At 43.3% G+C, this 144179-nt stretch overlaps 2 long non-coding RNA genes and 1 pseudogene across 10 annotated transcripts; all 3 read right to left on the reverse strand.

Moving 5' to 3' along the window:
- Window positions 1–6076: 6076 nt before the first annotated feature.
- Window positions 6077–56759, reverse strand: LOC116272586. Of its 2 annotated transcripts, none has more exons than XR_004181238.1 (2): window positions 54602–56759; window positions 6077–6237 (listed from the first exon to the last, which is right to left on the reverse strand). It is a non-coding gene; the product is annotated as an uncharacterized LOC116272586 (long non-coding RNA). The 2 variants fall into 2 exon arrangements; XR_004181239.1 differs by lacking the exon at window positions 54602–56759 and adding an exon at window positions 37634–39096.
- Window positions 56760–56764: 5 nt separating this feature from the next.
- Window positions 56765–101689, reverse strand: LOC116272584. 8 transcript variants are annotated; one of them, XR_004181230.1, is made up of 10 exons: window positions 100645–101689; window positions 94979–95124; window positions 94046–94193; window positions 93219–93431; window positions 89587–89705; window positions 88421–89348; window positions 61576–61818; window positions 59693–60300; window positions 57109–57459; window positions 56765–56776 (listed from the first exon to the last, which is right to left on the reverse strand). It is a non-coding gene; the product is annotated as an uncharacterized LOC116272584 (long non-coding RNA). The 8 variants fall into 8 exon arrangements; XR_004181233.1 differs by having other exon boundaries at window positions 94046–94880; XR_004181232.1 differs by having other exon boundaries at window positions 94979–97764.
- A 7001-nt stretch (window positions 101690–108690) lies between these two features.
- LOC116272587 lies at window positions 108691–113215 on the reverse strand (annotated as a pseudogene).
- Between the last annotated feature and the right edge of the window lie 30964 nt (window positions 113216–144179).

A 144179-nucleotide genomic window follows, 5' to 3' on the forward strand; every position in this document is an offset into this window, starting at 1 on the left:
CCCCATTTGTGTCAACTGTTCTTTTGATTTGTTGGCACTGTCTAAATAAGCATTTCAGAGCATCTTCCTTCCCCTGTTTTTGTTTCACAGACCTGGTGGTTGGGTTTCCAGCTAAAGGGAGAAGAAAAGAAAGAAGAGGTTTGCAGAAAGGTCAGACAGGCAGAGAGCAAGCCCTTGTCCAGTCCGCAGGTTACTCAGGCCTTTGTTTTGTTTTTGGTTTTGTTTGAGGGGAGGGAAGAATTGGAAAACAATTCACCGTTTTTGTGTACACGCACTTGCACACCCACACGCATTTCAGACTGAGAATATCCGTGTTGGGTAGGCACAAAGTCATATAGACCAGACCATTCATTTCAGTGATGCAGAAACTAAGACCCGGAGAAGCAAAGTAGCTTGTTAAGATCATAAAACCAACCAATGGGTAAACTGGAACTAGAATCCGAGCATCCTGACCCCCTACATTTCGGAATTTTTTCTACTGACCTGTCTAAAGATGGAGCTCTGAATCTTTCTGACTTCCCTTTTAGTGATCATTTTTGGCTCTATTATCCATGAACTTATCTGAAGTCTTCTTGAAGCTATTTCTGTTTTCAGTGTCATGCTCCCAAGCAAGACTCTGAAACCACTGAGATGGAGGAAGATAAGAATGTGAAGGGGTTTATTTTTGTGCATTCTCAGATCCCTGACCTCTTTCCTCCTGAGGGAGTCAGGGGCCTTACAACTTAGGAGAGAGATCTAAAGGCGAAGGACTTTGTTTTGGGAGGGGCTTCAGGGCAGGCCCTTTGTTAGCATTTCCCAGGAAATGAACTATCTTCCTCCCACAGGTAGCATTTGGCAGCAGACACGCATCTAAAAGGGACTCTAATCTGACTCTGATCTTGGACGCCTGTCCAGTTCTCACATGGTAACCCTCAGTGAGCTTCGTGTAGAAGAGGCAAGTCAACGGACATTTCAGCCAGAGCCTGGCTTGCTTCCCAATTCTCATTTGCTCATTACTTCCTGGCAGACTTGGGGCCAAACTACCCAACTAGCCCCTAAATATTGTGAGAACAGACAGTAGAAACCAGTCAGTTCCTTCTCCAGGACAAGATCATGAAAGAGTCAGGAACAGAGCCCCAAGGGCCCGGATTCTCAGGCCACCAGAGCAAGCTCTGGCTTTGTTCTGGGAGAGGTTGTCTTTGCCTTAGTCAGCTGCTCAGAACGGAGAGATTTTCAAATGTCTCTTGAAAATCAAAAGTTGGGAAAGGTCTTCTTTTTAATGATCTAGGCCCCCTCCTGTTAATTTCCCAGCAATGTGGCCTTTCATCTTTCCTTGGGTTCAATATAAAAGGGCCCGGATCTGGTGGAGAAATAATAGGAGGAAGGAGATAACCGCAGGACTCGGGGCTGGATTTTGTCCATTTAAACTAGGAAGATACTAACGGCTTGGAAGATTTGCATAATTAAAGGAGCCTATTGATGCAAAAACTGGGGTGATTAGGGATGAGAAAGGCCACCTAAGGGGTGTTGGGGGGGGACAGAAAGAGAAGAGTGCTACAGTAAAAAGAAATGACAGTGGGTGCCATGGGGAAATGAATCAAACTGTTCTCTTTCTTCTTAAGGAAAATTATCATTTCAACTTTGCTCAGTCTTCTCTGTGACCACTTAGAGGAAGGAAGGCTCCCAATCTGCATTTAAATGGAATGATTTCAGGGAGCACCGAACAGAGAGTAGGCTTTTCACCCCTCCCACTTCAGGAGAAGGCCATGAATGCATTAAAATTGACAGCTGTTCTTTGCAAATGCAAAATGCTACACTCACCCATTTCCAGTGGCCCTGACAGGCCACAGGCTTCTGTGATTTGGTTTTAGGGATGGAGAAGGTCCTTTGCTCAAAGGAAAGGATCAAATGCTGTCTGGAACTCTACCATTGAATGTAATTGAACTTTTTCCAGGTCGCTTTGATCTGTTTTTAAAATACTGATGTCCCAGGAGAAGAGGCAAAGCTCTCAGCTGTTATCAGTCCTCTACATCGAGGTGTGATTGGGAGCTTTGAGAAGAGGTTTTCATTCCTTTAACAAATACTGTAAAAGCAGCAGCTGCCAGGCAGGCATCGTGCTTGGTTCTGGGGAGGCCAGAACAAGGAGAAGTCCTGGCCTAAAGAGGTTCACAGTCAGTGGGTTTTGCTGCTCAGGGAAAGGGAAGGGGCGCCAAGTGGAGAAACAGAAAATTTGAGCTCTACGGAAGGATGGAAGGAGCAAAAACGGGAAGCAGAAGAGCACCAAAGATACGCTCTTTTTTTTTCTTTTTTTTTTTTTTTTGAGACAAGGTCTTGCTATGTTGCCCAGGCCGGTCTCAAAGTTCTGGGTTCAAGCAATCCTCCCACCTTGGCCTCCCCAAAGTGCTGAGATTAAAGGCATAAGCCACCACACCTAACTGGAAGTTACACTTCTATGACATTTCTGTGCTTTTCCATTTGTGTCGCAAACTGGTCCCATTTCTGACAAATGGCTCCCTGTTTGTTTGACTTCCGAGGATATAAAGCACCTCTGTCCTTATCCCTGCTGTCACTTGAGATAGAGAAAGGCAGAAGGGGAAAGAAACTGTTAACATACACCAGGATTTTTTTCTCCTAAATTTCTTACACTCCCACCCCTCAGGGCTGCTTTGCTGCTGAAAGCAGAGTCCTGTCCTCTTACGAAAATCTCCCCTCCGTTTTGCTTGGTCAGCATTAGAAGGACTGAGGACTGTGCCTTTTCATTAAAATTATTTCTATTTCTGACAGGCCCCTAGGTGGGTCACAGGACAGGCGCCTCTGTCCAGAGTTGACTGATGGTCCTCCCGCTGCCCATTCTGCCTTCGTAATTACTTCTGGAGCTGCCACACGACAGCCTGCACAGCCTGGGAGCCAGGGCACCCCGTGAACCCTCGAAATGTCTCCTGGAAATGCATAGAAAGGCCTTGAAGGTGAGGATGAGTGCGGGCTTATGGGGAAAGGCACACGCCTCTCTTTCACAGAGAGGGTCCGTGTGAAAGAACCCTGGGGAGCCTCCCGTTCTGGGTTTCCAGAAGAGATGAATCACGGCCCACAGTGTGTGTGGGAGGAGGGGGTGCCTCAGGTCCTCAACAGTCTGCAAAACTCACCACCACAGCAGCACATCTTAGCTTCTCATGTCACTGCATTGGCCCCATAGGAAAGCTCCTTATTCCATTTCTTCTGAGAGATGTATTCTGAGTTCTGGCTTTGCTGTACAGGACTTAGAAACTTCCAGAGGTGTTAGAGACTCTTCCATAGGAAAAAGCTCCTTGTCAGGGGATGGCAGAGCATTGGCATCAAGAGTCCACTTGGAATGTCCCAGGAAGGTTGTTATCCTTTCCCCTGACTGTCTAGTGGGGCATTGCAAGAACTGAGGCGTTGCAAGAACTGAGGAGTTGCCAGGTAGATCAGTAGAATTTTGGAAGGGTCAGCCTTATTTTAGAGCAGCCAACATTTTTGGCAACAGGGACCGGTTTTGTGGAAGACAATTTTTCTATGGACTGGTGTGGTGGTGATGGTTGTCACCATCACGAGGAGTCAATGGTTTCAGGATGATTCAACTGCATTACATTTATTGTGCACTTTATTTCTATCATTGTTACATTGTAACATACAATGAAATAATTATACAACTTATCAAAACGTAGAATCAGTGTGAGCCCTGAGCTTGTTTTCATGCAACTAGATGGTCCCATCTGGGGTGATGGACACAGTGACAGATCATTGGATTCTTATAATGAGCAGATTCTTATAATGAGCAGGCAACCTAGATCCCTGGTTCGCATGATTCACAACTGGGCTTGAGCTCCTATGAGAATCTAATGTCTCTGTTGATCTGATAGGAGGCAGAGCTCAGGCAGTAATGCAAGTGATAGGGTCCTGCTGTAAATTCAGATGAAGCTTCACTGCTTGCCCGCCTACCCCTCACCTCCTGCTGTGCAGCCTGGTTCCTAACAGGCCATGGACCAGTACCAGTCCATGGCCCCAAGGGATTGGAGATCCCTGTTTTAGAAGCATAATGGAGTTTCCGAAACAGCTTTTCTTGGAGAAAGGCATTTTGCAGAGGTAATTCCTCTACAAGTCATCTCTATCTTGATACAGGTGCCAGAAACCCATGGCCATGAACCGACTGTGTTTACTCACTTATTCATCCATCGGTTTGTGTTGAGCAAGTCTGGGCCAACCATGTGGGTCCAGCAGGGGATGCAGAGATAAACAGGATGAAGACCCTGCCCCCTAGAAGTTTACTACCTAACAGAAGCCATGACATCACCGTCTCCCTCCTGGAGCTGATCTTCATAGAGCAAGCTCTGGGCACGGTAGTTCCTGCTTCACAGATATTATGTCCTGACTCCAAGCAGATCCATGAGGCAAGGACTGAGTGGTCCAGGGTTGCACGGTTTGCCAACACTAAGGTTGGAAGTTGGTTCTCTGCCCAAAGAGCTCGTGCTCTTAGCCATCACTGAACACAGACAGTGAGGTAGGAGTGAGATCAAATGTCCACAGAGGGCTGTGCCCATTCAGAGAAAAGACCTGTCACTCGTCACTTCTGCTGCCACAGTCTCTGTCAGAGGGCTTTGGAGAGCTGTTTCTGGCTGCTCCACCAAAAGCACCTGGCAGCTTTCCTGGGCCAGCTTACAAACAGGGACAAAAAGACACGCCATTTGGATTGGCCCCTGTGTACAAGAACAGGACATATTTTTCACTCCCTGGCTTTCCAGATACCCCAAGCTCTCTGCCTCCTAAAGGTGAGATAAACATTTCAACTGGGGGAGGCCTTAGAGAGAACCTAGTCAAGTAATTCACTCCCATCCCCTAGTTCCCAGGAAAGGAGATTGAGACTCAAGTGAGCTCACCATGGGCCATAGTCAGAGGCAAGGCAGGACCTCTAGCCCCGGGTCCTGGGCCCCAACCCTCTGATAAACCCCCACCTGGAGCTCACCAGAGAAGTCTTAATACAAAGTCGGACATCTCAAGAGATGGGAGTGACTGGCTTTTATGTGTGCTATCTACTAAGTCAAACCGGGCAACAAGCAGTGATTCAGGGGTCTGAGCTCTTGTCAATCTTGCCTCTTCCCAAGCCTGACACTTGCTAAAACCAGATTCTGAAAACTCTCACTTAAAGGAAATCTCCCTCGGCTGATTAGCTCTCTGCTTTATCCTAACCAACAGTCTTTATTGAACACACTCTGCTAAGCTGAACGTCTCTGGAGAATCGATTGTACAATCCTTGCTCTCCTATTCACGGCCTAGGTCTCTGGGAACACCTGGACTGGAATTCCCCTAGATGGTCTGGTTTCCACTTTCCCTCTTCTCAACCCCATCAATGAACATGCAGCAATAAGCACCTGGGCATATTTTGAAACTAGCCGGATCTGGCAATCTAGAGAGCGTGTCTGTAACATGAGCTCCCCCCTGCCACCAGCTTCCTGAATGAGGACTCAGGGCCATGCATAGCTTCGATTTGAAGAGAATGCCTTACCTAGGGTCACCTTCTTAGCAGGAGAGGTTGTGGAAACAGCAGGCGCCATGACATGACGGGGATGGCTGGGGTGGAGATAACATCCCCGCCTTGAAGAGTAAGCGGGAGATTTACAGGCTTATGAGTCTGGCGCCTGATTCAGCAGAAGCCCTTTGTTTTATTGCACCCTGCGAAATTCAATCATTCCCAGGGAAGGCCTTGCCTTGGAAGGGGGAGATTCAGGCTCTGGTTAAGTTAGGATTAAGTTGCTGATTTCAGCAAATGAAAACCAATGACCGCTGCTTGTCTCCCACTTGCGGGGAGCACCTACCGAGGTAACTCAGCCTCCCCAGTGTCAGGATGAGGGCTTGGATAAGTTCTTGGGGCAGGAGATGCCATTTGGATGCTTTAGGGCACCTCGCCCTTACTTCGTGGACTCTGACATTTCAAAGGGTGAGTTTCCTGCTGGGGCTTATTTTCTTCCTGAGTCGGCACAGAAAGGAGATGAGGGTTGCAGACTCGAGCTCGGGTGTCTCAGGAACTCTCCCCCAGGGCTATCGTGCAGACTTTTGCACAGGTGGCAAATCACTTACATGTACATAGGCATCACCGTTTTCTTTGAGTAAAGCTTGGAAACATCTCCCGCCACCCGCCCCGCTGCAAGGGTTTGTTCAGTCTTTGTTTATTCCTGCTCAGGACAGGGAGGAAGATGGCTGCTCTCCTTAGGGGTGGTATAAATTTTGGTCTTCAGGTTTCTCCATCTGAAATGCAAATACAACTTAGGCCAATGCCTCATCAAGCAACACATTAGCCTGGCTTAATAACAATCAACTGAGACAAAAAAATGAAGCTTAGCATCCACAATAATGATATTATCTATGATCTGTTGAATAATTACTATGTACCAGGCGCTATGCTAAGCTCTCTACAAACAATATCTCTCTTTCCTTTTTTTCTTTCCTTTTAATCCTCACACAGCTCTGAGGCAGGTATTCCATTTTACATTCAGAAAGGTTTAGCAATGCATCCAGAGTTACACACCAAATAAATGCAGAGTCAGGAGTCCAACCCAGGCAGTCGGCCCCCCTCACCTTTTCCTACAGGTGCTTAGGGTTGCAGCAAAAATTAGGAGAAAGAAACAGAAGAGGAAGGAAGATTTTGCTTCAAGGGGAGACGGGAAGGAACAAAAGATAGCTTGATGTGGTTGAACAATTAATGTCCTTAGAGTCACACAGACCCTCGTTCATACCTCAAATGGAAAAAGTCCTCCCTGCTCTGTGGGAGCTTAGGCTGTAATTCGCTTGTCTCTGATTGTCACTTACCTTATCATGGTCCCCTTTTCCCTTAGCACTACAGAGGCTGGCTCAAAAACACTCCCGCTACTGGTCCCACATCAGTGCTGGGAAGCAAATATTATATTATCCCAGTTTTTTAAACAAGGATCCTGAGATTAAGCTGGGATAATGAACAGGCTGATAGTTACCCAGAAAGTGAGGAATAGATTTATCATAATGATAAAATGAATTCAAGACCAGTGTCAAGCAATGGCAGATCTCAATCCACTCTTCCTGACCTCTCCCTTAGCTTTCTTTCTTTCTTTCTTTCTTTCTTTTTGGTCCAGCTTTATTGAGGTATAATTGACACGTAAACCTCTGCGTAAGTTTTGCTTTCTCTCAGAAGCCTCCCTGACCTTTCACCTCTTTTTACTGTCTTCTAAAAAGCTCATGGTGTATATCACACTGTATTTTAGTACGTACTCAGTTGTACCTTTAGAGGCGGGAATGAGTCTTCTCTACTGTTATGCATTCTGGACCTCATGAACATTGAATGAATGAATGAAAGAATGAATGAATGAGCTTACAATGAGAACTAAAATAATATGGGACACAGAAGACAGCCAAGAGATTAGCGCCATTCACTCCCTTGGCAAGAGGTCAGCCTCAACGGAATCACTGCTGAGTGCCTCCCGAAGGTGAAATAACAGCCATCTAGGACAAAGAGACTTTTAAAAGATATTTCCCAGTGTTGGTGACTCTGATTTTCGGTCTAGGGCAGAATTGTGCAGTGACAATGGGGTGCTCAAAATGTTGAGCTTCTCAAAGGCAGCCAGCGTCTTCTTCAGCCTTGCACTTCCCAGTCGTGGGTGAATGGTAAGTTGACCTGAAGAGGTGGCATTCCTCCTTAGTCATTGTACGTGCCCACCAGGATGCTAACCTCATTCTGAACCAGTGCTGAGGCCATGGCAGCAGAGGTGAGTGACCACAGCTCAGCTGTGACTAGAATAACTACAGCCCAGCCCGATGGCAAAGAGCAGGTGAGTTTGTGGGAAGGATCTGATTCATGGAGCCGTGAGCCCTAGGCCCTGACACTTTCTGAAAAGGAAGAGCCTACAAATAGCATCCCAGGAAGGTATGGGGGAGGTGAGTGGGGACGGAAGGACAGGACAGAGACATGCTCTGTTACCACTGCCCTTATGCAAGAGTCCCTGTTATCTTCACACCAACAGAGTGCAATGGTTAATGTTCTGTTTCAGCTTTTTAATTTTAGTGCCAATTATACCAGTTATTATTTATTCAGTCTAACCTTTGCACCTCGCACTACAGCGGGTGACTCAAAAACTTCCAGTGGTAGGCCCTACAGCAATGCCATGAAGCAAATATTTATATTATTCTTTTTTACAAATGAAAATCCTGGGATTAAGCTGGGATAATTAACGGGCTGATGGTTACCCAGAAAGTCAGGAATGGATGCGTCAGAATGATAAAATGAATTCAGGACCAGTGTCAAGCAATGGCGGACCTCTTTTCACTCCTGGTCTCTCCCTTAGCTTTTTTTTAAATGTCCAGCTTTATTGAGGTATATTTGACACATAAAATTTGTATATATTCAAAGTGTACAGCATGATGAGTTGATATACGTATTCATTGTGTAATTGTTACCACAATCAAATTAATCAATACTTTCATCACAACACATAGTCACCGTGTGTGTGTATGTGTGTGTGTGTGCGTGTGCACACATAAAACACACTTAGGAGCTACTCTCTTACCAAGTTTCAAATAAACAGTATTGTATTATTAACTAGAGTCAACGTGCTATACATTAGATCCTCAGAACTTATTCATCTTATAGCTGAAGGTACTTGCCCTTTAACCTACTTCTCCCCATTTCCCCCAAACCCCAAGCCCTAGTGATCACCATTTACTCTCCTTTTGAGGTTCTGACTTTTTTGTTTTTTAGGTTCCTATGTGTTAACTTGACTAGGCTAAGGAATGCCAAGATAGGTGAAAAAACATTATCTCTGGGTATACCTGTGACAGTGTTTCTGGAAGAGATTAGCATTTAAATAAACAAACTGAGCAAAGAAGATCTGCCCCCACCAATGTGGGCGAGCATTATCTATTCCTTAAAGGGCCTGAATAGGACAGAAAAGCAAAAGAAGGGTGAGTTTGCTCTCTCCTCCTTCGGCTGGGATGCCCATATTATGCTGCCCCCCGACAGTGGCACTCCTGGCCTTTGGGCTTCGACTGAACTACACCACCGGCTTTCATGGGCCTCCAGTTTGCAGATAACAGGTCATGGGACTTTTCCACCTCCATAATCATGTGAGCCAATCCCTCATAATAAACCTCCTATGGGTGCCATTTCTCTGGAGAACCCTAACTAATCAACAGAACAACCACTTAAGGACCAATTTCTCCTCCTCAACTTCATTTCCCTCCCAAATCACTCCTCCCATCCTCCCAGCTAGTTTATCTCCACATCATATGACCCCCTCAACTACTACACAAGAAATATGTGGCGGAAATACCAAGAAAATGAATAAAGCAGAGACTGTGATGTGTCACCCACTGATCTGAGCTCTCACCAGAACCATGAGAGGTAGGTACTGTCATTCTCCCCATTTTACAGGTGAGGAAATCGAGACTCACAGAGGTTAAGTAATTTGCCCAAGGCCTTTCAGGTGAGGAAGCTTGGAATCAAACCTAGGCGGTCTGGCTTGAGAGTCTGTGTGCATGAGGGAGAGGAGGAGAGGGCAGGGAAGGGGAAAGGGGATGTTGTGTAAACAGGAAAATGAGAATGCTGGTGAGCAGGCAGAGTGGATCCCAGGAAAGGCACTCCTTACCCTCAGCCTGTCATTTGCATACATCTGTTTCTCGCACTAGCTAGTGTGTTGCCTCTTAGGGAGCATGATGTCAGATGTGTTCTCTCCACCTGCAAGGCAGCAAATGACGTACTCTGTTCTCCAGGTAAACATCAAACCTATTCCCCACCTGCCAAGACCAGTGGGTAGAGATGCCTGGCTGCCAGTCTACATATGCGTTCCACAGAGCATGCTGGAAGTGAGCTCAGGCATTGAGCCTCCCAGTCCCCACCTTTCTCCTCCCTACACACACACACCCCCCCCCACACACACACCCCTCACCTCACGACTCTGCCACAAACATCAGCTGCTTCCGCTCAGCAGGGAATGGCAAGGGTCACCCTGTGTCACGAGGACAACCTTCCTTCCTGTGTCTCTTCCTTACCTGCATTGGCTTTTGACAACCAGGCAGATATATTTCAAACCACTTTTGTTTTTTACTGAACAAAGAAAAAAAAAGTCCCTGTCATTGTTCACTGTGCTGTTGCTTCCTCCTATTAGCTCTGCTAAGATGCACCCAAAGAAAAGAAAATACAAGTGCATACAATTAGCAATGGAAATTATTAATAGGAGCAAGAGATTCAATCCATTCTACAAGTAATTCTGTAGTGATTTTAGTAATTGATAGTAATTAAACACTAATTAATTCATTTCCTAACTAATGTATTTACTTTATTTATGGGTATTCACTTTAATTACACTTGTTTGCATTCCTTGGGTTAAGTAATACAAATTTACTCTCTTTTCTGAAAATATTTATTTGGGCGTCTTTAAGTCATTCTTTGAGAATGTTGGAGAACAAAGACTAATTGCTTCAAATTGCAGCTAAGCACATTGATTTCTCACTTTGGAATGTGGAGCTAATGAAAAGTGAAGCTTTTCTGACTTCTCGGTTGGGCCTTATCTTCTTTCCCCTCATTCTGGTCCAGCTATCTGGCAAACAGTCTCTCTGTTTTGTTCAGAAAAGATCTGAGAATAAGTTGCATGTGGACCTGAAACATGAGGGAATAACAGCCCCAGCTTTGGGCCTCACTTGCAATAAGCAGGATGAGCCCAGAGAGACACGACAGACATGTGTCTGTTCTTTGGGTTGAGCGGTCACTAGATATCTCAGTAAGACTCCCAGGACTGGAAGCAAAGCGCTGAAGGCCACCCAGCTTTCTTCTCTCTCCCTATTGGCCATGTGGTCTGTCTTCAGACACTGCTCCTGAAGGGCACTCTCTTGATATTTCACCTCTGAGCAGCTCCAACTCTTAGAAATCCTTCCTCACACTGAGCCTAAGTCTATCACTTTAAGATGATCTTCCTCCCTGCCCAGCCCCACCCCGACCTGCTCTACTCATAGGACTACAGAGACTAAGTCCAATCTCTAATCTAAAGACCAGCCTGTATGACACCTCACAATTTACATGGTGGCACCAGGCACTCCAATTTGTTTAAGTATTCTCATGTAGAACGTTTTATTCCACAGCATCCTGTTTGCTGAAGGAACTCCAGCCTATTTTCATTCTCCCTAAAACATGTGACGGGTTATGATCTGAGTATCACAACGAAAAATAGAAATGACCTCTTTCAGTCAAGACTCTGTATTTCCTTTAATGACTGCATTAACTTGGGTTGTTCATATAACAATAACTTATTTGAGTTTTTAGCAATAGGCAGTGTGATGAGCATTCCTGAGATCTGTTATGAATGATGGGTAAGTCAAAAGTATAAAAGAGACTCTAGGTTACAGAAAAAGTTTGGAAATTCTAGCTTGGACATCAGCTCCACACAAAGAAGTTTCCCCATTTGGCCCATTTGGCCTTCCATTTTTAAAAAATTTTGAAATATTTAATTGATAAATAAAGGTAGATTTTATCCAAGGTGTACAATGTGATGATTTGATATACATATACATTGTGTAATGAATGCCACCATCAAATTAATTACACATCTGTCATCACCCATACTGTACAGTAGAGTGCCAGAACTTGTTCATCTTATAACTTAAAGTTTGTACCCTTTAACCAACATCTCCTCAATTATCCCAAGCCCCTGACAATCACTATTCTACTCTCTGCTTCTATGAGTTTGACTTTTTAAAATTCCACATGTAAGTGAGATTGTGTGGTTTTTGTCTTCCTGTTTCTAGCTTATTTCACTTAGTATGATGTCCTCTGGGTTCATTAATGTCTTCAGAAATGACAGGATTTCCTTCCTTTTTATGTCTGAATAATATTCCACTGTATATATGTACCATGATTCCTTATCCATTCATTTGTTGATGGACACTTCGATTGCTCACATATCTTGGCTATTACAAAAAATGATGCAACGAATATGGGGTGCAAACATCTATTTGAGATACTGACTTCATTTCCTTTGATTATGTGTCCAGAAGACCGATTGATGGAACATTTGGCAGTTTTATTTTTAATTTTTTGAAATTCCTTCACAGTGCCTTTTATAATGGCTTTACCAACCTACATTCCCACCAACAGTTTGCCACGATTGTATTTTCTCCTTACCCTCACCAACACTTCTTTCTTGTCTACTTGATAACAGCCATCCTAAATAGCATGAGGTGATATTTCATTGTGGTTTTGACTCACATTTCCCTGATTATAAGTGAGGTTGAGCATAATTTGTTTTCTACGAATTATGTTCCACCTCAGACTGCCCAGGAGCAAAATTGGTCAGGGGCCAACAGCAGGCAGAAAACCTGCAGGATGAGGGTGGAAAATATGCCTACAGTCACGATGGTTCTTTTGGCAGCAATGTTGTCCTTTCATTGTGCAAGACTCCAATTCTCCCCTTCATCCTGGGAAGAGAAGGAAGACAAGGTAAGAGAGCAGTGACTGAAACAAGAAGGGACAGGAAAATTGGGGTGGGTCTGTCTTCTGGGAAGTCCTGAGATGAATGTCTGTGAAAAATACATGACAATGATAAAAGAGGAAATCTCATATGTACTTAATGTCTACACCTCAGGGGCCTCCCCATAATGCCAAGTTCACATGCATCATTTCTTTTTTTCACTATGGGGTAGTGGAAGGGCTAATTGGTCTGGATGAAGAGACAATGAGAAATGAAGGCTCTGCAGCAGGCTCACTGTTCATTCACCAGCCTCTGTAGCCACTGGGGTCCTTCCATCTGATGCCAGAGCCTTACCAGAGGAAGGGAGTGGAAGGCCAGGGAAGGCGAAGTCGGAGGCTTGGGCCAGGAACTGTCCAGCCAGGAAAGTGCTGACTCAGCCCTCACCTCTGAGCACGGAGGGTCCATGGAAGTTGCTGCGAGGACCTAACCTCTGGAAATACACCTTTCCAAGGTGGGCAGGAGGTGGTGGAAATAGCCACACAACCAAATTATTAGAGAATCATTATTGAAGTTTAAGCTGCTAAGAGTTCTGTTGGAGAATGGAGTGGGCCACAGTGATGTAAGAAAGGCCCATTCTAGGCCTAGGGAAACACGTGCTCTTGATAGAGGACACCTGGATACACAAAGGAGCAGGAAGACAGGAGTGATCATAATTTCCTTCCATGGTTGATGGAGCTTCTTCTCCAGATCCATTCGGATGATAGCCCTTGACTTCCAATTTCCTTATTATTGTTTGGCCCCATAGAAATTACTTCCATTCTATAAAATAATTCCTGCCCAACTATCTTTTGAAGCTGCAAGAGGAAGGAGATTCTACTATGTAGAAGTGAATGTAGCAGTAATATAGATGTGTCTGCATTTTAATAAAAATGGTGTGTGTGTGTGCACAGATACCCAAATATGTGTGGTTTGGTCTTATCAGCATTCAGTGTAGAATTTGCATCTGCTAATCAGTTAAGGATCCAGAAAAGAAGCTTTTGATAGAAGAATTCCATTACTAGCCAGCCGTCTGTGAAATACTGTACCTGTTCCATAAAGACAGGCCTGTTTTCATCCCTTACACACACACACACACTCTCTCTCTCTCTCTCTCATGTGACCTGGGTATGCCACAAGGGAAATCAGCTAAGAATTCATGACAAAGTCCCTGAAGAGGGAAAAAAATCAAGATTCTTTGAATTTAGTTTTTTTATGAACTCGAATGAGATTTCAGGACCAGAATCTTTAACATGTTGTTTTATAATTAAAGAAGGAAGGCAGGAAGGCAGGCAAGGTGAGGAGAGGGAGGGAAGGGAAAGGGAGGGAGGAAAATTGGGAGGAAGGGAGGACTCTTGCAGTCACAGAGGAGTGTGCCTCATTCAATAACTGTTAAATGAAAAATGATAATTACGGGAATAAAGTGCACATGACCAACACATAAGCCAAATCATCTCATCCTCTTTGCCTCTCTCATCGTCTTTGGAGGAGTGGCATTTAAATATTGACTGGAGTTACATCCCCTGAGCCATTCCTCACTGGGATTGGGTTCTGAGAGTGTAATGTTAACTAAACTTTAAGGAAGTGAGAGCCTGAAATAGAAGTGAAATCAAATGCAATATAATGGAGAAAAATGATGAGACACTATTAAGAATTAAGTCCATTATCCTATTTGTTGCTAATGAAGATTCTTTGCCTTGGTTTCTTGTCCCAAATTAGTTCCTCTCCACATTCAGTGTGAGTTGTGTATTTGACTAAATTTAGGTAAGGGGATTCCAAACCCAGAAAAGTAAGCAGTACACAGCCCATCCTATTTAAAAAGAATAATTCAGATGGGTAATAAAGTGTCATCTCCACCATTCGGTATAGTATATGCTGGAACAAACTAAATAATCTGACCAGGCTTCTGCTCAAAATGCATTTCATAATCAAGAGGCTAATTACTTAAAGGTCCTCATTGACATGAGGAAGAACTGGAGCAAAGCAAGTCACCTAGTAATTCCACACCTATTGAAAGACTCGAGGCCTAAAATGAAGCAAGATTAGCTGAACACACCACACAGAATCAATGATCAAGGTTCAGAATCCAAGTTCAGGGTTTAAGGAATCAAAATAACAATCAAGAAAACGTTTTGTTGGATATCCATTTGTTCTGATATATGATGATTCTTTTTATTGCTGTCTCCTGATTGACAACTTCATCTCATTTCTTTTCTAGTCTCTACTTATATAATACCTTCCCCCTCAAAACACTCAGATATACACCCACAGGCATGCATGTTTTTGCGCCCATGTAAACATACCATCTTCATGCACAAAACCAGCTGTTTCTCTTCGTGTATTGCTCTTCTATCCATGTTTGACACTATCAATCATCCTCACCTCTTTGGTTACTGAGACACTATCGCTCTTCTGTTTTCTTCCAACTATGTGGAATTGAATATACAGTAATCTTACTATGTGTGAATTTTAGTCTAAATTTTGTGTGTGTGTGTGTGTGTGTGTGTTCGTGCTCAGGCTAGCGAGAGACAATATACAGATGTGTTTCTACCTCTTTGTTCTCCTTCCTCTTTTCCCTCATCCTGAACATAGATATTTAACTCTGCCAGTCCTTTAATCCTTCCTCTGTAACTTTTCTCATAACAAGGCATTCACTTTTAAGGCTTCCATTAGCCCCTCTATAAATACGATCATCAAATTTAACTTCAGTTCTGAAATCAGTCCCGAGTGCCACTTCCAAACGTTCAATTCTTTGCTGAAGTTTTCCATCTAAATGTTCCCACCAGCACGGCAAACTCAACGCATGCCAAACTAAAGTCACCTTTCATCCTTTACCCCAACCAAAAAAGAAATAAGCTTTCCAGGCTGTGTTCCTTCTGTGTGTCATGACATCTCCATCATCTCAAGCTCCAAATGCTTGTCATCATCTTTCCCTTTTTTGAGCTTTGTCAATGTTGGGTCTTTCATATTTCCTTTACCTACCTCTGCCACTACCCTAATTCACACAATCCTTAGTCATCATCTGGATTACTGTAATAGCTTCTAAACTGCTTTTGATGCCTCTAGTCTTCTACATCTCTAATTTGTTTTACAGATCCCTACAGAGTGATCTTCCTAAAGCACTGCTCTGATTATCTTATTCATCTGTCTCAAAAACGTCCCATCTCCTGTTACTCTAGGTCCAAAATTTAAGCTTCCTGAATTTGAACCCAGAGTTCCCCACAATCTAACATAGACAGACTACATCTCTCCCCATCCCTTCACCCAGCCCAGGTGTTTTGGCCAGACTGAACTGCTTGCCATTCACTGTATATCAGCATTTCCAGTTAGGTGCCGTTGTCCTTCAGGTTCACTCAACCTGGAAAGCAGTGTCCATTTCCACAGGTTCAAATCCTTTGCTCAAATTCCATCTACTCCTAGGAGTTATCCCTGATATCCAGCTGAAAGCAAGGTTATATCCCTCTGCTCTCATTGTATTTATTCCTTTCCTGACCCTAATCATTTTCTTGTTTTTTTCAACTTTTGTTTTAGATTAAGTGGGTACATGCACAGGTTTTTTACCTGGACATGTTGAGTGATGCTGAGGTTTGGGGTACAAATGATCCCATTACACAGGTACTGTGCATAGTACCCACTAGTTAGTTTTTCAACCTTTTGTCCATCTTGCCCTCCCCCTTCTCATAGTCCCTAATTTCTGTTGTTGCCATATTTGTGTCCATGGGTACCCAATGTTTAGCTCCTTCTTGTAAGGGAGAATATGTGTATTTGGTTTCCTGTTTCTCCATTAATTCACTTAGGATAATAACCTCCAGCTGCATCCATGTTGCTGCAAAGGATGTGGTTTCATTTTTTATGGCTGCATAGTATTCCATGGTGTATATGCACCATATTTTCCTTATCCAGTACATCATCGATTGGCACCTAGGTTGATTTCATGACTTTGCTATTGTGAGCAGTGTGGTGATGAATATATAAGTGCATGTGTCTTTTTGTTATAAATAATTGTATTCTTTTGGATACATACTCAGTAATGGGATTGCTGGGTCAAATGTTTGTTCTGTTTTAAGTTCTTTGAGAAATCTCCAAACTGCTTTTCACCGTGGTTGAACTAATTTACATTCCCACTAACAATGTATAAGCATTCCCTTTTCTCTACTGACTCATTTTTTTTTTTTTTTTTTTTTGAGATAGATCTTGCTCTGTCACCCAGGCTGAGTGCAGCAGCATGAACATGGCTTACTGTAGCCTTGACCCCCCTGGCCTCAAGCAACATTCCTGTCTCAGTCTCTTGTGTAGCTTGGACTATAGGCATGTGCCACCACACCTGGCTATTTTTTTTTTTTGGCCAATTTTCATATATTTTTTCTTTTATTGGAAAGATTAAGTCTCATCATGTTGCCCAGGGTGGTTTTGAACTTCTGGAATCAGGTGACCCTCCTGCCTCTGCCTCCCAAAGTGCTAGGTTTACAGGCATGAGCCACTGCACCTGGCCTTGACTTTTCAATAATAGCCATTCTGACTGGTATGAAATAACATCTCATTGTGATTTTGATTTGTGCTCCTCTGATGATTAGTGCTGTACAGCACTTTTTTCATATGTTTCTCAACCACTTGCATGTTTTCTTTTGAGAAGTGTCTGTTTATGTCATTTGCCCATTTTTCCATGATGTTATTTGTTTTGTTTTGTTTTGTTTTGTTTTTTTGCTTGTCAAATTAAGTTCCTTATAGATTCAGGATGTTAGACCTTTGTCAGATGCATAGTCTGCAAGTATTTTCTCTCATTCTTTAGGTTGTCTGTTTATTCTGTTAATAGTTTATCTTGGTGTGCAGAAGTTCTTTTGTTTAATTGGGTACCACTTGTCAATTTTTGTTTTCATTGGAATTACTTTTGAGGACTTAAACTCTTTCCCAAGGCCAATGTCTAGAACGGTGTTTCCTAGGTTTTCATTCAGGATTCTCATAGTTTGAGGTCTTACGTTTAAATCTTTACTCCATCATGTGTTGATTTTGGTAGATGGTGAAAAATAAGGGTCCAGTTTCATTCTTTTGTATATGCCTAGCCAGCTATCCCAGCACCATTTATTGAGTGTCTCCTAAAAAAGGAGAGTCCTTTTCTTACTGTTTATTTTTGTCAATAACAGATTGATGTAGGTGTGTGGCTTTATTTCCAGGTTCTCTCTTCTGTTTCTATGTGTCTCTTTTTGTACCAGTATTATGCTGTTTTAATTACTGTAGCTTTATAGTATAGTTTGAAGTAGACTAATATGATGCCTCTGGCTTTGTTCTTTTTACTTAGGGTTGCTTTGGCTATTCAGGCTCTTTTTTTGGTTCCATATCAATTTTAGGATAGTTTTTTTCTAGTGCTGTAAAAAACAATGTTAGTAGTTTGATAGGAATAGCATTGCATCTGTATTTCACTTTGGGCAGGATATCCATTTTAATGAAAACTGATTCTTCCAATTCATGAACATGGAATGTAATGTTTTTCCATTTGTTTGTGTCATCTATGATTTATTTCAGCAGTGTTATGGATATTTTATCTCCTTGATTAGTTACATTTCTAGGTATTTTATTTTTTGTGTGGCTATTGTAAATTACATTGCATTCTTGATTTGGTTTTCATCTTGAATGTTATTGATGTATAGAAATGCTACTGATTTTTGTACATGGATTTTGTATCCTGAAACTTTATTGATGGCATTTATTAGTTCCTGGAGATCTTTGACAAAGTCTTCCAGGAGTTTTCATTATAGGATTATATCATCCATGAGGAGAATAAGCTTGACTTCTTTTCTTATTTGGATGCCTTTTCTTTCTCCTTTCTCTTGCTTACAGTTGCACTGGCTAGCACTTTAGTGCTATATGTTGAATAAATTGGTAGTAGGCATTCTTGTCTTGTTCCAGTTCTCAAGGGGAATGCTTCCAGGTTTTGCCCATTCAGTACGATGTTGGCTGTGGGTTTTTCATTGACGGCTCTTATGATGGTGAAATTAAGTTTCTTAGCGCCTCATTTCTTGAGGGTTTTTATCATGATGGGATGCTGGATTTTATTGAGAGTTTTTTCCACATCTATTGAGATGATCGTATGGTTTTTGTTTTTAATTCTTTTTATTTAGTGAATCACACTTATTGATTTATGTATATTGAACTGACCTTGCATAGCAGGAATAAAGCCTACTTGATCATGGTAAATTAACTTCTTGGTATGCTGTTGAATTTAGTAAGTTTGCTAGTATTTTGTTGATCATATCTACATCCATGTTCATCAGGGATATTGTAGTTTGTTGTTGTTGTTGTTGTTGTTTCTTTTCCAGGTTTTGGTATCAGGGTGATGTCAGCTTTATAGAATTAGGGTGGAGCACCTCCTCATTGATTTCTTGAAATAGTTGCAGTAGAATTGGTACCAGATTTTCTTTCTATGTCTGATAGAATTAGGCTATAAATCCATCTGGTCCAAGACTTTTCACTGGTAGATTTTTAAATACTGATTCCATTTTGGAGCTCCATGTTAATCTGTTCAATGTTTTAATTTATTCCTGATTCCATCTTGGGAGAGTACGTGTTTCCAGGAATTTATTGATTTCCTCTAGATTTTTTAATCTCTCTGCTTAGAGATGTTCATAGGACTCTCTGAGAATCTTTAGTATGTCCGTGGGATCAGTTGTATTATCACCTTTGTGTTTCCATTTGTGCTTATTTGGATCTTCTCTCCTTTTTTCTTTGTTAATCTAGCTATTGGTCTAGTGGTTTGGCTTATCTTTACAAAAAAAAAAATAATAACTTTTGGTTTCACTAATTTTCCTTGCTAGCTTTGGGGTTAGTTTGTTCTTGTTTTTCCAGTGTCTCTAGGTGTGATGTTAGATTGTTAATTTGAGATTTTTCTAGCTTTTTGAAGTAGGCACTTATTCTTCTTTCCAAACTGCATTTGCTGCATCCCAGAGATTTTGGTTTGTTGTATCTCTGTTTTTATTTATTTCAAAGTTTTTTAAAAATTTCTATCTTAATTACATTGTTTACCCAAAAGTCATTCAGGAGTCAGTTGTTTAATTTCCAGATACTTGTATAGTTTTGAGAGATATTCTTGGTATTGGTTTCTATTTTTATTCCGCTGTGGTCCACGAGTAGAGTTGGTGTGATTTTTTAAATTTTTTGTGACTGCTTTATGGCCAAGCCTGTGGTCAACCTTGCAGTATGTTCTGTGTGCAGATGAGAGAAATATATATTCTGTAGTTGATGGGTGGAGTATTCTGTAGGTGTCTATTATGTACAACTGGTCAAGTGTCAAGTTTAGAATTTGTTTGTTAGTTTCTTGTCTCAGTAATATGTCTAATGCTGTCAGCAGGGTGTTGAAGTCTCCCACTATTATTGTGTGGCTATCTAAGTCTTTTCGTAAGTCTATAAGTTTTTTATTTTCTATTTTTTATTTCAGTAGTTTTGGGGGAACAGGTGGTGTTTGGTTGCATGAATAAGTTCTTTAGTGGTGATTTCTGAGATTTTGATGCACCCGTCACCCACATAGTGTATACTGTACCCAGTGTGTAGTCTTTTATCTCTTACCCTCTCCCCTCCTTTCCCCGAAGTCCCCAAAGTCCACTGTGTCATTCCTATGCCTTCACGTCCTCAGAGCTTAGCTCCCAATTATGAGTGAGAACATATAATGTTTGGTTTTCCATTCCTGAGTTACATCACTTAAAATAACAGTCTCTAATTCCATCCATCTTGCCGTGAATGCCATTATTTTGTTTCTTTTTTATGGCTGAGTAGTATTTCATGGTGTGTGTGTGTGTTTGTGTGTGTGTGTGTGTGTGTGTGTGTCACATTTTCTTTATCCATGCTTTGATTGATGGGCCTTAGGGCTGGTTCCATATTTTTGCAATTGCAAATTGTGCTACTATAAACATGCATGTGCAAGTATCTTTTTCATATAATGACTTCTTTTCCTCTGGGTAAATAGATACCCAGTAGTGGGATTGCTGGATCAAATGGTAGAATTACTTTTGGTTCTTTAAGGAATCTCCACACCTTTTGCTATAGTGGTTATACTAGTTTACTTTGCCACAAACAGTGTAAAAGTGTTCCTTTTCACCACACCCACACCAATATCTACTATTTTTTTATTTTTTGATTATGGCCATTCTTGCAGGAGTGAGGTGGTATCGCATTATAGTTTTGATTTGCATTTCCCTTATAATTAGTGATGTTGGACATTTTTCCACATGCTTCTTGGCCATTTATATATCTTCTTTTGAGAAGTATTTATTCATGCCCTTAGCCCACTATTTGGTAGGACCCTTCGGTTTTGTTTCTTGCTAATTTATTTGAGTTCTTTGTAGATTCTGGAAATTAGTCCTTCGTTGGATGTATAGATTGTGAATATTTTTCTCCCATTCTTTGGGTTGTCTGTTAACTCTGCTGACACTTTTGCTGTGCAGGAGCTTTTTAGTTTAATTAAGTTCCACCTATTTATCTTTGTTTTTGTTGCATTTGCTTTTGTGTTCTTGGTCATGAAGTCTTTACCTAAGCCAATGTCTAGAAGGGTTTTTTTGATGTTATCTTCTAGAATTTTTATGGTTTCAGGTCTTAGATTTAAGTCTTTGATACAGCTTGAGTTGATTATTGTATAAGGTGAGAGATGAGGATCCAGTTTTATTCTTCTATATGTGGCTTGCCAACTATCCGCGCATCATTTATTGAATAGGGTGTCCTTTCCCCACTTTATGTTTTTGTTTGCTTTGTCAAAGATTAGTTGGCTGTGTTTGGCTTTATTTCTGGGTTCTCTATTCTGTTCCATTGGTCTATGTGCCTGTTTTTATCCCAGTACCACGCTGTTTTGGTGACTATGGCCTTATAGTAGAGTCTGAAGTCTGGTAATGTGATGCCTCTAGGTTTTTTTCTTTTGGTTTAGTCTTGTTTTGGCTATGCAGGATCTTTTTTGGTTCCATATAAATTTTAGGATTTTTTTTCTAGTTCTGTGAAGAATGATGGTGGTATTTTGATGGGAATTGCATTTAATTTGTAGATTTATTTTCACAGTACTGTATGGTCCTTTTCACAATATTAATTCTATTCATCCATGAGCATAGGATGTGTTTCCATTTGTTTTTATTGTCTATGATTTCTTTCAGCAGTGTTTTGTAGTATTCTTTCTAGAGGTCTTTCACCTCCTTGGTTAGGTATATTCCTAAGCTATTTTGTTTTTGTTTTTTGGTGGGTTTTTATTTGCAGCTATTATAAAAGGGGTCAAGTTCTTGATTTGATTCTCAGCTTGGTTGTTAATGGGATATAGCAGAGTTACTGTTCCTTGTACATTAATTTTGTATCCTAAAACTTTGCTGAATTCATTTACCAGTTCTAGAAGCTTTATGGATGAGTCATTAATGTTTTCTGGGTATACAAACATATCATCAGCAAACAGCGACAGTTTGACTTCCTCTTTACTAATTTAGATACTCTTTATTTCATTCTCTTGTCTGATTGCTCTGGCTAAGTCTTCCAGTAATATGTTGAATAGAAGTGGTGAAAGTGAGCATCCTTGTCTTGTTCCAGTTCTCAGGGGGAATGTTTTCAACATTTCCCTGTTCAGTATAGTGTTGGTTGTGGGTTTGCCACAGATGTCTTTTATTACCTTAAGGTATGTCCCTTCTATGCTGATTTTGCTGAGGGTTTTAATCATAAAAGGAGGCTAGATTTTGTCAGATTCTTTTTCTGCATCTATTGGGATGATCATGTGATTTTTGTTTTTAATTCTGCTTATGTGGCATATTATATTTATTGACTTGCAGATGTTAAACCATTACTGCATCACTGTTATGAAACCCAATTGATCGTGGTGGATTTTCTTTTTGATATGCTGTTGGATTCAGTTAACTAGTATTTTGTTGAGGTTTTTTGCATCTATGTTCTTCAGAGATATGGGTCTGTAGTTTTCTTTTTTTGTTATGTCCTTCCCTGGTTTTCTCTACCCTGTGGAATAGTGTCAATAGGATTGGTACTAATTCTTCTTTGAATGTCTGATAGAATTTAACTGTGAATCTGTCTGGTCCTAGACTTCTTTTGTTGGCAATTTTTCAATTACAATTTCAATTTTGCTGCTTATTGTTGGTCTCTTCCAACTTTCTACATATTCCTGGTTTAATCTAGGATGGTTGTATACTTCCAGGAGTTTATCCATCTCCTCTAGGTTTTGTAGTTTATGTACATAAAGGTGTTCATGGTAGCCTTGAATAATCTTTTGTATTTTGGTGGTATCAGCAGTAATATCTCTTCTTTCATTTTTAATTGAGTTTATTTGAGTCTTCTCTCTTCTTTTCTTGGTTAATCTCACTAATAGTCTACCAATTTTATTTATCTTTTCAAAGAACCACCTCTTTGTATTAAAAAAAAAATGTGAATGCTCCAATGTTGGGTACATATATATTTGGAATAGTTATGTGTTCTTGTTAAATGTAACTATTTATCATTATGGGCCCCTGATCTCACTGTCCTTTTTTAATGTGGTCGCTTTAAAGGCTGTTTTATCTGATATAAGAATAGACCCCTTGCAATTTTTTTTTCTTTTTGCATGATAGAGCTTTCTTCAACCCTTACTTTGAGCCTGTGGGTGTCAGTACTTGTGAGATGGCTGTCCTGAAGACAGCAGATGAACAGGTCATGTTTTTTTAGCCAACTTGCCACTCTGTGCCTTTTGAATTAGGTGTTTAGACCGTTTACTTTCAAGATTAATGTTGATATGTGAGGTTTTGGTCTTATAAAGTTATTAACTGATTGCTTTGTAGTTTCTGTTGTGTGGTTTCTTTATAGGGTCTGCAAGCTATGCACTAAGTGTGTTTTTGTGGTAGCAGATTTCTTTTCTTTTTATATTTAGAACTCCCTTAGGGATCTCTTGTTAGACTAGTCTAGCGGTAACAAATTCCCTTAGTGCTTGCTTGTCTGGATACACTTTTATTTCTCCAAGAATCAAAAATTCTTGATTGGAATTTCTTTTCTTTAGAAAGCTAAAAATAGGCCTCCCATCTCTCCTGACTTGCAAGGTTTCTGTTGAGAAGTCAACTGTTATCCTGCTGGGGTTCTTTTTCCATGTGATCTGACCTCTATCTGTAGTTGCCTTTCAGATTTTTTCCTTTAGCATTAACCTGGTGACTATATGCCTTAGCGATGTTCATTTTGTGTTGCATCTCATAAGTCTTCTCTGGATTTCTTGTATCTAGATGTCTACCTCACTAGCAAGATTAGGAAAATTTTCTTCAATTATTTTCTCAAATATGTTTTCAAGGTTATTTGCTTTTTCTCCTTCTCTCTCAAAGATTTTGTTTTAAAAAAATTCTCTGTATTTTTGTCTGGCTGAGTTAGTTCAAAAGACTGGTCTTCAAGGTCTGAAATTCTTTCTTCTGCTTAGTCCTTTCTATTGATAAAGCTTTACATTGTATTTCAAAATTCCTTGAGTTTTTCTATTCCAGAAGCTCTGATTGATTTTTCATGTGTTTATCTCTTCTTTCCTTTGCTGGATTGCTTTGAAAGTTTCTTTGTGTTGATTTTCAACCTTGTCTTGTATCTCATTAATCTTTCTTGCAATCCATGCTTTGAATCGTTTATCTGTCATTTCTGAGTTTCCATTTGGTTTGGGACCATTGCTGGAGAGATAGATAGTGTGATTCTTTGGTGGTGTTACTACATTCAGAGTTTTCCTGATGCCCGAATTCTTGCACTGGCTTCTTCTCATCTGCAGATACTGGTACTTCTAATTTTTGCAATTATTTTTGTGCAGATAGGATTTTTTTCTTTTTCTTTCTTTCCCTAGAGTATTATTTTTTTCCTTCCTTTTCCTTTCCCCCCGCCAAGGGGTGTGACTGTAGAGGGTGCTGGGTAGGATCTTTTGGCTTTGCTTCTATAGCCTTATGTACTTCTTTTGACAGGTTTTGTATTGGGCTATGCCATTTAACCTCTAAGCCAATATACGGCACTTATAGATATGAGCCTGTTATGGCCAATATGGCTGGGGGTATACTTTATTCTTGTTTTCTGACAGAAGATCTCTGTTGCCTCTGGGCTAACTCATGGAATGCACAGTGGTCTGAGCCCCCTACTCAACCCCAGGGAGGGCAGGGGCCACAAAAGACAGGGCCAGACTGGGCAGGTCCACCTACATCAGGTCTCCTGATGGCAGGCACAAGCACCAGCACTGAGGGAGAATCCAGTGGGTGGCCACTAAATGCCTAGAGGTGTACCTATGCTTGGAGCTGAGAAATCTCCTCAGCACCAAGGTCTCTGCATGGAGATGGGGGCAGCCTAAACCCCATGAGAGTAGGTGATCCAGATGCCTGGAGATCTGCCTGGACATCTGCCTGGACATGGAGCACAGAGGGCCCCTGCAGCAAGATCTCTGCACTGAAGGGTTGGAGCGACTCAGGCTGCTGATGCAGTCAAGCAGATGTTTCAAATGCCTGGAGATCTGCCTGGATGTGGAGCAGAGAGGGACACCCCACCCTATACCAAGATCACCACACAGGAAGGGAAGGATGGGTCAGGCTGCTGATCTAGGTGAGGGGGTGCTTCAAATGCCTGGAGATCTGCCTGGGCATGGGGCAGAGAAAGCCCTGCTGCACCGTGATCCATGCCCAGGAATGGTAGAGTGGTTCAGGCTGCTGGTCCAAGCAAGTGGGTGTTCCAAATGCCTGGAGATCTGCCTGAGGGTGAGGTGGAGAGGGCCCCATGCACCACGATCTTAGGGGAGTAGGCTGGGGCACCTAGCAATGTCACATGCAGACTGGTTCCAGGTTGCCAAACTGGCCCTGGCTGCAAGTCGCACCACCCAGGAGAAACTGCAGCTCTAGTAGCTCTCCTCCCACCCCTAGTTGCTATGGGAGAAGAGGACAACTCTAGCACTTACTGCTGAAGCACCTTCCACAGTTCTGGCTGTGGAGCCTCCTATCCTGCTAAAGAGCAGGTGATCCAGTCTCTGGCCCGAGACTAAAATGCCTGCATGGCCTTGCTGCTAGGCCACCAAAGAATGACTGACTTGTTATGCTCCTGGATTAAAAATGGCATCCTGCTCTCAGTCCCGCTCTGGAAAAATGCCTGCAGCTTTTCCCAGTGTGTTTCCCTCACAGCCTCTCCAAGCCTCTCCCCAAGTTAGTTCCAGGGCTTGGAAGAAACAAAAGTGCCCCCCCAACCCCTTAGCCTGGGTTCCTTGGATCCCCAGTGGGAAGGTGAGTCACAGACGGAGGCTCTTTTCCTCTCTTGTGTACTAGGCTTCATCCACTTTTATCAGCCAGTCACTTTTATTTTGGGGGCTGTTTGCCAGTGTTCTCCTCCCTGGGATCTGGGATGTCCTTCATGATTCCAGTGGATTCTCATTTTCTGTCTTGAATTAAAGCTGACATGGCTGATCTTTATGTACTTTCTTGCTATTTCCAAGTGGCTGAGGCATGCTAAAAGCCTCTAAACCACAACCTTGGGAAGAAAAAACCTCAACTTTGTATGAAAGTTGCATGGTATTATCTCATCCCCTTTAGGAGACTGAAAGCCCTTGAAAGCAGAGCCTGTATCTGTATGTGACACACAACACTTGAACACATTAGTGCTTAATATGTACTGAATGAGCACATACTAATGCATGCATGGACTCATATACTTGTATGAGTACCATACCTTGCTCACTAAACATGCAGTCATTCATGGAGACAAAAGCATAAATAAATCACCATATAAATCAATCACTTAACCATGCATTTACAATGTGCTCATGGTAAGAGCTGTGCATTTGTAACTGCATGCCCATGTGTATTGATGCTTGAAAAAAAAGAAAAATGAAACCTTTGAACAAATGGGCAATGACTCTCTCTCTCTCTGAGTGCTTCAAGTCATCCTAACACGGGCGCCTGTATGAAAGAAAATGAAAACCCTGGTGTTGCTCTGAAAAGGCCAGGTCAGATGAAAGAGCTGCTGGGACTGGAAGAAATCCATATGCACTGGCTACATCTGAGGACTGGGGCCAAGACAGGCTGCCACTGATGGGGTAAAGAAACCCAAGCTAAGAATGTGCTTAGAGGGAAGAGAAGTAAACTACAGACAATTCCAGAATGACTCTAAATGGCAAACATCCTCCCAAATATACAGCAAACAACAGTGACATGGCTGATGTGTAGAGCTGTGTGTGTGTGCTTGTGTGTGTGTGTGTGTGTGTGTATTCAGGGTGGAGAGGAATACGAGAATGAATGAATGAAAGAATTCAGGGCACCCTGATAAATTCCCCCAGGGATAAAATCCAAAGCATCTGCTTCTAAGAGATAAACAGAAAGCTCTGCTCCTCAGAGGCATGGCCAGTGGCTGAACACAGAGCTAATCTCCTCTGCACTGGGTCCCAGGCACCGCGGCAAATGTGTGTCAAAAAAAAAAAAAAAAAATGGAGGGAAAAAAGAGAATCTCACTAAAGGCAGTTATGTGAATTCAAATATTCTTTGCAGTTTGGATGAAAGCAACCAAAATTGATGTTGTTTCAAAAAGACTAGAGGCGCCAGAGCAGAGAAATAGATTAATTTTGGCTGTGGAGATGAAGAGGACTCCCTGGCTAACAGGGTGGGGCCCGGCCAGCTGCCAATGAGCATGAAAATGCTGTGCGTTTTCCAAGCACTATGTGCTCCTCCGTGTGCTTTCCCATTTATTGTGCCGTTTGATCTTCCAAGCACCAAGGTGAGTAAGCAGTACCGGGGTTGTTACTCCTCTGCCATGGAATTTAGCCGGTGCCCAATATCTCCCTAGCCTGGAATCCATCTCCATTATGACCAGTCTGTGACTTCAGGGCAGTGCTTCTCAAGCTTTTATGTAAACATCACCTGGAGTATGCACATATTGAAATTCAGATTCCAACTCCACAAGTGTGGGATAGGGCCTGGGATTCTGCATTCTAACATGCTCCCAAATGAGCCCCTCGTAGCTGTGGAATCATGTAGCTTTGGACACCATATCCATGAGTGCTGGGTTTCCATAAAAGTCAGGTTATAAGCTCTTCATTTGGCCAGACATTTTTTAAGCTACTAAAATCCTAGGCCGGATGTCACAAGTAGATTCCGGTTAGGACTGAGTGGTCTTTAGCTCCCAGATGCATAATCACCTGCAGAAGACACCTTCCCAATCCCAACTCAGGACCCTGGAAAAGTCCCAGCCCCTCTCTGGATTTCCATTTCTCCATTTGTACAAAATCAAAGCACATCCTCTCCTAGGCCCCACATGAAGAAGCCCAGAGAGGATTTCTTGTTTGGATTTATTTGACTGCGATGAAGCCCCCCAAAAAGTCCTGGAACACTGAGACTCCATAGAGAGTTCATTCCCATCAACATACAAGGAAAACGTGAAGAACCTCAACATACTCCATCACCATCTTTGTCCCCCACCCAGGGTGGGAGAACAGGCACGTTACCACCATCCAGTCTTTCCCAAGAATTACGGAATGCCAAAGGAGGATCTTACTCGGCATCCCAGAGCAAGGTAAAGATCAATCCCAATGCCCTGATTTGTGACCCTACACAATAGCATTAAGAGTACAGAGAAGGTCCACTCCAGACCCTGTTTGCCTGGGTATCACCAGGGAAGGCTGCAGAACAGCAAAGCTTTGCTGCCTGATCCTTCCTCTGGAAGCTTCAACCCAGAGGGGCACCCACTAGGTGCCAGCCGGAGCTCTCCTGTATGAGGTGTCTGTCAACTCCTGCTGGGAGGTGTCCCCCAGTCTGGAGGCACAGGGATCAGGGGCCTACTTGAGGAGGCAGTCTGTCCCTTAGCAGAGCTCGAGTGCTGTGCTGGGAGATGGGCTCAAAACCACGATGAGATATCATCTCATGCCAGTTAGAATGGCAATCATTAAAAAGTCAGGAAACAACAGATTCTAGAGAGGATGTGGAGAAATAGGAACACTTCTACAGTGTTGGTGGGAGTGTAAATTAGTTCAACCATTGTGGAAGACAGTGTGGTGATTCCTTAAGGATCTAGAACCAGAAATACCAATTGATCCAGCAATCCCATATACCCAAAGGATTATAAATCATCCTACTATAAAGACACGTGGCACACGTATGTTTATTGCAGCACTATTCACAATAGCAAAGGCTTGGAACCAACCCAAATCCCCATCAATGATAGACTGGATAAAGAAAATGTAGTACATATACACCATGAAATACTATGCACCATACAAAATGATGAGTTCATGTCCTTTGCAGGGACATGGACGAAGATAGAAGCCATCATTCTCAGCAAACTAACACAGGAACAGAAAACCAAACACTGCATGTTCTTACTCATAAGTGGGAGTTGAACAATGAGAACACATGGACACAGGGAGGGGAACATCACACACTGGGGCCTGTCAGCTGATGGGGGACTAGGGGAGGGATAGCACTAGGAGAAATGCCTAATTTAGATGATAGATTGATGGGTGCAGCCAACCACGATGGCATGTGTACACTTGTATAACAAACCTTCATATTCTTCACATGTATCCAAGAACTTAAGTATAATTTTTTAAGAAAGAAGAGTACAGAGGAAAGGCCAGTTCCCATCTAGCCCCCTGACTGACTAAGCACAATGTTTGCATTCCACATTAAAGCATATTCTACTAAGTCCTTTTCACCCTCAGAAATGTCTTTCTCCAACTATAAACATTCCTGGGAGGACTGTTTAATACCTTTGAACCTTAATCATTTAACAAGATCAAGGGAATTTATGTATTAGATTTCTTGTAACAACCAGCTGACACAAAGACATTCCCAGAACAGGGTGAGGGACAGGTACAAGCAGTAAGAGTGGACCCCTAAAAGCACCCATGAGAAGTCACCAAAGACTACCATTGCCTACTTCTCCGCTTTGCATAAAACCAGACCTGTTTCTACGTTTCCACCAATACTGCCCGAGAAGCCCTGAGTCTCTGGATGGTCTTCAGAATTCACAGAGATGCCCTGTTCAGCCACAGCCTTTCTTCTGCCCCACCCCACCCATGATAAGGATGAGCTATGCTTGTTCCAGCTGTGCAGGAGACTCCCTGCTGTTTCAAAGCACGTGGCTTGGGGATGAGGAGATGCAGTTCCCTGATGCTGCAGCTCAGCACTGCACAGGCACCCCTCATGCAGCCTGTTCTCAGCGGGCCCACTGAAAAGACGAAGAATGAGAACTCCAACATCCTGATTCCCCACTCCAGGGCCTACTGCCTTGGCCTCAGAGCCAGCCCCAGATGCCCTTCAGAGACTGCGAACCTCCAGGAAAAATTAAATCCTCACAAAACACCCTTTAATTTTATCCACTTGCCTTAATGAAGGTTCTGGTATTAATGACCTCGGAGGCTTTTTGTCTGACAGTTCTGCTAGTAACTAAACCCTGTGCTATTTCCCCCGCCCAACAGCCTGAAATCTCAAGCGTCGCCTCTAATCTTATTTTCTATTTCTGGGCTATATTGCATTAGCACCTTTTTATTTCTCCTGGCATGTTTGACAGTGAGTTCAGGCTAGTGAGAATCATCTCTTTGTGCTGGCAAATAGGGATTGCATCGGCTGTTTGAGAATAATGACTTATAGTTAAAATTACCCCCAGGATGTCATAATTACATGGTTGCAGCTTTCTTCTTTGACAAGTTGGAGAGGCGGAGTTCAGGTGGCCTACGGGAAGCTGCTTGGGGTGGAGGAGAAAGATGGATAAACAAATGTGTACCCAGAGCGCCCAGGAAGCTTGAGGACCTAGAACAGAGGCTGAGGCTGTGGCATGCTGTGAGCAGGCAGGAAGGAGCTATTCAGCCCTATCTGCCCACCTCCTGCACACACACACTCACACACACTCCTTCTGCCCACCCAGAGTTAAAATGAAAGGGCCACCACACTAGCTTCACTGAGGGTGGCATGATTTTCAGGATCCCCCAGACTCCCCAAAACCATGAACGTCACACTCTATGGGCTTTACTGCAGCATCTGAAATTTACAAATGAAACATCCCTTTGTCCTACCTCATTAAACAAAGGTCTCCGCTGAAGCCAAGCATTATTTGGGAGATTTGGGAGGGGTTTCATCATTAACATTAACAGTCGGTTAGGTTAACTCATGGTATTCTGAGACCAATGTTTTCACGTTGGCTTTTAGGAGTGAAATAAACATTCTTTTCTGTGAACCGCACGGCAGAAGACAGTGGGTACATGGCGCTGCGGATGAAACTCTGCCCACTCAGCTCCCGTCCCACCCCACCCCACCCCAGGCACTTCCAATGGGGGAGGCTGCTGGGGTTCTGGCCTGACAGCCATGCTATCTAAGCTTGTAGCAGGGCACGGGGGAGAGCTATGGAATTGATGAGTTTTGATATCCAGAGACTAGGAAAGGCAAATGTTGAAACGCTGATTCCTGTGAAGGTAGGAGGAGGTCAAAGGGCAAGGCCCTACCACCTGCCAGGATGATGAAGGTCGTGGGCCAACGGGGAAATGGTGAAGGGTCAAGAAACAACTAGAAATAAGACCAGAGATGAGAGAAGCATACCCTAGGAGGGGACAAGTCGTACCAAGGGGCTGGGACAGCCTAGTGGCTGTGAACGTGGCCTTTGGCTCCATCACCCGAGTGATGGAATGAGACCGCATCAACCCGAGTGTTGGCGGGCAGATTACTTAACTTCTCTGTGACTCGGTTGCATCATTTCTAAAATGAGAAGGATCTCATCACCTAAATGTGTTAGTACAGGTGAAGTGCTGAAAACAGTGGGGCCCGTGGCTTGCCCTTAATAAGCAAATGATATTAATATTATTTTCATGTAACTGTTATTGTTAGAACTTCTCCCCCAGACCCCCAATTTTTATCTTGCTCCTCTCCCTTGGAAGTCTCCAAAATGCTGCATCAACCCCTGAGGAAGGGAGACAGGGGAATATTCCAGGGGAGATACAGAAGGTGAATTGGTTGAGTGCCAAGGAGCCGCACTGAGGCGTGAATGAGGGGATCCCAGGTATTTATCTGTCAGGAAGGTAAGTAGGAGCCATGAGGGGCACTAGGAAGTGAGGTGGGGGCACATGGGAAAGATGATTTTTTAAGCACAACTTCTAATCTGTGTAATTACTGCCGTTGGGCCAAGGTATAAGTCGGGAGGAACCTTGTACCCCGTATTTTTCTTGTTGTTGTTGTTTTGTCTCCATTAGAGAGACCTTGAGACCTCCCTCAGGTTTTGAAACAAAATTACATTTTTTTCCTGCACAGCGCCGACTCAGCATGCAGGAATGAGGCTGCATCACAGCCTCCCAGGATTGTCAATTGAGGCTCCAGCAGACACAAGTGTGCATCAGGCTCTTTTTGCAAATGACACTAATTAATGTGGGGATTAATGAAAAAGCAAATGCACTTCGGCTCCTTGATTAAAATCCTAAATGTTCTCCCAGACACCCCCGCATTTCCACATGAGCTTTGGCAGCCGCTTGTGCTGGGACAGCTGTCTGACAAAAGAAGCACCTCACATGGTCCGCAGTCTCCACGCCAGGCCTGTCACTCCAGCTAACCCGCCACCTAAGGACCTGGCCCACGTTTCAGCTGGTCTCAGATCATGGAGGGTGCAGCTACAATCAGTACAGAGACAGGACGCAAAGAGGTGGTATGGTCTCATGCAGGAATCCGGAAAACACAATCGTAAGGCCAGCTTTCTCTTCTACTAGTCAAGGTACCTAAACTGAATGTCCTCCACTGTTATAATAATAATGACACTGCCCCATGCACCTTACAGGTAATGGGGAAGAACTGTGGCAATGGGTGCTGAAGAGTCTTTAAACCCCAAAGCATTGCACAGATGTGATTATTTGGATGGTACTTGGAGACACAGAAGGTAGGGAAAATCGATCCTGCAATGCCATGGAGCCCAGTGGAAGTCTTGGTAGAGTAGAAGGGGAAGAGTCTCTGTCTAAAGTGGAGGTCAGGTGAACACTAATTTCTCTAGTGACAGCTGTACAAGTGTGGGACTAGAGACAGTCCCAGACCAAGCCAGACTAGCCCTTTTTCCTGACAATGAAGATGCTGTCCCCACAGAGACCTTCCAAAGCTCGCCCTTCCCTGATGCTGCTCTGAGGACCCCAGTCCACAGGGAGCTCTGCCCCCACTCATTGCAAGTGGTCTGTTTTCTTTCTTCTGTGTAGATGTCTTTTTACCTCTCATGTGCAGTAAGATCTCTGAGCCTCTGTCTGCTGTATGCTGTTCATTTCTTCGTGTCTGAATGCCCCTGTGACACCAAGTGCATGGTCTGGTGCATATAGTAGTCTAAAACGCAGATATTAGCCAATAGCCTGAGCTGTTCTCCTTCATTCTCGCAGTACCTGACTGTATAAGGATGCCCTGGCTTCTCCGTTTCCTATGATCTGCTTTGCTGTAGCTCCTTGCCTGCAGAACCTCGTTGAAAGCTTGACCCAATGCCCTTACCAAGATGCCTCTGCTCCATCACTACAAAGGCTGGGCTTGGGGCAGGAGATTGGGCAATGGCTGTACACAGGCACAGAGGTCCTCTTCTCTTGAAGGAAGTGATCGCTTTCCCCCACTCATTCACACCCTCCAGAGAAACAACTAGGACAAAGCTTTGCAGGGTGGACATATGAGGAAGTGGTCATTGAAAGATGTGGCCTCAGGTCAGCTGACCTGGGTCATGATCTCTGTATCATTATGGATCATTCTCTTCATCTCTCTGAGTCTTAACTTCCTCATCTATAAAATGAAGGATGTAAGCCAGGTGATCCCTGCAGTTCCTCCCACTTCTAAGATTCCTTGACTCACCAAGGAAGATGGGAGGGCAGCCAGAAGTGACATGAACCTGGGTTAAACCGAGTCTGTCCCCACACGTTGGGGCTTTATTTCTGCAGAATTCTCCATCCCAGTCCCTTTCCTAACCATGGGCAAAAACAGCTCAGGCAGCAATGAAGGTGTGACTACAGCTGAGCAGTTGGATTTAAATCCCACAGAGCCATGGTGCTGGGAAGAGGGGCTGCCCTGGCCAGTCTATCAAAAGACCATTCCAACCAACTGATGTCTTATACATTGGTTTACACACATGCCCTTTATTGTGTCAATTACCCATCAGTAACACTGCTGAAATCTGAAAAAGTGTTACTTATGAAGTTGTGCTAAGAGAACATCTGTTTATTACTTATTTTCCATCTTTTTTTTTGAGAAGGAGTCTCGTTGTCACCCAGGCTTAAGTGAAGTGGTGTGATCTCAGTTCACTGCAATCTCTGCCACCTAGGTTCAAGCGATTATCTTCCCTCAGCCTCCCAAGTAGCTGAGATTATAGGTGCGCACCACCACTCCTGGCTAATTTTTATATTTTTAATAGAAACAGGTTTCACCACATTGGCCGAGCTGCTCTTGAACTCCTGACCTCAAGTGATCTGCCCTCCTCAGCTTCCTAAAGTGCTAGGACTATAGGCGTGAGCCATCACACCTGGCCTTCCCCATCATTTTTGCAATATCACTTTGCTATTTGTATACAGGCCAGAGGAAGGAGAGGATTGTGGAGAAGGCTTTATCTACACTCACATTCTCTTGCTTCGTTATGGCTGTGAAATAAATTACATGATACTCTGAAAAAAGAGGGTCAACCCCTTTTAGGGTTGGCAGCTGGTGTTTAAATCCTGATTTTGCCTCTTTCGAGATGTGTGATTTGGGACAGGTAACAATTGCCCTGATCCTCAGTTTACTCATTTGTTAGTTATTTGTTTATTCATTTGTTAAACTCATTTGTTAGATGACATTTATACCTATCAGATATGGTTGTGGTCTTCACAACCACACACTTGGCCCCCAGCATATTGTAAGTGCTCAGTAAATGGTAGTATAGGGATAAAAGTAGAAGCCAGAATTGCATGTGGAAGTCAGACCAGGGCCACCTTAAGTTTTACCCTCCTTCTGAGTTTCAGCCTGTTTTTGTGAAAAATTTTAGGTCACTTTCTTTTAAATGGAATACATCTTAGAAATTATCCTTCAGGATCAAAATTATCATGGATGACATATTAGGGTCCAGCATTAGCTAGGCCGGCTCCAAATCTGATATTCACAGGCTTCTTTGGGTTGCATTTTTTTTCCCGTAATACAACCTCTTGCTCCGTATCTTCTAAAGTAGGACCTTATACCCTGTGCTCCCTGGCCTTCCATACCATGCTGCCTCCCAGGCCCCAGTTCCAGGCTGTGACCCCTCTATTCCAGGAAAATACAAACAGTCTGCTGTCTTGGCATCTTAAAGTTGTGTCATAACACTCTTGAGATGGCAATTTCTTTTCTGTTGTTCAGTTGAATACATTTTTAAAGAAGATTCCCTTGGCTGCTGGCTCCTTGCTTTTCTTTCTGGTTAGATGCAATAACTACAATCTTTCACGTACTTACAAGTCAATTTTCCTTTAATGATGATTTTACCCGCTTTGAAGCTTATCAGAAGGAGGGTTCATGCACCTCGGGTCTCGGCTTGAAGCTTTCAGTGGGCCGCGGCAGCTGTTCTATAGGCAGTTGCACCTGTTTTGAATGTCATCAATGTAATGCTAATATGCAAAGTGATTTGCGATGCAAGAAGCCAGAACCAACAGTGAAAGAACTGTGTTTAGGATTGTAAATCACTTCCCCATCAGCTGCTGAGCTTCCTTTGGGATTCAGCTGAAGAGGTTCTGCAGGCAGTGGGACCCTGTGGCATTCCCTCTACTAACTTCTGTTCTCTGAGAGAGGGGTTGAGAGGGACCTTGTTAAATCTAGACAAGAAGGAATTAGAGGTGGTTAAAGTGGAATAGAGACCATAGGTGGAAGGAGGGAGGAAAGGAAGGAGAGCACATATGATGCATAAGGCCCCAAATAAACTTGCTGAGATCTGCTTTAGCAATGGCTGATAGCATTTGCAGAGGTTTGAATGGAGAGTTACAGAAGGGCTGCTCTACATCTTCCCAGGAAGAAAGGTTCCATTAGGGTTCATTAGAAATAAAGTCTATAATCCTCATCTCAAGCAAGCTTCCACTTCAAAGTTGCTCTTGTGACTTTGAATTAACCTATTTCCATTAGCAAAACAGGAGGGGTAAAAGTTCAGGGTGCAGAACGAACCGGTGATAGCCTGGCTAGTTCAGAAGCTGAACTTCTTGACTTCTGTGGTCCTCCTAAAATGCAATCAGGGCATGGCTGCCTCAGTGGACAAATCTGTAAAACGGATCCAATCAATTTAATAAGGGGTCAGGCCTGGAGAGTTTCCCTCTAATGAGAGCTTTGCTGTTTATTAGGGCCAAGCTCACCTCCTTTCTTTTTCTGAGGAAGAATGTGGCTGGATACAGCATAAAACAATACACAGCACAGGACATAGCTCTCAAACCACCACCCTTTATGTCACTTAAGTTGCACGCTCACCACAAATTCAAAATAAGTCTGGAACTAGGATGGAATACTTTAGGCTCAGGCATAGAATTCACACTGGGTTTGGCAGTGCTGGTAACCCAGAATTTTTTGGAAAGTTGTCAGAGAAGATTTGGGTTTGGTGTGACAGAGACAACAAGCTGAAAAGGGCAGGCAGAGAAACTACCTTATGTCTAAGCTGCTCCTACGCAAGAGTTAAATGATGGTTGCTGTAGTCCATCAGCTCCCTGGGATAAACAAAGTGGGGTTAACTGCTACATGCAAGATGCCCGTCAGCATTCTGCCCCCGCAAGAGCTTCTGTAACCATTAAGAGCTAAATAAAAGCATGAGGTGGCTTATCTCAAATGCAAGACATTGGTGCTTGAGTGCTGCAAGATTTGCAGAGAAGAACTTGTAGTAGGGGAGGGAAAGAGGAAGTGAAACCTGATCTGAAATCTGAAATGTAAAGAATTAGAGTGGAAGTAGGGGAGGGCATTTTGGGTAGAAAGAGTGGCATGAACACAGTGTGGCGATAAGAATGAGCATCACACCTCAGGGAGACATGGGGAGGGCAGTGCAGCCTAGAATGAGAAAGGCCTTGGTTGTGGGGGAGCAATCAGGGCAGACTACCAAAAGGGTCATGGAGTCACCATGCAACACAAAATTAGAAACCCTAAACCATTGGTCTCAGTACTGTGGGCCTGAGACGCAGAGTGGGGCATGGGGTGGGGCATCTAGTCACAGATTTACCGCCTCAACATGCAAGTCTGTTCCCATAGCTGCAAATAGTCTATTCTAATCAACACTAGAGGGGGTTAGCCGCCAGCATGTGAACCCTCAGGTGTCTGCGGCAGGGCAGCTGCCCCAGCGCCACACACTCCCAAGCTGATTCATACTTGTGTCTGGTGACACCTGGGTCTCATCTGTCCTGACAACAACAATGAGAATCACCCAGACAGTCTGTGCAAGAATGTCTCCTAGTCCAATTTCTGGTGTGATTGTTTTCAAAGCTGCAATAGAACTCTAGTCCCTCCTGGATTTCTTGAGGAGAAAATAACAGTTATTTACTTATTGGGTCTATTAAAAATGCACCCATTATCTGAATGCCTCTAGGCAACCGCACAAAAATATATTTTTAAAAAGATGAGAATCCAATTAAGCAGAGATGCAGATGCTCCTGCAGCAAGTAGGCCAACCAGGCTGTTCCCTGAAGGGTGGATGAGAGCCCAGGAGCAGGATACCCTTGCCTGCCAGTCAGTGCACCCAGGTTTCTCTAAGCCAGAAGGGGAGGAGCTGCAGAGATGCAACCGTCCACCCTGTGGTTTCCCATTCTCCTGCTCTGTTTCTTGCCAGCCTTGGACTTCTACAATAGCACTCAGACTGGGCTTAGTGTCTGTGATGAGGTCAGGAAGGAATGCAAGGTAGCTGAGGTAGAAACACCTAGGTCGGAGGTTTGGAAAACGCTGTTAATTAGCTGCCTTGTATGTTATTTTGGCTTCTTGCTCAGCCACAATCTGAAATAGTTTTACAGTAGACTGTACTGTTCCTCCAGAAATCTTGTGAGATAGGTAGTGATCATGCCAAAACTCGCATCTGATGATGTCACTCCCTACTGAAACTCTTCCCGGATTCCCAATGCTTTAGGGTCAAGATCCCTCCCTCACATGGTACGTGTGGCACTTGGCGGTCAGATTCCAGCCTAATTCTAATTCTCCTCACACACACACCCCAACCCTACTCTAGTCACACACAACTACCTGTAGGTCCTCAATCTGTTTCCAACTAGTCTACACATCTAGGTCTTTAAAAGCTATCTTATCTCTATATTATCAGTATCGCACCTTCTGCAACTGGACACTTTTTCCTCACCCTTCAGGTCGGCAGAGGCGCCACCTACTCCTGGAAGACTTCCCTGGCCTTCCATTCTGGAACAAGGGCTCCAAGTCCTGAAGAATCTGAGCGCACTGTATTGTGACCTCTTGCTGACACGTCTGTCTCTCTGGTCAGAACATGAGTTACTCAAACAGAAGGTCTTGTCATTCTGCTCAGGGGTCTCCGTGCCTAGCAGAGAGCATCAAAGCTAAAACAAAGTCCTCCTCTAAGACCCAGTACTGAACCTCGAGTTCTTGAAACCTCAGGCTTTCCTCTCCTGTAAAATAGACATTATAATATTAACTGCTGCCTCATTTAAAAAACTGAAGATGTAGTGAGACATTACATAGAGACAGCAAACCTGAGCATCTTGTGCCTGGTACGTGACCATTGTTGACAAGACAGAAGGAACAGGTACATAGCATATGTCATTGACTTTTTCCAAAGAAGAGACTGAGCTCAGAAAAGTGAACTGACTTGCCTGGAGTTGCACAGTAGATAGGAAAATGGCAGAACTAGCATACAAACCTGGCCTCAGCTGACTTCAAAACCCTTCTCATTTTCTGTGCCATTCACAAGCTCTGCAGACCGGAGATACAACTCACTAGCTGATCTCTGCTGAAATGGCAAACCCAAGGCAAAGGCACCTCCTCTCCAGGAAAACTTAGACTTTTGGGTCCTGCTGGCTGAAGAATTCAGAAATCTTTCTTCACCTTGATTATCTGTGGCAGTGATTCCCGAAAACATTTGTTTGTTTTCTGTAGACATAGTTGTTTATATCTGGGAAACAATTTTGTTTACTGGAATAAGCAATGGACTGGGAGTCAGCTACTACCCAATAAAACGGCATTATTTAATCAATTCTTTCCTGACGCTTCCTTTTCCCCATTGCAAAATGAAGATTTTGGAATGAATCACCTCTATGGTCCCATCCATCTCTAAACATCTGTGTTACATATGTGAAATAAGACAGCTAATGCATCCCAAAACCAAATTGGTCTTGAATTGCCCATTCTACCAAATAGCACACATTTCTGCTTCCCTCCTTGAGTTTCAATTATCAGCAGCTATGAGTTTGTTGCTGCTCTCCACCAAGGTGAGGTCACAGTGGTGAGGTCAGCTAGGGAGAAAACATTCGTGTCAAATACAGATGGTTCAAGCCTCCCTAAGCTCCTCAGTCTCCTGGGGAGGGAGAAGCAGGTGCAGGACATGTAACCTGCACTTTTCCCCAGCACCCTGCTCAGAGGCCAGCTCTTCTCTGCTCCTCAGGTCCAGTGAGGGGATTATCCTGGAAAAGGAAAGACTTAAGAGAACTAACACCTCCCATCAGCTACACTGCACAACATTGATTCGACTGTGGGCCCAGCAATTGCTACTAAGAGACCATTCTCCACGGGGATAGCAGCTGTGGTTGCATTAACTGTCTAGGGGGACCTGCCTCCCCAGGGGCTCCCGCATGCACTCAGCCCCACAGCCCCGCTCAGAGAGAGCTTCACTTTCAAGGAAAGCAGCATGTTTACCACCTATGTGTTCACGCACAGGGAGCCTGAGACCTGCATCATCAGTGCGATCATTCACAGAGGGACTGACTTTGCTGCAGCTGCGAATATCATTGTCATAAACTTTTCTGTCTGGACTAGATCATGGAGAGTCATCAGATAACCCTCCTTACTTGTTGTTAGAGTCAGGGAGCTACCATTGAGATCTCACATCTACTCTAGGCTGCCCTTTATTTACTGAAGAGAAGGTCCCTGTTTGCCGGCACCATCATTGTGGCTGGGCTCAGACAATGCTCAGATTGCTCTGTCTACCATCACATCATCAGCATTTCTTCTATTCACACTAGTCCCATTCATCTGGATAGGTTTGTAGTGGGGATTAAATAAATTAATACCCGCAAAGCTCCTACAACAGTGTCTGGTACATAGTAAGTGGTATAAAAGTATTAGTTGTTATTTTTATTTATTCACTGCAATAAGTATGCAGGGAGCACTTACAAAGTGTTGGGAAATGTACCAGGCATTGAATACATAACAGTGGACAATGGCGGCCTGCTTCCTCCTAGCCCTCAAGGAGCTTAGACTCTATGGACAGAATCTGTGGGCATTCACAGAGGCTTCCCCAGAGGATAAAAACCTGCCCTGTGAAGTGAGAAGAGCAGTCATTCAATTTCCCACTTCCCAAGTTGAGAGGTTAGCTCAAAGTGACCTGCTGCTTGAGAGGCAGGGGAAGGGAGGCACCCTCTGAGCCTCCCTTTGAGCTTACCAAGGCAACCAGACGTCAAAGCTGGTCCCCTAGACTAAAAGCCTATCCCACGTTTTTTCAACCTCATGTTTATCTACAGAAAAACCATTTTTGTAAGTCCCCCAGATTTTGTCTCCTAGCAGAGTCTTTCCAGTTAGAATTAATCCCCAAAATGACCCTTTCAGCAAAATTGTCTGTGAGAGTTAATATTGTCAACTTTATTGGATTGAAGGATGAAAAGTATTGTTTCTAGGTGTTGCCAGAGGAGATTAACATTTGAGTCAGTGGACTGGAAGAGACAGACCCACCCTCAATGTGGGTGGGCACCATCCAATCAGCTGCCAGCATGGCTAGAAAAAGCAAGCAGAAGAAGGTGGAAGGGGCAGACTTGCAGAGTCTTCCAGCCTTCATCTTTCTCTTGTGCTGGATGTCGAACATCAGACTCCAAGTTCTTTGGCTTTTGGACTTATGGACTTATACCAGTGGCTTGCCAAGTGCTCTCAGGGGTTTGGCCAGAGATTGAAGGCTGCACTGTCAGCTTCCCTACTTTTGAGGTTTTGGGGCTTGGACTGGCTTCTAAACCAATACTGGTTTTCTTGCTCCTCAGTTTGCAGACACCCTACTGTGGGACTTGACCTTGTGATCGTGTGAGTCAATTTTTCTTAACAAATTCTCTTTCATTTATACGTATATCCTGTTAGTTCTGTCCCTCTAGAGAACCCTAATACATTGTCCTTTGTCCCTAAAAAAAATCGAGAAAATGATCCCATGGCCACTCTCAGTCACCCCATTTTTGGTACCCCATAAAATCTTATTAGGTGATGCTTGATGCTAAAAGATCAGTCTCTCCACTGCAGCTAAAACATTTCACCATCTCCTTTTCATAATACATGGAGAATAGTCACTCAACCCCCTCCAGTGAATACCCCTGGGAGGAGTGGCCAGACTTCTGAAATGCCAACCATACATCGCCTCAAGAAAGTCTGGAATTCGTCTTAGGAATTGATTTTAATTGATTCAGCATTCAACAAATATCAAGTACATAGTATATGCTAGGCACTAGGGGATGAAAAAAATAATAAACATTTCTTCAAGTAGCTCACATTCCTGAAGGGAAGACAAATGTAGACAACTTACAATACAGTTGAATGAGTTTGATAATAGAAATATGCATCTAGTGGCTCCTTGTTGCAGGGTAATTTGTTTAAAATGTTATCCCATTGTTGACAGGCTTTTCATCCTCAACTACTGCTGCTGCCCATCTTCTCTGGCAATTCCCTGGATATGCCATATTGATTAATTCCTTCACCTGCCATGCCCTTCTCTACTGCTCCTTGTCCATATAGCAAACTCCTATTCATCCTTTAAAACCCTTTTCAGACTATTCCAACCTTTTTTTTTTCAGATGGATTCTGGCTCTGTTTCCCAGGCTGGAGGGCAATGGCACAATCTTGGCTTACTGCAACCTCTGCCTCCTGGGTTCAAGCCATTCTCCTGCCTCAGGTTCCTGAGTAGCTGGGACTACAGGCTCGCAACACCATGCCCAGCTAATTTTTTTGTATTTTTAGTAGAGACGGGGTTTCACCATTTTGGCCAGGATGGTTTTGATCTCTTGAACTCGTTATCCACCCATCTAGGCCTCCCAAAGTACTGAGATTACAGGTGTGAACCACCATGCCCAGCTGACTATTCCAACCATTTTAAGCATTCTCTTTTCTATACTATTGATTTACTTTTCCATATTTCTATTTTCACACATGATGTTCTATAAGCTAATGAATTATTTGTGTATCCACATTCTTTACCACACCATATGTTTCTTCAGGGCCTAATACAGTACCTAACCTATAATAGATATTCTTAAATGTTCATTGATGTGTATAAGATACAATAGTAATATTACTATGACCACCACTAATTGCTACTATTTTTGGAATTTTCATTAGCCAGGCATTATGATAAGTGCCTCATGTGTATTTCTTCAGTTTTTCCTCAAAACAATGTGGAAGCATCATAGATGTCATCTCTAGTCCGTTATCTTTCACAGATAATGTATTGTATAAATTATTACTCTCTTCCACTTCTCTCTCTCTCTCTCTCTCGTACACATCCATGCAATCTTATAAGCCATCTCGGAACCTCATTTACTATTTTTAGGGGTTCATAATCTGACTTAGCTATCTCACTTCTGCATTCCCACTGTACCCTGCATATGTCCATGTAAGTGCATCTTAGTCTAGTATAACTATTGATTTGGTTGTTTGCTTCCTTCTTTAGAAATTCCTTGAAGTCAGGCATGGCCCCTTCCCTTTTTTATCCCAAATGACTGTCATGGTGCCTATAATATAATAAGTGTTAAATAAATATGTATGGTAAAAGGAAAGAAGAAAGGAAGAACGGAAGAGAGGAAATAAGAGAGAAAGAACAATATTTTCCATGGACCAGGTGAGTTGGTTCATGGAAAACAGTCAAGCAAAGGAAAAACAGCAAGATCAGTGGGCATATTTGTGTCTTTATAACTAGTGAGTTATCAATCACTTGCTATATGACAATCATCCTCATTTTACAGAGAAAAAAACTAGGGAATCTTAGTGAAACAACCATCATATTCTCAATTGACCTTAGACAAAGAACTCTTTTACTTCTATCCTATTGCTTTAACTCTTGGATACAATACTTCTCACTGACAACCCCACTGGTCTCTTGCATGCCTTATCTCTCCAAGCAAAAGTGGGCAGGACCAATGGAAATTGTGTATGTATCCATTTATTTAATAACATTTCTTACTATCAATTCTGTTCCAGGTCCTCTACCAGGCACTGGGGACACAGGGTGCAGTCCTGTAAGAGCTTTCCAGAAAGGCAATTATACACCATTTTTGTGCAGCCTACGATTCAGACCATCCAAAGTTAGCACATGGTGTTAATGGTGGAACCACCTCTGTGCTCAGGTAGCCAATAAAGCTTTTAAATCTACTTAAGAAGCAAGGAAAGAGAAAGAATAAACGCCTGAAATTGAATTGGCCTGGGATTTTAGCCTGTGATTTGGAGTGACTTTGGGGGAAAACAAGTTAGGCATAGACAAATAAATGTAACACGTGTCCACATGATTTTTCCCACGTCATATTAAACAATCATTTTATCTATGATAAATGCATTTCCAGAGAAAATCTCCAGATTTATTAGAAGCCATTTACAAAAACCAGGCAACTTGCAGTTCCTACTACCCACATTTTGTTATCTGACTTGTAGCCAACCTCCTGCAGATCCCAAAACTCGTCATGTCCCTAAGACACAGAGGGAAATGTGGGCGGTGCTCACAACTCCCCATGGAGGAGAATACTCAGAGTGGTCCCACAGTCCTCCCTGGATCTCTTTGTCCATCCTTTCCACTAATAGTACAATGCAACAGGTGTATCACCCTCCTCCCAGTTCCCAACTTCCACGCGAGGCCATTCCTCACGGTTGGTCTAGTCCCCAAAGAGCCACTCGCTAACTCTCAGCTGGTTAGTTTTATAGGATCAGCCAGGTTCCCATTTAGGCTGAGGAGAAGGAAATCCAGCTCCTTTGGGTTCAGAAGCAAGCCCTTTCCGCCCCCGACCCTGCCGCCCCATCTAGAGGCACTGCTTCTCTTACCCTTCACCCTGTGACCTCTCAGACACCTGTGGGAAGGTCCCAGGCAAGTATCAAGGGATCACCCAGTACCTGATACCCAAAGCGCTCCCCACCCACCTGGGCTCCACAGACAGCAGGAAGGGGATTATAACCTGTAATTTCTCATCTCGGTTAGCAGGTGACAGGCTCCCATAATATGGCATCCATATGGCGTCACCCCTTCTGTTGAGCACAATTTTAGGGCAAGATTCATACCGCTTCTCTCTGTGCTCAAAATAGATGCCCAAAATTGGGATAGAATTTACATAAGTTGGCTGAAGAGACTGTGTTCAATTAAAAAGCTTTTGTTGCCAAGGAATTTTTTTAGTTGATACATATGCTCCTTTATTGCAGTCCTTTGGGGGGAAAGATTGCGGCACTCTCTCTTCTCTCTCTCCGTCTTCCTCCTGCTCTGCCTCCCCCACTTAGTAAATAAGGAGGGGGGTGGATATCTCCCCGGAAGCCTGAGTGAGCAGCAAATGAAGAAACCACCCATATGGAAATAACAGGAACCCTGGCCCATGAGAAATAGAAGCCAGTGATGCCCTCTTGCCTAGCCTGGGGCAGTGCAAGCCAAAAAGCTCCTCTCTGTGTGTATTCTGGCCTCTGCCCCAGAAAGAATGGGTCCTCCCACTTGCAATCACCGTAAATCCAATGGGATGTGTTTTCCGTTGCACTGACACTGAAGTATGTATTTAAAAATATTGAGTGTGTTTTTTCAATCATGAAATGATACCGTTCTTGTGCAAAAATTTGGGAAGAACAAATTTTTGTGGAAAAGTGGAAAGGAAGAAAAAATTCACTGGCAATTTTACCATTCAGAGAACTCTTAACACCAAAGAGTATTTCCTTCCAGCCTTTAGTGAAACTGTGTATATTCACACAAATCTGGGATCGTCAAATATAAATACTTTTGCATCTTGGCATTTTTGTGGAACATTGTATCATAATTTCCTGAACATTTTTCTATACCAAGTACATTTTAGGAACAGCACTTTTAATAGCAAAAAACTATAAGGTATTTAACCATTTCTCTATTTGGGATATTTATGTTATTTCCAATATTTTATTGCTATCTATATTTAAATATTGCTGCATTTAACAGCCTTGACTCTTGGTATGCATCTGAGATTACTTCTTTAGGATAAGTTTGCATGGGTTGTGACATTCCATAGAGAAGACAAGGTGCCCTGAGCTTTTTACATGCTGCAGGATTGGTTCATCTTATGATTAATGTGTGCATTTTTTACAATGCCTGCTTAGCATCAGAAGTGATGTCAGTGTTAAAGAAAGTAGTTTGTGGAATATTTTCCCATGAAAAGCTAAATAACCCTGGGTGAGATATCTGTTGCTCTTGCCTGCTCAGCCTCCATCCCCCTCATTTCTGTTTAAGAGTGTACACTTCGGCAGGGCTCGGTGGCTCACGCCTGTAATTCCAGCACTTTGGGAGGCCGAGGTGGGCGGATCACGAGGTCAGGAGTTCAAGACCAGCCTGAACAACAAGGTGAAACCCCGTCTCTATTAAAAATACAAAATTAGCTGGGTGTGGTGACACACACCTGTAATCCCAGCTACTCAGGAGGCTGAGTCAGGAGAATCGCTTAAACCCGGGAGGTGGAGGTTGCAATGAACTGAGATTGTGCCACTGCACTCCAGCCTGGGTGACATAGTGAGACTGTCTCAAAAAAAAAAAAAAAAAAAAAAAGAGTGTACACCTCTCCCCACTCTGCATTCTTGCAGTTCCAGTGGAGTCTAATGAGCCCTCACCTTTGTGTAAGGAAGCAGCTAATCAGGTCACAGTGAAGGGTGGGCCTTGGAATTTTGTCGAGAATAGGACAGAGGCTCTCTTTCCTCTGAGATTATTAATCAGGTGGAACATAAGCCCAGCAATGCTGGGAACCATCTCTGTCCCCACATGTAAAGAGTCTACACAAGAACCAAATCAACCTCAACAAAAGCAGAGCTAACAAATGGAGATAAATAGACTCCTCACAACTTTTATAAACTCTGATCTACCTGTGCCTAAAGCTAGCAAAACTACCCCCACAGATTTTGCAGTTATGTGACCCATGAAATCCCTGTTATTACTTGAAATGATTTGAATTTGATTTCCATTTGGTGCAATCAAAAATGTCCAGCTCACACAGACCAGCTTCAAGGATCAGAGGTTTGGGCTTGTCATAGCTGTGTCATCCACAAATAGGCTACGGACAAACTATGTGATCATCTAACACCTGCTGTGAGTGGGATTCGATGCTAAAATGTGCTCGTGAAACTTCAGTAATTCCAGCTCCAGGCTTCTAGAAGTGTAAAGTCTGGCAAGGTGACAGGGAAACAATACAGAAAACAAGCTAGTGTAGAACATGGGACCATGACGGGGGAACCACTGGATGTTCCTCGGGATGAGCAAGTCCTGTTGTACTGAAAAATCATTTTGTTATGGTAGGATTTAATTTAAGCCTTTACATGTTGGTGGAGTTTCCATGAGTGAAAGTAGCGAATGAAGGAATAGCATGCCAACTAAACAAAGCAGGAGCAAAAAGGCAGAAGCTGGAAAGTACTACTGGTAAGCGAACACTGAGTGTGGAACTCAAAGAGGATTCTGTCTCTCTCTTGCAAAATGTCAATAAGCCATTAACTGAAGAGGGGGCTAACCATTACCTGGAGTGTTATTATTATGAGATTATAACTGCCTGAATTACATCTTTCAATGACATATTTCAATTATTTTCTCACCTACTGAACAGAAGGCTTCTTGAGGTTAGGCATAGCCTTTACTCTGTACCCCCAGCTCTTGGCATATTGTCCTGTATTCTGCGGATATTCCCAAAAGACTCATTGACCACAAAGTAGCTTAAAGCTCATTGCAGTGTTCAACTGAACACAATCTAATAGACGTTGCAAGACAACAACCTCACCTTGTGTCAGAACCTTTCCTTGGAAGTAGAGCAGGCAAGTGAGCACATTAGTTGTTTTCAACCACTAAATGCTCTTTGGCTCTGATAAGTGTCTTATTTTCCAAGATGATACTCCTGACTCACCATGCAAGACCTAACAAGGCACCTTGCTTGTAAATAAGAATGCAATACCAATGTTGCAAATTAAATTAACAAGCCATGGACTTTGCTTTGTTTGTTCTTTTAGTTCTTCGAGCTACTCACACTCTTTTCCCACTTCCTGTCATGACCTTACTAGATGTTTCTATATAGCTGTTCTAATATCTGACCAGGTGAAAGTTGATTGGTGAGTTTCCTGGGCAGAATTTTCTGGCCCAGGGTTTCCTAGACATTCCTGATCATGAAAATCACCCGGGGAGCCTGGTAAACATGCAGATTACTGAGTCTTACCTTTGGAAAGCCTGATTCAGTAGGCTTGGATGGGGGCCCAGAAATCAGAGTTCGAAACAAGCACCCAAAGTGATGCTTTGCGTAAGTTTAGAGAACCCTGCAACAGAACAGAGCTATTCTGGCTATAACATGTTAATTAACCCCAATCATGAGCAAGTAGTTAATGTGTGTAAAAGTAGTCCCATAACATGGAAAGACAACTGTCAAGAGAATTAGATGTCATAGACTCAGATCCTGACTCTAATACTCACCGGCTGGGTGACTTTGAGCAAATTACGTAACCTCTGTGAACTTGTACTTCTGCCTTTGTCAAATGAGGAAGGCATTACTTGCCTCTTTCCCTCCAAGGAATCTAATTAGAAGATGCATGTAAAAGTGTATCATCTATGGGAGGAATTGTCAGTGTGCAGTAGTCTTGGCTGCCAGCAGAAGCCATACGATGATGTGTTTGGTGGAAGAGATGAGATAAGCCTCACCACAGTTGCCAGGGATTTGTAAATATTAGCTCCACAGAACCACTCATTGCACACTTGTCCAATTTTGTGCCAACACAACAAAGCTGGAAGGTCATCTCCATAAATAACAATTAGCATTTATTGAGCACTTACTCTACAACAGGCATGATTCTGGATTAGTTATTCAGATTCATCAATTTCATCCTCATATAAGCTCTGTGAAAAAAAAGTACTACTTTTACTGCCATTTCACAATTGGTGAAACTAAGCTGTAACTTGGGTGCAGTTAAATAACCTGCCTGAGGTAAAACTGAGGCATAGCTCAACGACCTATGAGAGGCTGCACAGCTGTCGAGGAGCAAAGTGAGGCTTTGAACCCTGTCTGGTACCAGAGCCCCTATTTCAGTCCCACGAAACCAAGGTGATTTCTCAAGGTGATGGATACTCCCCACAAGGATGGGTAGAATGTCCAAGGTCTCTAATCATCTCTTTCATTACTCCTCTAAAAAAAATGCAAAAGGTGGTAATTTCCTATAGACTACCAATTCATATCCATTTGCCTTCTCTGGAGTTCAGTTTTTCTCCCAAGTGTAACTTAGTAGCTATTACAGAATATTGGATCTTGGCCGGGCATGGTGACTCACATCTGTAATCCTAACACTTTGGGAGGCCGAGGCAGGTAGATCACAAGGTCAGGAGTTCAAGACCAGCCTGGCGAAGATGGTGAAACCTCGTCTCTATTAAAAATACAAAAATTATCCAGGCGTGATGGTGGGTGCCTGTAATCCCAGCTACTCTGGAGGCTGAAGCAGAGAACTGCTTGAACCTGGGAGGCGGAGGTTGCAATGAGCAGAGTTCGTGCCACTGCACTCCAGCCTGGATGACAGAGCGAGACTCCATCTCAAAAAAAAAAAAAAAAAAAAATTGAATCTTAATGGAATGTTAGCAAATATTTAGTCTTGGTGGGTCTCAAACTAGAGTCCCATGTACCAAACGTGCTCCTACAAATTGGTACAGCTCTTGTTTTTAGAATAGCACCTGCCTTTCAGAAAAGCACACACTATGCACTGTGGCATGTTCTACACCTGGACGTTTCACACTTGTCTGGCTCCTAAACATACTTGAATGTGCTCCTCTAATCTAGTCGCACCCCTCAAAGAGGAAACAAAGAGCTCAGACAAATGAGAAGGATTGCCCAATTTCAAAGCAAATTAATGGCTGAATCTGGAATAGATCCCAGTCTCCCAACTCTTAGATCAGTGTTCTTCCAAACCGTGACGGGGGAAATCATGGCAGTTTCCTGGCTATCCCCCCAAACACAGGAAGCACAGCAAGAAAGTGTGATGAGAGCTGAAGACGGGACAGGGAGCATTTCCTGGTCCCCAGTGAGTAAACTTTTGTTCACTCTGACCGAGGACAGGAGAGGACAGGAGCCCAGAGAGCAGCCACTTGCCCCAGACAGTGCCCAGTAATTGTAATGGTGCAGCTGGGAGTCATTATTGTCTGCCTGGAAAGCGGGAGCACTTAGGAAGGGCCCCCCAGCAGCCCAAGGAGGCAGGAGAGTCGAGGCTGCCAGTGCAATTGTGGCATTTTAATTGAAGCCTGCAAGGAAGAATACAAGAGACTGGCCGCCATCTCTTTGGCCTCGCAAAGAAAGGAGCAGGGGGAGGAAAGTGGCACAAAGCCGCCGCTCTCCGGGCTGCGTTCAGGTTGCCATCTCCGAGCGGCTTGTAGCTCTGGAGAACTTTTAATAGAATTCTGCCGAATGAAATGGGCTACAGCTGTTTGCCTTGATAAATATATTTTATGCTACATGCCTCAGCCGCCATCTGTTTGCTGATATGAGCACTTCTTCGTGGCAACTAAGGAGAAGTCATCAAAAGGCATAACAGCAGACGGGTTTGGGAGCAGGTAGGGAGGGTGAGGAGGATGGGACAGGGGAATTGTCTTCAGGCCAGAAGGAGATGGCCTGGCATAAAGAAGATGGGGGCAGGCTCAGAATAGGGAAGTGCACTGGGCAAAGCAGATAATCCACCTCCCATGCACTCTCCAGTAAGCTTTTGGCATACCCTCATTGTCTTCAGTCTCTCCTCCCTCCACCACCCACCTTTGGCCTCTAAAATTTAAACTAAGATGATAAAAAGAAGTATAACAATGCCACCTCCCAGCAAACACTGGCCCGTGGCTAGCATGCCCAGTGGCCCCTGGTAAGAGCAGCTGCTCACCTAAATCAGTCCCAGCCAACAAGGAGTCTCGGCTCCCTGCACCTGATTCCTCTGTTCACTGAGCAACAGCCTCCAGCTCCTCTGCTCGTGGCCGAATGCCCAACAAATATGAACAGGGCAGAAGCTAATGCCCCTGCAGGTAATGCAACCTAGTCAGGAGCCAAAGCAAATCAAGGAGAAGTTTTGGAGCTCTTCTGCCAAGCCTTGTGGCCACACAGCTACCCACCCCTGTGTGGACTGGAGAGATGGTTCACATATGCGTAGAATGGATTTGAGGTGGGAAGCAGGTGAGGGATGAAAAATTACCTATTGGGTAAAATGTACATGATTTGGGTGATGGTTACACTAAAAGCCCATGCAATATATCCATGCAAGGAGACTGCACTTGTAGTCACTAAATCTTTAAAAATAAAAAATAATAAAAATAAATGGGGCAAGGTATAAGACAAATCACATCATATGCTTCTGTCTCCAAAGCTGCCTAATGTTTTAACAGGCAAATTCTGGTTATTATAAACATGAGGGCATCCTGAAAGAAAAAACAAAAAGAATCACAATAGCCCTTGAACAATATGGGAGTTAGGTGCACTGACTCCCTGCTCAGTCAACAATTCACTTATAACTTGACTTTCCTAACACTTCACTGCTAATAGGATACTACTGACCAGAAGCCTTACTAATAACATAAGCACACGACTTTGGCCTCTAAAATTAAAACCAAGATGAAGAAAAGAATTAGAACAGTGCTACCTCTCAGCCAGCACTGGCCCACAGCACTGGTATACACACATTTTGTATGTTATATGTGTTATATACTGCATTCTTACAATAAAGTCAGCTAGAGAAAATATGATGTGATTAAGAAAATTTTTTGAAAACAAGAATGGCTATGAAGGAGGAAAGATGTACCCATTATGGGACTCTAAAATGTTTTCATGCAAGACAACAGATTTGCTCACTCCTGAACCATCAAATCAAGAAAACACAGGGATTACCTTAAGAGAAACCAGCATCCTTGGGGAATGGCTAAGATATTTAGATATTTCTGCTTTCTGAGTGCACAGTCTACATGAACTTGCCTCCCCTCCCCACACTTAGGGAAAAATGTGAGAGGCTGGTGTGACTCACGGCTGTCCTGAGTGTTTCCTATTTCTGGCATCCCATGGCATCACCTACCCATCTCTGTCTCCCACGTGCCAGCCCCTCTGCTGTTCCACTCAGAGAAGCTCAGCCTACCCAGAAATGGAGTAAGTGTGTATGGATCCCACATAGCACCACCCAGGAGCAAACTGAACCCCCAGTGTGTCTCCCTGTTCCCTTCTCCTTCCTCTGTCCCTAGCTGAGTCATGGGATTAGGGAAGCTACCACTCAGATTCCTCCTGTGGGCAACACAGAGACAGAGAGTCCCTATAGTTGCCTCCCATACCCTCCTTCCATACCCCATTGAGGCTGTGAGCCTCTAAAACAACTGGCTGGGGAGCAGGGTTTTGATGCTGGAGGTTAGAGAGGTTATTATTCCTGGCTGTAAAGAATAAACGGACAGCTCAGAGACACGCAAAGCAAAAGGAAAACTGGGTAGCTGAAGAGGGGGTATAAGCTTCCAAAAACACATTAGTCACAAACAAACTGACCGCGCACCCGCTGCTCAGTGCCACCTCCTCCCGAGGACGTGGGCAGGGTGAGTGCTGGTGACATGCTCTGAGCAGCTCTGACAGAAGGCACTAAATCACTGTGTACTGAGCATTGTGATTTTGGGTCCAAGAAACCAAGTACTTTGGATGAGCTTCAGAACTGCTGGCTGTTCATTGGAGCCAGAGCAAGCCTCCGGCTCCATCGAAGCACCAGCCCCTGGTATTAATAAGTGTTTCCATGGCACTTGATATTTTGCAATTATCTTTTCTAACACGTCTGCCTTAGCAGAAGAAGCAGGCCAAATGCGAATCCTTCTGCCCTCCCTTCTTCCTGCCAGCTTTTGAGGAAGGCATCCTGGTTCCCTGGCACACTGTAAGAGGGGATGAGTAGGGGCCACCACTGGAAGGGGCCCTGAATCTGCAGCCTCCTCCATCCCCACTCACTGGCTGGCTCCACACCCACCTCTTCTTCCGCTCTTTCAAGGCCAGCTGAAACCAAACTCCCTCCAATCATGCATCTATTTATTCATTCAGCAAATACCTGTGGAGCACTTACTGTACGCCAGGCACTGCTTCAGGCATCAAAGATACAGCAGTGGAAAAAAAAAAAAAAAAAAATCTCTGTCCTCATGTAACTCACATTCAATTAGGAGGTAGATCACAGGCAGTTAAATATTTAATGCTATGAGTAAAAATAAATATGGGTAAGGGGTAGAGAGGGATAATATTGTAGATCTAGAGGTCAGAGGGCTTGAGATCTGAGCATAAATCTGAATAAAATGAGGGAGCAAGATAAGCAGGAGACCAGGGTCTCTTTGCATAAAGACCCTGAGGTGGGAGCACAGCAGGTGTGGAGAAACAGCAAGGAGGCCAGCTGGGCTGGACTGGAGCCCTTGCGGGAAGTGTGTTGTCATGGTAATAGATGTGGTCAAAGAGGGAGGGGGGCCTCTGACCAGAAGCCCTTTCTTCTCTAGCGGTGACTGACACCCTTCTTTGAACTCCCTTATTAGCCCTGCCCCAAGTGGTTCATTTGGACCTTGTCTGTCACCTGCTTCACCATTTCATACCCTTGTGCTTTGTTTCCCCAAAGCAGTTGAAGTTTCCCCAGATTTCCTAGCAGATCTTTTTCAAGCCACATGGTCATCCCAACCCTCTCTCCTTTCTAACTTCCCAAGCTTCTTTCCATCACCTCCTGGAATCCAGATGTTACGGACAAAGCACACCTCCTGAGTTCTATGGTTCCTTGAACCCACCCAAGCACTCAGCAGCACTCATACTTTCAGCTTTCATTTTAATCAGACAGTAACTCCACTGTTCAAATTAATTGTAAACAGCAATCTGTCTTTTGAGAAGGCATTTATTTACTCAGCAGTCATTAATATATTCATTTAACTTTAAATATTTTTTAATTTACTTTGTGATTTAAAAAAAAGCATCTGGAAACTATGCTAGATGCTGAGGATAAAGAGATGAACAAGATAGCAGCAAGTCTAGTGGACAGACAAATGAGAACAAGAGAAGTAAATGCTAAACAAAACAAAAAAAACAAATGAAGAGCCATGAGGCCACAGAGGACAAGGTGATTCATATTTGATTATTTTTGGAGAAGACAGGGGAAGTTTTACAGTGGGGACTGACATTATAGGTAGGGATTCAAATATGTGTAGGCTCTTTCCCAAAGCTGCCCTCCTGCTAAAGCAAAGCATCTCTCTCCTTAGTACTCCTGCCAGACAAGGAAGTGCAAGACATTAGAACAGGGATCCTCAACAGGCAGTGATTGTGCCCCCAGGGGCATGTGGCAATGTCTGGAGACATTTTTGGTTGTCATGACTATGGGCAGGAGAGTGCTACTGGCTTCTAGTAGGTAGAGGTCAGAGATGTTGTTAAACATCCTAGAATGTGCAGAACAGTTCCTCAACAATGACCTGGGCCAAAATGTCAGCAGTAGTGCTAAGAATGAGAGACCCCACTTTAGAAGTAAAGGGAGCGACAGGAACAGAGGCCTCAGGTTGCAGAACTGGCCTGGCAGGTCAGAAGGGCCTGGCAGGCCTAGGGAACAGTAGAAGTTCAGGTGTGAAGCAGAACTATAAACGAACAATGTGGCAGGAGATGAGGCTGGAAATATAGGTAGAGCCAGAGAGAGAACCATCTCATTCACCAGGCTGTGACGTTTTGCTCCATAGGCAACAAGAGGCCAACTAAAGAGAAGGCCGAAGTAGGTGAGAACAACAGTTGGCAATTACTGAGCCTCTACTCTGGGGCAAGAGCTTTATTACATTACTTACTCCTAACGAGAGAGGGACACACATAGGGCAGTTATTATTATTCCTACTTTACAAATCAGGAAATAGAGAAAACAAAGCCCATAAAAGGGGAGTTGCCTGCTCAGGGTAAGCCTCAGGTTTGGTTACAACAAAGAACCCAGATTCTGGCCAAGATCTCTCTAGCTCCTGGGCCACTCGCCTTCCTGAACAGAATAGGCTCCACTAGTCTAGCCTCTGCTGGGGCTGTGAATCCACACTGGCTTTCATAGAGAGCCTTCCCCTCATCCCCAGTGAACTGTAGCCACAGTGTTCTGTACATGGAGGTGCTGAACAAGACCCTTCTGAAGGAAGGGAACGCTGGATAACACATAAATCCATTTGGAATCAATGACATTCATCGATTCCATTCTTCTACCAATTGACGTATTCTGGGCCTCAGAAAACATGTTTTAATTACCTCTAGAGAACAATTGAGCATTTGCTGGCCTTTTCTCTTTTTTTCTTTCCTTTTCTTTCTCTTTATTTTCTTTTTGCTTCTTTCTTTCCTTTTTTCCTTCTTCCTTCATTCTTTCCTTCCTCTCTCTTTCTTTTTCCTTCCTTTGTTTTCCTTTCCTCTTCCTTTTTTCTAGGTGTGGTTGGCAAACTATGATGTATTCACTAAAATTAATTTCCTTTTTCTCCTGAGCATATACCCAAACTACACTTCCCAGCACCCTCTGTGGCCATGTGACTGAATTCCAGTCAATGAAATCTCAGTGAACACTGACTATGCCTCATCAGAGCATGGCCCATAAAACCACTCATGTGCTAGTCCTGCTTACTTTCTCCAGCTGCTGCCACATAGAAGATGTGAAGGGCATACGGTTCAGTAGAGACACAGACAGAAGGACCACGTGTCCCTGGGTCCCAGGGAAGCTGCTGGCTAACCAGTTATGTATGCATTTGTCTCAACATAAATAACAAACTTTTGTTGGGTTAAGCTACTAAGATTTAGAAGTTGTTTGTTACAGCAGATAAATTTACTTTCCCTACCTAATATAGGCAGCATAGGCAAGAGATATAGCACTGAGAATGGAATTCCCTGCATGCACAGAAAATTCAAACAAGTGGCTTCTTACACTGAAATCCAGTCGTAGGCAGGTATAGCAGTCATCAGGTACCAGTGTCCTCCTAAATGTCTGCTTTATTACCTCTCTAGGATGTGATTCTGTCATCGAATTTGCCTCAAGATCCGAACAGATGTCCACATATTAGGCAGAAAGAAGAAGAAAGAGAAAAAGCATCCCCCAGCTGAGTCAGCTTCATTGAAGGACTTGCCTGGAAGTTCCACCTGATGACGTCTGCTCACCTCTGATGGATGAGCCAGGCCCACTTGCAAGGGAGGCAAACAAGGTGCATCATTTTCCTTGATATCTTGTTCCCCAGGGGGAAGAAGTCAACATTCAGTTAGGAAGAAAATGGAGCCTGGATATTGGGTGGGGAAACTAGGAGTCTTTGTTAAAAGAAGGGAGGAAATAATGGTTTAGGCTGAGAAGATACTGCCCAGACCGGTGATGTAATTGTCTGCTCCCCTCTTAAGTGCTGGGCTGTTTCTGGCTTCAGCAGCCTATGGATGGGAAAAGGCGTGGGTCTCTAAAATGGCTCTGCCCTGGAAGGAGGGGCTAGAGAGTTGAAGCGTCTGCCACCCCATCCTCTCTTGCTTGATTGCCTCTAAGACACGATGCATCCCACTTATCTCTTGCACTCAGCCCAAGCTCTCTGCACACTCACTCTCACGTCTCTTTCCCAAAGCTGCCATCCTACTAAAGCAAAGTACCTCTCCTCTTAGTACTCCTTCCAGCACATCTCCCACAAAGGGGAAGCAGCCGGGAAGGCTCCTGGGAAGGAGCTGCGTTGGCGCTCCTGATCACTGGCTGCTTTCACTCCTTCACACTTAACACCATAAAAACACACATCTCCTGCCATGAGACTGAGCCAATTTCCAAGTCATATGTGGAGTTATTGCTGCTTTCTCTGCCTCTCCTGCTTGATGTTGCTAAATGCCGTTCCCTGTGGCACTCAGCACAGGCCTGCAGGGAGAAAATAACACAGAATTAACCTTGAACATAGGTGTGGGGGTGCAAGAAAACCAGATTTACCAAAAGAAAAATAATAAAGGGCCAGTAATCACCCCCTTAATGTTAGCTCTTTGGGGTGCCACATGGGGGAAAAGCTGTGCTGTATTTTCCATTTATAATCAAATGCACTCAATTAGTTCCTCTTCTTCCCACCTGCACACCCAGGCAGTAATGGCAAAGAGGTAAGCTGAAGAAATGGAAATCAGCCTGCCCTGGAATCTGTCCTCCAGGTAATCAAGCATAGAAGGAGAAGGACCATCTAACTGAACAATGCACTGGTCATGAGCCAAGGCTGGTTCCAATAGCTCATGCCCTGGGCACTCGTATGCTGAGATTTCAGGCATAGACTTTACATAGTTTGGCATAATTCAAGATTTGCCAGCAGGTTGAACTGCCTCTGTTTTCTCCTATTTCTATTTTATTGTGTCTGATTTCCTTTTATCCCTCAGCTATGAGAACCATCAAGGATACTTTGGTAATCTAGGGCAGCACTTCCAAAATTTTAATGTGCTTACACACCACTTGGAGATCTTGTTAAAATGAAATTCTGATTCAGTAGGTCTGAGGCGGGTCTGAGATTCTGAATTCTATCTAACAAGCTCCCAGGTAATGCCAATGCTGCTAGTTCATGGACCATACCTTCATCTTGATGTTCTCGGCACATAAACTTGTATGGGGTTAAGCAACTGAGATTTGGAGATACGTTTGTTAGAACAGGATCTAGAAGGCAACCAGGACATTGGATGGAAGACCTGTGACTTTTAGAATTGCTGATTCCTGCACCTCAAAAGTTCATGTCTTGAGACTTGAAGGTATATTTGAAGCCAGAGCACTCTGACAAATGACTCAGCCATGAAACGTCAAGATGTATATGAGAATGGAATTGTTTCCAAGAATCATCATTGACATTACACAGGCTATAAACAGGTGATCCTTTACTGGATGGTAAACCTGTGGAGAGTTCTGTCTGCAAGTGGCATCCCAAGCAGAGGGGCCAAAAAACCTTCTGCTTCATTCTCTCTTTGATATCATCAAATGGCTTTGTCAACAGCATCCCAAAGACTGATGACCCGCTAGGCACAGTGGCACATGCCTGTAATCCCAGCACTTTGGGTGGGATGGGTGGGAGGATCTCTTGAAGTCAGGAGTTTGAAGCCAGCCAAACAAAGTAAGACCCTGTCTCTTGAAAAAAAGAAAAAAAAAAAAAATGAGGACCTTGGGGAAACTAAGGCAGGACACAATGTGCTCAACAAAGCACAAATCTGAAGGTCTTTTCCATGTAAGCTAGCCTCACAAGGATCACATGGTAATGTTAGGAATAATAGCGCCCAGCCCAGTACTCCCTTTCAAATGCCCACGACCACCTTCCAAGCACACATCAGCCGTCATGTGAAAGGGCCTCTCGAGTGTGGAGCTTCTTTAAGGACAATATCCAGAGCCACTCAGTCCTCCCAGTTTTTTTGCTCCTCACATAACCTTCTCTCACTTCTCCTAGCCACTGCCCTCACCCTTTCTCTCTCAGATCTTCCCAGTTGTTCTTTGGTTTGTCCTTGCTTCACTCTTCGGATATGACACACTCTACTGCCTTCCCAGTGACAAAACCCTGAAACTTCAGGTTCTCTTGTCTCTGTTTCAGCCTTTGGAGTAAGAAGTACATCCTTCAACCACCTCAGGGAAGAATCTTCCCACACTAGACTCTCTCCAGGTGATATCATCCGCTCCATCGTTTCAGTGATCATCTGTGTGCTGAGATATCCGCAGTCTACATCTCCAGACCAAACCTGTCTTCAATGTTCCAGACTCAGATATCCACAGACACATCAAATTCGACGTGTTCTCAGCTGCACCGATCAGCAAGCCTGAAAGAACAAAGAGAAGAAAGGAAAGCAAGAAGGAAAGAAAGAACTCGCTTTTTCATCCGCCACCTTGTGAAATGACTCAGTGGCCCATGCACCTGCTCTGCCAGACCCCTGGGAGCCATTGGCACTCGTCCCTCCCTCATCCTCTGCCAGGTCAACCAACTTGTAAGTCCTGGGACTTGCATCTTCTAGATTGCTGAGAATCTGCCATGTTTTTGACTACTTTGGGGTCTTCACACAATGCTTCTGCCACTACCCCTGCTTGGGTACTTTTCCTCCTCCTTTTAAATGGTTTACTATTAACCTGCAGGGCTATGTCCCAACTTTCCCTGACTCTGCTCCAGAGTATTATTTATTATTATTATTATTATTATTTTATTATTACTGAGTGGGTAACATGAGAATGTGATAAATGAATGCTAAGTGAGTTGGAAAAGGCCATTAGGAAGTTAGACATTTTAACAGGAGATACATTGCCCTTGGCATTCATGTCATTTAAGCAACACTGCTGGGGACACAGGTATTTTCCCCAGGAGTATGATTCCCAATTATTCCAAGAAAGAAGAACTACGCCCATGACTCAGCACAGAAAGCAAACTCTGTCCACTGGTGATGTCTTTTTCTCTCCAGAGATCAAGTCCCTGTAGGTGAAAGTTTACCACACAAATTCCCCTCTGACTTATTTCTGGTCAGCAGGGAGCTAGGAGAGATGAGCGATTGTTTAGAAGAGGTTAATGAGCCCATGTGCTGGCTGTTTCAGACCATTGTTTCTCACCCTTTCTTTGTGCCTCTCATCCTTCTGCCTGGGAACACTTCTCATGTAAATCCTTCTAGTCCATGAAATGCAGCCCAGTTTTCCATGGCGCCTTATACTGTCTGCCTGAAAATGCTTTATAGAAGCTAATAAACAAGGCGGACAGGTTGCATGATGTTGCTTGAACTAGATTCTCAAGACTTGATTCCGAAATGCTGAGTCTAATACTTACTCAGGACATGAAGGTGGGTGAGGTCTTTAACATCCTCAAGACTCGGTGCCTCCATTGATAAATCTGATCCCTGCCCACCACAGTTATTATGGTAATCATCAGAAGTAATATTGACATTTTATAAACTCTAAGCCATGCTGAAAAAATAAACATTACTACTACTGATGATAATTATAAGTTATAAATAAATGTTTGGGGGGAGATGGTTAAAAATTGCTCCAAAATTATTAAACATGATCAGAGAAAAAAATAAAGCAGAGGGAATAGGACAATAGACACAAGAGGAAATGAACATTCAGCTTCTAATCTGGGGCCTCTTACCTGATACTTCCTTGGCCTACTTGATTTGTAATAGGCCGGGGTTTATTTCCATGGTTCCTTAAATTTTATAAAGCCTTTCGTGGTGAGAAAACTTTGGGAGAATCTTATTAGATACAGCAAAGACCAAAATCAGCACAAAACTCACATATAAAAGCTTTAGCAAAAAAAATAAGGATTTCTCTAGAGGCTCTATATGTGCTTAAATGGCGCAGAGAGCTAAATTGTGAAATTACAAATGAGATGTGGAATGGCACATTTGATTATACAGAGTCATCTGCAATGCCTCATAACATGTAAGAAATTTGAGAGACTGTTTATCCGGCACCGAACACCAGGAGGAATCTGCGGAAGAACTGAGCGAGCTCTAATGGGGCACTGAGAAGGCAGAGGGTGGGCTTCCAGAGGAGCTACATGGGCTCTTCTTCGTGCCGGAGGCCCTAATCCCTCTTTCTTCCCCATGTTTCAAAGGCTCACATGGATATTATTTGGTTTGACTCACTGGAGAATAAACAGAAAGATTAGCTCTGTTTTTCACAGGTAATGAGACTGTGTCATAAAACAATTAGAAGGCATGGTCTGTACTCTCCACCAATTTATGACCTAACAGGGTCCGAAGACAGGCCTGTGATACAAAGAGCTGCCCTGCTCGGCCCACTGCTAACGTGGTGTTCTGTACCTGGTGGGAGACAGTGCAGCAGGGGCTTCGCAGCCAGGCCACCCTGGGATTAAATCCTGACTCTACTACTTACTGGCCTTGAGGACCTGGATTTCCTCAACTGTAAAGCAAGGATAGCAATGCCTGCCTTAAAATGCTGGTGTAATTAAATGAAATACCATGATACATACAGGGTGCATAGCCTAGCGCCCCCACACTGGCAGCGTTCAATAGCTATTAACACACCACGTGTGTTACTGATGGCACTTACGACTAAGGGTGTAGTGGAAAGCATCCAGTGACCCAGGGGCTGAAAAGAGGGGAGGACTTGGCCTCCTTTGATTCCTAGATGGCACCTGAGTCCTAGCCACAGTATCCCAAGATGCAAATGTTATAGTAACAGTGTTGACAACTGAAGAATTCTGCATTTCTCCAAGTAGAAGCCAAGATAACCAGACAAAAGCAGTTGCCCTCCTTGCAGCACCCAACTTCTGTTGGAGGATCCAGAGCCAATCTTCTGTCCCCACCTCTAACCTTGGCTTTTCTCTCCCTGCCTCTGGCCACGGGAACTCAGAGGAACAGGAGCTGCTGTGCCGGGTCCATCTGCAGCAGACCAGCCACTGGAGCCGCTGATGCTGCAGCAGCACCCGGCAGGCAGGTGTGCGAGAGGAACACACAGGAGAGAACAGATTGAGAAGTGCTTTGGGAAGTCTCTGGTACAGATGCAAAGGCAGAAGGGGAACTTTTCTCTGTGCTCCTTCTTCCCACTGTCCTAGCAATTCAAGGAGACGGGTGATAGACTGGAGATTGGAGCTGTTCATCTGAATCCAGCAATGTCCTGTGTCTCCTCTTCAAATCCAGGCAAATGATAATGTGGCCCTGGAGGTCGACATCAAAGCATGTTTATTAAAGCCCAAGTGTAAAGGTCCACGCCACTCCCAACCACATACATTTATATTTTGACTATCGAGGGAATATACTAACTCAGCACAGAAGAAAAAATAAACAATAAATCTATGTGTGTGGCCGGGTGCTGTGGCTCACACCTGTAATCTCAGCACTTTGGGAGTCCGAGGCGGGCAGATAACCGGAGCTCAGGAGTTCGAGACCACCCTGGGCAACATGGTAAAACCCCGTCTCTACTAAAACACAAAAAAATTAGCAAGTGTTGTGGTGTGTGCCTGTAGTCCCAGCTACTCGGGAGGCTGAGGCACGAGAACTGCTTGAGCCTGGGAGACAGAGGTTTCAGTGAGCCGAGATGGCACCACTGCACTCCAGCTTGGGCTACAGAATGACACTCCATCTCAACAACAACAACAAAAATCTGTGTGTGTGTGTGTGTACACAAGCTCATGCATACGTTGACATAGAAGGGATAGGGAGATAGGACACTTACATATTTCAATTTTATTTTACTTCTTAATCAGTTCTAAATGAGTAAGGATGGGACTTACAGATAGTGAAGAAACACAACAAAGACATAGAGAGAAATATTTCTTCTACTGGGCTCTCTCGCTTTTCTTCATGCCATAACTACTTTCCAAGAAGAGTCCACAACAGCATTACGGCATTTCCTAAAATTTGTTGCATTTTATAATTCTTGCACACACACACACAGATGCACACACAATTTAAATGCCATTTCTCGGTCTGGGGGGTTTTCAGACTCTGCCTAATGTCTCAACTAACTCAATCAACAGAGATATGCTAAACGCCTACCATGTGCAGCGTACTGTACGAGACATCCCAGAGGACACAGAACAAGAAGGCATACGATTTTCCCTGCGCTTATAATCAGTCACGAAGCCCCACTGATTTCCTCTGCTAAAGTTGTCCCTAATCTGCCAATCCCTCACTGTGCCTATTGCCCTTATCATCTTTTTTCCGGACCTCCAACCAGTGACCTTGGATGCCACATCCTCAGTCCCCATGGCCCTGACTCAGTCCCCTGCTTTGTTCAATATTCCTGTCTGCATCCTCAGAGAATCTTAGGCTTATGTTTTCTGTAGCACTTACCATATGGTATTAAAATCATGTGTTTTCAGATCTGCTGCTGACCCTACACTGATTGTAACATCTTAAAGGTCTTTGTACCTCTATCACATAGCACAGTATCTACCGCTCTCAGTACCTGCTCCAGTAACAACTGCTCACCGGTGCTCAGCCTCCATCCAACACGTTCTGCCATGTGTTGTATCTGCTCATGTATCCAACCACCTCCCTAACATGTAGGGGCTCCTCAAGGACAGGACCCGATTCACCTTGGAATCTCCAGTACCCAGGAGGCAGAGGGCTGCAAGATTTCTCTGCAGATTTGTTTGAGGCCTGGGCCCCACTGGGCCATGAGGCCCCAGGCAACTCTTGATATATCATGCTGAGATGTGGGGAAGGGATGAGCTGAAAGGGAAGGAATTCCAATTTAGATGCTGGATAATGACATAATTTATGGATGAACTCATGTCAGTTCATCATATTTTCCCCAAGTTTTTATTTTGAAAATTTTTAAACCTGTGGAAAGTTGAAAATATGAAAACTCATCTTTCGTTCCCCTTGATTGCTAACGTTTTGATCTGTTTGTGTTCTCTCTTTCCCTCTGGGTTTGTGTGTTTATCTCTCTCAGTTGAATATTTTTGCTAAACCATTTGAAAATTAGTTACAAATATCTTAAATTTTCTAAGAACTAGTTATGAGCAAATGAAAGAATGAATGAAACTATACATGAACACATAAATTTCTGAACTCCTTTCGAGTTCTTTATGGCTTTCTAACTCTAAGAGTTGCCATGTACCACAAGAGCACACAGACAACAAGCACCCACATTTCACGGGGTAGGGGGTGGAGGAGGCCATTTTCAGCTAGAACAGTTGGGAAAGGTTTCAGCTAGGCCTGGACGGGGAAGATTGGGATATACTTATGAAGAAGGGAAAACATTTGAGGAGGAATGGAGTGCAGCAACAAAATACAGTAGGCAGGAGAAGCAAGCCCTCCAGGCACCATGCTTGTTCACTATCTGATTTGTATGGAAAATGAAGAAATGAAGTTGACTTTTTTACCCTTCTCATTTCTCTTCATCTACTTCAGAATTCTCAGAGCTAGCATGTTATCTAATTCTTTCTTCACATACGATTCTTCATAACATAAAGATGCTGTGGTAAGGTGGGAGGGTCATAGGGTGACCCATGGTCCCAGTTTGGCCAGGAATAAGGGTTTTCTGGGACTCAAGACTTTTCAATGCTAAAACCAGGCAAGTCCCAGGCAAATGAGGATGAGATGGTCACCCTAGCCCAGTTGCAGAGATGGGAAAAAAATGAAAGAAGCCTGATTAAACTTTTAAAACCACTTTTCACCCCTCCCCTACTGTGGGCCCTAGTTCCTGATTTATTTTTAACTTTGGGGACAAAAGGAAATAATTTTAAAAGTGAAAGAAAATATTCTTTCTCTCCAAGAAGTTTTCTCTCATGCCTTCTCCTCCTAATTTAGGTTAAGTGCACTACCTCACTGCTACAGTATGAAAATTGCTGTCATGCATTTACTAATTATTGTGTGGTAATAATAATACACAAACCACTCTCTCTCTCTTTTTTTTTTTTTTTTTTTTTGAGATGGAGTTTCACTTTTGTTGCCTAGGCTGTAATGCAATGGCGCGATCTCGGCTCACCGCAACCTCCGCCTCCTGGGTTCAAGCGATTCTCCTGCCTCAGCCTCTGGAGTAGCTGTGATTACAGGCATGCGCCACCACACCCGGCTAATTTTGTATTTTTAGTAGAGACGGGGTTTCTCCATGTCTGTCAGGCTGGTCTCAAACTCCCGACCTCAGGTGATCCACCCGCCTTGGCCTCCCAAAGTGCTGGGATTACAGGCGTGAGCCACCGCGCCCGGCCAATCCACTCTTCAGTAGAATAGACCGTGTCTTATCTTTGCAGCTCCAATATACAGTACAAAGCAAGCAGCCCAGCACCTATGTGTTGAATGAGTAGATGCATTTATTGGTTGGTTTATTGGCTGGTTAGATGGTCGTGGCTGGTTATTTGAATATTCCACAGTAATAGTGGATCCATCCAAAAGCAGCTGGTGGGCCAGGCACAGTGGCTCATGCCTGTAATCCCAGCACTTTGGGAGGCCGAGGTGAGTGAATTGCTTGAGGTCAGGAGCTCAAGACCAGCCTGACCAACATGGTGGAACCACATCTTTACTAAAAATAAAAAAATTAGCTGGGCATGGTGGCACATGCCTGTAATCCCAGCTACTCAGGAGGCTGAGGCAGGAGAATCACTTGAACCTGGGAGGCGGAGGTTGTAGTGAGCTGAGATTCTGCCACTGCAGTCCAGCCTGGGTAACAAAGCGAGACTCTGTCTCAAAAAAAAAAAAAAAAAAAATACAGTGGTTGGTGTACACCTTTCTCCTAGAAACAATCAACTTCTTTATTTGCAGTCTCCATTTTATAAGAAAGGCTGGGGCAGCTTTTGCTGCTGAGCAGAAATCTGTCCTGTTACCCCAAATTTTAGTCTCAGGCATTAACTCTCTAAGCAGAAGGGCTCGTGAAGCCTTAGGCCACTGAGGCCCTGCAGCTCCCCAGACACTCTTTTAGGTTCAGTGATGAGTCAAACAGCTTCCACGAATAGTCCCTGCTGGTGCAGCAGCAGAGTCCAGAGGTGGCAGAAGGCTGCAAAACTTCTCTGCAAATTTGTTCGAGGCCTGGGCCCCACTGGGCCATGAGGCCCCAGGCAACTCTTGCTATATCATGCTGAGATGTGGGGAAAAGGATGAGCTGAAAGGGAAGGAATTCCAGTTTAGATGCAGGATAATGACATAATTTATAAACTAATGCCAGTTTATCTTATTTTCCCCAAGTTTTCATTTTGAAAAATTTTAAACCTGCAGAAAGTTGAAAACAAGGTGAAAACTCATTTTTCTATTTCCTTTACGCTAACATTTTGATCTGTTTGTTTGTGTTCTCTGTGTGTGTGTGTGTCTCCCTCAATTGAATATTTTTGCTAAGCCATTTGAAAATTAGTTACAGATATCTTAAATTTTCTAAGAACTAGGATGTTATCCTACATAAGCATGGTGTTTTTTTGCATTACCAAGACATTTACTTCCCAATATATTAATACAATAATATTATCTAAAATACTGTCTATATATACACTTTCTAATTTTCTTATTAATGTTCTTTGTAACTTTTTTTCTGACCCAGAATCCAGTAAAAAAAAAAATCATCCATTGCATGTCACTCTCTTCAGTCTCCTTAGTCTATTTAATCTAGAATGGTCTGTTACTTATTTTTTTATTTCACTTTATCTTTCGTGGCTGATAATTTTGGAGTTCAGGCTAGTTGTCTGGTAGAATGTCCTATAACCTAAATTTGTATGTTTGTTTCTTCATTATTGAATTCAGATTAGACATGTTTGGCATAAATGCTACCTAGGTGGTGCTGCATATATTTCATCCCAGCATATCAGGAAGTTCAAAATGTCATTTTGTGTCAATATTGATAACAATCCTGCACTGATGTCAAAAGTTCAGGAGCAAGAACTAGCGAGGCAGTCATTTCCTTCTGTTACTTGGTTAGGGTGATGTTAGCCAGAGTTCTCCACCATAAATGCTCCTTTACCCTTTGTATGTAATGAATAATCCAGGGAGTGAGACCATGGGAACATCCCATTCTCTAATAGCATTCACCCAGTGGTTTTTGTCATGCATTAATGACCTTTGCATGAATCAGTGATTCCACTGGTTGTTGCAAATGCTACCTCTTCTAATTCTACCACTTCTTCTACAAATACAGGCAGAAATTTTTCCATGAAGAGTATCACCCCCAACGCACACACACATATACCTTTTTTTGTTTATTTGTTAACTTTTTATCTTGAAATAACAAGTCCACAAGAAGTCGCAAAAATATTACAGAGAGATCCAGTGTACTCAAAACTTATCTTCCCCTAGTGATAATAACACCTTCCATATTATGTTATCAGAACCAGGAAATTGACTGTGGCATAACATGATGAACTAGACTACAGATCTTACTTGGATTTCACCACTTGATAAAATGCTAACTTTAATTTTAATTTCTTAGTATCATGTTGGACTCTATGTTTATTATGTTATACTCTATTACCATCATTATTCTCTTTGATGCTCACATTGTCTGAAGTTTAACTAGGGAGGACTCCTTCAAGCCAGCTCATGACATTTTTTGATAAGCCACCATCCGTGTTTCAGCTCTCCTTTGCTTTCTGGAACAAGAAGATATTCGAGGCTGCAGACCTGTAACTAGCCGTGTCTCTAAGAAGCATTGGTTTCTTTTAGCAGGGAATGGTATTTAGGAACTAAGATCTGGATATTCTGGTAACCGTAAGTTTTGATGTCCAGATGTATCTCCTGATCCCAGGTCCCATATGCCCACTGCCTACTGGACATTTCCATGTGTGTAAGCACTACAAACTCAACATCTTAAATACACTTTTTTCTAATTCCCAAACTTGCTGTTCCTTTTATGTGCACGAGTCAAAAACCTCACAGCCAACCTTGATTCCTCTCTAATGTCTGATCCATATGTCCAAACATTGGGTCATGTGTGTTTGTCTCCTAAGTCTCTCAGCACTTGCCCACTTTTCTCACCTCTATTGCCACCACCATAGTCAAAGTTGCCATTTCTTGTCAGGATCATCTCAATAGTCTCCTAGTTTCCTTACTGCTATTCCTGTTCCCTATCCTTGTTCCTTCAGTCCACCCTCCATGTAATAACCAGAGTGATCTTACTAAAATATAAACACTTTGTTGGTTTATTGGCTTTATTGTAAAAACTAAGCTTCTTAACAAAACTTGCAAGAACTTTACTCATCTTTACTCCCTAGTCATATAAACTTATTTCAAAGTTCTGTCCCATGACTTATAAGAAGGGTACTTCTTGCACTCTCTTCACTCGACTAGCTGCTTTACTCAGCCTTTAGTTCTCAGCTTAAATGATCCTTGCTGCCTACTGTTCATACCCTCATGTAGTCCTGTCTCACTGAATCATGGCTGTTCTGTGTGATCAACAGAATACTGTGAAAGTGACAGTGTGGGATTGCTGAGGCTAGGTCGTAAAAGACATCCCCGTCTCAGCTTTAGCCTCTCTTGTGCTGCTCACTCAGTGGGGGGATGCCAGCCGCCATGCTGTGAGGGCACTCAAGCAGCCTGTGGAGAAGGGCACGTAGGCAGACACTGGTCTCGGTGCAGCAACCTGCATCATCTTGCCAGCCATGGGGATGAGCCATCTTGGAAGTAGATCCAGCTAGCTCCAGGTCAGCCTTCAGATGACATCACAAGAGATCCTGTGCCAGAACTGTCCATCTATGCCACTCCCAAATGTTTGCTACACAGAGACTATGAGGGTAATACATGTTTATTGTTGTTTTAAGCCAATTAAAAACAAGAAACCGAGTCTGGGTGTTAAGTGAGCTGATTGCTAGTGGAGTTTGTTGCTTCTAGGACATTTCAGTGGACACATCTGAGTTTAGACTGACTCCTTTCACTGGAATTAAACATCCAGGATTCTTCCTCATCTTTCCCTGTGCTATGTTTGCATACTCCTCCCTGATTCCTAACACCATCAGTATGTCTAACTCATTGGCTCAGTCCTACAACATATTCAGAATAGTTTGGGGATTACTGTACCAAAACAACCACCAGCAACAAGCCGACTAAATACGTTTAAGATGCCGTTACAGATCTTTTTTTTAGACTATCACCCACTAAGAATGTACAGTCCGAATGCTGCATTCAAAAGTTTTTGAATTAGTTATTTACTTTCTGTACAGTTAGGTTGTCAATTTGATATGTAGTTGGCTTTCTTTGTTTCATTTTATATTGAGCTTTAAGATTTGCTTTGTATTCACCCTTACTGATTTGATTTAATTTTACTTTAACATACAGTATATAAAAAATTTATATGATTTATATGTCAAAGTTATATTAAAAGATATATTCAAAGAAGTCTCAGTACCATCCCTAACCCTGCCACCCTTTTCCCACACAACCCAAATAGGCAACCATTTTCATCAGATTCTGTCATGCATCCTACTTTTTTTTTTTTTTTTTTTTTTTTGTAAAAATAAGCAAAGAAGTACATGGGTTTGGAGGGTTTTTTCTTCCTTTTTTCTTATACAAAGGATAACATACTGTATGCATTCTTTCACATCTTTCTTCCTGCCCTTAACAACATATCCTGGAAGTCATTTCTTATCCATTCATAGAGCTGCTTTATTCTTTTTTACATTGTGTGCATTGTGTTGTATGGATGTACCACAGATTATGCAACTTATCTACTACACAAGGGCAACAATAATTCCAACATTTTGTTACAATAAATAACATCTCAAAAAATTACCTTATCACTAGTGGTTCATGTTTGTGGAAGTGTATCTCAGAGTAAATCTCAACAAGAAGAACTGCTAAGTCAAAGGGTAAATGCATACTTTTCCTAGATATACCACATTCTCCTCCCTGGAGACCGATCATTTTACACTCTCTCCAGCAATTTATGAGTGTATCTCTTTCCTGACAGACTCACTGAAAATGTATGTTGTCAACCTTTAGAATTCTGCCAATCTAAGAGGTAAAAAATAGTATCTTAAGTGTAATTTTGTTTTTGTTTCTCTTATTATAAGTAAGTGAGTAATTCTTTGTATGTTTAAAAGCCATTTGCATATATTTTTCTGTGAAACATCTATTTATTTTGCTCAGGTTGCTTTCAAGTTTTTGGACTTTCATCTCTTGATTTTCAAATATTCTATATGTATTAGGGGGATATTAGCCCTTTCTCTGTAATGTCTATTGCATATACTCTTTTCAATTTAGTTACTTGTCTTTTGAATTTGTGATGTTTTTGCCATGCAAAGATTTGGGTTTTTTGTTGTTGTTGTTTGTTTGTTTGTTTGTTTTTTTGAGACAGAGTTTTGCTCTTGTTGCCCAGGCTGGAGCGCAGTGGCACAATCTCGGCTCATCGCAATCTCCGCCTCCTGGGTTCAAACGATTCTCCTGCCTCAGCCTCCCGAGTAGCTGGGATTACAGGCGCGTGCCACCACCCCTGGCTAATTTTTGTATTTTTAGTAGGGACGGGGTTTCACCATGTTGGTCAGGCTGGTCTCAAACTCCCGACCTCAGGTGGTCCACCCGCCTTGGCCTCCCAAAGTGCTGAGATTATAGGTGTGAGCCACTGTACCATACCAAAAATTTTGAGTTTTATTAGAATGAAATTTGTCAATCTTTTCATATATTAAATCTGGATTTTGAATCAGGATTAGCAAAGCTTTCTCCATACACATAAAGTAATTCATCCATGTTTTCTTCTAGTACATAAAGTAATTCACCCATGTTTTCTTTAGTACATTCATGGCTCCTTTTTTTTTTTTTTTAACATTAACTCTCTGATCTGTTTGGAGTTTATTTTGGGTGAGGATGTAAGATATAAATCCATTTTTATCTTCTCCCAAATGGCTATCCAGTTGTCCAACCCTTTATTACTTAAAGTCCATCTATTTCCCAGTACTTCTTCAATTTGGAGGCCTTCTACACTACAAGGTAAGTCCTACAGTGAATATTTGGCATGTCAAAACAGGAACCAACACATACGGGATTTTCTTTCTGTGGCTGTTCAGTATGAAACATGCAAACTGAAAGGAAGAGAGGATACTGATGAAAAGGGACCAAGAGTTTGGAGCTCAGAATTTCTAAAAGTACATATTTGCTTTATATTTTTAAGCAATACATGATCATGGCAAAGATTTCAAATAGTATGAAAGTTGCACAGCGAAAGATAAAATCATCTTTCTATATCAGAGTACAGCCTCTCTAGAAGAAACCACTGTTGTCAGTTTCTTATGCATCCATCCAAATATGATATATGCCTTTGCAGAGAGAGAGAAAATGACAGACAGACAGAGAGAGAGAGAGAGAGAGACTTTAAATGAAAAAGGAGGGGCCGGGCGCGGTGGCTCAAGCCTGTAATCCCAGCACTTTGGGAGGCCGAGACGGGCGGATCACGAGGTCAGGAGATCGAGACCATCCTGGCTAACACGGTGAAACCCCGTCTCTACTAAAAAATACAAAAAACTAGCCGGGCGCGGTGGCGGGCGCCTGTAGTCCCAGCTACTCGGGAGGCTGAGGCAGGAGAATGGCGTAAACCCGGGAGGCGGAGCTTGCAGTGAGCTGAGATCCGGCCATTGCACTGCAGCCTGGGCGGCAGAGCGAGACTCCGTCTCAAAAAAAAAAAAAAAGAAAAAGGAGACAAATGAATTAATTCATACCTAATGAGAGACCCTTGGGTTCTAAGCACACACACATTGTCACGCTTTATCTCACAATGGTCCTCTGGGTTCTATGTTTTTATTCCATCTCACAGATGAGGAATTGAGGTTCAGAGAGGTAAAGTGACTTGTTCAGAGATCTCAGCTAGTAAGTATAGGATGCAGATTTGAATTTCCACTGTCTTCTCTGCACCATGATGTGAACATGCAGGGAGTGGGTGGTCACCACATGGAAATGGCTATTTGGAACTCTTGGAGGCACACTAAGAGCAGTGTTTACAGCCCCCCAAAACGATTTGTCAGTAGGAGGAAAGGGGTATCCGAGCTGTGCCAAGAAATTAACATATTATTTCATATTCTTGTGCTACTTGTCAGGAGCTCTTGATGATGGTAAGGGTGGCCTGAAACCTCCCATCCTCAAACACTTTGAAATTTTTGTAAGCCTTGCTACCAGGAGAGAAAAAAAAAATCAAAAGAAATACCGAATTGTGTCAAGAAATGTTAGCAGCTATGACTCAAAGATTTATAGGGGGGCAGATCTGTTGACTCAGAAGGGTCCATTTCTTAGTCACTTAGCAGCTTTTGCCACACTTTAATATTTTAGAGAAAGAAAGAGATTTACAAAGTGGTAGGGGGAGGTAAAAATAAAAGATTGCAACAGAAGGATTTGCTTCACAACAGCAGTTCGTGGCAGCATGCAAGGAAAATATAGAGGAGAAAGCATTGTTATGCTAGTCCAGAGAGAGGATTTTTGAATAGGAAGTAGACGGGTGTCAATTTCTGTATATTACAACATTCAAAACACGGTTCCATTCTCACAGAACTTCTCTCTATTGTAGTGAAAATGTATTTTCTTTCTTATCCTTATGAATTACAGACTCTGTAGAAAAGTATGTGTTAAAAGCAGGGGTTATGGAGTGTGGGGGGTGCACCTCCCCTGGAAAGTTCACAGGCTGTTTTCGGCTCCCTGGGGATTTTATTGGTGTAGACTAAGATCCTTGAACTACTTCATTCCCTAAAATACTGGAATGCTTTATTGGGATGGGACTTTCCAATAAGCACTTTATTGGGGAATGTCAGAGATCAAGTTCATGACCATCCTATCTATTCCCATCCCATCCCCTATCTACTAATCCCCAACTGTCACCACCACAAAAGATTGTGGAAGCAATCGAATTCAAGATTCTGTCCCTGAGTACTACATGTCTTCATTCCGTCTATTCTGTTCCCCAACTGCAACCTGCATTTCTCTTGCCTCGCATGGATGCCCATCTTTGCATGGATGCCCGCCTTTGCCTGGATGTCTGTATTTGCCTAGACATCCATCTTTGCATGGATACTCATCTTTTTGCATGGATGCCCATCATTTTGCATAGGTGCTCATCTTTGCATGGATACCCATCTTTCTGCATGGATGCCCACCTTCTCATGTATGCTCATCTTTTTGCACGGTTGCCCATATTTTTTGCATGGATGCCCGTCTTTGCATAGATCTCCATGCAATCAGCTGTTTTCTCAAGGACAGGCTCTACCCCAGCATTTACCCTCTGACCCCTCAGCCTTCCTTTTCTCCATCCTTTACCTAATTTCCTTCAACTTCTTCTCAATTCAGATTCTAGCCAATGAAATATGCTCTTCTCACTTAGATCTTCTTATCTCTACAGTCAGTATTTCTCTGTTCTTCCTAGCAAGGTTCCACCCCCCTTCCCATTTAAAAATTTTGTTAAAAATCCATGACTTATAGCAAATATCCCTTGAATTTTCCAAATGTTTCAAATAACTCCATTCTCACCCCTTAGCAACTGTCTATCAATCCATCAACTAGCATATTTATTAGACACTTGCTATGTGCTAGACATTGTGCTAATATCAGGGAAAGTGACATTTGTACAGTGCTTTCCAGTTCGGAAGGCATTTTCACATCACTTTTCCTACTTGATCTCCACAACAACCCCCAAGGTAGGAAGGGCAGAAATAATTACTAATCCCATATTGCAGATTAGAAAGCTAAAGCCCAGAGAGTCCGATGGCTTCTAGGAAGTGGCAAAGCCAAAATTTCAAACACACATCTTGTTTAAAAGCTTAGGCACTGGGTATTAACCATAAAGCATTATGCACGTGCCCCTCCCCCCAGCCCCTACCTGACACGCACCATCTATTTTTATAGTTTTCATTAGTTGTAAGCATGTTTTTCTCTGTTTTTCTAAAGTGTTTGTTCTGTTTTCCCTTTAATCGATAAGGTCCCCATGGACTGGAGCTCAGAGTGGCTCTGTGAGCTTGGTGCTGAAAGGGGTAAGGAAAGTCAAATAAATCCACAATTCTTATGGGCAAAGCTGGATAAAGGTTTCAGTGTGCACAGATGCAGTCCCATCTGAAATGGGAGCGTGAGGCATCTTGAGCCAGTGCAGGTGGGCTCCCTGGTATTTTACCCATTTAATAAGTATTAGCGTTTTCTGAAGCAATTTCCATTCTGTCAACACAGCACTGAATAAATCAGCTATGCAGTCTCCATCTCAGTCACATTCCCTCCCCTTCACACAAAAGCTAGTGGTACATGAAAAGCCCCCATAGTGGGCATATAATTATCATCCAACTGCAAACCCATTTCTCAAGGATCCTTCCCCATTGCTAGAGAGCTGGATTAATCAGCATGGCTCGCAGTGGCTTTTGCATCTCTTAATTTACTACCAAACACTCCTTCTCTCCTGAGACAAGATGTTTTGTTACGTGTAATTAGACCATGTACGCAGTCCTATGTGGGACTTGTTATTTTTGCACAGGAGGATTACGGAGCTGTCTCCAGGTGGGGAATGGTGACATGCTGTATGAACAAAGGTATGCTGTGTGTTCATTTGCAAACCTCCACCAGAGTGGCACGGGCTCTGTTGGGGAGATGTTAGGGCTGTAGACACACGTGAGCTCAGCTCCTCTGATTAATTGTCTGGGGCCCAGAGGTTCAGAAGATAATGGCTGAAGCATATGGCTTCTCCTGCTTCTAAGGTTGTCTGTCTCCTGAGAGCAAGGCCAGGAACAGTCACCACAGGGCTGAAGGGCCTGGCAGTGTCTTGGGCACCAGCCTTCCTGGGATACAGGCAGGAGGCTGGAAAATCTCTATGTAGAGCTGCCTCTGATTTTAGGGAAAGTGGAGGGGGCTGGGCTTTGAAGGAGTGTCCCTGAGGGCCTTGCTCCCTGATCCTGGCACTTTTCCTTATGACAGTTCAGCCCCCTCCTAATACTCAGCATCCCCTGAAACGAAACTCTTGAAGCACTCTATTACACCAGAAGCAAAATGAAAAGAGAGGACTGAAGCACTGCAGCCTGTTTCAAAAACTCTTCACTGACTTGCTTGGAACCTCCACTCATGACTCAAATTGTACTAGAAAAAGCTGTTTAGCATTAGAGCCAGTCAGTGAAAAATATACTATGTTTACTTTTTCCCTCGGCTGTTTTGATTTTCCTATTAATGATCAAGAAGAAGGGTCTCCCAGAATCACTTAGGATCTAGTGTTTTACAGAAGCCAGAAGCATGCTGGTGGGACTGGAGGAGAAAGACGTTCAACAGCAACCACCAGGCCATCATTAGGGGGCACTAGGGTGTAGAAAGGCTTCAGATCAAAGGTTCCTGGTTCCTACTTGATCACTCACTAGCTATGTGACCTTGGGCAAGTCACCTAGCTCTCTGAGTCTCCATCCCTTCGTACATCTGAGGATGATGATAGCAATAGCATCTGACCTACCTCTGGGGCCTTGGTAAAGATTAAATGTGATCATGGAAGTGAAAGAGCTTCGTAAACCATATTCCTCTATACAAAGGACTGTCCTTGTTATTAATAATAACGGCCCTTCCTGCTGATAATAGCTCTCATCTGGGAGTTGGGGTGGGGTTGCTGTTCCAGCAGTGCCCGTCTCCGTTACAGCGGAGCCCTTTGTGAAGAAACAGCACCGAGGAGTGACTCGCATGTGCCCTGTCACTCACCAGGTGACATCTCAGGAGACAGCAGTCCAAGGTGCTGAGGAGAAGAGACGTGGCATCCTGCCCCTCAGGTTTGACACAGCATAATTGTTTTGACATATGATGGAATTTGTCCTCGCATGGGTCAGGATAAAAGCACAATACTGATGCTTTTCATCTAATTTCAATTACAGTCATTAAAACCCTTACTCCTGAGTCAAACCTTTCCAAAAAGCCATCAATGACAGCCCATTACGGATGAGTTATTTATAGTGGTGCATGTTAATTTTACAGTACCACAGACCAATGATTCATGGCTTGGCATTAGTGAGAGACATCATTCACTGGGCTGAGTGATCCCTGACATAACAAGCACCGCTCTGTATCTCTGCAGGGACGACTCAAGGCCTCAGACTTAGAGGTCTGCCCCTGTCCAGCACAGAATAGCCAGAGCATCTGAGCCTTGACCCACTACCCAAGGAGACATTCTGCCCTATGGAAGGAAGAATGGGACCATTTGCTTGGGGATTGGAGTGTAACATCCAGAGGCTGTCTGGCCGAGATGATATTTGGCTTGAGCCAGACATTTGACTTTTCTTCTCATATTTATATCTATTCGTATGGGCCTTTAGGAGACCTCATATTATTTGCTACTATTCAATAACTTGGAAGAGGTATCTGATACTAACGTGGACTTGATGGAAAAAGATGTCTCTGGGGCCATAGAAAGCCCAGAATCCTTTTATCCAAACTGCTTCCACCTCAGGCTCATAAGTGCCACTTTGACCGATCAATAGCGGGCCTCTTGATTCTTGGTCTATTTGTAGCTGAAATTCTCCCCCTTGATTAAAAATTCACCAAGAGGCAGCCTGATGTGACATTTATGAGTTCCTGGAAGTCCATAAATGTTGAATGTTAGAAATTAGCACCAAGTCATTCAGATAATAAAAAGCAATAAGCAAGCAAGAGGACTAATACTCAACACTCCTATATTTTCATTGTCTATCTGTGCAACCTCAAAGCAAAGTGGAACTAAAATTTGATACAAAGCACTTCTGTGTTTGACATAACCTTCATGCCAATCCCTGCCTCTAAATTAAACCCCCTTCTAAATAAAGTGGAAATAGCCTTGATGAAACTGTCTGACTCCCCTATTTCCTTCCAACTTTGTAACACTTTGTCAGATAGTAGCTTGTCCAAGGTCCCTGCTCTATTTTAACACCAGCCATGATAACAAACATGGAAATTGATTAATTCTTCTCCTTCTTTGTATAATAGTATCTCTGCAATCATTGGGAAGGTAGGTTGGTAAAAATAAATGTGTGACCTCATTATTTTGGAGTTTTCAACCACAAGACTGCTTCATACAATACCTAATGAATATTTTTTTCAAGTTACTTCCTACCCACATCCAGCCCTTTCCTGAACCTCTGTTCCCTTCTTTTAGTGGTTTCTTCCGATATTTCTCTAATGTTCCCTCTGTAGACCTTCTAAGGCATTGATCATGTTCTGGGATCTTTCCGCACTGCCTGGGAGATGTTGTCTAGTCCAGGTTGGAGTCAATGAAGAGAAAGAGAAAGTTAAATACTAAAGCTCTAATCAAGTAGCCCAAATGCTGTTCTACCTATTTTACTGCATGTCCATCCAGAGAGTGGTTTGTATATGGAATTTCAATTCTGATTGGTTGCTGGTACATTTTACAAAATATAATGAAACAATTCCTCTTGACTTGCAGATGTGAAAATGTAGAAATATGCTGCATTATGTCCTGATGAAGGGAAGAGCAGTGATAAGAGGACTAGAGCCAAGTATTTGGGGTTGACTCTAAGCTCTACCATTTACTAGGTTTATGACCTTGTTCCTTGACCTCTCTATGCATGAATTTTGTCCTCTGTAAAATGGGGCTATGATGGTACCTGTCTTATGGGGGTTGTTATGAGAGAGTAAATGAGCCAATATTTGAGGACATTACCCAGCAGGTACTAAATACTGTATAAATGTTTGCTAAATAAGAAATTTTTTACTTTGAAAAATATTTTACAAAATGCCACTGCCCACTGTGTGACATAGTGTTAGGCACTGTGAAAATGTAGGAAATTGACAAAACATTATGTCAGCCATTGAGGACAGTTTCTGGAGAGGGAGAGAAGAACACTCAAATAACTGAAGGAGCCAAGCTGGCATGAGCTCTATGCAGGTCTACTCACACAAATGTGATGAAAATACAGAGTAGGGTAGGACTGCTAGGGCTCTGAGAGGACTGAGAAGATTGCACAGAGGAAATGGCATTTAAGTTGTTCCTTAAAAGATGAGCAGCATTTCCAAGGGCAGGATAGACAGACAATGGGGAGCAGTGGTAGAAGACTATTCCATGTGTGCCCAGCATGAACACGAAACCAAATTGCTACCACCCTCCACATTTATCAATCCCATATCTATCTCCTCTACCACTCCCTGCCAGGTCTATCTGCCTTTCTTCCTTGTTTCTACCTGTTCTTCCACTTGCAAATCTACCCCCGGCCTCTCTTTTCCTCCAATTCTTTTCTTCTTATTTTATCTCTCTTGTAATCTCAAAACCAATGCAGGCAATTTTTAAATAATCAAATAATATATGGAAAGGTATAAAATGAAAAGCAAAATCTTCTTTCTCCACCTCCTACTCCCTAGAGGTAAGGACTGTGTCACAGATATAAAACATGGACACAAATTCTTGACACTTCTGTCTCTGAAAGGCAGAGTTTATTTCCCTCCCCTTGAATCTGTGTAGGCTTACACTGCTTCAACGCATGGAGTAGTGTAGAAGTGATGCTGTGTCTTCCAAATCTGTCATGAAAGACCACAAAGCATCTACCTTGTTCACCCAACACTCTGTCTGGGAGCGTTGAGTTGCCATATAAAAAACTCAGCCTTGTTGGAGAGGCTACATTCTGGCACACTGGGCCCAGCCTTTCAACCCCAGCACTTGTAGAGCTACTTATCTTAGTTAACATATTCCATTACACAAATATACCACAATCTATCTAAACACTCTTCTAATGATAAATATTATAGTAGCTTTCAGTTTTGTGCTATTATCAATAATGCAGCAATGAACATTCTTCTCCATACATTTTTGTGCATTATGTAAGTACTTCTGCAGGACAAACTCCCAGAAATAACATTGCTGAACCAAATAGTATGAGATTTTTTATATTTATTTATTTATTTATTTTTGTGATGGAGTCTTGCTCTGTTGCCCAGGCTGGAATACAGTGGCACGATCTCAGCTCACTGCAAGCTCTGCCTCCTGGGTTCATGCTATTCTTCTGCCTCAGCCTCCCGAGTAGCTGGGACTGCAGGGGCTTGCCACCACACCCGGCTAATTTTTTTGTATTTTTTAGTAGAGACAGGGTTTCACCATGTTAGCCAGGATGGTCTCAATCTCCTGACCTCGTGACCCACCCGCCTCAGCCACCCAAAGTGCTAGGATTACAGGCGTGAGCCACTGTGCCCAGCCCAGTATGTGATTTTTTTAAAAAAAAAATTGGGGCATTGATATCATCCAATTGCCCTCCAAATAAGCTGTGCCAGTTTAGACTTCTGATGGTACATAAGAATGTCAGTTTCCCTGTATCCTTACCAACACTGAGTATTATCAAACTTTTTAATCTTTATCTTTCTGATGTTGTCTCTGCCTTCATTATGATGTGCCACAACTGGATGCCTTGTAAGTGAACTATCCTAAGTATAATGTGACCTAGCCTGCAAACTATAGAGCTCAGGTACATGTGGGAGGGGGGTTATTCAAGATGGTAAAGGAAAAAGTTAATGTAAAACGACAAGCTGTCAACAGCTCAGGTGAATGAGCATTCATTTAGCATAAAGATGAGCCACAGAACATCACAGACTTGCAGGGCAAATGTGTCAGGACATAATGAAATTCAGCTCAATGACATTCTGCTAATGGCAAGTAGTATATGAAGTCCAGAATGACCCAGTTGGTTGGGGATGTAAGGAGTGCGGAAGGGAGGAAAAAAATGAAGTTCTCAGTTAATCAAAATGCTCACTGGACAGCTGGCTATAAATGGAACATTTTGCAATGATTGATTTCAACCTGGATGATTCTAAGGGACATTCAAGAATAGTGCTTCTCAAACCTAGCTGCCCAGCAATATGACCTGGAGTGTTTTTTCAGAAAAATAGATATTTATTTTCCTCACATTCACCCCCAAACACACATGCACTCAGTCACCACAGATTCTGATTCAGTTGGTCTGCATTTTCAACAAGGCCATCAGGTGGTTCTGAGACAGAACAAAGACAGGATCTCACTCCGTTGCCCAGGCTGGAGTGCAGTGGCATGATCAGGGCTCACTGCAGCCTTGACTTCCTAGGCTTAAGTGATCCTCCCAACTCAGCCTCCCAAGCAGCTAGAAGTACAGGCATGCACCAACATGCCTGGCTAAATTTTGTAAGGAAAATTTTTGTAGAGTAAAAAATTGAGCTTGCATCAGAATCACATTGGAGACTTACTAAAACACAGATTGCTCAACCTCATGGCCAGAGCTTCTGATTCAGTAAATCAGCAGTGGGACATGAGAACGTGCATTTAAAACAAGCTCCCTGATGATGCCAGTCCCGAGATGCACCTTGAGGACCTTTGACACACCAGCAGCAGCAGAAGCAGCAGCAGCAGCAGTAGCAACACCCGGGAGCTTCATGAAAATGTAGAATCACAAGCCCCTACCACTACCCATGATGCCCACCGGTAAAGGCAATCATAATATCCTTTCTACTTCACAGAGTTTCTGATAAGTAGTGGTGCTTCCCCAACTTGTCTGTACATGGGGTCACCTGCAGAGCTTCAAAAATTAGTAGTGTCTGGTACCCCAAATATTGTGATTTAATTGGTCTGGGTGTGTGTCCTGTGCTTAGACTTTCTTTTTAAAGACCCTCAGGTGATTGTAAAGTGCCAGCAAGTTTGGAAATCACTGGTATAGGCCATATTGATTGAGTGCCGGCAATGAGGTAGGAGAGAAACTGTTGTATTTTGAAGAATTCAAGTGAGCCACCTCTCAATTGATTATTTATTTATTTATTCATGTGTGTATAATTACTAAGGACAGACTGTGCCAGTGCTATGCTAGGTCCATAAGACTCAAAGAGGAATAGCACAGCCCCTGCTCTCATAGGGTTTCTAGTCTACAAGAGGAGATGCAGACGGGTAAACAGACAACCAAGGCACAGTGTAATCGTTCTATGATAGTGCTGTGGGACGTATGAGGGACGGGCACAGGGCCGTAAGTCTTGCGTGCAATTACATGTCTCAGATTCAGGAAATCGGGTGGGAGTTCTGACATGAAGCGCATATTGTGTTCACTCATTCATTTTTTATTCATTCATTCAAAAAATATTTAATGAGCATGGGTGTCATGCACCCATCATTGAGCTAACTGCTGAGTAAATTACAAATGAAGCAGCAGACTCAGTAAACATAGAACTCATGCTCCGCTCAGAATTTTTGAACTTTCTAGTAGAGTAGATATTTCTTGTCTTTACCTGCTTGTTATTCATTTTTACTTCTGGTACCAGCACTCAGAATTGGAAAACAACTTGTCCACAGTCCGTGTTGTCTGGGGAATCTCCTCTATTTTCTCCAGTCTATCAAGTCTGCTTGACTCCTTTCATATCTTGGGAATTAAACCAGGTATGTGTGTAGGGATGGAATTATTGGCTATCTTGTGACCAATGGATGGAGGGTAAGAATGAAGCCAGCGTGAAAGACAGAGCCAGGAAGCAGAGACTGCATCTGATGACACTATTTGCCCAGATGAAACCATGCCTCTATCTTTGCTACACAGACTAATAAATTCCCTTTGGGGCCTAATCCAGTTTGAGTGAGCTATTCTGTTATTTGCAACTCAAAGAGTCCTAACTGCTAGACCTAAAATGGATTTTTCTGGAGTATTTGCTTTTGTGATTGAAATATAAATAAGCCCATTAATATCTGTTCATGAAATGCTCTGTTTCCTGTTTTACAAAAATACGTTTTGTAGAGATTCTATTCTAATGTCTTGAGGTGTATAAATGGTATTCTGTAAAGTAAATCAGATCACGAGCTCAATATGTTCTTAAGAAAAATTATTTAAATGGTGCTACACCTAGTTAGCAGCTGCCAGCCAGAGCTCAGAGAGCATATGGAGAGAAAGATTCCAGGTTGTTCTATTCGCCTTCTAACAAAAACTTGAGAAACCTTCTAGGTTTGAAGAGAGTGGGCTGGGAGCTTTCACTTTCTGGGTAGCATTGCTGCGTGATTGGGAATCACAGACGAAGAGGAGCCAGTGAAATGCTGCGAAGATTGTGAATTGAGCTAGAAGACAGATTGTTAAACTAAGGCTATCTCTTCACCAAGTATTGCTGGTCCTTCTTCTAAGCGTCTCTCAAATTGTTCTCTCATTTCCAAACATCCTCACATTTTTGTCCAAATTCTCATCATGGCTAGCTTAAACTAATGTAAAAACCTTTCAATTATTCTTCCGACTCTGAAGGAATAGCATTTCCGCCTCCAGGCACACCCTCAGTCCTTCCTCCACACTACTGCCAGAGTGAGCCAATCACACTATCAATGTAGAAACCTTCATATTTGTCCCCTCACCAACAGAATAAGGTCTATGATTTCTGCCAAGGTATATTTATTCTACCTCTATCTATCTAGCAAACCTCTACATCCAGTTCCCAGAATGTGCTAGGCTGCTTCAAGTATCTGTGCCTATGGTCATTGCATCCTTACTGTCTAGAAGCCCGCTAGGAAAATTCCTCTTCACCTTAAAAAATACAGTCAGACATTCCTTCTTTAGGAAGCCTTTCCTTGAATCCCTCTACCCTTAAAGTTAATCTCCCCTCGTCTGTACTTCATTGGTAATTTCTACATAGAGTTTTATTCCCTAACATTCTGTTGTTATATGTTTGTCCTTTTGTCTAAATTTGAGCCCCTTTAAGATAGAGACAGTTTCTTATTTATTTCCCCATCTCCAGTACTGAGCATAGTGCCTGACACATACTAAGCACTCAGTAAATGTTCAATGAATGAAGTTGCTTGCCTCTGTCTCCAAGTCAGTATTAGGGACAATTTAGAAAGGAGCATTCTAGCAATCTAAGATCAGATCAGAATTAGGTAAGGATGGAATGGATAATAACTAAGAATTAGTGATAAAAGTTTATCCACATGTTGTCTTCTCCAAAAGATGATCTAATTTAGTATGTAAGCCTTACTATATTTCGCTTTTGCATTGGAAGTAATATATTGTGACTAATATCTAAAAAGCATGTATTTTTAAAGTGTGTAGGTTTGAGTTGAAATCTGCATAAAAATTTCAAAAACACACATACATATACCCAAACATCTTCTAGTTCATTCTAGGAGAAAATGAGATTCTAATTACTTACTCTAAATTAAGTAAAAATATCTAAGAAAAAAATATTTTTTTTAAAAAAAAGACATTGCCTAATTCCTGTGCATGCAAAATTAAAATTAACTAGCTGAGATCACCTAGGCTGAATCCAGAAAGGTCAGGATGAGCAAAGGAAGAGAGCAAATCTTTGTCATGACACTGCCATTGGATTCAGGTGACTGGCTTCCTGAGTGGTGATGTTCAAGCAATCCTGCCCAGAGACGGGGGCATAAACCACATGGCCCTTCAATATTTCATCTGCATCTACATTCACTCTTGTTGGATGAGCATTGAACCTGGTTTGTGTTCATTCCTGGTAGAGTTACAGCATCATGTTAAACTAGCTACAGTAAAACAAGGGAAAAAAAGCAAGCGATAGGGAAATGGAGATTGCCTTGTAAAACTGGCAAGGACTTTCACTTGGTTTTTGCTGGCGTGCTTAAATTCAAGGCTTGTTTTAATGTTCCAGGAGCTCTATTTTGCTATTGACTGACACTCAGTGGAAAAGGCAAGGAGTTCAGGGGGCAATTTTTCCCCATTTTACTTCCTTGTTTAGCATGTGAATTCTGTGGTTAACATAATGAGATTAACTTCATTCTGCAGTGGAAGTGTGACTTCCCCCATGCCAAGACCACCAATCATGTTCATAAGTACAATAAGTACTTGTCTAAAAATCCAGCAATCAAGAGACAAATATAACGACCTGGAATTTCTGGATTCTCCACCAATCTAATTACAATGGCAGTGAGAGGACATGTACCTAATTAAACTGCCAATCACACCAAAATGATATGCCTCCTATTTATGCAAATATTTACTCCTCGTGGCTCGAACCAGCCATTTTGGCAGGGGAGGCAGCAACTGGTAATTAAAAAACAAGTGGGATCAGGTGTCTCCACAAACAAAGTAAAGTGACTTTGCTTTACTTAGAGGCTAAAATACATTTGATTCTTTTTTTTTTTTTCAAAAAAAAATTATCTTTTTAATAAAAAAGGCACATGTCATAATATATGGCTCAATCAATTTTCCAAATTGAATACACCCAATTATTAGCACCTCACAAGTCCACCTCTCTCCCTTTCCAGGAACTGGCCCTTCTCTTCCCAAGGGTAACAACTATCCTAACTTCTGTTAGAACGATTCAGTTTGGACTGTTTTTGTCCTTTATGTGAATGGAATCATACAGAATGTGCTCTTTAAATGTGTGTCCTCTGTCACTCAGCATGACATGGTGAGGTCTACGCCTGCTGTTGTGTGTTACATCATTCACTCCCACTGCTGTGCAGTCTCACTGGCCGGTTGTACCACAATTCATTTATCAGGGCTGCTGTTGGCATTTCACTTGTTTCCTGTTTGGGATTCTTGTAAGTAGTGCTCCCATTAACATTCTAGAACATGCCTTTTGGTGAAATATGTTCACAGTTTCTGTTGGGTACCTACATAGGGTGGTAGTTACTGGTTCATAGGTAACTCCTATCTTCAGCTTTCACTGATGCTGTCATACAGCTTTCCAAAGTGGCTGTAGCAATTCACACTTCGACAGGCATGGTGACGCCAGCTACCACTTGAACACTTCTGGCATTCATCTTCACAGCAGACCCTTTTTCAGATGAGGAAGCTGAGGCTAGGGGATGCATCAAAGATAATACCAGGTAACAGCTGCAGCTGCAACCTGGGCCCTTATCCCTGGAAAGCTGGAGCTCTTAATCCCTGTGTTCACGGCCTCCCAGATGTTTTGATTTGGTGTAAGGTGCTGAATACACCTTATTCTTCATCTAACTCCTGAGCTCCTTTCTCTCTTCTTTCTGCTTTATTTCATTCTGTAGGGTTTGATGGCTTTACTCACCCCTACCAATCCTTTTCATTCTCTTCAATTTCTCAATCCAAGTGACAAAAACTTCGCTTGACTTGCAGGGAACTACATTGTCATTTTCCTTCCATCTCAGCTGCCTCCTCCTCACTTTCTCAACCTCTGAATGTGGAAGTGCCCCAGGACTACCCTTTGGCCACCCTGCCTTCTCCCTTGGTGACCGTGGTGAATACTACTACCCAGTACACCAAATGTATCTCCCTCTCTGGCTTCCAAGTGCATGGTTGGGTCCTGTTTCCTTTATCTCCCGACACCTCTTATACTTGGCTAGGGCCATGTGGCTAGTTTTGTCAATGATTGTGAGCAAAAGTGACACACGTCTCTTCTGAACTAGAATTTCATTGCTGAAGCAAACCCTCCCAAGTTCTCTTGCCTCTCCTTGTCTTGTCCACCTGAGTCCTGGAGTGAGGAAAGTGGGGCAGAGCTCTAGTCAAACCAGGTGGACATACAGTATAAACAAGAAAGAACGATTTTGAAGTTACAGGCCACTAAGAGTTGAAGCAGATTCATTGCTATAGCATAAACAAGTTTATTCTGATACAATAAAAACATTTAGTATTGTGAATTTAGTTATAATCTATATTTTCATGATTCCCAAATTGTATCTATTGGTTGATCCTGAGCCCTGAACTCCTGACCCATTTATCCTACTGTCTTCTCTGAATCCTCTCTGGGAACACTAATATACACCTCAAAATTGTCAGGTCCAAAATGGAATTCTTGATCTCCCCCCATCCCCCAAACTTGGATCATCTATAATCTTCCACATCTCAGTTAATCACAGCTAAAATACTTTCATTGCTTAGGCTCAGAATGCAGCGGTATTCTTGTCTCTTCTCTCTTGCTTATGCCCCACAATGAATTCATCAGTAAATCATGCATGCGGGCTTACTTTGAAAATATATCCCGAATCTGACCTCATTCCCACCTTGGTTATCTAATTCTAGATAACATAGGTTTTTGAAAATTCATTCTTCTACATAATGGCATTTTTACCACCCTTTCTTTGAAACTTTCTCACAACACTCCGTCTTATTCTGCCCCCGACCTATGTACATGACATCGTTTCACCCTGGTTCTTCTTTCTTTCTTTGTAATTCTCAGGCCACGTTTTCTCTCTCACTTTAGCTTCCTAATCTTTTCAGTGTTCTATTTCCATGAGAAAGTAAGTGCCCTATATGGCTCTAATTTTTATTTTTATTCCTGTCTCACAAAATGTATGTATAACAATGATAGTACTGAGAATGATTTCAGGAGGTATACGAATGAGTATTTGTATTTTAACAGTCATGATTTTATTTTAATGTGTCTGAGACAAAATATAACTAGCATATAAAGCCCGAGATTTCACAGATATTATTGCTTAGATGAAGGCAAATAAATCAGTTTAAGTTGAATTAAAGTAAAAATTAAATCAACAATACTACAGTAGGTATGAGATGGGGAAAATGTAAATAGTACACAAATGGAGATAAGGAAACTTCGAAGAGTAAACTCAGTCCATTCTCTTTAGCGGATCAATAATTCTGATGGTCACCTGGAAAGATCCAGTGGGATGGCCCCCCATACCCTCAACATTAGGAAATAAATCTCAGATTGGCTTTTCCTGTGAAACCAGTTCCTCCTCTTATTCAGTGATGCCCCTATTTCAGTAGGTCAAGTCCAACAGCTAGAAGTCATTTGGGGCTCATTTCTCTCTTGTGTCCTCTTTATTCACTAAATGTTTAAACACTGAAATGTCTATCACATTTGCCCTTTCCTTTTATTCTCATTAACATCATTCTAAGCGATGACCCAATTACCTCATACCAAGATCATTGCAATGACCTCCAAACAATTCTCCTGCTTCCCTCTGAATTCAGTTGCATTCTGCCAGTGCCCTGGAAACATCCTTCCCATGTTCAAATGTTCCACTGTTCAGTAGCTCCTTCCGAAAGCCGTGTCTGTGATCCCTAACCCTGTGCTAGTAATAATGCACATTTATTGAGTGCTGTGTGCTAAAAGACTTAATAGGAATTTTCTTATTTAATCTTCATGACAACCCTGTGAAGTAGATACCATAGATGAGGAAACTAAAGCTTAGAGGTTAAATGATTTGCCAAAAGCTGATATATGATAGAGACAGAATTTCATCCAAGTAGCATAAGGCCAGAATCTTTACTATGCTGCCTTTCAATAAAGTTAACATCATTCCTCATGCGAGACCCTCTGTGTCCTCTATTCTATTTTCTTTTCCTTCATTCATGAGAGTCTCATTTCTGTACTATCAGGCCTTTGTCAAGATCCACCTGGGTTTTGATTTGCTACCCCTCTTACACACACACACACACACACACACACCACCTTCTGACACAATCTCCAAATTGTACTTCTCTTTTGGGACCCAGCTCAAGTTCAACCCATTCAGTCTCACTAAAACCAGAGCTACCACTGGAGTAAATAGACGTCTGTCCTTTTATATCCAGAGTTTATTTGACCCTGGTCCTGAATTATCCAGCTCCAGGTACCTGATATGAACTTGACACTGTGGACAAATAGGGGAAAAGAAAAACGGTGACACCGCCATGCTATGAATAGCAAGCAGGTACCTTCATCTCCAAATTAAGAAGATTTCAAAGTAATGCAAGTGGGTGCAGTTCAAGGCATTGCTTTTCAAGTTTTTAATGTGCACAGGGTCTCTTTCAGCTTCTGATTCTTTGTGCTTACTAGACACTCAGTAACTGTAGTAACACAGGCTGACTGCCAGATGTATCAGTATTTCACAGAACAAAGCCGGATATGAGTCCTGCCCAGAGAAATCATGGCTTAATGGAACATTTGGTTGAGCAGGACACTTTTGGCTCACTAATCTCTTTTCGACTGGTAAACTCATTCCTTGAGGCATTGTCCACAGAGAGCAGGAAAACAAATATAGATGGTAAAATAAGTGGTGTCTCTTCTGTCCTTTTTGTATAATACAGTTGCAACAGAAAATATCATAAAATTAGGAAGAAACTTGGATATCATCTAGTCCTATCCCTTCATTTCAGGAATGAGAAAACTAAAGCTCTGACAGGTAAGTGATCCACACAGGGTCACATTCATGAGTGGCAGATTCAGAATCAGAACCCAGGACTTTGAGTCCCAGTGTGGCTTTTAAATCCTGACTCCACCTAGTAGATTTGTTAGCTTTGTAAACGCAGACAAGTTACTTACTCGTTCTGAGAGCAGTTTTCTTAGTTCTGCAACGCAGACAATATTAATGATTACACTCATTTTAAAGGATTGTTATCAGAATCCAGTAAAGCCAAATGAAACAAGTAATGAGCAAGCATCAGCACATAACAGGTGCTTGATAGATGTTCATTTATTTCCTCAATGGTTAAGTTAGTTGATGTCCAAGAAGAATCTAGAAAACAAGTATTTTAGGAAGGTGATGTAAATGTTGAACATTATCACACAAAGTTTCTGAAAGTCTAGGAGAACCTTGAATTCGGAGTGCGGAAAAGGGAGTCAGCAGGGAAAGGGAAGGTGTTGAGTGGTGAAGGTGTCTCAATAGTTTGTTTTTAAAAGGAAGAGGTGCATGTCAGCTGGGCGACTCATGAAACACTAAATGTTTTATTCTTGTTATCCCTGCAAAACAAACAAACCACTTTTAGCAAAGCTAAGCTTTATGTAGACCCAAGAAAAAAATTTCCTGAGACTCACATTAATTGCTTTTAAGAGATAGTTTTAAGTTTTGGGTTTCTCAAGCTGTTACGTGAGTGTTAGAGCCAAGTCATAAGGCAAGTGGTGACTTCTAATCTAGGGTGAAAACAGGCAGAGCCGAGGGAAGTTGTTCCTGACTCTTCCCCACTATTGTAAGTTAGGGTCTCAGGCCCCGTACAGCGTCTCTGTTTAGCACAGGGTGGGCATGGTGCCTGATCCTGGCTAGGCTGCCACACTCCAATCTACCTTTGACTTGCTGGGACCCCTTCAGAAGGCATTTTCTCTGAGTGCCTCTTTTGGTCCTCACTTGTTTGCTCTGGAGACTATAAATACCTGGACATGGGCTGTGAGTGCTGAGAGTGAATTGCCAGGAGAATATTGATCATCCAAAACGTTTTGAGTTTTTTAATTATAAAAAATGTATATGCACATGAAAGTATAGAGAATAATTCAGTATATACCCATGTGACACTCAGATTTAACACATGTTAATTGTTTGTTCCTATCTGCTTTAGAAAAAAGTCTGAAGTAAAAAGTCACAGATAAAATTGAACTTCCCTTTTATTATTTCTTTTTCTCCGTCGTCAAAGGTAATCATCACCTTAAAGGTGGATTTTCTTTATATCTATGTTTATATTTTTACTACTTACATATTCACAAACAATATATAATATCAATTGGTCCCTGAATAATTTTTAAGAACACATAATTTTTTTGTAACTTTCTCTTTACACTCAACACGTTTTTGTGATGTACCTATATGGATGCAGTTAAATCCGTTAATTTTAAATACTAGAGAATGTTTCTTTATATGAATGGACTATAGTTTATCCATTACCTCATTGATAGACATTTAGCTTGCTTCCAATTTTTTTGTGATTACTAAGAAGACTGCAATGAGTATCTTTGATCATATCTGTTTGTGTACACAAAGATTTTCTCTACGATACACATCTAGAAGTCAAATCCTGGAATGTAGGGTGTGCATATCTACAGCTTCACTAGATATGGACAAATTGTTCTCCAAAGAGGCTGAATTAATTTATAGTCCTTTCCCTAGTTTATGACGATTCCTCCTCAATGCTTGATATTACAAGATTTTAAATTTTTTTCTTAATTAGACAATTGTAAAAATGACCTCTCTTTCTTTTTACTAAGAAGTTTGCACGTTTAAAAGTAATTATTAGCCATTTGAACTTCCTTGTCTGCAGATTTCTTATTCATGTTTTGTGTCAATTACACGCTTGCATTTAAATATGCATTTGTAGACAAATAATTTTGATATTCTGGAAAAGACCCCTTATTAACTCTGTGATATTGATTTCCATGCTCCTGAACTTTTGATTATTCTATTGAGTGGATTCAAATGTGAGAGCAGCCATGGATTCACTCTCATGTTTAGTGTTGCCCAGGTACAGTCTGTATTGGGCAACCACAGGAGATCTGTGAAACAATTTTGCAGAGTGGTTACAGCACAGGAGTAGGGCTCAGAAGCCCCGATTTCCAATCTCAGTTTGATCACTGATTATCAGAGAGTTACTAGGAGGCTTTTTCCTCATCTGTAAAATCGCAACATTAACACCAGCCTCAAGGGCTTTTGTGAGAAGTGAATCAGAGATATAAAATCACCTTGCAACGTGCTATACAAATGTCAGCCATTATTAGTAGCAGCAACCCAAATACAAGTTCATCGTGTTAGTCTGCTCAGACTGTCACGACAAAATGCCATAAACTGGGTGACTTAAGCAACAGAAATGTATTTTCTCACAGTTCTGGAAGCTAGAAGTCCGCTATCAGGTGCCACCGTGGGGGTTCTAGCGAGGGCTCTCTTCCTGCCTGCAGATGGTCCTCTGCCTTCTCACTGTGTGCTCACGTGACCTCCTCCTTGTGCAAGCTGAGAGAGGGAGAGCTCTGGTGTCTTTTCCTCTTCTAAGAGCACCCGTCCTATCAGGTCAGGGTTCCACCATTATGATGTCATGTAACTTTTATGACCTTCTCATTGGCCTTTTCTCCAAATCTGGCCACATTGGGGGTTAGGGCTTTAACACAGGAATGTTTGGGGAGACACAGTTCAGTTTTTGTAGCAGTCATGGTAGATGGTTGCCTGTTCATTTGTTTCCAAATAGGCTTACATTTCTTAATCTTAAATCCTTTCATTGGGGCTTGCAGACCTAGATACGAACACCATTAATTTTGTGAAGAAGTTATCTCTGGCTTATTCCCTTCAAAGGCATTATTATTATCAAACCAAGGGTTGACCAGTTCTCCAACTATCATTCAGAAGGAACAAACCCTGATTGTCAGCCATTACCCTAGACAGTGCCAGCTTAAACCTGATTGTGTAAAGAGACACATCAGTGCTGTCTTGTAGCACTTTCTGTGCTGATAGACATGGCCTATAAAATGGTCTATGAAATCTGCGCTGTCTAATACAGTTGCCGTTGGCCACATTCAGCTATTAAGCACTTGACATATGACCACTGTGACTGAGGAACTGTATTTTTTATTTAATTTCAATTAATGTCAACTTAAATAGCCACACGTTGATAGTAACTACAGCAGCAGGCGGTGCAGGTCTAGATCATTTGTACTCCCCAGTCATGAAGCGACTCCTTCAGCCACTGATTTCTCCCTTTCTTTGTGTGGTCTTAGGTCCCAGAGTCTGTGCAAGATGGTGGCTGGTGTCTTCGTATTTTCTAACAGGGACATGTGATGACAAAAAAGAAAAAGAATGGAAGTTTGGAGCTCACATCGGAATTGTGAATCAGTGGGTGGATGTATGTGAATGTACTGAGAATTAGGAAGTCAGAGAAGGGCATTAAGGAGTGATATAAAGTAAGGAAGCAGAAAATTCTATGGAAATCGTCCTTGTAGAAAGTGCAGCAATAGCATATGCTCCAAAGGTCAAGCATTTGGAAAACATCAAGTTTTTACCTTTTCCATTTTTCTTTTACTTTCAGGAAATCTGTGAACTAATCCTTAATGACAGAGGGTTTCCAGATTCATGATGAAGAGGCCCCCGTGCAACCACTCTGAACTAAAACTCAGCATGCCTGAAATGAGAAGAGAAAAAAAAAGCAGTCACTTGTTACTTAAAACATTTCAACTTTTAAAATGATTTTACCTGGGTCCCAAATAGGAACAGCTCACAAAAGAGGATCACAAAGCCTGGACAATCCAATCACAGTCAGCCAGTGACACCTGCCATCCCAGGCTCCCATTCTGCCCCCAGATTCCATTAGGAACATGCCAAGGAAGGTTCACAAATGCAAGTTCCCAGAGCATCTGAAACTAAGACCAACCTGTTCAAATGAGCACGGTCCCCTAGTCTCATCGACGAGAGAAAACAGTATCAAAGCCATTTATGGAAGCCACGATTCTGAATTTTTGGTTAAACCAGAAGACAGGATGGCCCAAATCTGCTCTGGAAAAGCAGGTTGTAAAGCACCAGCTTTTTGATCAGGTGTTCTGAATCCCTTTTTTCCCCACATGGAAGAATATTTAGTGGTATGGGTAAACATTCATGATAGAAAGCAAACTAATTTTTCTTTGACCTCAGCCATGTTGAAAATTTTGCATAGGAAAATATTAGGATACATGAATATTGCAGGTACTTATCTTATTTTCAGTTATTTTCTTAGAGGATTTTTTGGATTTTAAATTTTCTAAAGTGTACATTTACTTGTATGACAATAAATATATATATAAGCATAAGATGACTATATTCTGTTTATATTTTTTGTAAAGCTCATTTTCCATTGAGACTTTTTCTTTTCTTTTTCATGATACTTCTATAAAAATGCCAGTTTCTTTAGAACTGATCAAAATATGGAGAATAATTGGACTCTTCTCTTTTTAAATTTTTATTTGTTTTTTTAATTGACAAATAGAAATTGTATCCATTTAAGGTGTACAACAGGATGTTTTGAAATAAGTTTTTCATTGTGGAATGACCGAATTAAGCTAATTAACATATGCATTACTTATCTCACATACTATCATTTTTGTGGTGAGAATGCTTAACATCAATTCTCTTGGCAATTTTTAAGGGTACAATGCAATGTTATTAAATATAGTCACAAAGTGTTCAGAATCTTGAGAGCTACTTCTCCAAATGCTCAGCCTACATTTTCACCCCCTGTCTCCTCTCTCTGGCTCATGCCTGCCACTCACACACTGGCAAATCATGTTTACTGTATTTGTGATTGAACAAATGCCTTTGTGTGTCTGACAACATAGGCATTCAAATTATGAAAACTGTATGTTGTGCTCAGATCACTGGCCAAACCCACATTTACTTTTTAGCTCAGAAAAAGCTTTCCATTTTCCCCCCTAGTGGCCTTTAACATCTGTGCCAATAACCATCAAGCCAGGACTAAATGTCCCAGAGCTTGAGCAGGAAGGTGGGACGTGGGCCACAGGACTGGGTACACCTTCGTCTAACTCGTCAGAGTTTTAAAGTTTCAGAAGTCCCAGAGGAAATCTCCCCTTCCAAAATATCCACTCCTCAATGCAGCCACTCATCCACTCCCTCCTTCCCCCTGAAAGCACTGCTGGGGGCCACCCGTGCCCTTGCCTTGGGTCTGGCACATCACCAAGCCTTTCCAAGGCGGTACCAGGATCCAGATTACCACCGTGACACAATCTGGGCCCACATCATAGAGGAACAAAGGTTGTAGGGATCCAGGTGACTGTTCCAAAGTCTTGTTCTAACCCTATTACTCACTCAGTGGGCCCAATTGCCATTGTTATTTCTTACCACCCATCCTGGCGTCTGATCTGAGAATAACAAGAGCAAGCAAAGTTTGCAGAGTGATTTACACTTAATCATGCACTTTCTTAAGAATTCTTTCCAGTGGCCACTCCTTACTCCATTACCCTGGGCCCTGGACAAACCACTCCCTCTTCCAGCCTCTATTTTTCATCCATTTTGTGGGGATCATAATAGTCAGAGACCCCATATGGGTATTGGAATATTTGAAAGAGATAACATATTGCATCCTTAAAAGGGCCACTGTGGCCAGGTGCTGTGGTTTACACCTGTAATCCCAGCACTTTGAGAGGCCAAGGTGGTGGATCACTTGAGGTCAGGAGTTCAAGACCAGCCTGGCCAACATAGTGAAACCTTGTCTCTACTAAAAATACAAAAATTAGCCAGGTGTGGTGCAGGTGCCTATAATCCCAGCTACTTGGGAGGCTTAGGCAGGAGAATGGCTTGAACTGAGGAGAGAGGGTGCAGTGAGCCAAGATAGAGCTACAGCACTTACTCCAGCCTGGGTGACAGAGCAAGATTCCGTCTTAAAAAAAAAAAAAAAAAACCGCCACTGCAGGCATAAGCGTGTGCTGAATTTAATTCCCCATCTCTATTAAAACTTACTGCAAGGAGTGAGGTAGAACTGTTTTCTCACCACCCCATCTCTCACCTCATCTCAATAACAACAAATCATAATAGGCTTAACACTATCCATGGTGGCATTGGGGCACGTCTTGCACTTACAGATTTGAGAAGAAAAGAAAGAAGGGAAAGTCTCAGTTGGACTGTAAAACAGTTGGACGGAGAAGAGCTCAAGGCTGTGTCATATCTCAGTTCAGCCCAGCCTGGTCACCTTCCACATTTCTCTCTTCCCTCACTCCCTGACTAAATTGCTTTAGGAACTCACCTGTTCGACAGTGTGGCCCCTCTGAAAGTCCAGCCTGGTAGGGCCCAATGCCCCTTGCGTGATCCACAATGACTCCTTAGTCTTTCCCTAAAATCCCAGGTGTCCTGTCGTAGCCACAAATTTGCAGACCCATGCATGCCTCCAGGTTTTGCCATCTCCTTCTTGCAGGTGTCATTGCAGCAAGCAAAGACAGCTGCAGAAGACAGGAGGGACTAGGCTCTACTTTCAAAAATGCATGTCACAGTGGAGGTAAGCACCTGAAGTATTTTTTTCTTTGAAAGCTACAGCACTTGTTCCTCCCCACCTCCTATCTTCACACGCTTTGGGGTAACTGACCGATGACTCATTTGTTCATTCTTCCTGGAGATTCCTAAGACTGTGCAGGGTCTATCAGTAAAAACGTTAGAAATCTCACAGTGCTGAGCAGGACTGTGTCCACCTACTGGTGAGAAACAAGAAGAGACCCTCGAAGGAGCCCAGCAAGGGAAGGCTCATGCCATGCAGGAAACCGTCAGGAAAACTGGGACATGGACCATCAGAATAAAAGAAAACCAGACAAAGAAAGATATTCTGAAAGGAAAGACAGTGTGTTTGGGGTCGAATTTGCTTCGAGTTATCATTGCACATGGAAGATTTAGAAGGAATTTATTTCCCAAAAGGCCTGAATTTGAAACATCAGATTCAAATGTATAAAAAACAGGGAAGGTAGAAAAATCAAGTACCACAAAATTGTGGATTTTAGCACAAAACTGATCGTCTTGTCTCCCTAGATTTTTAAAAATTGGACAAACATTGAATGCATCTTGGTTCTTCTGAAAAAGTCTGGCCACCAGGGATAATTTTCAAGCCCGTCTAAAGGACACGAGGTTCAGTCTCTTGTGTATACTTACCCCAGTTGTTACATACCTACAGCATGTGGGCAAGGCCCCTTCCCAATCTCCGTGCTGCAAGTAGGAGAGAGAGCTATTTTTCCCTATGCATATGTTGATATGCAGAAAGGAGGACAGCACTACTCAGTGCAAGCTGTCCTATTGAAGCCTCGTTTCCTGTCAATCTTCTTTTTTTTTTTTTCCATGAAGCTTTAATTTTTTGCCACAGCGCTTTCTTCATTTTAGTTTCCTGCAAACCTCAGGAAATAGACTGAAATTAATATCGTCAGATGCTTCCGAAAGTGCTGGCTTGGCGGCATTGCAGAACGCTTTCGGATGCCATTTTGGGATCAAAATATACCAGTTATGCACCATTGTTTATAAGAGAGATCTGGGAAAGGAGTTGTGTCTGAGATTGTACCAAATTGAAATGTAGGTTAAAAAAAAAAAAGGAATAGAGACCTGAAGTCCCAGAATAGGCAAAGTTGGCAGGTAAGCAAACTGAAAGAGCAAGCTAAGAAGAAACACTTTCAAGGGTCACAGTGGCCTTACAACGCCTCATCAATGTGGGAAACTGAGGCAGGGCACCTTTGCTCTTGTTTTCTATATAAACTCTGATGCTTTGAATAAGACATTCATGTCCTAGCGCCTCCAGATCTGACACCAGAGAGAAACATAATGTGTCAAGTGACATAAAAAGAGATAAAGATATTATTTATTAGAGCATGCACTCTGGAACTATTAATGTGTTGGGGGAGGGAGCTCCCAAATCCTAGGTTTTCTCATGTCTCACAGGCCTCAAGGAGCACCCGGTCAGGGGTGAGGCTGGCTTAATTCCTAGTGCCAGCTCTGCCCCTGGCTCACCTTCACACTTTGGGCAGATCCCTGCTTCTTCAGATGGCAGTCTCTCCGTCGGGCTAATGGGAAGAGATGACACACACCTCCCTTCTTCACAGTGCAAGGGCATTGCAATGATAAACTTGCAACAACTATATAAACATGCCTGGAGTTCCTGAGGGGAAAAGTGTTAACATGAATTGAAGTTATTTTTATTGTCGTTCGCTTCTATGTCTATGGCTTCCTAAGAGTAATAAATAAAGTCATGTGCAATTTCTACATCTCCAAAAATGTATTCAAAACCTTTGTAATATTGAAGAAGACTCAGTCTTTATATTCTTTATGTTTTAATCACTTTTTGGGTCAGTCAGCTACAACTTCTCTACACAGCACAGCCCCCACCCAATCAATCTTGGAGACCCAATTATTTCACAACCAACATGTTTTTCCGCATTTCTATGCCCCTGATTCAAGATCTCACCACCTTCTACCTATCCAAGCATAATAACCACGTTACTGGCTTTCCTGCTCTGAACTCTCCTCTCCGCAGGCAGCCTCCACATTTCCACCTGCCATCTTCCTAATATGTTGCCCCAGTCAGGAAACCATGGAGCTAGATGATCCTTCAGAGAATTTCTAAGAAAATGCGTATTTTCTAAATGAGGATGCAATTCCCAGAAAAGGTAAGTGAATCACCTTGAGTTACCTGGCGCTCCTGGGATAGAGCTGAACTCAAAGCAGCCGGATGACCAAACACCAGGTCTTTACTTATTATGTCTAGGGATAGAGCTGGACTACAGGTTAAGGCCCCTGACCCCATGTCTGTGCTATTACTTCTTAGACTTCAGTGGTTCCACATATCCTATAGCATAAAATCAAGCACTGAGCTATTATATGCGGCTTCATATAGCAGAAATATGACCACAGAGGCTGGAAAAAATCGGGCTTTACTTTTCTCACCTAAGAAGTCCGAAGGTGGGCCTTTTGGGGTGGATACTGTTGTTACAGGAAGTCATCAGGAAACACGTTCTTTCTCATTCCTTTCCTGCCCTCCCAACCGTGAGCCTTTGTTTCAAGGTCACAGGATATCTGTTCTGCCTCCAGGCCTTGGATTTGCATTCCGGACAGAAAGATGGAAAGAGGAACAAAGGACAAAAGCCATGGGCTATCTGAGTCCCTTTTTAGCAGTCATACTACAGCTTTCCCAGAAACCTTACCTAGTAGATGCCTGCGTACATCTTGTAGGTAAGAATTGGGTCACATCATACTCCTATACCTACCTGCAAGGGTAGCTGGGGAAGTTCATCATTTTAAATGAACATGAGGCCACTCTGAAAAACCATGGATGGTGTGCTGTTAGTAAGGATGAAGCAGGGAATGAATATTGAAACTGGAATCTCAGTCCCAAATACCTTAGCGTTGATATTCAGTATTTTATGGTCCAACCCCAGTAGACTTTTCCAGTCCCTTTCTCACCCCCAGTCACTCATTCTGTATCCCAACCATTCCAGGGCCATCCACATCTCCCACACATGCGCTGTGCTTTTTCGCCTTTCTGTTTCTGCCCACCTCCTTGCCCCTACTTCTTTAAGACCCAACTGAAATATCACTCTGCTTTCCTTAATATTCACCATAAAGAGTGACCTCCCACTTTTTTATTCTCCCATAATATACTGTATTTACCTGCATTACAACACTAATCACATCTCAGTTTAAATTATAATTTGCTTTACACATATCTGTCTCATTCAGCAGAATATAAGCTTCAGAAAAGCAAACAGCATATCTTGTTTATATCCAGGGCAAAGTCTAAAATTTTGTGTGTCCCATAGTAAATTTCCAAGTGTTTATAATTTAAATGATTTTTTTCACTTTACTTGCATGGTGAATAATGAATCAAAACGTACAGCTCATAAAATGGTGTGAATAAAAAGACTGAGACCTCCCATCTCCCTGGAATAGTCTATCAGTGCCCTCCTAGAGGCAGGGGGATGAACCCCGGGATTCTCTCCCAGCCCAGGGAGTTTACGATGGTGTCAACACCCAAAAGAGCAGGACTCTCCAGGTTCAGTGACTGGTACTTTACTCTCCACCCTTCAAGCCCTAAGGACATGAGGGCGACACAGACAACACTTTCTTTGCCCTTTTGATTTAATCCTGAGCCTAATGAAACTCTGCCAAGGTTTCGTTTCCCGATCTGTTTTCATCTCTAGTCTGAATCTCTATTAGGCTGAAATGATGGCTATTCTCTGTATCCAACCCCACCATCACACCATCACTACCACCACCAAAATTCATTATCTGACCTTCTCCACTTTGCTCTGTGCCCTGAGGTGCTGATCCTGTGGAATTAGCTCCAGATTTCCTTTCTGTCTGATTTCCAATTGGGCTCAGCCATCAGCCACAAAGCGAGATAGGAATGCCAGAGGAGGGGGAGGCAGGAGTATTTCTCCCCGCTGCTCCCTTCCTGCTTCAGTGCAAAGTTCTGCCATTGGCTGCATTCTGTCCCTCCAGGACTATAGCTCCTGGCCGGTGGCCCTTCCCCAGTGGCCACAGTCTCAACAGGCTCCAATAACACTCATTCCTCCCTCACTACTCCAGGGCTTACGATTGTTCCTCATCCCTGAGTGCCTCGACACCCACTCTAACCCTGCCCACACCTCTATAAAGAGTCACCTTATGAAATGTTATTCAGAATCTCATCTGAGCACACCTTATTTTATGCCAGGAAGCAGACTGACATGGCCACCAAGGCTTTTGCTCCAGACTTACGTCTGGATGACACATGATGAGAATCATTCCGAATTTTTGAACTGGCTCCATAAGCACATACCCTATGATGGTTTCCAGAGAAGCCCTGAGTAGTGATTTTCTTGTGTTCTCCCAGGACTGAGTGAATCGTCAGCAAAGACTTGATTGTTCCTACAACTGCATCAAAAAGTCTTGTACATTTAGGAATCTCCTTCTCTGATACAAAAATAACATTTCTCCTGTATAACTTTATTGCTTATGTTTTGGAAGATGGGGAGGAGGATAGTAGATAAGGACCCAGTGGATGACAAGGTATCTGATTCACTGGGTCTGAAACCAAATAAAAAAATGCTTCCTCAAAGACCATCTCACTCCAGAGTGGAATAATTTGAGTATAGAGAGTTTACCTAATAAACATCAGATGATCATACCATAAACTCAGAATAAAACCTTTTCTGCCTTGTTTGTGTGCTCCTGGAACCTCCAACCCCTCCATAAGAAGAGCACCTTAAAACTCCTTCCTTCCTTATTTCCTTCCCTCCTTCTTTTCTGCCTTCCTCCTTCCTTCCTTGCTTCCTTTCTTTTTCCTTCTTTCCTCCCTTCTTCTCTCCCTCCTTCCTCCCCTCCTTCCTCCCTTTCTTCCTTTTTGTTGTCAGCAAAGGGGCAGTAATGGGCAGCATACCATTAAAGCACTTGCACATTTTAGGATGTACATACTGACCAACAAATGTGGGCTTGATCATGATTAGTTAGAGGTCAGGATTGCCTTACTCCCTGAGGCCAGCTAATCATTGTTTACCTAAAAGTTTCAAGAATTAATGTTTGGTCTTTTTGCATTCCCTGTATTTGGGGGAGGCTGGAGACTCATTGTGGCTCATACTATTTTCTGCACCCTCACCTTTTCCCTTCTGCCCCCTTTTGCTGACCTGGACAGCAATTACTGCTTTCTTGGGAGACTGGATCAGATGTGGATGGATGAAAGAAGCAAGTCTACCCTGGGAAAGCAGAGCACAAAACTAAATGAAGACTTCAATTTCTGTTTCTTTCAGGCACATTTAAGCAGGCTATCATTAGAAAAACCTGCGAGATATGCTAAATTTGAAGAAGATGTAATTGCAGAATAATACATCCTATTTCTGATTCTATTTATGCATGTGCATGTAAAAACTCCTTCTTATATATGAATTCAAATACATAACAAAAGATTAGGAATGTCCACACCAAAGTGCTGGTGGTGGTTACCCCGGGAGTGGATTTGGAATGAGGGTGAGTGAAAGAAGGCATTCACGTTTTATTCAGTATTCTTTTGTAATCATTGATTTTTTTCAAAATGAGATTATCTTTTAAGTTTTTGCTTACTTAAGTAATATATGGATTCCATCACCAGTAGTGAATTTTTTAACAATTTTTTAAGTGTTTTCTTTCCCTTATGTTCTAAAAGGAAGCACCAAATTATTCAAAAAGAAAGTTTTAAAAATTAAGATTTCTTCATTTGAAACACATCCTCTGTCATTTTGGGGTGTCATTGTGCTTCCTGATCATGATTTAAAATAGATAGTAATGAATCATCTTCCATTGCAAGTTTGACTCAGTCAAGTAAAAATGGTTCAAAGGAAATCAAAATTAGGAATTAATCTTCTCCTCTATTACCACAATGATGCTTCTCCCATGGGGTTTTAATGCTTGTGTTTTGGAAGATGGAACATGAAATGGAGAACCATGGGGCAGTGGGTATTGGGTCTTTAATTTAACTGGGACTAACGTCAGATTTGAATCCTGTTTCTTTCCGCTCTGAGGCCCTTGGTGAAATTCTTCTGTCCAAACACAGAAAATGCTTCCTTTTCAGAATATCTGTGTCACTGGATCACTTTTCGTTTCCCTTAAAAGCTTACACTGTTGTATTTTGTAGCTCACCGGACCATAACAGATTCCTTGAGGACAGAATAGATATCTTTTTCATCTCTGTGTTGCAAGTGCCTATATGAAGCACCTTACACAAAGTGGGCGCTCAAGAAATATTTGTAGCATGAACATGTGAATGAATCAATAAATGGCTGGCTGAATCTAACGATCAATGCCTCTGTATTGGGTCTTCAACTGGGTTGAAAGGTACTTGAAGTCAGAGGACTATATGTCTTGAACTTCCCACATCCCCTACAGTACTTTGAGAAAGTAAAAATTCAACAAATGTTTGTTGATCAATTTCCCTATTTTAACAGATGATAAAACATGTTCACAGAGATTTATATTTTGATTTGTTTACCAGCCTACTGACACACAAGCCAGGGAGAGAAGCATTCTTTCCCTCATTTTGCAGATAATTCAAATTCAAATGAGGCACAGAAAGGTAAGACGTTTGACAAATGAAGAGAAGGGAGATTCACCTCCTGACCATTTCAGGTTACTCTCTGGGGACCTTTGTGGCCCCCTCAAGAGCCCAATGTTTTCTGACTATGCGCCTTTTCCTCTCCCATGGGGAGCTGGCCAAAGTTCAGTAGAGGGTCCATTGCTAGATGATCTCAGAATTTCAGGTAGTTAAAGTGGAAAGTGGCACTTCTTAATTAGGTAGTAATAGCATAATTATTTGAAAGTGCCTTTAATTACATGCCTCCTCCCCAAGCTCCTTAGCTGCCTTGACTGGGATCTCAAGTTCCTGTCCACAGCTGGTCCCATGTCAACGCAATGCCTGGGCCAGGCATTTACCGGAGATGGTTGTATCTTAATAAGGGAGAAACACTCCAATGGATTGTCTCTCAAAAACTCAGAACTCATGGTCTATCATTGCCACCACACAGAAAACTCTAGTTCAGATCATCTTACACACTGGCCAGATCAATGAGATGTGAAGTTGAGAGATCACCTTGGAGCAATTTAACCCAGGTGCCTCTGGAATATTTATCACAAAGGGACTCGATGACTTCACTAAACCATCCCAAGGATTCCCCTTGCTGTCATACACAGTTCTTCATTATTTCTAACTTCCCATCTCATGAAAAATGGGCTTTCTATTATTTAGCCTTAAAAGGGAAGAAAAATCACCATCACTCCCCAGCACAGAAAATCTTTCTACACTTTTCCTTCCTCTTGAGGTGGAATGTAGCTCCAAACTGACAGCCTCTGAGCAAGCAACGTACCCAAATATCAGGGCAGATTGCAAAAGTAATCAGCTCAGGGGAAAAGCAAGGAAGCTGTCAGTCAGTAGCATCCATCCCCCATTTTGAAACATGGCTGACTGGATGAACACCTCTTCTCAAGAAAGGAAGGACCAAGGGAGTCATTAATGAAAGCAAGAAACTCAGCTTTACATCTTATTCAAAAGATGGATTCACTGCCCTCCTCCCGATCCAGGTGGGTGAGTTAGTTTAGTGCGGAATTTGTCTGCCCTCACTGAAAACTCCAGTTAGGCAATGAATTATTCCAAGTAAATTAAGTGTATTGATCCCCTCCCCTTTCTGACACTTTGCAGATATTGCTATCAAATCATGCTCCGTGCAAGTGTCAGTTTTTGCCACAGACATCTGAAGAAGAGAGCAAATATTCTCTTGAGTTTCTCAGAGTGTAGTAAGTACTCGTAGACTATAATAGGACATGAGCAGACCAGGGAATGACATAGGCCTGTGATGAGCCTAACTGGCTACCTTGTAATCTCTGCACACTCAGCCTATGAGAAGAGGGTCATGGGTTTACCCCTGGATTCTTCAGGTAAGATTAGGTCAAGTCATGGGTTGCATTTTAACTCTAACCACTTTTTATACAAATGCAAATGGATCAGACGGAAGATCAGGCAGAAGAGTATAGATAAGGACTGTGAATCTATCACAGTTCTGGGGAAACAATCAGCTGACGTACTCTATGCATAGGAGGTAGTGCAATACCTTTATAAACGGTAAGGAGTCAGTCTCTTTCAAGGTGAAGACATGCATTATTTTGCCAGGGTCTCAACTGAGGACTTGTTTCTTGTGGGTTCATTTTTCTTCCCCATTGTTTTGGACTGGATGCTCGTGTTTCCCCAACTGTATGTGTTGAAATCCTAAATCCCAGTGGGATGGTATTAGGAAGTGGAGCCTTTGGGAGGTAAATAGGTCATGAGGGCGGAGCCTTACAAATAGGATTAGTGCCCTTATGAAGACAGACGGGAGAGCTTCCTCTCTCTTCTCTCTGCAGCATGAGGATCCAGATGGCCATTTGCAAACCAGGAAGCCCTCACCAGACACTGGATCTGAAGGCACTTTGATCTTGGACTTCCAGCCTCCAACACACTAAAAATAAATTTGTTGTTTAAGCCACCCAGTCCATGATATTCCATTGTAGCAGCCTGAACAGACTAAGACTGTCACATTCATCTTTTAATAAGGATCAAACTCACCCTTTTTAAAATAATAAACTTTTAATCCTCCAAAAAAGAGGTCCTTTTTCACTATTATCCAGTTGAACTGTCTTTTTTGACCCAAAACTACCATATTAAGGCTGCTGAGTATTCTAAGGATGAATGGTCTAAGGATAAATCAGATATTTAACAACTGTATACAATGAAGTATTATCTCCATCCATATTAAAGCCCTTATCGCATGTGGAAATACGAATGAAAGGATATGATATCTGAGTGTGCTTCAGAATAATCCAGTGAGATAGAAGGAAGCGGGGAAGATAGAGAGAACAGTATTTGCCATAGCTTGGTTATTGTTGGGGTCAAGTGATGGCTCATGGTGGTTCTAATAACAGTGATTCTCAAATGTAATATGAAGCATCAGAATTATCTAGAAGTTTTGTTAGAAAACAGGTATCTGGGTCCCACCTCAAAGGTTTTGATTCAGGAGGTCCCAGGGTGGTGCCTAAAAATTTGCAATTCTCAGGGGATGTGAGGCTGCTGGCCCAGGGACCGCTTGCTGGGAACCACTGTGTTATTCTATATCCTCTATTTTTACTTGATAAAAAAAAATAAAAAAAATTTTTTAAAAAAGCTCTTTTGTTGTGCCAATAAGAGCTAGCACAACAAAACAAGATGAAGGAGGAGTCTCTGCCTCTGCCTGCTCCCAATCTCAGGCAGACAGCAGCTGAAGAAGACAAAGAAGAGATGCAGACCTCAGAAAAACACTGAACCATCAATTCAATTCAAATTGGACTGAATATGGAAAAAATTAATGTTGGCTTTCCTCATTTACTTTGAACCTATGTCTGCATAATTGTTATAGAGTGTGATAGCTTCTCGACTGATTTGGAATTGTGCAGTTAAGAAATATGAATAAGCTGGGTTTCTTATTTGTTTGTTGTTGTCGTTGTTTTAATGCAAGACCTAGAGTTAGGCCTTTGTATAAACCTTGTGATTTATACAGATTGATGGCACCACTACCCACATTTGTCTGAACGTGGGTCGGATTCAAAATGTATAGTCAGAAATGCTCCTCTGCAGTCCTTCAGTTGCATATCCAGAAGATGGATATGAAATTTCCTAGATCTAGTTTGATCTAAAGGCATCAGATGATGAAGAAAGAAAAGTTCAAGCTTGGGCTTGGCTGGTCGCAGGAAGGACACCAGGAGTTTTTGTTGAATTTTGCTTTATTTAAACACCATTAGCAAGCAATTACTATATGCCAGGAATTGGGCCATATATACACTCAAACAGGCAAAAATAAATTCGAAAAGATGGTCCTTGGCCTTAAAAATCTCATATCTAGTTTGGAGGGTAAACATATAAATAAATAGTTAGAATATTGACAGTTCTATAATAAGAGTTCATAAGAATACTGTGGAAACCTAGATGAATAAGCTGTTCATTTTTGACTGCGGGGAGGAAGAAGTGAAGCAAACTTCTCATGGATGACATTCCAGCTGATTCTTTTTTTTTTTTTTTCTTTTCTTTTTTTAATTTATTTATTATTATTATACTTTAAGTTGTAGGGTACATGTGCATAACGTGCAGGTTTGTTACATATGTATACTTGTGCCATGTTGCTGTGCTGCACCCATCAACTCGTCATTTACATCAGGTATAACTCCCAATGCAATCCCTTCCCCCTCCCCCCTCCCCATGATAGGCCCCGGTGTGTGATGTTCCCCTTCCTGAGTCCAAGTGATCTCATTGTTCAGTTCCCACCTATGAGTGAGAACATGCGGTGTTTGGTTTTCTGTTCTTGTGATAGTGATAGTTTGCTAAGAATGATGGTTTCCAGCTGCATCCATGTCCCTACAAAGGACACAAACTCATCCTTTTCTATGGCTGCATAGTATTCCATGGTGTATATGTGCCACATTTTCTTAATCCAAGCTGTCACTGATGGACATTTGGGTTGATTCCAAGTCTTTGCTATTGTGAATAGTGCCGCAATAAACATACGTGTGCATGTGTCTTTATAGCAGCATGATTTATAATCCTTTGGGTATATACCCAGTAATGGGATGGCTGGGTCGTATGGTACATCTAGTTCTAGATCCTTGAGGAATCGCCATACTGTTTTCCATAATGGTTGAACTAGTTTACAATCCCACCAACAGTGTAAAAGTGTTCCTATTTCTCCACATCCTCTCCAGCACCTGTTGTTTCCTGACTTTTTAATGATCGCCATTCTAACTGGTGTGAGATGGTATCTCATTGTGGTTTTGATTTGCATTTCTCTGATGGCCAGTGATGATGAGCATTTTTTCATGTGTTTGTTGGCTGTATGAATGTCTTCTTTTGAGAAATGTCTATTCATATCCTTTGCCCACTTTTTGATGGGGTTGTTTGTTTTTTTCTTGTAAATTTGTTTGAGTTCTTTGTAGGTTCTGGATATTAGCCCTTTGTCAGATGAGTAGATTGCAAAAATTTTCTCCCATTCTGTAGGTTGCCTGTTCACTCTGATGGTAGTTTCTTTTGCTGTGCAGAAGCTCTTTAGTTTAATGAGATCCCATTTGTCAATTTTGGCTTTTGCTGCCGTTGCTTTTGGTGTTTTAGACATGAAGTCTTTGCCCATGCCTATGTCCTGAATGGTACTACCTAGGTTTTCCTCTAGGATTTTTATGGTATTAGGTCTAACATTTAAGTCTCTAATCCATCTTGAATTAATTTTCATATAAGGAGTAAGGAAAGGATCCAGTTTCAGCTTTCTACTTATGGCTAGCCAATTTTCCCAGCACCATTTATTAAATAGGGAATCCTTTCCCCATTTCTTGTTTCTCTCAGGTTTGTCAAAGATCAGATGGCTGTAGATGTGTGGTATTATTTCTGAGGACTCTGTTCTGTTCCATTGGTCTATATCTCTGTTTTGGTACCAGTACCATGCTGTTTTGGTTACTGTAGCCTTGTAGTATAGTTTGAAGTCAGGTAGCGTGATGCCTCCAGCTTTGTTCTTTTGACTTAGGATTGTCTTGGAGATGCGGGCTCTTTTTTGGTTCCATATGAACTTTAAAGCAGTTTTTTCCAATTCTGTGAAGAAACTCATTGGTAGCTTGATGGGGATGGCATTGAATCTATAAATTACCTTGGGCAGTATGGCCATTTTCACGATATTAATTCTTCCTATCCATGAGCATGGTATGTTCTTCCATTTGTTTGTGTCCTCTTTTATTTCACTGAGCAGTGGTTTGTAGTTCTCCTTGAAGAGGTCCTTTACATCCCTTGTAAGTTGGATTCCTAGGTATTTGATTCTCTTTGAAGCAATTGTGAATGGAAGTTCATTCCTGATTTGGCTCTCTGTTTGTCTGTTCCTGGTGTATAAGAATGCTTGTGATTTTTGCACATTAATTTTGTATCCTGAGACTTTGCTGAAGTTGCTTATCAGCTTAAGGAGATTTTGGGCGGAGACAATGGGGTTTTCTAAATATACAATCATGTCATCTGCAAAGAGGGACAATTTGATTTCTTCTTTTCCTAACTGAATACCCTTGATTTCTTTCTCTTGCCTAATTGCCCTAGCCAGAACTTCCAACACTATGTTGAATAGGAGTGGTGAGAGAGGGCATCCCTGTCTTGTGCCAGTTTTCAAAGGGAATTTTTCCAGTTTTTGCCCATTCAGTATGATATTGGCTGTGGGTTTGTCATAAATAGCTCTTATTATTTTGAGGTACGTTCCATCAATACCAAATTTATTGAGCGTTTTTAGCATGAAGGGCTGTTGAATTTTGTCAAAAGCCTTTTCTGCATCTATTGAGATAATCATGTGGTTTTTGTCTTTGGTTCTGTTTATATGCTGGATTATGTTTATTGATTTGCGAATGTTGAACCAGCCTTGCATCCCAGGGATGAAGCCCACTTGATCATGGTGGATAAGCTTTTTGATGTGTTGCTGAATCCGGTTTGCCAGTATTTTATTGAGGATTTTTGCATTGATGTTCATCAGGGATATTGGTCTAAAATTCTCTTTTTTTGTTGTGTCTCTGCCAGGCTTTGGTATCAGGATGATGTTGGCCTCATAAAATGAGTTAGGGAGGATTCCCTCTTTTTCTATTGATTGGAATAGTTTCAGAAGGAATGGTACCAACTCCTCCTTGTACCTGTGGTAGAATTCAGCTGTGAATCCATCTGGTCCTGGATTTTTTTTGGTTGGTAGGCTATTAATTATTGCCTCAATTTCAGAGCCTGCTATTGGTCTATTCAGGGATTCAACTTCTTCCTGGTTTAGTCTTGGAAGAGTGTAAGTGTCCAGGAAATTATCCATTTCTTCTAGGTTTTCCAGTTTATTTGCGTAGAGGTGTTTATAGTATTCTCTGATGGTAGTTTGTATTTCTGTGGGGTTGCTGGTGATATCCCCTTTATCACTTTTAATTGCGTCGATTTGATTCTTCTCTCTTTTCTTCTTTATTAGTCTTGCTAGTGGTCTGTCAATTTTGTTGATCTTTTCAAAAAACCAACTCCTGGATTCATTGATTTTTTGGAGGGTTTTTTGTGTCTCTATCTCTTTCAGTTCTGCTCTGATCTTAGTTATTTCTTGCCTTCTGCTAGCTTTCGAATGTGTTTGCTCTTGCTTCTCTAGTTCTTTTAATTGCGATGTTAGAGTGTCAATTTTAGATCTTTCCTGCTTTCTCTTGTGGGCATTTAGTGCTATAAATTTCCCTCTACACACTGCTTTAAATGTGTCCCAGAGATTCTGGTATGTTGTATCTTTGTTCTCATTGGTTTCAAAGAACATCTTTATTTCTGCCTTCATTTCGTTATGTACCCAGTAGTCATTCAGGAGCAGGTTGTTCAGTTTCCATGTAGTTGAGCGGTTTTGATTGAGTTTCTTAGTCCTGAGTTCTAGTTTGATTGCACTGTGGTCTGAGAGACAGTTTGTTATAATTTCTGTTCTTGTACATTTGCTGAGGAGTGCTTTACTTCCAATTGCGTGGTCAATTTTGGAGTAAGTACGATGTGGTGCTGAGAAGAATGTATATTCTGTTGATTTGGGGTGGAGAGTTCTATAGATGTCTATTAGGTCTGCTTGCTGCAGAGATGAGTTCAATTCCTGGATATCCTTGTTAACTTTCTGTCTCGTTGATCTGTCTAATGTTGACAGTGGAGTGTTGAAGTCTCCCATTATTATTGTATGGGAGTCTAAGTCTCTTTGTAAGTCTCTAAGGACTTGCTTTATGAATCTGGGTGCTCTTGTATTGGGTGCATATATATTTAGGATAGTTAGCTCTTCCTGTTGAATTGATCCCTTTACCATTATGTAATGGCCTTCTTTGTCTCTTTTGATCTTTGATGGTTTAAAGTCTGTTTTATCAGAGACTAGTATTGCAACCCCTGCTTTTTTTTGTTCTCAATTTGCTTGGTAAATCTTCCTCCATCCCTTTATTTTGAGCCTATGTATGTCTCTGCGTGTGAGATGGGTCTCCTGAATACAGCAGACTGATGGGTCTTGACTCTTTATCCAGTTTGCCAGTCTGTGTCTTTTCATTGGAGCATTTAGTCCATTTACATTTAAGGTTAAGATTGTTATGTGTGAACTTGATCCTGCCATTATGATATTAACTGGTTATTTTGCTCGTTAGTTGATTCAGTTTCTTCCTAGCCTCGATGGTCTTTACATTTTGGGCATGTTTTTGCAATGGCTGGTACCGGTTGTTCCTTTCCATGTTTAGTGCTTCCTTCAGGGTCTCTTGTAAGGCAGGCCTAGTGGTGACAAAATCTCTAAGCATTTGCTTATCTGTAAAGGATTTTATTTCTCCTTCACTTATGAAACTTAGTTTGGCTGGATATGAAATTCTGGGTTGAAAATTCTTTTCTTTAAGAATGTTGAATATTGGCCCCCACTCTCTTCTGGCTTGGAGAGTTTCTGCCGAGAGATCTGCTGTTAGTCTGATGGGCTTCCCTTTGTGGGTAACCCGACCTTTCTCTCTGGCTGCCCTTAAGATTTTTTCCTTCATTTCAACTTTGGTGAATCTGGCAATTATGTGTCTTGGAGTTGCTCTTCTCGAGGAGTATCTTTGTGGCGTTCTCTGTATTTCCTGGATTTGAATGTTGGCCTGCCCTACTAGGTTGGGGAAGTTCTCCTGGATGATATCCTGAAGAGTGTTTTCCAAGTTGGTTCCATTTTCCCCCTCACTTTCAGGCACCCCAATCAGATGTAGATTTGGTCTTTTTATATAATCCCATACTTCTTGCAGGCTTTGTTCATTTCTTTTTCTTCTTTTTTCTTTTGGTTTCTCTTCTCGCTTCATTTCATTCATTTGATCCTCAATCGCTGATACTCTTTCTTCCAGTTGATCGAGTCGGTTACTGAAGCTTGTGCATTTGTCACGTATTTCTCGTGTTATGGTTTTCATCTCTTTCATTTCGTTTAGGACCTTCTCTGCATTAATTACTCTAGCCATCAATTCTTCCACTTTTTTTCAAGATTTTTAGTTTCTTTGCGCTGGGTACGTAATTCCTCCTTTAGCTCTGAGAAATTTGATGGACTGAAGCCTTCTTCTCTCATCTCGTCAAAGTCATTCTCCGTCCAGCTTTGATCCGTTGCTGGCGATGAGCTGCGCTCCTTTGCCGGGGGAGATGTGCTCTTATTTTTTGAATTTCCAGCTTTTCTGCCCTGCTTTTTCCCCATCTTTGTGGTTTTATCTGCCTCTGGTCTTTGATGATGGTGATGTACTGATGGGGTTTTGGTGTAGGTGTCCTTCCTGTTTGATAGTTTTCCTTCTAACAGTCAGGACCCTCAGCTGTAGGTCTGTTGGAGATTGCTTGAGGTCCACTCCAGACCCTGTTTGCCTGGGTATCAGCAGCAGAGGCTGCAGGAGATAGAATATTTCTGAACAGCGAGTGTACCTGTCTGATTCTTGCTTTGGAAGCTTCCTCTCAGGGGTGTACTCCACCCTGTGAGGTGTGGGGTGTCAGACTGCCCCTAGTGGGGGATGTCTCCCAGTTAGGCTACTCAGGGGTCAGGCACCCACTTGAGCAGGGAGTCTGTCCCTTCTCAGATCTCAACCTCCGTGTTGGGAGATCCACTGCTCTCTTCAAAGCTGTCAGACAGAGTCGTTTGCATCTGCAGAGGTTTCTGCTACGTTTATTATTTACTGTGCCCTGTCCCCAGAGGTGGAGTCTACAGAGACAGGCAGGTTTCCTTGAGCTGCTGTGAGCTCCACCCAGTTCGAGCTTCCCAGCAGCTTTGTTTACCTACTTAAGCCTCAGCAATGGCGGGCGCCCCTCCCCCAGCCTGGCTGCTGCCTTGCCAGTAGATCACAGACTGCTGTGCTAGCAATGAGGGAGGCTCAGTGGGTGTGGGACCCTCCCGGCCAGGTGTGGGATATGATCTCCTGGTGTGCCTGTTTGCTTAAAGTGCAGTATTGGGGTGGGAGTTACCCGATTTTCCAGGTGTTGTGTGTCTCAGTTCCCCTGGCTAGGGAAAGGGATTCCCTTCCCCCTTGCGCTTCCCAGGTGAGGCAATGCCTCGCCCTGCTTCAGCTCTCGCTGGTTGGGCTGCAGCAGCTGACCAGCACGGATCATCCGGCACTCCCCAGTGAGATGAACCCAGTACCTCAGTTGAAAATGCAGAAATCACCGGTCTTCTGTGTCGCTCGCGCTGGGAGTTGGAGGCTGGAGCTGTTCCTCTTCGGCATCTTGCTCCGCCCCAGCTGATTCTTGAGCAATGAGTGTCTTTAGGCAAAAAGACACATGAAGGGAGAAAGACACACCAGGATGAGGAAACAAGTATACAAAAGGTATGGAAAAGTAACAGTGTCTGCTGTCTCTAATCAATAAAGAGGCCTTTGGCAAGACCGAGGTTCAGGCTGTGAAGGAGGGAACTGGCAATGGGACAGGAAAGCTATGTTGCTTTGACTCTCCCTATATATCATGATAACAGGTTTATGCTCTATCTTGGTGACTACTATGGACTGAATTGTATCCTCCTGAAAGTCATAGGTTAAAGCCCTAACCTCCAATGTGACTGTATTTGGAGCTAGGGCTTTTAGGAGGTGATTAAGGTTAAATGTGGTCATATGGTGGGGTCCTAATCCAATAGGATTGGTGTCCTTATGAGAAAAGGAGGACAGAGCAATGTCTCCCATTTGAGGACAGGCCATGTGAGGACACAGCAAAAGGTGGCCATCCACAAGCCAGGAAGAGAACCCTCACTAAAACTTGGCCATGCTGGCATCCTGATCTTAGACTTCCAGCCTCCAGAACTGTGAGAAAATGGATTTCTGTTATTTAAGCCATCAGCCTGTGATATTTTGCTATGGCAGTATGAGTGGATCAGGGCAGAAACCATCCACATGTTTAAGCAAGGGAATGATATTACAGAAATGCGTTTGAAATGCACTTATGTGGTAGAACAGTAGCTTAGGCAGTGGAGAGGGTCTTTGTTAGTCTGCAGACTAGGCAGTGAGTTGAGGATGCCGTAAGTTCAGATAGAGATCATGAAAATCTGGTCTAGGGCTGAGCAATTTGGAATATTTGGGTAGGAGGCACATTGATTGCTAGCATGGTAATAGAAAAGTTTTTTGGGTGTGTATGTAAAGTTTTGCATATATATATGAACTTATATAACGTTACATGTTACATATATAACTTATATCTAATATGCTAATATACACAATTTTATTATATAAAGATGGGAAGGAAAAAGGAATACTGTATGTAATAAACAAAAAGAAAAGTAAAACTTGTCATCTAAGAAGAAAGCCTAAAGGAACTTTGAGTGAGATCTTTCACTCTCTTGGCTGCTATAAAAGTTTACTAATTTATAACATAGGTGGGAGGTATGGGGGATGGCTCAGGGGAGGGGCATGAAAAAGAAGAATGGAGGAAAAGAATAAATGCAGTATAATTTCTAAGACTTTGAATATCACAAATGAGTCATGTAACTGGAATATCACTTTGTCTTCCAATAATTTCTACATAATTAGCCTATTCATATACACAAAAAGAGCACATGGCATATTCCAAAATGACACAAGACCTGTTTCAAACCCTAAAGAGGGAAGCTGAAGCTTGTCTTTGGTGCCATCCCCAGAGCTTTTTGGAAGGTCCTGGCCTACGCACCCAGCCAGCAATGACACAAGGCATGGAGCGCTGCCATCTCCTTTCACAATATTTCTTATATCTTTTCTTCCCTGTAAATTACACACTCTTCAAGTCTTTGCTGAGATAGATAATGCAGCTCCCATGTGAATTGAATACCCAGTGCCCTGCATGCATGAGTGTGTCAAGGCTAAACAGGTCTATTGTTCTTAAACAGTGCTGTTAGAGAATTGTATCCTTGTGCAGAATGATGCTGAAGAGATAAAAATATCTTTCATTTCTTTAGTGCCATGCCTCTTAAAGTGTGTTCCACATTTTGCAAACTATATATAGACTCAATTCATTACCCATCCTCATAAAATACAGCCAGAGCAGTGGCAGGCACATGCCAGATGTTTGACAATGGTTTAATAACAGAGGGAAGAATAAGTTAAATTGGATTCAGAAAACAGGAAATAGGATGTGGGGCACTAGGTAAAACTTTACTACTCATTCAACAGTATGTAGTGAGAGCCTACTGCTTACCTGGGTAAGAGCTGTGGACACAGCTGTGAACTAGAGAGGTGCTGTCCCTACCTTCATCGGGCTGCCAGGGTACCAGAGAAAATACAGGATTAGACACTTTTTACAGTAAAGTGTGATTCACATTAAGACACAAGAAATACAAGGCAACTTTGTCCTCGCTCCCTTTAAAGGAAGTCTTTTCCAGTTAGCCACTCTGGCATCACCACTCTTACTTTAACACAATGTTTGCATTTTGCATCCAACATGGTTGTAGAACGTATGTTGAAGGAAGTCTGTTCTGGAACCCAGAACCAAGTCTGGATGTGGAGTCTGGTTCTAGGGAAAACAAGGAGACAAGGGAAAGACATGAGTTCAGTAAGTTGGGGAAAGACTGAGGGCTCTCAGACTGAGTAGAATGAACACGAAGCAGTTTGAGGAAAAGTCAGAACCCATCACAGCAGAGAGGTCCACGCAGATCTCAGGATTGTCACTTGCTCACTTGTCTCCTTGGGGATGGTGACCCACCACTTGAAATCATCTGCCCTAACCCTGATGGCATTAAAGAGCACTTCCATATGTCTGCATGAGGAAAGGTGTGACCTCTGGAACAGAAGACAATGGGATTTTAGGATTCTGAGGAATCCTGGAGATCCACTGGCTCAAACCAGTCATTTAATACATGAAGAAAGGTGTGCCCAGGTTCATTAAAGGGCTACAATGATTAGCAGTGGCCAGGCCAGCACCACATCAAAAGGCTCACCAGACTCCCTCCATGAGGCCTCATCCTTGATGAATCAGGGGAGCAGACACCCTGCCCTTTGGGGGATGCTTCTGAAAGTTGAATATCTGGTTCTCTGATACTTTCCCTCTACAATGGAAAGACCAACTGCAGGGAACAGGGGTTAAGGTCTCGTAATCCACCTTCACAGAAGTAAGGAAGAAATCTGTTTCAGATAAACGAAAAAGAAATAGGCCAGAAGACTGTGACTGCCCAGGTCATAAAGGCTGCCACCCAGCGAGGACCTCTGACGACTCTCTGGAAGTGTACGGAGCTTGGAGTCCCTATTAACTTACCTACAACTGGAGAGTCAGGTTACCCTGAACTCCCAGTAGGAGGCTGTTCAAAATGTGTTAAATCCCTGGACAAAAGAGGTTTAACCAGTACTGGCAGGATATATGAAAAACAAAAAGGGAATGTGGTTTCTAATGTATCTCTGCAACAAATACTGTGAAGAGGCATTGAACAGGAAATTCTCTGTACATGATGACTGCCCGTCTCTTAAAGAGCCGCTCCCTCTCCTTGGTGATAATGGTGTCTCATGAACACAGAGTAACTGTGACAGGGAGCCTGGCCAGCATGGCTGTGGGGGAGATGGAGAAGGATAGGACAGTGGGGACACTGGGCCCAGATGGGGGCCCTGGACTGTTGCCTCAGCCTGCAGCTTTCCTGCAGGGCCCCAAGCAAGCTAACCTAGAAGGATGCATCTCTAATGGAAAGGAAGGGCCCAGGCAGATGCCATCCAGGGCAATTTCTCTTATTAAAATGCCATTGAGATGTTTTATAATCTTTTCTCACATACACACCTGTATATACCTCTTTCCAATTAGAGGATAAACTTTCCAGGAACAGGAATCCTCATAGTCATTCCCCATGTCTTTAAGTATCCAAAACAGGCCTTTGGACAAACTGAGGGAATAACACATGTTAGACAATGGGCTGACAGCTAGGAGGAAAGTCAGGAGAAAGTGGCGGTGAGCTGAGGTCTGCAGTGTGCCTGAATGCCAGCCTGCTCAGAGCACTCGACAGCCGTACCCCTCACTCTTGCACCGGGACCCAGAACCTTGCACATCACTCTCTTCGTCCCAGATCTCAAAAAACCCTGGGAGCAACTTACTGCCTCCAGGCAGCAAGGCTTGGAAGAGCAGGAGAGCAGGGCTTGGAAGCTGTCCGGGGGGGGGGGGGGGGGGGAGCCTTGCCCTCCTTTCACTTTTCACTTCTTGGCCAGCCAGCAGCAGAACCTGGGGCGGGCCGGCCTCCTCTGTAGGCTCCCGCCTCCATCTGGGCCACCCTGCTCCCGCTCGCCCGGCTGGCGGAGGTGGGGGGCGGGGCCAGGGGCTCACAGGACACAGCACTTGGCACTGGAGGCTTGGGGAGGGGGCTGGGGACTGATGGATTCGGCCTCCGGGCTCCACGCCTGGTGAAGAAACGCTGGAGAGGATGCCACCTGCTGGCATCCCACCGGCTTGCACGGTGGGCTCAAGAGACCTGGAGCCAGCCTGGATGTGCAGAAAACCGGAATTCGGGCGGTTTTCCAAGTTGCTGGCTTTCGGCTGTCTCTTTAGGGCTGCCGCCTCCACCGACTGTCCCCGGAGACCCCGTCCCCCGCGCGCCGCCCCACAGACGCGAAGGCTTCCAGCAGGGGCGGCGGTCTCTCTCCTTTCCCCTCTTGCAGCGCACTCCGAGGTCTAGGGACTCTCCGCGCTTCTCCATCAGGTGGAGCCGTCGGCTCCTCGCCGCCTCCCTCCTCCTCCCTCCTCGGGAGCGAACCGCGCGCAGGCAGCCTTGCAGCGCCAGGAGGCTAACCGAGCCCCCGGAGGAGGTGAGGCCGCGGGCAGCCGGGCGGAGATGGCGGGGCCGCCGTCGGGGCTGGCGCCAGAGCCCGACCGGCTGTGGGTCCTGCAGGTACTGCTCGCGTTCTCTGCCCCACGTGGTGGCTGCCTAAGATTGCCGTGGGTTTTCCGGCACTCAGGCTTGAGATGCCTCCTGGTCCTTTTAGAGGCGGGCAGCTCATCACTTAATCCAAGCTTTTTTTTTTTTTCTTTCTGCCGGAGACCGGAGGTTACAGGGAGGGAGCAGAGGGGAGTGGAGAGGGGAACAGGCCCAGCTGGCTGGGCGGTAGGGGTGAGGGGGGTACCTGGAGCCACTAAGGGGGCCATGAGGCCAGTGTTGGGGACCAACGGGAGAGCGAAACAAGATCCTTCCAACCTGGATCTCCCAGGCCCCCCTCTTCTTTCCAAGAGTGAGTGCGAGTGTGGAGTGCGCACGCCTGTACGTGTGCCTGATTATTGCGTATTGCACACTTCACTAGCCTTGTGACCCTGGTTTTGTAACAGTTCCCTCTGGGGCCGAATTAAGCAAATCTGGTCCCTGGGCCATTGAGGAATTAGCACTCAAAATTAAACAACAGCTTAAAGGATAAATCTTTAGTTAAAACATCAAATGTTGCTAAATTTGATGAAGAATCTGCATTCTAATATGTATCTTATTCACTGCAAGAATGGCACGCAGACACCTGAAATTTCTCCCCAACAACCCCACAGGCTTAATGGAAACCTAGTACTAAGGTGACGGCGCTATACATAGTTATTTTCAGTCTTAATGTGTTATTTGGCATATGTTATTGAAAATTATTCCTCATCTCCTGTGTGTGTTTCTGATTTGCCTCTTCCATTTATTGCATGATCTCTTATACCAGGCTAATGGACTCAGGCTGAGCTGACACTGCTTCAGTAACTTGTTTGTTAATTTAGCTAATGGGTTGCCTCTTCTGTGTCCTCTTAGCTTCTGTTGCTCAGCATTTCTTTTTCTCCCCCCCCAAAGTTTGCTTACAAATTTCCCTTTGATATGTTTAACAACCTCTAAGCGATGCAGTTAAACTATTAAGTTAAGAATAGAAAAGTCAACAAAGCAGACACCTACCAATTTGTAGATCTTTGGTGTCAACTACCAGGTATCAGCTCCTACTAGCACACTTCTATATGCCTCTGCTTCTTTCTTCTTGTTCACAAATACCAAGGGATAATTTCTTAAAGTTAACATTCACATGGAAACTTGGAGTTGGAATGTGCCTGGTAGTCAGCAGAGTCCTCAAAAGGTGTGCTACTGAAGGAGGAAAGGCTAAGAGTTTCCAGAAGGCCTCCCCAAGGTCCAGGGACTGAAGAAAGCAATGATTGATTTTAGAATTGAACGCTAAATGGCACATGTCAGGGGAGCCTCTTTCATTTCCTCTCCTCTCTCTTCGCCTCTCTTTCTCACACCGCATAACATTGAATATTTTTCTGTGTTGCTTTGTTACGTCCTTAGAGTTTGTATCTTCTGTGTATACTCTGCTTGCACACTAGATTATGAGCTTCTGAAGGCATGGTCTGTGCCTATTATTTTACTTCCCTCCATGGCCTGTTTATACCAAGCATGCCTAAATGTCTATTAAGTAAATAGACCCAGATAAATTCATGTTGGTATCCTGGAGGAAATCGAGTTTGATTTGAGAGTGGAGTGTGAATTTCATGACAGGTAAAAGACTTGAAGATCCTTAGGAAGCGGTTGCCTATGACCTTGGCCTCTCCTTCGCAATTGGACTCACAGCACCTCTTGGAGAAAACACAGGCTCAGAGTGATGGAGCGCTCATTAGAGAGGCTCTGAATGCAAAGACAGGCTGCTCTCCTGTCCTCGTTAGGAAATGCACAAACCAGGATAATAATAATAAATGGGTGTGTGTCACAAACCTACTTGCCTTTCCTTTAGTTCCTGCATTTTGTCTTCCAGGAGTAGTGCAAAGCAAACTAAGATCCAAACGTTCAGGTTTTATTACCTACCTCCCCCCTCCACCTACCCACCCACAGGAAACTCTCAGAAATGCAAAGCATGCTTATCTCTCCTCCAACTCTGAGCCTCCCGCTGCACACATTGGCCAAGTCCTTCCTAGGGAAAGATGCACACCCCCCCTTCCTAGTTCCCTTTCAGCCTAGTTTCCAGTTCCTGTGCAAAGGCAGGGCATGCATGTTTTTGTGCACATGCATGCATATACCCATCCTTAACTTCACTGTTAAACAGGATGCCGTGTGGACAAAAAGTCACAGCTCCGCTGCAAGCTCAAGATGCCTTTTGGTCAATAATGACGACAAAAGCTGAATTTTTCCCTATTTAGGGAAAAGAAAGAACACAGCCTTTTCCCCCACTGTCCGTTTTGCATAGATCTCTTTTTTTTCCGACTGTTTCCTCTTTAATTATGACCTGTCTCCCCTCCCTCTCCCCTCGCCTCAGCTTCAGTGAAAGGAGTCCTTCTGTCACTCGTCACTAGCTCGCTCGCTCACTGTGGGAGGAGCCCGCCTGAGGAAGCCGTGTGCCTGGGATGCCAAGAGCCAGAGAATGGATCTGCTCCGAGTGGGGACATTGCTGACAATCCCGGCTTCCCGAGGCGGCTGAAAACAGGCAGTTTGTGTCTGCTGGCTGTAGATACCCAGAGGCACAGAGACCGAAGCCACCCGGAGGGACCCACGGACGGACAGATGGTAGGCGCGAACCCGAGAGGACCGGCGGAGGCTGAGAACCGAGAGCCGCCAAGGAAGAGAAACTAACTGCATACCCAAGTTACCCCGCCGGCTTTCCTTCGCTGCGCTAAGGAATGAAACCTTTCCAGCTCGACCTGCTCTTCATCTGCTTCTTCCTTTTCAGTCAAGGTAGGACCCCTGCGCTGCTGGAGTTGGAAGAAAGTCGGCTGGGTTGTCAGGGCGCGGGAGGCTGTGGGCAGGAATGTGGGCAGGCTTCGGGAACTCGGACTGATGGATGCGTCTCTCGGTGCCGGGCTGAGATGCCCTGGCATTGCCTCTTTGCCTTTGCAAATGCAACAAAATGGTACTGTTTATTTTCCTTTGGAAAGAAGGGGTATGGGAGGGGAGGGGAATGACTTTCTCCTTTCACTTGTCAATATCCAGCTCAAACTCTCCAATGCAAATGAGTTCTTTATGCTTCTGGTATGTTAATTAGGTAGTATCTCTGTGGTTATGCCACTCTGAACTTCTGGGCACCTCCTCTCCTTCAGACCCAGGCCAGGGAAGGAGATGGCAGGGAGGGGGAGCTTGGTTTAGGTGAATATTTCAGCTTGAATAGGGTCTGACTTGCACAAGTGTATTCGAAAGCGAATGTGTGTGGTTTGCACTGTTGAAAAGGGGGTTGCAATTACAGAATGCATTGTGGGGGGTAATTTGCAGTGCTTGGGAAAAGCTTGTAAAGAGTTTCATTGAACGTCAATGAGTTCTCTAAATTAGGTTGAATTCTGAATCCTACACAGGACTGAATTCAGGGTATAAAATGAAATTTCGCCCGTGGTGCTGATTGTTTCTTTTCTGCAGCCTAGCAGGGGCAGAGAAGCAGGTGGACTCTCCAGAAAGAACTTTGCCACCTCTAGGCTCCTTGCCACTGGGAGCCCTGGGGCTGGTAGTGGTGCAGGAAGGAGAGGGAAATTCGGGAGAGGGAATGTGAGTGCCTATTTAGAGAAAGGCATCAAAAGTCACCTGTGGAATTGAGTTTGAAGGGGCAAGTACATGTGTTCCTTCCCACTCTTTTGGAATGCCAATGCACCTCTGCCATCTGAGGCTGCATTTATGCCAGCCAACACAGCTCTTAGAGGTGCAAGACTCTCAGAAAAAAATCCACAACAGAGCACGTCCATCTGTTGATTAAATGAAGGGTAAAAGTTTTCGAGAAAGCAAAGCACCTCCAAGGGTGGCTGGCTTTGCAAGCAAACAGCATGTCTTCTGTTTCTCCCCTGTCGGGGAGAAGCCAAATGTAAGCAAAAACCTGGCTTCCTTCTTCTGTTCTCCCACCAGTACTTGTGGTCACTGCAGATTTTCTCCTTATCTGTGCAATTCAAACTTTGCTTCTGGCCCTCCTGATGAAACCGAAGGGGCCCCTTCTTCGTATTTGTATGTGCATACTAATGCCTGTGTATAATGATAATAATGTATGTACACATACACACACACACACTCATATATTCATATGGTTGTGTGCTTCTCACCAGGGCTCCCTACAGCAGCAGGAAGATAAATTGCCTTCCCCAGAGTTTCAGGCTGAATGAATAAGAACTATCTCAGAACACTGGTATAAAGACAGGTTCAGTTATATCACCATTTTGTAAGATTACCCTCTTTCTTGCATGTGTGTGTGCTTGCTTATGAGCGCGCACACACACACACACACACACACACTCGCTCACTCCCATTCTTTGCTTCTTACCAGTTCACTCAGGAAGTTTCAATATAGAACCCCTGAGAGAAGGAAGGAATCTTCCAACCAACCCCCCATAAACACACAAACTCACATTTGCATGGGACCAGTGCATACTCTAATCAGTCTTTTTTGTGTTTAGAAGCTTGATCCGTGATACTTACCTAGATTGGCATAAGAAGGCTATAGGTGTCTAAGTATCCCTGTGGCTGTCTGAATCATTACAGTGTACATCTTCTGTTGTGCTTATTTCTTTCTTGGTCTGGAGATGTTTCTTGACTGCTTCATGTGAATCTTTAAATATTTACCTATGGAGGTTAAATGCTCTATTTTATCTACCCTGAGTCCTGAGAGCGCTAGGAAGAAACCATAACATCATGCAGTTCTTAATGCCTTGTGCTCCTGGAGTATTCTGAGCTTGGCCGTCACTGTCCACCCTACCAAATGGTAGATACCTGGTCCAGAGGCTGGAAAACAGGTCTAAACAAAGATTAGGAGACCCAAGTGGACATGGCTGGTCAGATACCCTGCATCCCTGTACATGGTGTGTTTCTTGAATAGACAGCCTCTGACTACAGGAATTAAGGGGTCAAGCCATCAAGTGAGAAGGTGTTTTATGGACTTCACTGCAATATGATGTGGTTATCTTTTGCCTTGATCTGTGGACATTTGTTTGTGTGGGTGTTGTTTTGAGCATTATGAATTCCCCAGAGGATTCTATTTGACCATCTTCACATATATGCTTAGCTCATGTACTGTGCCCCACCCCTACCCAGTGTCATGCATTCATCAACTTATTGGATAGAACGCATCCATGTCTAACAGGTCATAGGAGGTCCAGCCCACATGGCTCTACATGGCTTCCACTCTCATGCCCCGGACTGAGGTCTGAGGTTACACCCCTACCTGGCAGTCTCACAGAGCCAACTGCTTGACCCCTGCCTCCTGCATGCTGGGATGCCTCTCCCAGGAAATGCAAAGAGACTCAAGGGATGGCCTTTCCCTCAGAGACAACAAATGTCCAGGGTTGTTTTTAGTGCCTTATCTGGCACTCCGATGACATGGCCATCTGCTGTCCAACACCTCTCACAGTGGGAATCTGCGTGGCACTGAGGAGTTTCTGGGAACACGATTCCCAAGCTCCATGCTCCCAGTATCTTGGTCCCCGTGCAGAGACAGTGCTCCAAGCAGTGCTCTCAAGATACAAATAAACTCTTAAAGTCCGTTCCAGTCATCCTTTTCTTCCTAATTTGTCAAATATTTATTTACCTTTACTTTTTTTCATAACCCTTTAGAGAGACAGAGAACAGAAATCAACGTATAATTAATATCAGTAATATGGTGGGTCCCTATTCTTTGAAAGTTTGGGCTTTTCATGTAGATTGAGATCAAGTATTTCTTTATCTTTCTTAAGGTGGCGGTAGTAAGGCTAAATAACATTCCTCCCGATTCCACCCCTGCCAGCGTCCCTGGGCCTGGCTCCCAACGAGGGAATGGAGAGCTGCCAGTGTGTACTGTTTGTGGGCTTCTCCCTTTCTGGAGATACCTCTTCCCTCAGCTGTCAGGACGGTTGTGCTTTGTTCAAAGAGGGATAATGTCACAGCACAATTTCCCTCCTGCTGAGAATAGTCATGTTCTGCCCCTGGGTGAAAAAATAATCGATTATCTTGTCATCCATAAACTTAGAACTTGCTATATTTTTTCCCCTTTATCATTTCACTTCAGCCACAACTATTTCCTTCCATGCCCTCCTTAAGCTTCAAGCCCCATCCCATCCAGCCTGCACATGCACATCTTAGGTAGCTTGAAGGGAATAAGGTCCTAGAGGACTGATGCTCCCTGCCTCCAGGGAGATCTCCGATCTCCACTTCTGAGACAGGGGAGACACAGTAGCCAGAACTTGGCACCTTCTACTCCAGACACTCGTAAGAAAGGTGTTCTTTCCCCCGCTCTCTGGCATTTTGCTCTGGCATTCCTAGAGTGTCCTGCCTGCCTTGTGATTTTGCGGTTCTGAAGGTTCTAATTCTGCTGAACCCAGATATCTTGGCTTTGCCTGCACACTGTACTCTATTGGGGTAAAAGTGAAAACTTGCATTGATCTGTTAATGGCATCCCTGGGCTAAGGATGCATTTGAGGTACCATCTCCCTACTGGGAAGAATCTAAGCAGCCCACTTGCTCTCCTGCCTGGCTGGGAACACCAAAAGGGGCGGTCAGTGGCTGTCAGTGGCTGGCAGAGGGCAGAGGGTCATGGTGATCTGAATCTCCTAGGGAATAGAAAGGTGTCTAGTAGACAGAAAGGTAAAACAGAGTGAGTGGAGGGAGCAAGCCAGGGTAAAGGGAGCCATGGAGATGACAAGAAGCATGGAAAGGGAGGAGCCACTGCAAGAGGCTTGAACTAGCAAGGAGTTCCCTTGGGAGGGCCAAGGTGGGGGAGGCATCGGAAGAGAGCCTGAACACATCAGAGGTGGCCTAAGGAATGGAGCGATCATAGAGGGTACAGGCAGAGAAGGAATCAGGAAACAAAGTGGGGAATGAACAGCAACTTTGGAAACACTTACACTCACTCAGAAATGTCATAAAACAAAAGATGAGGGAAGTAATGTGTGTTTCTCCCTCCTACCAGAACCCCTAGTGGGATGACGTCTTGTCTAGAGGAAGAAGAATCAGTTCTTTTGTGCCGGAAGGTCAATGCACAGCTGCCAAGGGTGTGGGACCACTTCTTTAACAGATCTTTGGGTGGGGGAACTGGGGCATGTCTGTTGGAAATGGGGGTGGCTGCGTGTCTATGTCTCAGTAGGGAGTCCTCAGTTACCAGCCAGACCTATTGAGGATGGAAAAGAAGCTCCCTAGGGGAAGGACGGGTGGGGTGGGGTCAAGGCCTTCACATTGCTCTAAGAGGATACCATGGGGTCCCTCTCTTGGGTGTACAGAGAAGGATTTGGCTTGGAACAGGCAGCCACAAGCTAGGCATGGTACCAAGGAGCAGCCCTGCCTGGTGTGTGCCTGTGTTGGTGGAAGCCAGGGCCAGCAGGAGATGGGGTGGAGCAGGAGATTAGGCCTGAAGATGCAATTTCTCTTTTTTGTTCAGCCCAGTGGGGGTGACTTAGGCAGCATTATATTGCAGACCCAAAAAAGCACATGAATAATCCAGAGCGAATTGAAGAGATTTCAATGGCAAAATAATAACAATACTAATGATACCTTTGATTTGCGGAGTACTTTTCTTCCAAGGAGATAAAAAGATAAACTGTTTTGGAAACATGGATAAGGAAAAGAAAATTGCCCATAATGGAGGAGTGAGGAGGAGGGCCAAAAGCACTGGTTTTATGGTCTTGACATATATGGGGGGTGCTAAGGGGGCTAGAGGGGCATAGGCATTATTTTGTAGCTACAGTCCTTATCCTTGTAAGTTGTTGAGATGACCTTAGGTAAAAAAAACAGTGCAGGCATTTTTTATTGGGGTCCATCAAGAAACAGACAGGCACTGAACTTGTCCTGTGCGTGGAAAGAGGGGTGTTCTAATTCATCAGTGGAGAAGGTCAGTAAGATCATGAGCATACTGGAATGCACACTGCAACTCTCCCCACCACAGTGATCTTGACTTTAATGGTGGTGCTTGCAGCAGAGTGATTGGAGCTCCAGTCTTGCCTCAAGGCCAGGAGACATCCCAGCATTCTCGGAGCAGGGTCGGTGGGAGCAGCTGCTCTGGGGGCTAACTGTTCCCTTGGATTTCATATCCCATCACAGCTATTCATAAGGGAGTGAGCAGCAAAGCCAGCCAGTATATTGTGCCCAGGTTGTAATCGCTTCATCCTGTATTCCAAGTAGAGTGGGATTTTATTTCCAGTTAGAGGAATGATGTGAGAATCGACTGCATCGAGACACAGTACTGTTCCATACGTCATTGCATGTCATTTTCTTTTCCCAAGAGAACGTCAGAATTTACCCAGTTAGAAGTGCATGTCAAGTAAGAATATAGATACCTTATAGATCATCAGAATACTTCTCTCACGGTCGGGGAAGGGGTGCTATGTTCTGCCATCTGCCAAAGCTTTATTATGAAGCACGGAAGGGCTTCAGTCCTCCCAGAAAGCACTGTGTCATACAGCCAAGGGTCACAAGAGGGTGGGGGATCTTCTCCCTCATTGAACCTCCCCCAACTGCACGTTAACTTTCATTCACTCAAAGCTTCTAACCCACTGAAGGAACTAGGACCATTATGCTTTTTAATTCTTTCTCTTCTCTCCCAGTGGTAAAAATGAGTATTCTGGCTGTATACTTCTAGAAGTTGGTAAATGTCAATATTGGATAAGTGTTTCCTTTATATCACTGCAATTTAGCATAAGCTGCTTGGAAACAAATGTCTTCGGTAAGCATACAATGTTTCAGTGAGTACACAGTCAACACCACTATGAACATTAAATAAATGTCAGCTATTCCTTGGCATACTTGGTAACAAGTTAAAGCCATGGAAATAGTGGCCAGCACAGGTGAATCTGCTCTGTGCCAAGCTGTTCTGTTGGGGCATGAAGGGTGGAAAGAGGAAGTCATCCTTCTTCTCCTTGGAAATAACTGCAAAGGAAGCAACCAAACATAGACACCTGCCTGCATCCCCTGGACAGGTTTTTCCTGGCATCTGGAAGCCTTCCCATGCCCTCCTGACCCCCTTACTGAACACACACACACATACACACACACACATCCCACTTAATGTTGTATCAGTGTGATATCTCCAGAACTTACAAGAAATCAGCCACTTTCCTCAAATGGGAGCTATGCTCTCACCCTACTCTTTGCCTGTCTTCATAGGCAAAGCAAAGTAGATTTATCTGAGGCTGATTGTTTTTTGACAATTGAAACTAAAACTGCAGTGGATGGCCTATGTATGTCAGTATCAGAAAGGATGTGTGCGTATCATGCTGAATTATCTAGATGGTCTGCTCACTTGGCCTGTATTCACTGGATGGTTGTTGCAAGTTCAGATTCTTTGTAACTTATGCCTAGACGACTGAAATTTGAAATCTGAGGCCAGGAGTTGCAGCAATAACAAACAAACATCACTGTCACTATTCCACATTTTTCCCCGGGGGCTCCACATAGTCTGGTGTCTCAGTGGGTGAAATATACTGCTCCTTCCTTTGTGATCAAATACCATTTTATGACACTGAGGCTCAGCCCTTGGCCACTCAGCCAGCACTCACTGTGGGCCTCCTATGCAGCAGGCACTGTGCTGGGGCTTTTGATGCAAAGATAATGAAGATAATATTTCTGCCCCAGAGCTCTTAGTCTGGTTGGGGAGCAGACACTTCCATTAAGGTTACAACATGTTGGGCTCAGAGCTGTCAGAGTGTTCTGAAAACAGGTGGATCAGCAAAGATATCAGAAAAGGTTGCAAGAGGAGATGATGACATCGTGCTTGATATTATAGGATGCTCAAGAGTTCTCTAAATGAAGCATGAAAAGAGATTTCCAGTCTCCTACATACCTTACAGTAATTGCAAATACAAGAAGGCAGTACAGAATGTGGTATGTTCAGAAGCCATGGCAGTATGAGTGGCTAGAGTGCTACTGTGTTAGGGAAGTGGGAGAGGAAGCTTGGGAAGGGAAGAGTCCACTTGTGAATGGCCATGGGTACCATTATACATCTTTTGAGGATGGATTGAGAGAATTAAGTAAACACCTGAGAAACATTGCTAGTAGCCTATTGGTTTGTGGTCCTCTCTAAGGGGGTTTAGGGATCAACATGTTATTTTTACTTCTTATTATTTCTTTTGTTTCACATGGGGCTAAAAAATGTAAAATTGAACGGAAATATACCTTTTCATCTTTCTTTCTAGCTGATGGTTGAAGTGAGCAAGAGAATAAGTATAGGGGGATCTGACCTTAATGGTTAGTCTACATTCCACAGAGGAGGCACAGAAGGATGGTAGGTAGATGAATGCCAGAGCGATGTGTTAGCTAAAGAAGGTGGAAGAGAAGAAAAAAGATCATGGAAGCACACAGAGGCAGGACTGCTGGCTGCATACTGGACTTGAGCAGACAGCGTGCATTGAGGAATGGGATTTGCCAGTTTGTGGGTCTGCTTGAAGGCTAGTCAGAGACGCAGGCAGCCTAACATTGAAGATGAGTGCTAACCAGAAGGGGAAACAGCACTGAATCAGGTGAGCACAAAAACCTAGGGACATTTTGCTGATGATGTGTTTCTTGTTCTCAAGAGGAAGCTAAGTTATACTGGCTTTAGGGAAACCAAGGTTACAAGTTAAATGATTCTACTCAGAAGATGTTGGAAATGTTTTACAAGGCTACCCTTCATTTAAGATTAGAGAATGTCATCAGATCTACCTGTATGTTCCACACTTTGGCCTGTTCTCTTCAGGAACTGGTGAAGGCTAGCAGGACAAGCTCAATGGTGAAGCAAAACCCCGATTGTTCCGCAAGAAATCGACGGTGTTATTTCCATGACTGCGGATATGTAAGTCTCATGTCTAAGGCTGGCCCACCGAACAGTCTCTTATTGCTGAGAGTGTTCTGACTCACAGTGGAATTCAGGCCATCAGGAATGTAGGAGTCAATTCCTAAGAAATGGGTTACAGAGTAGACTAGATGACGTCCAAAGTCTCTCCAACTGTAAGATTCTCTGAATATTATCTCTTAGCAACAATCTATTTATTTTGGATGACACATTTCTAGGGGGTAGGTGATGCATTCTATTTGCTCTTTGCCAGCAAATTTTCTTGTAGGTGCCTGGCAAATTCTTTTGGTTGTTGAGGGTGTTGTTAGTCGTGGCAGTAATTATGTTCTTATGATGATGGTGATGATAACTAGCATTTGTATAAAGCTTCATAAGTTGCAGAGTGACTTTTGCAAGCACTACCTCATTTCATCAGCAGAAGTAACGAGAAGTGGGCAATAATGCTGTCATACCCCCAGAGAGGTTACTTTGCTTGACTAAAGTCATTTTCAGTCTGGTTCACTTATTCATGTGCCTTGATGCTCCTCAAGATACTGGTAGATCCAGCTGTTCCACATCAACACTAAAAAATGCAGGAGAGTATCCTAAGCTGTGATGTCGTAAGACAGGTCGTGGTCTTATAATTTGTGGCAATCCCCAGTGTCTAGGCCTGGAAAAGGATTTTAGGGAGTTTTCCTATGAAAATCATGGAACTGAATCCCAGGTCTGACCTTTGAACAAGGATGTAGCATCGTAGCTCGATTTTTTTTTAATTCCATACTCTTTCTGAGTCAGTTTCTTTACCTTTCTGGCATTCAGCTTTACCTCGGGTACAAAGTTTCCAGAGGAAATAACAGGCCAGGCTTTGGGGCTGAAGAGTAATTAAGGACTTACTCCTGGAATAGCTCCGTTTGTGGCTGTTCTGACTGATAATAATAGTAATAATAATAATAATAATAATAAAGGAGACGAAGGCAGGGACTTTGCTTCTCTTAATCGGTTGATTAAAATCCAAGTCTTTTATCACCCCTGGTATCTAGCACACTGTTGGGCACATAGAAGGCTGTGAATAAGTGTGGAAATATTGGAATGAAATGAGGGGTAATGAGAAGCCAGCAGTGCTTATGACATCAGCACATGCTAAGAGGGCCCCTGGCAGGAGGCAGAAGAACCTGACTAAGTGAAGTGTGGACGTGCCCTGCAGGAAGTTGTTCCTTTCTGGAAGGCCTTGAATGTCCTTTGGGTCACCAGAGACAACGCCAAGAGAAACATCCTCTGCCAAGCCACCCACTGCTCAGCTTCCACAGGAAACCATCGCGTCCTTCTGTTCTTTAATGCATGTCAGTGCCCATTTCTGTCAGTCACCTGCGAATGTCACAGGTGACTCGGCTCTGGTGCACAGTGACAGTCCACCTGTCACCCTTGGCAATGCTGGGAGCAATGACAGCTTCAGAGTAACACTGGGGCCCGGTTGGTTCATTGCACAGGAAGCTTAGCACATTCATCCGGGAGTGATTCCCACCCTTCCCTGCCTCACTGACCTTGTGGCAAAGAAAGCAAAACCACCACTGAATCCCTCAGTGGTTGCGTTCCCTAAATCCTAGGACCTGCACTTTCCTGCGTCTTGCTAGAGGACGCTGGGGTCCACCCCACATTCACAAGGAGTTCTGTTTCTTCAGGGAATGCCCTCTGAAGCCTTTTTCTTACATAGGAAGCTGCACCTGAGTGAGGGGCAACTGCAGAGGCAGAGACGAGCTGTTCTTTTGAAGCCGCACCAGGGGCTGGGGCACTGTTTTGGGCCCTGACGCCAGGTGAAGGCTGCAGTGCTTCAGCCAGCCTGATGGTGGCAGCAGCAGCGCTTGCAAAGCCCTGAGCCCGCCCAGAGCGAGCGGAGCCGGGGAGGTCCTTTAGGACTGGGAAGGGGGAAGCCTAGTGGCCGCAGGGGGCTGGGAAGGGACGAGAGGGATCGGTGGGCTCTCCTCCTCCCTCTGGGTGGTGAGGGCAACGTTACAGATGGGGCAGCTCTCGCAGGAGGCGGATCCTCTCTCCTGATTCTGCAGGGTGTGAGGGTGGAGTGTTCGGGGGCGTCCGGATGAAGGGTGGCAGCAGCTAAGGGGGTACAATTGAAAATGCTCAGAGGGGCTTGAGAGAGCTTCAAAGAGAGGGAGTGAGGAAGCTCAGCCCACCGCACGGGTTTCCCTGCCACAGGGATGATGTTTCTGTCCTGTATGTGAAGGTGAGTCCTCCCCAGCAGGGGGACCGCCAGCCCGGAGCCCCTGCCTCCCTACAGCCGCCTCCAGGGCTGTGCCCGCTGCCCCCTCCAGGCGTTTTCCCTTCCACAAGGAGTGATTCCAGCCTTCCAGGGTCAGGGAGCCAGTATTTCTGCTGTCATTCCCCGCCAATGCTGAAAACCCAAAACAAACAGATGCTAAAACGAGGCTTCATTATCCCTGATTATTCCTGATCTCCTGGGCAGGCTGTGGAGGTGCTACTCTGTTTTCACCTCTGGATGGAATTACTAATTTCCAGCGACACCATTAGAAAAAACCACCACGATCATGGCTGTTTGAACATCCTTCCAGACCAGATAACAGGATCCTGGCCGCAGGCCCCGGAAACGATGGCCTTCATGCTACAGGAGAGACACCAGGGGAACTCTCTTGGCCCTAAGACTTCATCAAGCCTCTCTTTACCTCCAAGGGGATGGCGGCTCGCCTTTTTTGCCACTTGATAATTATGATGAGATGTGTCTGAAATCCCAGAGTTGATCCATAGTCAGCGTGAACTAAAATAGCGGGAATAGAGTGAAGGAAAGGTGCGGCCACCATTGGAACAATCCACTCCCTTGTCTGCAGCCTGAGTGGTTGGTGGAGCTGGCGGTTTATGTTACCTTTGGCCTTTCATTCGGTTTTGGTTGCTGGAGGGATTTTCTACCAGGTGTGCTGAGACCCGAGCAGCTTCCCTCACCTGATTCACCATCAGATTCCCTTGCTGCTCTCTCTGCATCAGGGTGAGCTACCACTGCTCCCGTTGTCCCCACAGTGCCAGCCTTTCTGGGTAGTGGAGTTGGGCTGAGGGCAGGATTGCTGTCTTCATTTTACTGATAGTTCTACCAGCAAATGCCAGGTGACTTCTTCGGCATCTCTAGTAGAAAAGAAAACTTTTTGCCTAAGTTTTACAAAGCCTTATTTCAAACTGCAGAGTTGATGCTACATGGGTCGAAGAGGAAACTTAGAGCTGCATAGTTTGAGAATTTACTAAAAACAATAGGGACTGAGCTCCTCCTCAAATTAAAAGATGTTGTACCAACGAGGCGTGTGACCTTGGCCCTGCTGCCCCCTGATCCCTTGATGTGGCCACTTTTCCTCTTTCTCCTTTCACCAAGAGCTGCATTGGTGTTTTGGGATCCCTTAATAGAAAGCTGAACTGGGGAGGGAGGAGAGTGGTGAGAAAAAAATCAAAACCTGTAATAGTTTCCGTATGCTGGCCTCAGCATGTTTCTTTACCCCCAAAGACTTGTGATTGCTGAATGGGGACCAGCCACGGGGAGATGGTACTGAGGCCTATGGCTAGGTCCTCTGCTGAGCTTTGCATGCATTTGCTTATTACATCCCCTAGCAATCTAATAAAGCAGGGATCCTTAGACCCATTTGCTGATGAAAACTACGGAGGCTTAGACAGATTCAGTAACTTGCCTGAAAGTCATACGACTGGAGAGTCAACAGACCTGCCAATCAAACACCCGTGTGCAGACCCCTTAAAGCCCTTGCTGCTACTCTGTTCAGGAGCCGCCTCCAGGCCTGTGCCCAGCTGTGCCCGCGACATGGCTATTGAGGCACCAGTATTTCTGAAATTCTATTTTCTGAAATTCTTCAGGAAGGATTTCAGAAATACTGGTGCCTGGACAGCTGTGTGACTATCAGCAAGCCACAGAAACCCGTGCCCTGGCCGGTGGGTCCCCTCCTTCATAACTTATAGGATTTGGGACAGAGAGCTGATAAAAAAGGAAGAAAACCTCTTCCCCAAAACCAAAACCGACAAGCATTTGAGAAGCTTTCCTCCAGGGCTAGTGACTGCTCTCTGCCTCCACAACCCACTTCCAGTGTAGCTTAACATTTTGAAAGCCAAATGCTAATTTCTTAAAAAGAATTCCTCACCACCTAATTTTCCCTCAGTGGATTAAAAAATAAATAAATAAATCCCATTCTGCTTAGGGAGAGTTTAGCCTTGTGGTAGCTGTGTGCTGGAAGAATGGAGCTACTCTACATAAAAAGGTGTTCCAAGACTTCAAAACCCTCCTTTTTGTCAAGTCTAGAATAGTAAAAATATCAGGAGACTACATGTTTCTGAAATGATTAATAATGGTCATTAGGGGGAAATGAAAAGACTCTTGGAATGTAGGAGAGCCTGAGTGTCATACAGCCTATGATTCTTTTCACTTTGGCCTCAGCTGGTACAACTTACCTTGTGTCAGAAATCATTTCAGAAGATGGCACGTATCTACCCAGGCCATGCTTAAAATTGTAATATTGGTTTAAGATAGATACTTATGATAAACTAGCAAAACATGAAAGTTCTTTGAAGTTTTCAAAGCTCCTTTAGATCGAATCAGAGCAATACAGAGGAGGAATGCAAGGAAGATAGATCTCTGCATAGAATAATGCCTTCTTTTTACTTCAGTGGGACCTGCCATCATTATCAACAGAGCCTTAGCAGCTGATGCCAGGGCTCCAAATCCATATAGATGCCCCTTTCTCTGGGCATGAGCTTTGCTTTGGGTGTTCTCTTCGTCAGATTGGGGCTGAGGTTTTTGCAGAGAGAAATCCATACGTTATAGGTGAAAACAACTGAATACTGGAACTGTTCAGAATCAAGACATACCAACCAGAAAATCTGAACATTTACCTCACCTGTTTATTTGTGAAAATAACAGGAAATCTACCTTTCATTCTTATTATCAACAAATATTCTAAGATCCGTACCATTGAATTCATGCCAAGGAAAGTTTGAAAATACATAGACTGTTGTATTTTTTAGTTAAATTGTCTTAGTCTTGTTAGTTGTTGACTTTATGCATACGATATAGACTCTGCTAGATTTGCTCACTCACAATTGCAATGGAAAAGGAATCTTTGTGGGTCAGTGTATCCCCCTAATTCTAGGTGTGGACTCCCTTGATGTGTTCCTGACAGGTAATTATCTCACATATCAAGGAAGTATTAGGGTCTTTCTATGGTTTCTGGGTTATTTGAGCTCATAGATTCTCTATCACCGTGGTTCTTCAAGTGTGGTCTGCAGGTCAACTTGGAAATTGTTAGAAATCCCCATTTTTGGGTCCTAGCCCAGACCTTCTACATCAGAAGGGACTTGACCTAGCAGCCAGTTATACTGAGCCCACCAGCTGCTCCTGAGGCCTGCTCAGCTTTGAGCACAGGTGCCATCAAGGCTGAGTCTTGCTTGCCTTACAGTGTCCCCTCACTTTCACCTCCATGTGGACACTACTGATAGTAAGTCTACAAGGGAGTCGAAAGTCACTTTCTAATCAGAGAATTTAAGGTGACTCATGGGAGCTGCCTCTCGTGTTTTCATGTTACATCAGGAATCAGGATCTGTCCTGAGCACAGGAAGCCAAACTTACGATAATGTGGAACACAGCAGCTATGGCCATCCGTCACTGACATCATTGCCTTCCTCTCACAAGTGGAAAGAAATCAAGTGCGCTTCCTATCAGCATGGCTTTCATCCCTGTCCCACCCCAGTGGAACCCAGGGAAGCAGTGTCATAATCTATGTTGACAGGGAAGAATGTCTCTAAGAGTAGCCATAGATTTTCTTCTACCTGCACTTTAGAAAGTTGATTTTAAAGTCAATGTTGTACACCAGAGATGCTCTTGTCCATAAAGGATAGATTTTCTGTTTTGTACAGTGAAGAGATTCAGAATGTATATAATAATGCACCCCGAGAATTCTTGCTCTGTATTTTAAAAAAACTATTCAAGGTCAATACAAACACAAGTATTGATATTCACTTCATTGTGAACTGGGATCTTCTAGCTGCTTATTGTCATTTTATTTTTCAATTCATTAAAAAAAAAAAAAAAAAAGGCTGGGCGCGGTGGCTCAAGCCTGTAATCCCAGCACTTTGGGAGGCCGAGACGGGTGGATCACGAGGTCAGGAGATCAAGACCATCCTGGCTAACATGGTGAAACCCCGTCTCTACTAAAAAATATAAAAAACTAGCTGGGCGCGGTGGCGGGCGCCTGTAGTCCCAGCTACTCGGGAGGCTGAGGCAGGAGAATGGTGTAAACCCGGGAGGCGGAGCTTGCAGTGAGCTGAGATCCGGCCACTGCACTCCAGCCTGGGCGACAGAGCCAGACTCCGTCTCAAAAAAAAAAAAAAAAAAAAAAATGTTCCCATCGCTAGGCATCTGGGCCTCTTTTTTCAACCCAAATCACCAATGGGAAACCAAATACATGAGCTGATGAACCCAGCAACTGAGAGGGCCTTGGGGGGAGCGAGCCACAGATTTAAAGGCCCCCTCATCCCACAGTGGATGCCGTGTACATCCTGTGCGCATCCCCAGATGGCTGAGTACTGTAGTGATGGCAGAAGAAGGGGGAGAGGCACAGGTGGTGGGTTGTACAGGCCAGAGAGGAAAGACAGAGAAACAGAAAGCCTAAGTGAGCTGACGTGTGTGCAAGACACACATTTTAGGTTTCAGGAGATCACGAGGCTATATAGGGTCCTAAAACAACAGCTTTAACCCTCTCCCATCCAGGAGTGGGTCATGAAGGCGCATACCTTATACTCAAGGTTTTGAAGTTTCCATTCGTCATTGAAATATGTCAGTAGCTCCGCTGTGACAATAACCAAATCACCAGCTTTGTAGCGTTTGCTGTCTTCTCGTTGGTGTATGTTTCTTTGATAGCATCCCAACACCTTCTGGATGAAGATTATCAGAATGAAAGTCTCCCCACCCTCTCTTATGCCCCTTTACTCCAACCACACGGAGCCGCTGACATTGTCTGAATGTGCTCTGCTCCCTTGTGCCTCCTGTCCCTCTGGAGTGGCCATCTCCTCTCCCCTACGTTAGTCCAGATGACTTCTACCCTAAGGACTCAGCTGCTTTTGCCTCCTGGTGGAAGTTTCCTTGACCTCCCTCCCCACAATCTAATTTAAATGCCCTTCCTTCCTTCTTCCACAGCACCCCGGGAAGCCTTTTGCAGCTCTTACTACAATATGTCAATGTAGATTGCTTCTGGTCTGCTTTCCCTTCTATATTGTGAGCTTCCTGGCGGCCAGGGCTGGGTCCTGCTCACCTCCATCTACTGTGCAGTGGCTTTGTTAGACTTGGGTGCAGAGTCAGATACAACCAGTACTTCTTACACATGAAAAGAGCATAATATGTCAGGGATTCTGGACAACTCCTACCTTTCCATGCCCAGCATTTCACTTGCCAACCCACGAAAGTGTTTTATCAGAGAATGTGCTCTATTTATCATCATTATTGCCTTTTACAACTCGAGTACCTATGAGCACCAAGTCCTCCTTGGGGAAAAGGTGATAATAATTTAATCCTTCCTTGCATTTATATAGTACTTTATAGTTTCCAGAACACTTGCACATTAATTATGGTCTTCCTCCCTGAATCAACTCTTCTCCTTCCTTTAAAGAGTAAGGAAAATAAGGCCAGGTTATTCTAAATAGCCTCTCTAAGGTCACACAGATAGTGGGTGGGAAAGCTAAAAGGAAAACCTAGGAGTTCAACTCCAAGCCCAGGGCTCTTCCATCTCCCTCCTCCAGGTCTCCTCCCTGGGTTCCTGCCCCCAAAGAGCATGTGCTTAGAGGGTTCTTGGCAGAGGAAGCTCCTGGGGGCACTTCCTGCCTGCTTACGTGGAGCTTGGTGGGGTGAGTACCTCACTGAGAGGCAGGAGAGCAATTTGTGCAGGGAGCTTGGACAAAGTTCCTGGTAAAAAGTGCTAGTTGATTCCAACCACGGCACAAGGGTCTCTGTGCAGAGGCTGGGGGAAAACCGACTCTTGACTGAGGCCCTCTCTTGTAAATGAGGCATAACAAAGAAAACATAGGAGCTCCATTATCGTATGGACTTAGCGCCTGGCAGCAGCCAGTAGGAATGGCCTGGAAACTTTTCCCAGGGCAACCTTTTACTGGGTCCATCGGTTGTGACCCCTCTGCACTGCATCTACCGTGAAGTATCCATCCGCCCCCCGTCACTCAAGGAAGACCTGCTTGAAGGCATAGAACCCTCATCACCACTCCTCATCCTCCAAGCACATGACACAAGCCCTAGACCAGAGGCCAGGAGGCTCTGTCACTTGCCCGGTGCATGGCCCTGGTATGGAAGAGGGAAGGAGACTTTTTCTCCTTCTTGCCTCATGAAGTTGTTGTGAATCTCTGAAGAGAACTCCTTTTAGTGAGGGCTTTGAAACTCTATGAAGAGCACTGTTCAGAGGTGAGGTACTTGCCGTCCTCTGGGTCAGTGTCTCCAGATGTGCTGAGCTGGTGCCCAAGGTCAGAATGGATCTGATTGGCATCCTTAGTCTATTTTCAAGACAAGGTGCCATGTGGCATTCTGGGCGTGCAAGTTTTCTCAGTGGGGCTTATGGGGTGAATTAACCTCTAATGCCATAAAAGGCATCCATTGTATGCAACGAATTAAATTATTTCCTAGGCATCTAAAATGATACTAGATATGTACTATTCTTGGGAGAAGTAAAAATAGTTAATCATATTATTCTCAGGGTTCTCTGGTTCAGAGGAGGAACTTCAGTTGAGAAAGGCTGTGTATGGAGTGTATTTATCTTCCATTGCTGCTGTTAACATGTTACCATGGATGTAGTGGCTTAAAACAACACAAATGTACTATCTTAGTTTCTAGAGGTCAGAGGTCTAGAATGGGTCTCACGGGCTGCAGTCCAGGTCCTGCAGGGCTGTTTCTTTCTGGAGGCTATAGGGAAAATCAATTTCCTGGCCTTTTCTGGCTTCTATAGGCAGAGTGCCTGCACTCCTCAGCTCATAGCCCCTTCCTCTCTTCACTCCAACCTCTTGCTTCCATCCTCACTTCACCTACTACTGACTCTGATCCTCCTGCTTCTCTCTCATAAGGAACCAAGTGATTATGTCAGACCACAGAGGATAACTTAGGAAAATCTCCCTCTCTCAAGACCTTAACTTAATCACATCTGCAAAATCCCTTTTGCCCTGCCATGGGATTAGGACATGGGTATCTTTGGTGGCCATTATTCTGTCTACCACAAGAACCAAAGGCAAAAGTTAGATGAGCCCTCCCTTTCAGAAGAAAATATAGGCTTTCCTATCCTACCTCGCCGTGTAAGAAATCTGTGCCTCAGCCTCACTACTTGTAAGTTAGAGAAAATGACCTTCCCCATGTATGTCTATTGGGATTATCAAATAATAGGTGCTTAGTACAAAAAGGTTATTATAATATTGTACTTACAAGTAGCCTCACTACATGTAAGTTAGAGAAAATGACCTTCTCCCATGTATATCTACTGGGATTATCAAATAATAGGTGCTTAGTACAAAATGGTTATTATAATATTATACTATGACTTGGCACAAATTATGCTTACATAACCAATGGAGTTACTACTAGATGCAACTACCAATGGATCCCATGGGGGAGAGATTAGGGGGTGCATCTATTAGACACTGTAGTTAAACCTCACTAAATGATTCTTAATGGCAATTTACTTTGGCTTTATTAGTCTAGAGTGTGAGAATTCTCCTTTAAAATACCATACACCCTGGCCACTTCCTGTCTTTGGAGTAATTGAGATGAAATAGAGATGAGCAACAACAGTGTGAAAGAAGGGATGAACGGGCCCTGCATTTGTCCATGTTTGATTGCTGCAGGGTAGGAGGCTTAGTGACTGCACTTTGATTTTTCCCTCCTTGTCTGCATACAGCATTGTGTTTCTGGCATTTCGCTGAGGATCTGGCTAGAAAAGAGTCATGCCTGGAGGCCTTGGTCTGGGGGAATGGATAGAAACAGTGCATGGAAGTAAAGGAGAGGTGGCAGGTCCTGGATCAGCTTATGTGTCTTGCTGCAAAGCAGAGATATGATGATAACATTAGATGCCACTCACTGTTGCCCAGGTGTTGAAGTTCAGTTAATGTACTTCAAAGGCTTTATGAAGTCTCCTTCAGGTTTGAGAAGATTTAAGAAATTAGGCAACTCATTCCCCAATAAGTTCTGGGACCCCCCCGGTATCTTCCCACCAGATACATCAAGACTCCATAGAAGACTTGAGGCTGTTAGGCCTGAAGGCCTGTGTGCCCAGGCTAGGGCCAGCCCCTGAGCCTACAGATGGATCTCTGAGTCCAACTCCATGCCCACACCCACCTTACAAATCTCTGACAGCTTTACCTTAGCAAGCCCAGAGAGAGAAGCAACCAGTAGACAATGATAACATCTCTAAACAGGTTTCTCAAATGTACAGCCCTTGAGGAACCTGTGTCCTGGAAAGGTTTGGTTGCTGTTAAACAGTTCCAGATGGGGGCATTCAGGCTGGCTCTGGATCTCTGGGCTCTGAGGAATTAAAAGAAAGAGACAAGCCTGAGAATGATTATAATCCCATTATGCAGAGCTTCCCCTATTTATTTCTTCATATGGATGAATTTGTATATATTTGCATTTGTTCTATCTGATAATATGCATAGAATTCAAATTGAAATGACTTGAATAGATTTGAATATTAATGAGGCGTTTAAAGGCTGTCATCCCGGCAGAGCCCCCAAGCAAGGGAGTGTGTGGTACAGAAGCTCAGATGGCTCCTCCAGGCACTGTCAACAGAAACCCCAGGCCCAGAGCTGGGAGGCACCTTGGAGAGAAGCCCTCTTTGGTAGAAATGGAGGCCTTCCCCAGTTCCCCAGGCACCAAGCTCAGGAACCTACTCCAAGGAGGGGGGTGCATTGATAAAAGCCCACCTGAGCATGTGTGGCTGAGACCTCCTCAGACACCCAAATGTGTGGTTTTAACAGTGCCATAAAAGGCAAGATGTTTTCTCAGATTAAGAAATACCTCCTTGCCTTTGCTTCATAGAGTCAGATGGTAGAGGCAGATCTCATTTCAGTGAGACAGGGACTACGTGTTTAGCTCTTCCTCAGTTACTCAGGAAGGTACTGGACTGTCTTCTGCCTGGAATCCTAAGCTAGAGCACATGTAACACCTCCTGAGCGTTTTCCTACAGAATAATGGCGATTAGGCAATGTGCTCTCAGTGGGTCCAACAGCCATCAGCCCCCCTCCTTCAGGGTCTCGTAAGAAATCACTTGATACTGGTCACTGCAGCCATCAGCAGTAACATCTGTAACCTGCCTAGGTCCTGGGCTGAACATTAAGAACAAATAAAATAGAATAGCTTGCAAAAATAAGAAGGTCTTGCTGTGGTCCAATGGGCCATGCTTTCCTTCCTTTGTCTAAAAATCCAGGTGATAGGTTGTCCGGAGAGGTATGTTTGTGGTATTAGGCTTCAAATATCTAGAACTCAGCATCAAGGCTTTCAGGCCAATCATGTAAGAATAGTATTTTGTAACAATTTAAGTTGGAGAAATGACAGTCAATGGTATAGAGATCTGAGTATACAATTTCTCATTGCTAAGTACTGAGGATGAAAATTTCTAAGTGATCTCAAGATTATTTTATTGTGTCCTAACTGAATCTTGGTTCTTTCCACATTTACACTCCTAGCACCCATTCTGGTGGCTAATTCTGAGAGTAACAATGAAAATATGCTTGTGAGTCGTTGAGTCTCCTGACTGATGATGCTCTCATGTGTAGCCCAGGATCACTTTTAATACAACATTCTGAAAACTAAACTCATTATTTTCTCCCTGATTGGGGTCCTAATCTCTGTAAAGAGCATCCTATATTCCCAACACTTAGTGTGAAAGCCAAGTCACCAGCCTCTGTCTCATCTCCCATAGCCAGTTAGTTCTCTTGTCACGACACATTTTAATCTCTATTGCCTTTCACATGTACATATACTGCCTTTACATTTTTTCTTCCATTGCCCTACTCATATTCTCCAAAACTATTATAGCACCCTATCAAGTTACTCGATTTTTTTTTTCTCACAGCCACCCTTCCTACCATTGTCATTCATTACTACTTGTATCTTCATAGGGTACAAAATTTACTCCTCCCCTTCTCAGCAAGCCCACTGGCTACCCTTTGCCTGTAAAACAAAGCCCCAAAACCTTCACTTGGTATCTGACACCTCCACCCTCACCCAGCACTGAAGGTCCTCTACAATCTGTAGATACTTGCATTTGTTCCATCAGTTCATTCTGTCTGGCACCAACTCTCTTCCCAGCACCCATCTTCCTCTCCATCCCTCCTTGCTCTCCAAGCTTCCATCAGAAAAAGAATATTTGAAGTTCCCTGGATATGCCATGCCTTTGTGTCCTTGCTTATGCTGTTCCCTTAGCCTAAAATATCCTTTTCCTCATCATTTACTGAAATATGCTTCATATTTCAAGGCTTGGCTCAAAGGTTACCTCTCCATGTAGTTATTCCCTGTTTCCCACTTATAGTCACTCTGCCCTTTCTTCTCTGCTGACATAATGTATATATTCTATCCTTTCATGTGTTCAATCCTGTCCAGCTTGTTCTTGACTTGCTGTTTTCCCAATTCAATGGTAAGTCCCCTAAGGAGAGAAACTCTAATGTTTTAAAATTTTTCGTATCATTTCTGACAGTGCTCAACAAATGTTTAATGAGTAAACGAATGAATAGGAAAGATACAATATTATGTTCTCAGCAGCATCCTTCTGGTCCAGCCTTCATGCTCTCTAAGAGCACCTGGTTGTCTTGAAAAGATGCTGACATTTCTTAAGCACCTGCTACAAAGGCCAGGTACTCTCCTATGATTTCATATAATTTTTCACAAAAACACTATGATGGAAACACCCTTATTTCTATTTTGCAAATAAGGAAACTGAGTCTCAGTGAGGTTAAGATATTTTCCCCAGGTCATCTCTCTAGTGATAATAGAGCCAAAATGAAAGCTCAAGCCTCTATCTCCGCATCTGGTTCCCTTCACTCCCCAAGAGCCACCTCTTTGCATCAGCCAAAGAACAACCAGACGCTCACCTTCCCCAGACTTCGAGTCAGGCTTCAGTGCTCTGGGAGAATGAATTTCCCGCAAATCAATCCTGGATACAGTTATTATTTTATAGGGATGTTGTAAGTTGATAAGGTAGCTGTTATATGTTAATAGCTATTGTAATGTTGTTCTTAAGGCCTATTACTTGTGCTACTTTGTATTTTAATGTGTGCAAAGGTGATTACAACTTTAATATGAATGTTAAACAGATTAGCTGATTTATATGTAAAATAAATAAATAAAATGAAACTCATACTCTCATTTCTATTCATTTCTCTCTCCCTTTCTGTCTTTCCCCTCTGCCCAAAGGCAGATGTGGTCTGTGGAGCATTGACAATGGAACAAAAAGAGAGTGTTTGCTGAGTGATAAATAATGGTTATAGACGGGTCTTTTGTTCCGGGTGAATTCGGACTCTATGTCCTTAATAGCTGTTTGTCTGAGAGTTTGTGCTTTTCACTGTGTTTGGGAGTTCAATTTTGTTGGAGAGTTGTACATTCACCATTCTCCCCCTCGAAATTGTGTTTCCCATATCTGGCAACCCTTGTTGTTTTCTCAGTACACACTGGGAAACCTGCCAAACTTTCAGAAAGGCAGGTGTACCCCAAGGTATTCAGGGACACAGAGCATAGCAGGGAAGCCAGGTAAGAGAATAAGCACCCAGGGTGCAGAGAGGTGGGGACCCAGGGGACATCCACATATGGTAGTTCCTGTGGGAGCAGACACGAGGCATGCCTAGCCCACCTTGGGGGAACAGAGCTCAGAGAAACTTCCACCATGAAGCAACGCTCCAGGGCAGAGTGGACATTAGCTAAGAAAATGGGCAGAGAGTGGGATGGGGAGAAGAGGGAGTAGCATGTGCTAAAGCCTGGGAAGCATGGGACAATGCAGCCCACACAAGGACCCACATGGAGCTGAGTGTGGTCAGAACCAAGGAGCTGGGTATAGCCAGAACCAAGGAGCTGGGAATAGCCAAAACCAAGGAACATCAGTGGCTGAATGCACTGGGCATAGACCCGGAAGCCAAGAAGGTTTCCGGCCAGTGCATGTAAACACAGGAATATATTGGATGATAGAGGGAACAACCTGTTTGAGGTTATCAGGGGATTTTCCTTTGGGACATAATTGCTGCCAGGGGTTGGTGTTAACAAAGAAAAGAATGCAGGTTCGTTCTGGAGGTTACACACCTAAGAATGGAGGAAACCTAATTGGCTGAAGTTTGAAGGGAAGGGTGAAGAACAGCCCACCATACCGGACCACAGATCTGACACATGAAGAATGTTGGTAGAGGAAGTGGAGCCGGGTCACCTTTCAAAGAAAATGTTGGAGAAGAGGAGGGGCAGAAGCAACACTGAAAGAATTGCATAATTGATTACCTGCATGCCCTGCATCATCATAAATTTAAGTAGCACAAAAATCTAACACCACAGTGCGCTGACCGTTATCCCTGGGGCTTGTGGCCACAGGCTTGGAAGAAGGCACTTTTGGTGGGCTGCCGTGCTGGCGAAAGTGGCTGTCAGTAGTCTGGCAGCAGAGTGGTAGTACAGAAATCCACTCAATGGAGAGTGGGACATGTTGTGCCCAGAAACGGAGTGAGGACACCAAGAAAAAGGAGACAGAGATGCCTCTGACTGTGTGGCACACAGGAAATTCATGCTCTTTCCTGATCCAAAGTATCAACATACATCAAGCGCAGGACACAGTTGCAGCCGGGGTGGACACAACTTCAGCTCTCCAGACGCTGGTTGCAAGGCTGTTCCTGCTGAAACAGTGTTCTTGACATACTTTTTAACTGCCTTACAAGCAGCTTGATCACTCAGAAGGTTGGGGAAAAATCAATAAGGGGACTCTGTCACTCTGGGCTCAAGTCTAACTCATTTTCACTTTTTCAACAAATATTTATCGAACACCCACTGTGTGCCGGGCATTGTGCCAACGAAGTATAAACCTGATGAAATAGACAGGTGCATAATAGGCATCCAATAAATGCTTGTTGAAAGAATACAGGAATGATTGAATTAATATAATGGCAATCTTGAAAGAAAGTGAATGCTAATCTTAGGAATTCATAATAAAAACAGGACACTGGGCATGAGCAGACACTGATCCTAGAGGATCAGGAGCATCGCCAGAGGCAGTAGAAAAAAAACAATATGAAAAGCCGGGTGATGAAAAAGAAAGGAGGCTCAAGAAAGATGGCAGCTTCAGTGTTTTGACAGCGCCAAACGAATGATCCTGATGAAGAAGGAAAGGGCGGCAGCATCCAAAGAAACCAACGTGACTGCACAGACAACTCTCCAAGGAGCTCAGGTTTGAAAAACAGGTACAAAGGATGGCAGGCGGGGCACCTGGCAGGAGAAGAGGACAAAAGAGGCACAGGAGCCTGTAACAAAGGTGCCAAGTGACATAAAGACCCAGAAGGAGCTGAAGCCTGCAGAAAAATAAAAAAGGAAAAGAGAGATTTTTTTAGGGTTCAAGAAGGAGGAAGAATAAAAAGGGCAGTCCTCCTTGGGAAATGCAGCATGATATTTATCAGTTATAGAGAACTTCTGCTTAACTCTCTTGGCACTCTCTTTTCTATCATGCTGTTCATAGTTGAGGGATGATCAGCTGAACTGAGAAAGAATTAAAACTTGAGATAGGGGATGTGACAGTAAGAGTTCATATAAGGTGGTGATTTAGAGTCACCTAGATCAAGGATTAAGTGCCTAACTCCACCATGTAGTAATAACCTTCTGCCAGTAGTAACCTCCCCTCTCCTTTACCCTTCTATAATATAGACATAGCAAGAGTATGCATGTCATAGATTTGTTGGGTAGATTAAATGATACACTGCAAGTATAGCATATTATCTGACACATAGAAAAATTCAATAAATATTAGCTATCATTATAATAATGATGATGCTTATGGTATGTTTAAAACAAATCTGATTACTAGATTCAATAAAATTAACTTCCCAGAACACTGAAACTATTTGAAAATATGATCCTGGTACCATTCTGGGTGAATAATAGTCAAGAAATACTGAAAAATAGGAGAGTCTGGAAAAATGTCACACTTTTTTAAAAAGTAAAATTGTAGATGACAGTAGATTCAGAAACAGTGAACAGGTAAACGTCATATAAATCTCCAGAAAAAAAAAATCTGCAGGAGATTATTTTAATGGTTCATAAACACTCAGAAAATAATCCGTGGTCCCTGGAAGCTACCTTGGGCTTTCTAAAAGCAAGTCATGCTAACGTCTCATTTAAGAAAAAAAAAAATATGTTATTATAATTTCATAATCTGTCTCTCCTTTGTGATGTTGTGTTATTCACGAATTTGATAAACAAATGTTCCTCTGTCAGGTATATTGCAGGGTCTTAATTGGAGGAGTGTTATCTTATTGAAATCTCAATGTGAGCTAACAATGTGGCAATGGTGACAAATAATGTGCTTCTCAGCATCCTCTGTAGAAAGCGATGTGTTCATTTGGAAGATGCTAACGCCCCCATGGCACCCTCTGCTGATGTGACACATCTGGAATGGGTGTGCTCTGTCCTAAGAGCCACACCTTAGCCATTTACAAACTGGGGCATATACAGAAGGCTTGGAGATGAGGAGGGAGGGGAGGAGGAAGGAAGGGAAGGCAGGAAGGTAGGAAGGCAGGAAGGGAGAGAGGGAGGGAGGGAAAAGAAAAACCTGGGAATTATGTAATATGAGGAAGGTGGGAGGAACTTAGTATTATTAAGGCAGAAAAGCAAGACTTAGGAGTTCTTCAGGCTTATTGTGCATGAGAATCAACTGGGGTGCTTTTTTAAAATTGGCGATTTTAGCTGCTCCAGTCCCTAGATTTGCAGAGAGTCTGATTAATTAGTTCCAGGAGGGCCCAGAAAATTGCAGTTGAATTAACATCCCAGGTGACTCTCATTCCAGTGACTCATGGACCATACTTAAAGAAAACTGGCTTAGAAGAGAACAGTATAACTGTCCTCCATTATATAATAAGCCTCTTTTAGGTGGAAAGAGCAGAATTCTAATCAACACATCTTCCACTGGACTAGCAGCTATGGGAGGGTAGGAATACAGGTAGTCCCACTTCTGTAGCCCTAGTTGTGAATATTGTTCTGGCACACAGTAGGTGGTCAGCAAATACTTGTTTAAGGAAATTTCAGGATGGTAGGAGAAAGAACCTTGCAAGAATGAAAGCTTTGTGAACATGAAGTAAGTGGGCCTGGTGGGCAGCCAGCCCTCTACTCACAGCTGTCTCGATAGGGAGGTTGGATAATAATGCATCAGAGATGACATAAAGGGGTTTGCTGAATTGGAAGAAAGCCTCAACTAAGGTGACCTCTGGGATTTTCACATTCTTACCACTCAGTTGAAGAAGTACAGTACAGTTAGGTGCCACATAACTGTTGGTCAGGGACAGACTGCATATACCACGCTGGTCTTATAAGATAATAATAGTGTTTTGAGACCAGGCATAGTGGTTCATGCCTGTAATCCCAGCACTTTTGAGACAGAGGCAGGCAGGTTGCTTGAGCTCCACAGTTCGAGACCAGCCTGGGCAGCATGGTGAAATCCCATCTCTACAAAAAATACAAAAATTAGCCACTGCACTCCAGCCTGGGTGACAGAGCAAGACTCTGAAATAAATAAATAAATAAATAAATAAATAAATAAATAAATAGATAAATAAGTCATATTAAGCCTTTACAAAAATACACAAAAATTGGCCAGGCATGGTGGTGCACACCTGTAGTCCCAGCTGCTCAGGAAGCTGAGGTGGGAGGAAGACTTGAGCCCGGGAAGCAGAGGTTGTGGTGAACTGAGATCGTGCCACTGCACTCCAGCTTGGGTGATAGAGCCAAACCTTGTACACTGGGAGCAACAGGCTATACCATGTAACCTAGGTGTGTAATAGGCTATACACAACCATCTAGGTTGGTGTAAATGTACTCTGTGATACTTGCACAAAGACAAAGTTGCCTAACAATGCATTTCTCAGAACGTATCCCCGTTAAGTGACGCATGACTGTTATTGAAAATATTATTTGACTACAACACAGAGATAATGAAGTCAGAGAGGTCTAGATAGGAAAGGAAAGATGGTAATGAGCACTACAGAAAAGAGAAGCAAACATTTGAAACTCAAAGAGATGGTCAAGTCTGCGGAAGCCCTTTGCATAAAGTGCTTTAAATGTTTTACTTGTGGAGACGGCATTTGCAATATTTTGCATCGTGTGTAGCTGAATTCAACCCCTAACATGCAGCGAGTACCTCCTATGCACAGAAAGCAGAGTTAGATGTGGCATCTGCCCTCAGGGAGCACACAGGACAACCAAAGAGACCATAAGCCCTAGTCTTGCCCTTGGAACATGAATCTCACTCTTCTGGTAGGGAGAGAAAATGCAAGTACCGCAAGGGAAGGACATTATCTGTCACATAAATTGCTATATTCCCAGCACTTTCAATAGTACCTGGCACAGTGGGAGCAACAATAAATATTTGATGAATGGATGAATGAATGCAACTAACATTTATTGAGTCCCTCCTTGCCAGGCAGTGTAGTGTACACTTTGTGTATATCATTACTCTTAATTCTTCCAAACTCTGTAAAAAGTATTATTACTCTTGTTTTACAGATGCTGAAATAAACATCCTGTTGAGTTGCTTGCCCAAGATCATAAACTTGTAAATAACAAAACTGAAGTTCTGAATTTGAGTTATGTGTCTCCTAACTTCATGCCATTTCTGCTACGTTAGAGTAGTTTTGATAGTTCCGTTTTCAGATAAGTGACTTGAGATTCAGGGAGGTGAAATGACTTTCTTAGGGTCACCATGATACTCTGTAACAGAAATGGATCTAGACCTAAGCTCTGAACAATGATTTCAGCAGCAGCCAGAACTCTTCCTCACTTCCAAGTGGCTGACCTTGTCCCCTCACGACTTGATTCCGCTGACCCCTGCAGACCCTTGGTCTTCACACAGAGAATGCATGCCTTAGGCAGCTCTCTATGCAACTGAGTGGTGGCCCCTGAGGCTAAGTCAACCCTGGTCAACTTGAACTTGGCAATATGGGAGTGGTAATCTTGGTGATATAGAAGCCCTAAGAAGACTCCCTCAGCATAAAAATGAGCAGAATTATATGCCAGAGGCCATTCAGCCTGTTATTCAAAAACCCGTGACTAATATGCTCATGCAGATTGGCCTTGGGACTCCATGTCTGTTTGGTATTCCCCCCACCCCCAAAACTTAGAATTGGCAGTGGAATAAGTTGTCTGCTAAATTGTTCTCCAGTCTCTCTGGGTTCAGCAATGCCCTTAGTTATCCAAATAGAATTCCGATTGACTTTGGCTGGTGTCCTGCTTTAGTGAAAGGGTGAGTAGAATTTAAGGCTATCAACTCAACCAGAGCAGCACATTGTTCATTCTTTCCTGTCACTTTTTATGTACGTGATGGAGGAAAATGAAAAAAGGACTTTTTTTTCCTCTTTATTCCTCTGCAGTTGTTTTTAGCTAGGTGCACCATAACATTGGTCAAGGTAAGGAAAGAAGAATATGTAGGGAAGGAAGGGAAGGTGTGTATACATACATGTGGCATACACACAATCAAATATGGGCACAGCATCAGGCAGGGTCTTTAACAGCAAGCAACAGAAGCCAATGGGCTGATATAAATGGAAAACAATATTGGGCATGTCACAGAATTGCCAGAAGAGCTGAGGAGCCAGGCTCTGTGGTAGTGTAAATAATATCCCAGACCAATGGTCAGAATGCCTGCTCCTCCAGTAACATGACTGTATTGATCTTTCCACAGTTGCCAGCTCTGCTGGAAGGAATACTGGCCTACCCTTTTCTCATCATCACTAATTCTTATCGCTGGGCCTGGAAAGTGGG

Source organism: Papio anubis, unplaced genomic scaffold (genome assembly GCF_008728515.1).
Source record: "Papio anubis isolate 15944 unplaced genomic scaffold, Panubis1.0 scaffold131, whole genome shotgun sequence".
NCBI classification, from domain to species: Eukaryota; Metazoa; Chordata; class Mammalia; order Primates; family Cercopithecidae; genus Papio; species Papio anubis.